Below are 121,896 nucleotides of genomic sequence, written 5' to 3'. Positions count from 1 at the left end.
ATTTTTTGAAAAACTGCAATAGAGTGAGGAAGTAATATTCGAACCGTGATGTAGCGAGCGACGACTGTAGTTGACGGGGGAGTCACTACCTACAATCACGTTGCCAGCAATAAATGACAGAACAAAATGTAACAGGTGCGTAAACACACATAAGGCAACGACTACTGCTTTGATGAATAATAAACAACAACTTTTTTGATTCCAAGCACATAACTTTATAAACGACTATACAAGTGCCGCAAAGCATGCCGGGAGGCACGATGAAGCATGATGCCGGGCTTCAGTCTTACCGCTTTGAATGTGAGTCCTTCTTTTGGAGTAACTAGTAAGTAAAATGAGTCAGACTACCAAAGACAACACAAAACAGTTCTATTTTTCCCAAAGTGTTTACATTCCGCCATGTAGGGCATATGTGGCTGTTGGTGTGACTTAGGTCAAACGTCTGTTGTGTTTGTCGTGCTGCGGGCTGTCAGCAAACAACAAGCAGGTGAAGGTGCACTGAGATGAGTCACATGCTTGACCTTTGGCCCCAATGCAGCACAGCAATGCAGCCTGAAGATCCAGTACTCCCACTGGACAGTGAGCCAAACAAAAGCGGTATGGAGTGCACTGCAGCCGTCTTGTTGCTGGGGCTCCTCTGGGCCCTCCTGTGGTTGCTTTACGACAAAAAGAGCAACAGGAGGACGTGTCGTCTCCCTCCAGGGCCGCTATCGCTTCCTCTGCTAGGAAACCTGCCTCAACTGGACAAACATGCACCCTTTAAAAGCCTCCTCAAGGTGAGCTCCTGAAAGGTTCATGTGACGATTGTATCATGATGATGTGTTGTATTTTAAGCTGAGCGAAACATACGGTCCGGTGATGACCGTGCACCTGGGCTGGCAGCGAGCGGTGGTCCTGGTGGGCTACGAGGTCGTCAAAGAGGCGCTGGTGGACCAGGCAGACGACTTCACGGGAAGAATGCAGCTGCCATTCCTCCACAAGGCCACCAGGGGCTATGGTGAGACAACCTCTTCCGTCCTCTTCTTTCTGGTAAAAACTAAACCTTTTCTTGTTCGTGTCAGGTTTGGGCATCAGTAACGGCGAGCGCTGGCGCCAGCTGCGCCGTTTCACCTTGACCACCCTCCGAGATTTTGGGATGGGACGCAAGGGGATGGAGGAGTGGATCCAGGAGGAGAGCATACACATGAGGGCCCGCATGGTGAAAAGTAAAGACAATACAAGACATTGACCAACAACTGTACCTTTACAAAGATCATAATAATAATGCTCAGTCTTGATGGGGTTTTATTCATCGTGCTTGTCTAGTTTGGGGGTCAAAATGGAGCATGTGCTAAATAGAGCATGTGCCAGTGCACACGCTTCTGTTTAGTCTTATCTCATCCTGGTGGTGTTTACAAGTCCACAAACAAGTCGTTGCTGACTCATTCACACTGGCACAATTGACACTTAGAGTATGTGATTGTATTTATATGTGTACGTCAAAGTTATTGTGTTGCCAAGATTTTAGCCGAGAAAAGCCAGTAAACCGAAGAGAACAGTTGAAGTCATGCAGAAATCATCACACTGTTTTGGTTTTCTACACACAAACACATGCTAACGGGCTAGTCAGGTGACCAAGTTTGCATGGAAAAAGAGATCAAATCTGTGTTGTTGTGCATCCTGAAAATGCAAACGTTTAAAAATAGGTATAAAAGTGGACTTTTTTTTAATCATCTCTCTGTAATGCTAAAAATGGTCATGTGTAGACCAAAACAACAATGGACGACTATGCTGTCACTCAACTCTCAACCTTCTGGCCGTGGATTATTAGGTTTGTGGTTCGAGTCGTGCTTGAATGTAGACTTGCCCTCCCTGCGCTGACGATACAGTCAGTGTGTCATTGACATCATTTCATGTTGGTTTACCTCCACCCAGACACGCCTTTTGACCCTACATTCCTGCTAAGCTGCTCTGTCTCCAATGTGGTGTGCTGCCTTGTGTTTGGACAACGCTTCAACCATGACGACGATGACTTCCTGCAGCTGCTGGCCATTATCAGGGAAATGATCAAGTTTGCGTCCAGCCCTCTGGGGCAGGCAAGTGACAGATGAGAGAATTGCCAAACATTTCCAACCTAACTCTAACCCCTGCCACGCCCCCTTAACAAAACCCTAACCCCACTCCTAACATTTCTACAATGTGCTGTGGGCCAATAAAAAAACGAGCTGCATTCCGCAAATGGCCCCCAAACCGCACTTTGGACACCCAAAGGTTAAAGTAGCTGTGATTATTACTGTGCATCATGGTGTGGCCACCACTGCCCGAACCTACCCTGAACCAAAAAATAAGAGTCCTAACCAACACACCAGCCTTGACCAAACAAAAACTGTAAAGCCAGTCCTTACCAACATTACCCCAGCCATAAGCCCAGCCTTAACCGAAACCCCAGCCCTAACCCTAACCAGAACCCTGATCCAACAATTCATTTTCAACCATCCAACTTGACTAATCATTATGTACAACGTGTACATTGAAGGACAGGACTCAGCATGTCTTCCACAGATGTACAACATCTTTCCTTGGCTGACTGAGCGCCTGCCGGGCCACCAGCATAAAGTCTTTGCCCACATGGAGACGGTGAGATCTTTCATCAAGCTCAAGATCCAGCAGCATAAAGACACACTTGATTCCAGCTCTCCAAGAGACTACATTGACTGCTTCCTCAATCGCATGCAACAGGTTGGAAAGACCTGCAACTGTCTCACCAGACATAAAGCTTGATGCTTTGAGCGGTGAAAAGCTCTGAAAGCGAGGTCCACTGCAGGACAACAACTAAATGGACTGGTTGTCGCCTTAGGAGAAGCATAATGTCTCCAGTGAGTTCTTCTACGACAACCTGGTGTCCACCGTCATGAATCTCTTCCTGGCAGGAACAGAAACCAGCAGCTCCACTATCCGATACGCCCTTAGCGTGTTCATCAAACTCCCTGACATACAAGGTTGGTCCCACACGCAGTTTACATCGGACACTTTGCAGCTAACATGCATGACTTTTGTTTTTTTGTGCAGAGAAAATGCAGCAGGAGATCGACGCCGTGATTGGACGACAGCGTTGTCCCACCATGGAGGACAGGAAGTCCATGCCCTTTACGGATGCGGTCATACATGAGGTGCAGCGCTTTCTGGACATCGTCCCCTTCAGCGTGCCGCACTACACACTACATGATGTCTCGTTTAGAGGCTACGCCATTCCCAAGGTATTCCTGACTGGACATTCCTGTCTCTCTCCTCTGTCTCCTAGCTGTTTGTGGACTTTGTCCAACACTGACATATTCTAATACAGTGGTTCTCAACTGGTTTGGCTGCAGGACCCACCATCGCCCCTCAATGGCAAGCGGTGACCCAAATTACGGAAATGTTTCAACTCAAACTTCTCAAATATCTTGTATTTAAAGGGAGTGTTTGCAAACCACAACATGAGCTGCAGCCGTGAGTCTCTGTCTTTATGGCGTGCTCTTCTCCAGCAGATATCTGTAGCTGTGTGTCGGACAGACGGCACATTAGGTCCCCACTCAATGTCCTTCCCCTAAGCATGGCACACACCTCATGGCGGTGTGCCAAGCGAATATCGTGAGGTGCATTCATGGACATTGGGTCATTACATTATTATTATTATTTTTTGCCCAGGCAAAGACCCGTGACCCACTGGAAATGGTTCTGCAACCCACTTTTGGGTTGCGACCCAGCAGTTGAGAATCATTGTCCTAATATTTTCGGTGGGTATCAACGTCATGTGACTTCATGTTGTCCCAACAGGACACCATCATCATTCCCATGTTGCACTCTGTGCTGAAAGACAAGAAGCAGTGGGCGGAGCCTCGGTCCTTTCACCCTCAGCACTTCCTGGACCAGAATGGCAACTTCAAGAAGAACCCGGCATTCATGCCTTTTGCAGCAGGTATGTGTTGGGCTCGTTTATGGACTTGACTTTGTGTTTGCGGGAATTTTCTGTCCAGTTGCGATGCCTTCAGGGACCCTGCTTTGCACACGTTTCGTCTCTCCTGTCACAGGAAAAAGAGCTTGTGTCGGGGAGTCTCTGGCCCGCATGGAACTGTTCATCTTCCTCGTGTCGCTGTTGCAACATTTCACCTTTTCCTGCGTCGGAGGTCCAGACAGCGTCGACCTCACGCCAGAGCACAGCAGCTTCGTCAACATGCCGCGGCAACACCAGCTCATCGCCACACCTCGCTGACACCCGGGCGCCTCCCACTGTTGCGAATTCTAAATTCTCTGCGTATATTTGGACATCTTTCAGACAAGTTCAAGCACAATGTATTCAATTTAGCAGAAAGATGGTGATGTAAACAGCTGAATAAGCATAACAGTCAAAAAAATTAAACTTCATATCGGGCTACTGTCAGCTCCAATTCTCCTGTCACCTCTCGGAGTCCTCCAGCCAAGAGGCCCTGAACATTGTCCAGTCATTGCTCTTATTCTGTTTGGCTCCTCCTTGCATCTCGTCACCTGATCCTCCAATGTTTTCCCGCTCCCAGGTTGTTTGTCTGTTTATCGACGTGAGAGAGTTAGCATCGTGGCGGTCTCCATCCGCGCTTGTAAACACTGTGGAACACACACACAACGATGGCCAAGCGGCAGCGCGCAGTGATACGAACGGAGAGAAAATGAAGCCAAGCAATTGAGAGGACTGACTTTTCTTTTGGGAAGCGGTTTTGTGATGCAAAGGTTTTACTCTATGAACGTGCATCTGGCCTGCTTCGCACTGCCGGCGCCGGGGCTCGAACACACGACCTTCGCAATGGGAGGTTAGAGCCCTGACCACGCGGCCAAAAGCCTGAACTGTCGACTGCGCGTTCAGCGCAGCTCTCAAGGCAGAGGGAGTGAGGCTTACCAACGTACACGGGCTGGCATCCGTTACAAACGCATCTTGTTTTGAGAAGCAAAACGCTTAACTTAAGACACCCCAGCAACTAGCCGGAACTACTTTCCTCCACATTGAAAACCAACCAGAACTTGGCTCACGGGACGAAGCGGGGGAAAAGTCACTGTTGGTGCACTACACTGCTGATGGGGATGTCATAGATCCCTTTAACATGTAAATAGACCATTTTTTGCTACACTTTTTACAGTTCTTGCCCCCTGCTGAGCAGTTTCAGCGTTGCGCATAAGCAGGATTTTTTTCATTGATCACTTAATTGTCATAAATCCATTGAAAAAATCACCATATATACTGATGTCAAGATTACTTGAGTGCAGAACTCTGCTTGGTAGTTGTTGCATAACAAAGTAAGGGGTGTCACCGTCGACTTCCCTTCACGTCTTTTGTGTGTAAACCACTCTGACCAGTCTATGTAAAGTGCTTATCTGGTACATTTACATATGAAGACAAACTCCACCCATGCGGGCTAAAGGTGCATGCCATTTCATCATCAAGCCCATCTGAGACCTGCTATAGCCGATTTGGTAGTCTGAGGCGTCGTGATGGTAAACTCGATTCCATTTACTGACTCGAGTTTTTATGAGTCATTGTGAAAAAATGAGTCACACAAGTGAAATGCCGTTAGAGTTACAGTTGCACAATTATTGCCACTTCGCCTGTTTACCTTTGGAATTTAGCTTGCGGCAGCAGGGCTAAGTGAACAAGTTAAGAGATGAATACCCGGTTCAGTAAAAAAAAAAAAAAACCTAAAAAAAAAAAGGGAGTTTTGAACGACTCGATCAATACTCGACCATCTGTATTTGCTAGTCTGTGTCTTTGTGCAGCACGATGGAGCTTTTGGTGACTTTTGGTTTAATCCTTGCTTTGCTGTGCTTGTTTGGCCTCAAAAGTCGCAGGTCTAGTTTGCGTTTACCTCCTGGACCTCTTGGCATTCCTCTCTTAGGAAGCCTGTACCAACTGGACAAGAAGGCTCCTTTTAAGACATTTCTAAAGGTGAGACAGAGCGTCTATACCTCAAGACAACAACAGACTGTTTTAGTGTACACTTGTAGTCCACTTATACTACAACGTCACTTACCAACTAAATATCCTGAGTTTGTATATCTAATTCAGATCGTTTTTCTATATGCTGCCGTCAGTAGAAAAAAAACGTTTGGACACCCTGATCAAGTTTGATGTTTTACTTTGAAAGTCTCCCCGACTTCCAGGAATATTTTCATCTAATTTCTTGCAGGTTTGAATATGAACTAAAGGTTTGTGTTCACCTCCAGCTCAGTGAGCACTATGGACCTGTCATGACTGTGAATATGGGATGGCAGAGAACTGTGGTCCTGGTCGGATTCGACGCTGTGAAGGAAGCTCTGGTGGACCAGGGAGAGGACTTCACTGGAAGAGGGCCACTTCCTTTCCTGGTCCGAGCGACCAGAGGCTATGGTGACATTACCTCTCATAATCAATCAAAATCCTATCACATCAGATACACACTTTTTGTGTGCATTGTGAATACAAAAAGCTTGTTACTGATTATTGATGAATTGATGAATGATGAATGATGAATGAATATATGATGAATTACCTTGTGTGTCGAGTGGCCCAATCTACCTTTGAGAGTGTCGAATAATGAGTATGCAATTTCATGTATTTGCGAGCTTTGAATGATTCACTCAATCACGGTATTTCAAAAATATTTAAATTAATAAATCATTGATGTTTCGGCCTGTTAGTAAATAAAATACGATATTTAAGCAAAATGTATGTATTTTGGGGGCTAAATTAAGCATTAAATGAACTAAAATGGTAATATTAGGCATTCAGAAGATGCTTTCAAAAACGTGATGATGTGCAGTATTTTACACTGGTCACTAGGTTACATACATTGATGTACATTGATGAGACAACATAGCTACAGCAGGAAGTACTGCGCAGAACAGGAAGTAAAACAAGAACAATAAGAAGGAATTCTCCCAATGCTAACACGTGTGAGTCTATATTATGCTTTATTTGCTTTTATTATGTCTCCTATATTGAGTAATACGCGTGTAAAAGTGACTACAGGGCTGTTATTTCATGTCTAGAGGGCTCTAATGTTAAAATCTGAACTTAGAGGGTCGTAAACAAACATTCAATGTATAAATGAGGAATCCTACTTAATGGAAATTCACTTATTACGGTCGGGTCTGGAACCAATTAACCGCGATGAACGAGTGGATTTTGTATGTTGTTATTTGTGTTCACATTGATTGATATGCATTTAAATGGTATGGAATCATAGTAATATAATAAGAAGAATTCTTCACAATAGTTAGCATGCGTGCAGTCATTCTGAGCTGCTCCTCTAACTGTCCAGGTTTGGCAATCAGTAACGGGGAGCGCTGGCGCCAACTGAGGCGTTTCACCCTGACCACCCTCCGTGATTTCGGGATGGGACGCAAAGGGATGGAGGAGTGGATCCAGGAGGAGAGTAAGCACTTGGTGGCCCGCTTGAACGCTACTAAAGGTTTGTAGGACACTTTGATGGGCACTGTCAGAGAAGTTAACGTTTATTGTGATTGTGATTGTGAGACTGTACTGGGCTGTTTTTAATATTTGGAGCTATATGAGGTAACCAAAATGTCTTTTTTAACCAACTCTGAACATCTTTTGTTTTTCCTTTGCCCCACCCAGCCTTACCTTTCGACCCCACCTACTTCCTGAGCTGCAGCGTGTCCAACGTAATTTGCTGCTTGGTGTTCGGGCAGCGCTTCGCCTACGATGACGAGCACTTCCTGAACCTACTGCAGATCATCGCAAAGACCATCAGATTCGGCAGTAGCCCCTTTGGCCTGGTGAGAAGGTCACGCTGGACCATTGAGTGATGGAGCCTCCATAAGTTGTTGCTGAATTCTTGTTTGTTGTTGTTCACAGCTGTACAATGCCTTCCCTGGCATTATGGAGAAGCTGCCTGGTCCGCACCACAAAGCCTTTGGCAGGATAGACGAGCTGAGAGCTTTCATGATGGAAAAGATTCAGGAGCACCAGGACACCCTGAGCCCGCAATGTCCCAGAGATTACATTGACTGCTTCCTGAACAGACTCAACCAGGTGTGAAGTCCAAATAATGATGACTGTTGAGTTTGACTCACCGCTTCTTGCTTTGTGTTTTCAGGAGAAACACATTCCCACCAGCGAGTTCCACTATGAAAACTTGGTGTCCACCGTGATGAATCTCTACCTGGCGGGAACCGAAACCACCAGCTCCACCATCCGATTTGGCCTCAGCGTGCTCATCAAATATCCCAAAGTCCAAGGTCAGAGACAGGAAGTCGTCACTGGCTTTGTCCCAAATAAGAGCTCTTCCGTGACAACCTGGAACTTGATCAGTGTTCTTTGTGGTGCAGAGAGCATGCAGCAGGAGATCGACACTGTGATTGGACCACGTTATCCCAACATGGAGGACAGGAAGTCCCTCCCCTTCACAGACGCTGTCATCCATGAAATCCAGCGTTTGATGGACATTGTTCCCATGAGCCTCCCTCACTACGCCCTGAAGGACATCTCCTTCAGGGGTTACCTCATTCCAAAGGTCCAATTCAGTCTCCGTGCAGACGAAGAAGAAAGTGCTGCACATTTGTCACTCCCATGTTTTGTCTCCACAGGACACAATAATCATCCCCTTGTTGCACTCTGTGCTCAAAGAGGAGAAGCAGTGGGCAACTCCATGGAGCTTCAACCCGCAACACTTCCTGGACCACAATGGCAACTTCAAGAAAAATCCAGCATTCCTTCCATTTTCAGCAGGTAAAATATCACACAGGGCGAGAGCGGCTTGGGTAAGATCGAACAATTTCAGGTTCAACAGTCTCTGTGGTCCCCTCTCCCAGGTAAGAGAGCTTGCGTGGGCGAGTCCCTTGCTCGCATGGAGTTGTTCCTCTTCATGGTGTCGCTTCTGCAGAACTTCACCTTCTCTCATGCTGGAGGACCAGACAATGTGGATCTGAGTCCCGAGTACAGCAGCTTCGCCAACGTGCCACGCGCATACAACATAATCGCCACGCCGCGGCCCTGATTCAGCAAAATGCCGCTGACTACACTTGATTTTATGAAACAAGGAGGAATTAAAATACTTGAGGAACGTATGCTATGTGCAACACAATGTTCCACTGTTTGATTTGAATGATTTATTCACTTACTTTTAGTTGAGGAATTTGATGAGGATTAAGGATTGAACATGTTTTGAAACTGTTGTCATTAAAAATAGTGTTGTGGTGATATTTTAGGGGTAAAGAAGTACGTGTTACTAATCAGTCAGTCTGTTAATTTCATTGTCTACTCCAGTGATTCTCAACTGGTGGGTCGTGACCCAAAAGCGGGTGACGTTGTGCTTGTAACGTCTTGGAAGTAATGCAGAGTCTAACCTTATTTTTAAACTGTGCTGCCGTCCTTAACATGCCACACCGGCAGCACTTCCCCATTATCCACCAATCACGCTCACGGCGAGGTGCATTCACCATCGACTTTACTACTCAAGCTTTGGACACGTCTGATTTTATAGCTCTTCGTCAGGGTTGAGCGCAGGAGCTGAGCTGAGCAACCCCAAACTTCTTCCGCCACATGTAAACAATGGTAATTAAAGAGAGAAGAGCAGTGTTATTGCAGCTGGAACTAATCAGTGCATTACTAGCGTCATTTTAAGTGTTTATCCGAAATCGGAGAAGGCGTTTGAAGAGGTGAACGAGTCACACACACAGAAAATAATGTTGTACGAGGCGAGCACGCCAAGCTAAGCAAGGGGGTTAGCAGTGGAAGGAGCGAACCAGAGTAGACTGCGTACCAAGAGAGTAGCTAAGCGTGCAAGCGTATTCAAGGGTCAGAATGTACGCAGAGTCCGAAAAATGCATACAGTACGTGTTGGCAGGTCTGCACTAAGCATTCACGTCATGTCTCATCAACAGCAATGCATCAATATGTCATCATGGCAGCTTTTATTACAACTATACAAGCTTGAGTACTGACAGTAGTCATGCAGTCATGTCATTTGTAATTACATTGCATTCATTCTTTCACCTTCCTGCTTTGTATTACACATACACAAGCTTAATGGTTGAATGAATATTGTACGCATTCTACGCTCGTTTTAAAATGAACATCTCATTGTTTGTTATAATTGTGGACACTCGATGTACTAACGCTAGGTTCAAGTCCTTGAATGCACCACACGGAAATCTACGTATGTGGAGCGCTGTAGATGACGTGCTACTGGGGGTGCCAGCATCACCACTACAGCGTTGGGTGCCGTGCGTTAGTGATACCGGATAGATGACGTAGAAGTGTCCTCATGTTCCATCCAGTCTGGTTGAGCCACGAGGTCAATTGAGGCCGGCTGGCTCGTCATTGGCTAAATGTTGGGCAGGTGATATTTGTGCTTCACCGGCTTCTTGACGTCTGGCGCTGGTGACATGTTGCTGTTTGTTAACTGTGGCAGGTACTGGGCCTGCAGGACACGGGTTATGTTGGATGATGAACGCTGATGTTTTATAGGAAATAATGCAAACAGGAATAATAACGGGTCTAGACCGGACCCAAGTGCACGGTGTTCACACTCACCCCCGTCTGTCTGCGGCGGGGTCCTTTATCGTGGCGCCTCACGGGACGTTCCCCCTCGCGGGCCCAGCCAGAACCGCCGTCGTCGTTGATGTAGGGCAGCGCCAGCAGCTCCTCGCAGGACAACCTGAGGGAGGGGTCCATCACCAGGCAGGACTGTGCAGACGTACGTTTGTAAACGCTTCATACTGGTCGCAGCATTAGGTACACTTGCCTGGAACGCACTGCTTCTCAAATAGTGGGGCAGGTCCGTATTGTGGAGGGGGCGGGGGGATTGTTAGGGATGTATTAGGGATGCTCCGATCAGGGTTTTATGTTGCCGATTTCGATACTGATCATCCATGAGTGAAATCTGCCGATACTGATTACTTGGATTAATTATAAATGTTTCAATTTATTTATGATAAGTGATAAGACAAAAAGTCAGGACAATTCCAAGGTCCCCTAACTCCCAGGGGGCCCAAAAATAGGTAATTACTAATAAAAATGAGTAATAACAAAGGGGGAACACAATGTTTTTTTTTTTCATGGCTGCACCCGTGCTACTGGCTGGTATGGAAAAAAGGAACCATAAAATCACCTGAATTTCAACCAAAACATCTTGGAGATATTGCATATTACAGTATTTGTCTTATTTGAGAACTGCATCCAGTGGCATCGCAGGAAAAGAAGCACCATCTGTTCATTCATACGTGTGATGTGACCTATTGGTCGATATCGGTATCGGTAATGAAGTGCTAGAAAATATCGATACATTGGATCTCGTTAGTTGCAATGAAGTTTAAGATGGCCCAAAACTGAATGCTGACTGGATCCATTTGAGAGGATTAAAGTGTGAAATGATGCTGCTCATAACTTCAGCAGACCTTCATTACTTGGAGAGCCTGTGGTGACACGCCAGAGAATCGCTTTTCCAACGTCTCCTACAAGTAAAAACATGAGCGAGGTAACATCCCAACACTGATGTGTTATGGAGGCACAAAGCCTCAGTGAGGATGGGAACGTTACCGTGGTGTCCGGTTCAGGAATATTGACTCCGCTAAAGAACACATTAGACCGGAACACCTGCTGGTGATGAGGAATGAGGTCCCCTGGAAGGAGGGACAAATGCATGAAGCAGCAGGTGAATTTGTGGAGATATGTTGGGACTGGGTGGGGTGTACCAAGAGTTTTGCGTATGAGGTACAGCTGGTCCACGTCAGACTTCCCGGGCCAGAGCGGACTTCCGTTAAGCAGCTCGGCAAAGACGCATCCCAGTGCCCACACGTCCACTGGAGGCCCGTACTGAGTGTCCCCAACCAGGAGCTCTGGAGCCCGGTACCAGCGGGTCGCCACGTAGTCCGTGTAGTCGTCCTCTGGTCCAGCTGAGCACATGAGACAGACACCTGTGCTCTGCTTACAAAATAACACCATTGTGGAGGGATAACAACTGCCTGCTGAGAGACTACATGCATGGCAACACAACACCGAAACCCAACACAGGACGGGTCAACAGTGCATGGAGAGACGCACTAATTGGCCTGATGTGAAGTACTGAAAGTGAGGAGGCTGTGCTGAATAAGTCATTAGTGGCGGTTAATGCACATCACACACACACACACATACTTAGTATGCGAGCGAAGCCAAAGTCGCACAACTTGATGACGCCGCTTTTGGTCAGGAGGATGTTTTCAGGCTTGACGTCACGGTGGATGCACTGCAACACACACAGAACACGTCTCGTCTCTTAACACTGACACTCGACACCACGCAACTAACACACAACCCGTCGTCCGCTATTTATACACTCTCTCTGCTCACAGCTTTGCAATCCCATGTGATCCAATACGACAGCTCTGTATCAAACGTTGAGCTGAGGCTTGCATGTTGGCAGATGACCACAGTGTATCCCACCAGACACCTTCTGTTTTTAAAGGAAAACTGCAGTTTTTGGGGAATTTTGCCCATCATCCACAATACTTATGTGAGACATGAACACATATGTCTTTCTCTTTTAAAGGTATAAAAACAGATAAAAAGAGCAAGGTAATTATTGCACGTATAGGACATACTTATTCCTCCTATAAAGTCGTCTGAAAAAGTCCCGACAATGCTCCATTTACATATAATGTGACGTGCACATTAACCAAGCTACAGCGACATTGTTATTATTATTATGAACATTGTTACACCGACCGAACTACATTACTGTCGTATTGACACACCAGCTAGCTACTCGCCGGCCAGCGACTAGCTTCACCACAGTGCCACACTCACAACGCCTCAGACATTCTATGACGTTGCTATGTGAAACCGATGCGGCGAGCAAAGAAGTTCCTGTAATGCTTAGAACGACCAAAATAATATATATATATATATATATATATATATATATATATAGTATTACACGTTATCATGAATGTTCCTGTTACTACATGGTCACAGCATGGATAGAAAAGCATAAAGCTTTGTTGGGGGCTGTTTTAATAGCGGTCTTCGTAGGCAGCATTGGTGTATCCCCTAACGTGCACAACTGAGTTGTGGCTTTTTATCTGTTTTTATATCTTTATAAAGCACAGAAAAGAGAAAGACGTGTGTTCATGTCTCATATAAGGATTGTGGCTGATGAGCACATTTTTTTTTTAAAGTGAAGTTTTCCAAACTTTAAAAGAATCAAGAGAATCCTATTTGTGGTCCATGCTGTGTAATAAAGACAAACTATCAACATGTTCCAAATAAAACTATACAGTCGTCCCTCGCTACGTCACGTTTTTTCAAAAATTGCTTAATTAATAAAAGATGGCTGTTTTGTGGTTGACTATGGCCTATTATTTGTAAAACAAATATTGAAAGACAAGTCATGTAGTATTCTGGTCACCAGGTGTCAGTAATTCCAGACAACTCTTATTAGATGGCACACAAGTATACAGAGTTCATGAAACCAGCTAGTACTGTGCATCAAGGCTGGGCCGTGTGTAGATGTAATTGATACACTCAGTGTAGCATGTGTAGTAAAAAAGGAACATAAAGATAAAGGAATAAAGTGTATTAGCAAACAAAGTTCCACTGACGTTGTGTTTGTGGCAGAAGTTGACGGCCTGCAGTGTCTGCCATACAATGCTCTTAAGATGATCCTCAGGAACCCTGCGGAGAACAAGGAACATCACTGACGACGTCGGGAGGAACACACTTTGCGCTGGCATTTGGGAACAAAAACAGGAAGCGCTGCTCCACGTGGACCCCGTGTCGCCTCGGTAACTCTCGGCCTCGTCTCTACGGTAACAGCGCCTTTGTTTCCAGGGGCGGCTACAGTTTCTGCTGCACGGCCTTGTGGGAGAAAAGGTCACGTGGCCTCAAACAGCTGATCTGACTCTTTTGTGATGTTAGTTTGCACAAACGGGGCTCCAAGAACACAGCAGGTGCGACGCGCAAGTGCACGCTGCAAATATGATCCACTTCCTGAGCTACGGTACTTAGTTTCACAGTCCTTTAGTCAGGAGTACTTGAATACTGTCAACTTTTAGTCCTATTATGAAGTATTATGCTGCATTCAAGACTGTTGGAAAGCTGGAAATGTCTCTTTTGGAGCTGACAAGGTCACGTGTTCACGTCGATGCAAACAAAAAACACGGTGAACCACGGTGATGGATTAATATTTGCTGTTTGTCAATAGACCAGGGGTCTCCAAAGTCCTGCCATTTGCAGCCCCCAAAAATCAATATCATTGAAAAAAAAACAACCACCGATGTTGCAAAAAAGAGCAAAAAGGTGTAATTTAACGAGAAAAAGTACATTTCTACCCATATTGAAGGAGCGGAAAAGGAGGAGGGGAGGGGTCGCCACCTTCATAATTGCTGGTGATTTCTTTCTTGAATTCAGTCGTTAACCTTTTTCATCAAATTACCGGCACTCAACAGTCTTTGGCCTCATGGCGGGTTATTTTGCAGTCGCACTCAATACAAAAATGGTGCTTTGTTTGAGCGCTCGATTCCGCGGATGACACAGTACAGGGCGAACAATTGGTTGCACGCAATGTTGTACCAAAACGTCGTTTTGAGAAATGGTTTTTAAGAAATTGGAAAACCAAGCTTTGAATCGACAGAACTAACGATACGACTTTTTTTGGCAATCGTGATCATTCCGTACGATACATTGTACCCAATTCGTACAGACAATTTTGTCTTCGGGGTGTTTATCCTGACCAGAGGTCAGAAATGTATTTTCCCTTTGTGAGATTTGAAGGTTCAGTCACGCAAAGACAAGCGTTCCTCTGACATCTGGCAACAGCACCACAGAGCTGCCTATGGATTTCCCAAAGCTGCACTGTCTTCAGTTGTGCTCCCCGTACTTAAACCAAGCTGGACTTTTACCCCAAAAGAACTTTCCTAATTGGCCTGGGCAGCGGTGGGACCAGCCCGGGCGGAAGCACAGATGTACTGCGTCTATCACAGTGGAGAGATCTCTCCAGAGAACATCTCAGCAGGTCAGAAGGCAGCACGTTACATCTCACTCACCCTCGTGGGTGTTTTTCCAGTTCGTTGAGGACCGTCTGCTCACAGAACTCAAACACCAGGTGGAGGCGGCGTTTCCTGCGGAAAACCTCTAGCAGGTTGACCAGATTGACGTGTTTCAGCTGCTGCAGGAAGAGCAGAGGGTAAGAGGGACACTGTGTAAAGATGTTTGGACACAGTGGAGACTTCAAAGTCCATTAATTTAACACAAATGGAATTTGAAAAAATGTATCAAAAGTGTGATCCAAAGCAACAGGTGGCGCTGTACTTTAGTGCCGTTACAGTGATTTGCTCAAGGTGAGCTTGTGAAGAACTCACCTTCAGCATGCGTACTTCCCTCAGCGCAATCTTCTTAATGACTGGATCGTCTTCAGATTCCACAAACTTCTTGATGGCAACTATCTGGTCCGTGTCCCTGTTTCTGCATTTGAACACCACGCCGTAAGAACCTTCTCCAATTTTGGCCAGTTTCTCATATTTCTCCATCGGTCAGTGGCTTGCTGGCACCTTAGAAGAAGCAAAGGATGATATCATTAAATGTAATAAAGAATACGTCATGTATGCCACGTGTCCACAATGGTTAGTCAAGGTGCATTTGAGAGAGTGACATTTGTGAGTTGTTGGCTTTCTGACGAGAATATCTCCGTGTGCAAAATTATTCTTGCCACACTTTTGACTATTTGCAAGAAAAGGTTGCACGCTTCTGTGATCACGTAAGAGCGCTGCATCCCTCTGAAAGACGTGTACCGGTCTTTGACTTTTCACACTCTGATTTTTGGCCCATTTTGGCTGATGAAAAGGAGCTGTCTAATAATCCATGTGTTGGCCTCTTTGTGCCACGCCCTCCCTCATTACACAAATCCACTAAGCCCGGGGTGTCCAAAGTGCACCCTGGGGGACATTTGCGGCCTGCAGCTGTTTTTTTTATTGGCCCGTGGTACATTCTAAAAATATAATTTAACGAGAAAACTAAAAAAAAAAAACAGCAAAAATAGAAAAATCATGAATTTTCCAAGAATGAAGTCAAAATACGATATTAAGAGAAAAAAGTTGTGATCTAATGAGCAAAAGTCATAATTTTACGAGAATAACGTTGTGATATTACGAGAAAAAATAACAGTCATTTGAGTAGCATAAAGTCGAACTATTCAAGGACAAAGACACTATTTTTTAAAAGTCGTAATATCATGAGAAACGAACAAAACAACAAATAACATTGTCATGTTTGGAAAATTAGGTTGCGAAAAAAGTTATGCTATGAGAATAAAATCAAAATTTTATGGGAATAAAATCAGAATAATGAGCTTAAACTTAAACTTAAAAAAAATTAAAACATTTAGAAGAAAGTTGAAATAATTGGAATTTATTTTTTGGCAACACTTTACAATAAGGGACACAAAATACAGTAGTTACTGAGGAACTAATGAAGGACTAATGAGTAGAGTAGTTACTGAGGAACTAATGAAGGACTAATGAGTAGAGTAGTTACTGAGGAACTAATGAAGGACTAATGAGTAGAGTAGTTACTGAGGAACTAATGAAGGACTAATGAGTAGAGTAGTTACTGAGGAACTAATGAAGGACTAATGAGTAGAGTAGTTACTGAGGAACTAATGAAGGACTAATGAGGAACTAATGAGTAGTGTTTAGGGTTAGGTACGTTCGTCATTTTGCGTCCCTTATTGTAAAGTGTTTTTTTAAAGAGTCATATTCTAGCAAGAAAAAAGTTGTAATTTTACTACAATAAATGTAATATTATGAGGAAAAATAAGTTGCATAATGTCGCATAATGTTGAAATATTAAAGAATTATCTGATTTTTTTTAAAGGTCATCATATTTTAAGAAACAAAAAAGCTAAATTACGTTGTAATTTTTGGAAAATTAGGTTGGGGAAAAACTTAGAATATTATAGGAATAAAGTCATAATAGTTATTTTAAAAAACACATTTAAAAATGGGGGGGCATACTAATAACTATATCACAAAGCTGAGATGCAGGTTTTTCCTTCTCTAGATATCACTTCTCTGCATGTCTACATGTGTTGCTTTCCACGGTATCAAAGTGGCCTTTGCATCCTTTCATTTCCAGCATGTGGCCCTCGGTGGAAGCGGTTCGGACACCCCCGCACGAAGCATTCAACTTTATACATTTACGGACGGGAAATGAAGAAAAATCAACTTGACCAGTCATTAGCACGCTGTGCACTACTTCTAAGCCAAAGCAATACAAAGTTGTTTTGTTGTGCACTTTGACGGACGACCTAAACGACAAAGAAGCAGAATGACAGGTGCACTCACCCGTCCACAACCTGACAGGTACTTCATTGACTGACAAATGAGGAGCCAAATGTCTTCGAAAGTTCCCCTGAGTCGGTTGAGGCGTCCCCGGGGTTCTGTCTCTGCTTCTCGGTCAGAATGGCACAAAAGAGGGAGGAAACACTCCTCTTTTCTTTCCTCTCTTCCTTGCAGAACGTCTGTGACAAAGTGACAAACAAATGGCCCGTCACGAAGAGGACGGTTATGCTGCATCCTGGTTACAACGCAAACGGAGCTCCGACGGCGCAAGCCTGCAATTCACAACGCTGTTTACGCACTTTGTGAAATGTTCGCTGGAACCAAGACCTCGTTTAATGCAACGAAATGAAAGCAACATCCAGCTTATTTAGCAATTCAAATACGTTTAAATACAGTATCTGTATTTAATCTACTGTGCCTTTGCCACACCTACACGTGCGCACTAGTCTGACGTTTGTCCACCAGGGGGCAGTACTAACCCAGTTCATTTTGAACGGAACACCGGTTTGCCTTCACTTTTTCTTCAAAACCAATTGCCGTCATTATGGAAACGAGAGCGCGTAATGCATGCACATAAATATTACTCCGCAAAAAGATCGTCCTAAATATTTTATTGGCACACAGCAGCACCACGGTCGTCAACAGAAGCACAATGTGGGTCTCATTGGGGATGGTTTAACTATTGTTGAAATATTGTGCTATTTCCAGAAGGATACCAAAGGCAGAGATTAGGGACCATGATTTGAGATCATGGTATTGCCCAAAGATCATAGCACTTACTTGTCATCCAATGAGATTCCGCTATCATCTGGGCTCTCACGGCCAGATTTGGGTGGTATCTGCAGGGGGTGGCTATGATATTCTGGCATATATTCAAAGGAAATTAATTCATCTCATGTTCTCAATAGGAAGTGCAACTACCAGTTTACTACAACGCACTTGTTGACTCAGTGGAAATGGAAGTGTGTCATCTTTGTCTTTGTGTTTGTATTACTGTGGATGTTCTAGGGGATTTTGCCTCACACTTGCCTCTTCTAGAAAAGCACCCGTTCAGTGTCACCATGTAATGAATGGCTTATTCTTTATAGCCCTGCAGATGACAAGTGATACACATGGGAAACAGAGAGGCAAAAAAAACCCAAACTGCCACATCAAACAGTGGCAGATTGTAATTTAGTCGCTGGATTTCCTTCAAACTGTGACTGAAGTTGACAGACTTGCTTTGTGCTGTGACTCACTTTAGGAGCCTTTCACAACTGAAAGCAGATAACAAAAGTGTTGCATTCAAAGTCTGTTTGCAAGACAATGCTGTGTTTAAAACACAACGGTGTTTATATTTTTACACGTATGTCACATTTTAAACTCAAAACACATGAGTGGAGGACAAGCTATTGATGTTGCCCACTACTGGTCTGGCATGCATATTACATTTAGGCTTCACAAGCATGAGTCAAAGAAGACAACGGTTTCCTCTGTAAAACACAGAGAAAGCACGTCCCTGCTCTGTCTTTGAAACTGCACAACTGAAGCCAGAGCAGGTAGAGACCACGACCAGGACCAGCCCCGTTGTCTCCATCCTTTCAAACGCAGACGCTGGACTTTCACAGCCACCAGGCAAATGTGGTGGTCAGCCAACGAGACGCCAGCGCCGTGCACGGCTTGTTGACATGTCAGTCCTCACCGCCTCTGAGGCGGACAGGCAGACAGGCCAAGGGGGTCGGGGGCAGCGGAGGACAGAGGAGCGCCGCCGGTGCCAACCTAAGCATGTCCGTCCTCTGGCCTCCACGACGCGCACGAGAAGGCAGGCAGCAGCAGAGCTGTGCTGAAGAGCAGATGTTTAACACTGCTGCTATTAGCCTCATTTCCTGGGCGGAGAACTCTCTGCTCTATTAGTAACAGGAACCAGAAAAGGCTCGAGAGGAGGAGGGATGAGAGTGGAGGGTGGGTGGGTGCAAGAGAAAAGTTAGCTGAGCTCACAAGATCCCACAAATCACTTTGTCACCAGCAAGCTGTGACAAGCAGCCGCGGGGAGGCAGAAAGCAGTTAAAAAAGGCACAGGCAGGGAGATGCAACAGGCAACAAACGTGACAGCCAATGGATGGATAGACGCAGGACATGGACGTCCATCTCTACTGCTGAGTCTGCAGGACAGAGAAGGTGTGTCAAAGTTTGAGGAACATTTCTAGTGAATGTTTGGTTTGAACGTGACGGAGGATTATTTTTCATAATGGCGGTCTTTGAAACAAACATCTCTCTTTATTTCTGACTGGCAGTGATTGAAAAAGAAGAACCCTCTTTTCCAAGCAAAAAAGACAGACAGGCCTGATTGGACATGACTTTGTGTTAAATCGTCCACAGTGGTTTGGTAAGATGTGTTTAGGAGCACAGGAAGTGTTTTTTGGTTTGTTTGTTTTTTGCTGGGCTGAGTCTGTAAAAACATGTGAGGAGAAACTGCCTGGTGAGCTGAACAACGCTGAGCCGACACATGGAGGGGGGTTTGTCTGCTGGTAGACCATCCACGTAGAGTACACACAATCAGCAGAGGTTTAGCTAGCTTTAGCTCGCTTTTTTTGTATGTGCGAGCGTTCTGACAGCTCACACGCTCATAGCTCCGACGTCTGTCTGCCCGCCCTCCACCTGCTCCTGTGCAGAGAGAGAGACACCCAAATGTTAGGAGCTATTCACAGGCGGCACCAGCAGCCCTGAACCTTCTCCACTCTCCACACTGCTTTAATTGTTCTTCTGAGAGTAAACACCTTGCGTCAGTCGCACCTTTCCACGGGTGATTCACTTCGTCCGAGGTGGGACGCAGCCAGCAGGGAAGAAGTGAGGCCGGACTCAGCCAAGGCACATCTCCAGTGGCACCATGAAGGTGGCGCTCCTGACTGTCGTGGTGGTCTACATGGTGGCCAGAGGGAGCAGTATGTCCACATGTAAAACGTTGGACTTGGAGATGGTGAAGAAGAAGCGCATCGAGGCCATCAGGAGTCAGATCCTCAGCAAGCTGCGTCTGCCCAAAGAGCCTGAGGAGGATCAGGCCGGAGATGAGGAGGAGATCCCCTCCACCTTGCTGTCGCTTTACAACAGCACCAAGGAGATGCTGAAGGAGCAGCAAGCTCAGGCCCAGACAGACATCTCCATGGAACAAGAGGAGGAGGAGTACTTCGCCAAGGTGCTGCACAAGTTCAACATGACCAGTGAGTACATAATGCATGATGTTACTGCATGGCTAAGAAGATCAAATGCCATTTCAACCAAACGACCTTGTATTAAAAGCTCCATACTTCGTCTTTTAGTCGAACTTGTTTGGTGGAAAATCATGATGTGTTGTTACACTCCAGTGCAGTAAAGAGTGCCAACTGCCACACACAGAAAATCCCCCCCTCCATAATCCTCTAAGGAAAAAACGTACAGCTCAATGATAAATCTGTCATATCCGGACTGATAAACGTTACCGTTACCGTTATCCGCGTCCAATTTGCATCAGTTTCTCCCGTAGTTTCAGAGTGACACTGTATTGCTTTCAGCCTGGTAGAGTTGTGCTGATGGATGTTCACAAGCTGTGTACAAACGTGAAAACACGCCAGCTACATTTCATCATAGAACAGCTGCTTGAATATTCACATTTCAATGCACCACGGTGCTGCAAGTCGATCATAATGTGGCCAACAAATGATCTTCTGATCTCCACCCAACATCTTCAGGCTGCATTGTGGGTTCACGGATGACACGAGCATCTGGTCTGAAGCTTACGCAACTGCTCGCAATCCATAACCATAAACACATCCTAATTTGTTTGTATGCTTCACTGTACTCTGCTCCACAAAACGCTGCATCCGAGCTGTCAGGCGTCCATGCTCTCCTGCTTCTCCAGTACTCCAAAAAGGAAGGCTCCATCCAAAAGGAGAACAAAGGACGCTTTTAAAACGAAGAAAGACTGTTAACTCGGCTTGGATGGAAAACCAGAAACATGGCATGCACTCATTCACCCAGCTTCACTCTCTCGTTCATTTTCTCTCTCGGCTCCTTCGGGACTGGGGGGGTTTCCTGTAACTCGAGCATTGGGTTCTCCCTTGAATGTCCTATCACTTGTTCTCCATCATGGTACTCTCAGGCCACTTTCCACATAACCCCCACCCCGCCCTCACCCCGCTCCTCGCTGTGTTTCCTGAGCGGGCTATCAGCATGTTTGCATGTGGGTGAGTGTGATGGGCCAGCTCGGCAGGAAGGAAGGCAGGCCGATGGCCGCAGAGATCTCCAGTGACTCAGGTCCGGTGCAAGCGGTGGTGCCCGTGGGGAGAGCATGTTTCCTACCTCTGTGGAATGCCAGAGCACGGCTTCCCTTCGAACAAACCTTCCTAACACGAAACCGCTTTGGGCCCCAGCCCAGCGCATGAGTGTACGTGTGGAGGGATATTTTGCGATTGTTCGAAAAACACAGAGGAGGGCGTGGGACACGGGCGAACCTTTCTCTGTTCTCTTCATTAACGCTCCTGTTTTTCAATTTGCAGCGGTTTTTTTTACTGGATGACTAACGCTTTCCACGAAGATCACATCAGCCATCAGGGAAGCGTCTGTCAGGACTTAATAGTTTTGTTCTGCATTGTGGCCGTGCAAAATTGAACCAATTGGCAGTTACGGCCATCTCTGTGTCCAAAATCACAACTGTAACCTTGTCCACGTGTAACTGAGCTCCTTGGAAGGAGAAAGGCACTCTTTGGAGGTCGGTGTCACACTGTACACCTCCGGTAGGACGATGTGGGCTACGAGAGCACGTTGGAGCTGAAAACATCTTACTTGAATTAAAGTAAGACGTTTAAGCAAGTACATGGTTCCAGGTCTGGACCTTTTATATTCTAAAGTTCCTACAGCTATTATCTTTACTAGGAATGCGGTCTACAAAGTTGAAAGGGAAAGTCCAAGAGGCTCGTTAACTGAAAATATTCATTTCAGTCGTTTTCTTGCATGACAACAGTGTTTGGTGCCTAGCAAGGCAAACATTTGACAGCAGAGTAGTTGTGTTTCATGGAGACACGCACAAGGTGCTTCACAACCAAAACACAATGACGGATCACAAAACAGTGTTTGGGTTTAGAACACTTCTCTAAAACGTACCGGTGTTACACCAAGTCACGTGACTGGTTTGGATCAAACGAGGCAACCCGCCAACTCCATAAGGGACACATTGTTGGCAGGGCCATTCCGTCCAATTGATTCTTTTTTCTTTTTTGTGAAATGAATATAATCAAATCTGAATTCAATTACATGCACGTTCTGAAGCAATGCAAGTACAAGGCAAACTAACAGTTCAATAATCATTTTTTTATATATAACAAAATGAACAGAATAAAATAACCCTTTCTGACGCAACCGTGGCGGCGATCGAACCACACAAGGCAGAAGCATATACCGTGACAATATACCGTAAACTTGTCTCTCTCATCGAGTGCAGCCGAGTGTGAACACGCTCAAGTTTGACTGACAAGAAGTAAAATTTATATTAAAACCAAAATTAAAATAACTCGAAAATGCCCATGAGAATGGGAAATGCAGAAATAATTTCCTCACAATAGAAAACTCCAGATTGATCATTTTCTCGTACGCTTGATCTAAATCACGCGTGTCGCTGGAGGGCCGAGACACTGCAGGGTTTCTCTCCAACCAGCTTCCCGAGCAGGTGATTTGATTGATGCGCTCCTTCCCTCAAATTGAAGGAGGTGTTGATCATTAAAATCACCCGCGTTAGTGACCAGCTGGAAAGAAAACCTGCTGTGTTTCACACCCTGATCTAAATGCTCCAACTGTGCCCATAAGTGCCCAATTACTCAATAAGCACGATAAATACTAGTATCCTTTGGGTGTTTCACTGCCGAACCAATGCCGATATTGCAGCCTTGAATATTGGCTGATACCAATGGAATCATACATACAATTCAGGGGTTAAACTCAACATTATTCACCACAGACGGGGGCCGGTCAGCTTTTCTGTTATAGCTAATGACTTGTCTAATGACTTGTAATGACTAAAGTCCGCGGTTCTGTGCCACTACAGGAAACATGTGCATGACAAGTGTTGCAATGTCTTCCTCCGACTTTAACAAAGAATACACACGGCCGACATCACTCCTACTCCAAGTGTGGCAGTGCGCTGGCAGATATAATGCAGGCCGGTATAATCCAGTACTCATTGTTTTGCTCATATCAGCCAGGTATCAGATTCCAAAATCGGATCGGGACACCCTAATAAATATACTGCCAAGATTACAAAGCCTGCCCTGTTGCAAGAAAATAAGATGGAAAAGTAACATATAAAAAGGGGGGGGGGGGGGAGGAGTCTGCACCAGCCGTATTGGAACTGTGACGCAAAGTAAGAAAGTAAGTTACACCCGCAATGCTCTCGGCAGTAACACCAGACTACCAGACTACCAGACCACCAGTTTAAAACAAATAAACTGGTGTTCTGGCAAAGCAATACAACCTCGTAGCAAATATGGACTGCCCATGTCAACTGCTAGCTACTGGGAAGCAACTCAATAGTGTCACAGTTGTGTTGTTTACAACAAATAATTTCTTACTAATGTTCATACATGGAAAAACAGTGCAGTGAAACAACAAAGGACACCTACAAGAATGTATTCATGCAGAGTGACATGGAGTAAGAATGCAGATAAACATGTCAGAGGCGCTATTTTCATCTGTTACGGTCATTATGCAGCCTCCCTGCCTGTCCCTGCGGCCATCGGCCTGCCTTCCTTCCTGCCGAGCTGGCCCATCGCACTCACCCACATGCAAACATGTCTGATGCGGAAGATACGCTGACACAGGTGTTTGATTTGGTTTGATTTATTTTCAACCGTTTCATGCCTTTTGCAACCCACCATGCACACTCACACAACTGGGCCAAATAATTCAAAGGGCATGCACCATTATTCGCAATAATGTGCCAACCACTGTACAAAAATACTGAGTTTGTAAGTGGCCATATTGAAAATGTGACGCTGACTGCCCCCATAGGTCACATGCTTGCAACCCAGCCATCTGTTTAAACAACCAACTCATGTCAATAAGGGCATTTATGGTGATGGTGGACATGGTGGTGTGTTAAATTCATGTGTGAGATGACGTCATTGATGGGGGGGGGGGTTATCTGCTGGAATCTGCTTCCTCCCACTAGTAATTACAGAGCTGCCTCCCTACCTGTCACAACAGCTGTCCACCATCTTACCTGCGGATCAGTGCTCAAATCATCCCACACCTAAGCACCTGTGTGCGTGCATGTGTGTTAGCTGCAGGAGCGTGCATGAGCATGGAAGCTGTGATCACTAGAGAAGTGCAATCAAAGGTTAATTAAAAAGTAGAAGTGAGGACTGGCGGATAATATGCCTCAGAGGGGAAGTGATCTCATTTCCTGTTTCACTTCACTTCTCTAACCCTTCACACATTTGTCTCACTTTATTCAAGCGCGCCCGACGTGCTCCATCGTTGGTTGCGTTCACGTCTATTCACTAGCGTCCTCTGGCATGGGCGGGACCCCTCAGATGTCATCTGCTTTCCCCTCACAAACCCACAACAGCTCTTTCAGGTTTCTGGTCAGTATTTCATGTCAGAGCGCCAGCACTTATTCTGGTAACTGTTACACAAGTAGACCCGGGATCTTGGATCCAAGTCCGAGAAGTATGTGAAGCTTGCCGTCAAAAAGTCGCCCCTGGACTGGAGAGTGGAGAATCATAGCTTTGGCATTCCCAAGCAAAATAGAAGATTTGGGCCGGGGCCAGACTCAGGCAGCATTGATAAACATTCCACCACCAGCCCCCCCTTCCCACACGCCTTTACTACTCTGTTAGACTCCTCCATACATTCTTTACTTTGCTTCCTCTTCAGCCTCTCTACTTTCACTCAATTTGATCTTTTCAAATGTGTAGATTTATGGCCTGGTGCTGGCTCCTGTCTTCTATCACAGGAGGGGGGGGGGCATGTTCCTGCTGTCAAAAAAAGGAGGAAGAAAACAAAACCCTCTTTCTTTATGGTCAACTTTGCCACAGGTGGAATCGATTCATATTTGGCCACAGCCGCACTCTGTGTGCGCTTATTCAATTTTGCTAATGTGTGTGCGCAGCTGGGAAAGACATTTGGGATTATGAAAACAGTTATGTCATGCACATACATGCATGTGAGGTGGCAGTGCTCCACAGTGAAGAATGCTCCAATGTTACCAATCTGCTAATGCAATAAATTGTTATTATTTGTTACTATGGCGATGCATAGCAATGACACATCTCTTAAGAAACAGCAACATAGTACAAAAATAAACATATACTGTCCATACACCCGGGACTGATTGCATCATATTGTGAGCTGTGCTGAGCATTAAAAAGTGCAAACATCGTGGAGTAATGCGGTGGTTAACTGCCTTTTAAATGTGAAAAAGTAACCTACTAAAACGCAACGTAATGTTCCCAACAATATTCCCTTATTTCATGACTGAAACAAGCTTGTTTGTTTTTTTCTCCAGAAAAAAATGACTTGGACACCACCAAGAAGTCCAAAAGTGTCTCCCTGTCCTTCAACATCTCTGAGATTCGGGCAAGTGTGGGCGATTATCGCCTGCTGACCTCTGCTGAGCTGCGGATGCTCATCAAGCAGCCGGCAATACCTGATGAGCAGCGGGTGGAGCTGTACCACGGTGTGGGGGCGGCTGCGCGATACCTGGCGTCCCGTTTCGTCACCAACCAATGGAAGGACAAGTGGCTGTCCTTTGATGTCACAGAGACCGTACAGGACTGGATGAAAGGCAACAGTGAGTTGGAGATATTAACCCTTGTCAACCTTCAAGCCACAAATGTTGTTACCATCTGTTTTGGCAGAAGACGAGCAGGGGTTTGAACTTCGGCTCTTCTGCGAGTGCAGCCAGAGGACCACCGATGCCACATTTAGCTTTTCCATCTCGGGGATCGACAGTGATCGGAGCGACATTGGAATGTTGAAGCAGATGACACAGCAGCCGCCTTACATCCTGACCATGTCCATCCCACAAAACGCCAGCAGCCACCTCACATCACGCAAGAGACGTGCCACGGACACCAGGGACACCTGCACGGCGTAAGTCAATGTTGCAAACTGCACGGAGAAAGCCCCATTTCCAGCACAATTCAGTTGGTTTGCCACAGTACAATTTAAAAGCAGTGATGCGACATCCTAGCGGCCGCTGTGCCCTTCGAGGTACCATGATGCACTTTGACTTAGACTTTATTGATCCACAAGGGAAATTGCTGGTTACAGTCGCTCAATTGCAGAAGAACAAGACAAACACTCTTTAAAAAAATGCAAAGCAATATGAATACCTCTTCCTGAGAGCATGGCAAATCCTGAAGACACATGTTTCCCATGCAGCCAGACTGAGACCTGCTGTGTGAGGAGCCTGTACATCGACTTCAGGAAAGATTTGGGCTGGAAGTGGATCCACCGGCCGACTGGCTACCATGCCAACTACTGCATGGGCTCCTGCACCTACATCTGGAATGCTGAAAACAAATACTCTCAGGTAGGGAACAACATCGTGGTGTGGGTTGGAGTCTCCTTCCAGTGGATTAAGTCTTGCTTTTGCTCCTCTGTGAATGAAAGCCACCACACTTGCTGCAGCCATGTTGGCACTGAAGAAATATGCCCTCTCAACTGACACCTTTGAAGGCTTACTGTACCTGCACTACATGACTGGAACAGCTCTGAGCTAAGCATCACTTGTTCAGTATATTCTTTGATGTTCTTCAGATTCTGGCCTTGTACAAGCACCACAACCCTGGAGCTTCAGCCCAGCCGTGCTGCGTCCCTCAGGCACTGGAACCACTTCCGATTCTTTACTACGTCGGCAGGCAACACAAAGTACACGCACACTGGTTTTCACTTTGAACGTGGCAGCACCTGTGTACCGAATTTAATATCTTTCCTTGGCTTTCAGGTGGAGCAGCTGTCCAACATGATCGTCAAGTCCTGTAAGTGCAGCTAAAGCTAAAAGCTACATGGACAAGACATGGACAAGACATGGAAGACTCCTGCTTTGGAAACACTGGTGGTGAAAGTTTAAGAGTTGACATGGAGAACTTACTATTCCTCCTGGAAGTCACCTCGCCATGCTGGACTGACACCATGAACTTCTATTGATGTCAGTGATCATACTGTGTATATATTTGTTTACATTACAGTAGTGATTAATTTATTTGTTGGACGGACAGACGTGTACACGTGTCACATCAGGACCAAAGTGACATCCATGGACAGACGAAATAACAATGTTGGACAGTGTTGTGCTCCTGGAGGTCATTTCGCTGAACGGCATGGAAAACAGCTGTTGTTGGGGTTTTTCCCAGAGGACATTGCCGCAGGTGTGTTTGCAGACGTGCACCATAAAGGACGTCAGGTGAGCGCGGGGACTGTCACACAGTGGAAACACCCTCTGACAGGGGCAGGTTTTACTTTTTTCAACCCATGTAAAGTCTTTTTATTGTTTATCATGATTGAATGTCATCTTATCCAAATGAAGCTTTCCACCCTGTTTTTTTTTTCCACCCCCCCACCACCCCCACCCCCCCACCCCACCCCACCCCCCATTTAGACCACCATAGTCAGTTTTATTGCCTCATGTTTCAGGTTTGTACTTTTATCTGACACATGAGACCTTTTTGCACATTTCACTCTTTGCAGAGTCATGTGTTTTTAAGGAAAACAGAGTGAGATTGTTTAACACGTCTTACATGTTTGAACGTTGTAAATAAAATTAAAAAACGTAAATAAACGCCGATGCTACATGATCACATCAGTGGTGTGTCGTGCTTCTGTCAGGAGTGAAGCGTACCTGGGGGAAAAATGGAATGCAGTCTATTTCCACACAATGCCTTTTCACGCTCTTTCACTCGCGATGGCAGCCTCTTCAGGCCGCTAACATTCCTGGATGCACAACACCGTTCTTGGCATGGCCAACTCAAAAGATTTTGGGTGCGAGCCATGGCAACATTTTTACTACCTGCGTGCACCATGTTCATCCCCACCCCCACCCAGGGGCCCCACCTCTATGCCTCAGAACTCCAGGGATTACTGGAAGCCCGTGAGGCTGGATTGGGAATAACGTGTGCAGGTCCAGACCCGTTGGTAAGGCCCAGACTTAAGGGGCCGTGACTACATGGAAAATTCAACACACATACAGCATACATGATGATGAAAACAGTGAACCCGCTGACACGTGGCCCCCAAGCACCTTACTTACGTAAACTGCATGCTTTTGGATTCTCATGCTGCTGGCTTAATTTCACTGACACACAGTTTTCGTCATAGTTTTCATCAACAACCTTGGCTAAAAAGGCATGTGGACAAGAGCTATGACAGGAATGCTGTATATCCAATCACAGCTATTTTAGCTGTGGAGAGAGTGAATGATTGTTTGTCTATATGTGCTGGCGACCAGTCCAGGATGTACCCCGCTTCTCGCCTGAATTCAGCTGGGATGGGCTCCAGCATACCCGCAACCCTGGTGAGGATCAGCGGCAAAGAAGATGGATGGATGTTTTTTAGTTTCAGGTACAATAAATAACACTAAGATTGTGAAATGAATGATTTATTGAGCAGGTCTACTTGAATTTGATCATTCAGATGCTTGCTGGTAGCCTAAATAAAGGTGGTTTCAAGGAAACTTATCTTTTAAACATTATATTTTAGTTGATTAAATTTACTGTAATTTTACTTGACTAAAATGTTGTGAATTTTGGAGTAAAAGTTAAAAAATCAATTTGGATGACTAAAAACTAAATTACAAACCTAACACTGCTGCTAACAGGGTGACGATGATCTGTGCTGTCTTGTTCAAAGCTGGTCATGTTACCCAGAATTCCTGAGGAGCGTGCCTCCAGCGAGCAGACTCTTTGAGGGCAACAAACAACCTCAAACTAAACAAGACGAGATCTGTTGCCAGGTTTGACGTTTTCCCAGTGTTGAGGTACATGATGTTCTTGTGGTGCCTTGGCAGGGCAGATGTAATTGGAATGTTACAAGGAGAAAAAGGGATCATTAACAACCACAACAAGCTAAACACAAGTTTTTTTAGAGGGGGGGGGCATGAAGCAATGAAGCTGGCCTTGAAGAGGGCAGCAACCTCAAGCTCTCTCTGAGATGACTAAGCAAGCCAATGTCATGAGGCTCATAAATCTGTCACGGCTCCCAGAGGGGAGTTAAACTCAAGTGGGCTCATCCTTTAAGGCAACGCGCCTTTCTCAGGAGCTGCTTCCTGATGGGCCCTCTGTCTTTTGATGGGGGCCACAAAAAACTGCTGACACGACCCAGAGCGTGTGGAGAAAAGGGGGGACACTTGAAACTGTGTACCAGTGTTTCACATGATCACAGTTAAGCAGGTGTTCTGTCACCACTAACGTGAGGTTACACGATCGATGAGTGCGTTTATCTGCGCTTCAGCACGGAGAAAAAACACAGTGGAATCTCTAAAGTAGAACACAATCGGTTCCGGGACACTGATCAACCTCCAGTTTGTTTGTCTTCAAACTGCACACAGAAAATGTACAATCTGCTCTGGCGTCAAACTGTCACCACGATAAAACTCCACAGGCAATGTTTTTGTTTCTTAATTTTAACAAAGTGTAAAGAGAAGCGACGCTACGACGGCGTATTAGGGCCACATTGAAAGAAAAAAAAAAATCGGACATTTCGAGAATAAAGTCGTAAATTTACTAGACGAAAAGACGCAATATTACAAGAACAAAGTCGTAAATTTATGAGAATAAAGTCGTAATATTACATGTCATGGTGTCATGCGTGTTGGCGGGAAACCAGAGCAAAGCTCTTCAGGAAGGAAGGGAACGTTCCTCTTGCTTCAGGCCAGCTTTTATTTATTTACTCCTAAAACATAAAACTCATAAATGTAGGACTCTATTCTCGTAATACTACGTGTGGTTTCTCGTGCATGTACGACTTTATTCTCGTAAATTTACCACTTTATTGTCGAAATCTGTGTTTATTTTAATACTCCATCGTAACAGGCATTGCCTGAGACGGCTACAAAAAGCGGGGACTTATGTGACTTTTGGCCTTGGGCAAAGGTAATATTGCGACTTTTTTTCTCATACATTTACGACTTTTTTCTCGTAAGTTTATTTTAGTCTCGAAATCTCAGATTTTCTTTCCAATGTGGCCCTAATACTCTGTCGTATGAAGCAGTATTAATAGGAGCGACGTTAACCTGACCTTTAAAACATCTGTGTTCTACACTTCCTCCTCTCTCAACTGCTGGAACTGAAATGGAACTCGGCCCAGCACATTTTTACCTACTGGCCATGAAAGCTAATCACACAAACCCGTGAGCTGATTTGATACAGCCCAGGTCTCAGAAAGTTATTTTTGGCTTTGTGACTCATCACTAGGTTGGACAGCAACAGGTCATCGGAGCGCTGTAATTCCTGAGTGGCACACTTTGATGTCCTGCTGCAGCTGCCAGCTGGCCTGGCGTCATTATTTCTACGTTTTGTGGAAAAAACCCAGCAGCAAACATGGTTGCCATAGACTTGTCCGAGAATGACCTTTGACCAGCTCACATAGGCGTCTTCAAGAGGATACTTGATATAAATCACGACTTTTCTTGTGTCATCAGGCGTGTCCCTTGTCCACCTGTCGTCCCTCCCCCCTTCGCCTACACCACACCTGCAGTTTACTGCGAGATGGTAGTTGCACTCTTTGACAGCCGCGTTGCATTTCTATTCTTCACTTATTCTCTCAAATCTCTGTGCCAAAGTCTGGCAGCTCTTTGAAGACACGCACGGACCATTGTGAGTCATCACCAGAACAAAACATGACGGGCGATGGAGGTAGAAAACACAACTGAAGGCGAGATGTGAAAGACCACACAGATGTGCTTTTTAGACACACGGGTTTCACGTTCTTGTCCAAACACCTTGTTGATGTTAGCTGCGTGCACCTTCATGTCATCATCATGATCAGGGTGTCATCATGGAGCCACACGGGATGAAACAAAAGAGAATCACTTCAAAGCGAAAAGTACAAAGGGAAAGTATACCCGAGTGCTTAGAAAACAAACCATTCTGACTCACTCTCTGACAAAGAAATGTTTGCTAAAAAAGGGAAGACACCAATTACATCTGGGGACTGGCTCCTCTCAGTCCCGCCCCCGGTTCCTTCTGCGGCCTCCCCCTGCTTTCAGATGAACGAAGGTGGGGTCCGACTGAGGGAAAGAGCAACTGTACTGGAATGAGGCTCGCATTAGTGGATGATGTATGAACACAACAAGTCTCACACTAACACTTGACCTTGGTAGTGTCCTGCAGGTAACCATGGAAATGGACTAAACAACAAACATGGAGGAGCAGCTTCAAACTTTTATCGACCGCATACTGTATCTGGAAGAAACTTCCAGAAATCTGCAGGTCTACTAAAACAAGAAATAAAAGCCTATTTTTATGAAATGATGTTTCAACAACATTCTACTCAAATAACATCTTCAGTATGATGTTCAGCATTTGTGATGCAAAGGTTAACGCAGTGTATGTCTTCAAATGGCCTCTTTACCAGCATGTGTGGATGCTGAGGGTCAATCATCCATGCTGATGTTATTCCACACACAAAAAAGAAAGCCCAACATTTTACCAGTCACACTCAACTGCTGACGGCATAGCAATTAGTTTTACAGGGAGCTCGTTGTGCAGCGCCAAGACGGCACAGAAGCTCCAAAAATGCAGCAAGAGGCCAAAGGGCTTCATTTGAACCACAACGTGGCCCTCAACGGTGTTAAGTAGTTTTGCTATTATTCCTCATTTTGCTCACACACAAACACAAGGTAGGGGAGGATGGGCACGAAGTCGTCCCGGCAGTATTCTACCTTCTGAGGTCGTGTCAGAGCTGTAATAGAGGTTGGGCGCCTGTGTGTGAGGGATGCCATCATGCTGGGCAATGATGTGAAGTTTACATTCACCAGTCACTTCACAAGTTCTACTGTTGATCAACGAGTGCTTTTCAGGATCTCTGTGAGGCTCTAAAGTCACATGGGATGTCCTCCCACTTGACCAATCACAGTTACGAGAGTTAGGATGTGATGAATGGTCATAGTTGCACAACAGTCATGACAATAGGGACAAATGCAGTGTCTCAAAAGGAATACTTTTGTCAGTACCTATACTGTACACCGCGTACTTGGTTCCTGAGTGCGCACATTCTGACAGTGCGGTGCTGTCCCAAATTGATTACTCTACTATTGTTGCGCACTTACCAGAAATGACAATCGCAATATTTATACGCTTCTTCTTCTACTCTACTTTTTTAACGTTATTTTCCAGTAAGTGTGCAACATCAGCAATCAGTTTGGCACAGCACTACATTGTCAAAGGTTGCACACTCAGGAACGTAGTCCATGGTGCACACAGTGTACGTATCAAAGTGTTCTGACGGAGTTTTTCGATGTGATACACGTCCAATATCTGCCCACTTTTTTTCTCCCAACTTCTCGTTTGTACAATCACGAAAAGCGAATGTGTTCTTTCCATTTCTCGCTTGTGTGTACCCACAGCCTCAAATGAGGCCTTTCAAGTTTATTTAAACTTTGGAAAGGCCCCTCCCCTTCCGCTATACAGTCATGTGACGCCTGTTGAGGGCGGTCCATCACTGCGCACTCACCATTTTGACTGCTTTGACATTTTGAGCGCCTCATCCGGGTACGAACAGTGCTCTGCATTTTGCCATACTTGTCAGTGTGAATGCGCTTGTACGCTCAAAGACTGTGTGTGAAAGTGCACAAACTGAGACAAAGCTCAGGTTTTGCCCGGGTAAACTCTGGCGCTCTAACTGATACGCCCCCCCACCCACCACCACCTCTTCTTCCTGTCCCTGCTGGATTTCCCAGTGAACACATTCCTCCATCCCAGTCCCACTGTTTATGACACACACTGTCCTCTGAAGCAACGTGTGTGTGTGTGTGTGTGTGTGTGTGTGTGTGTGTGTGTGTGGATGTCTATGCAATACAAAAAAAGTGAGTGAAAAATCTAAAGTGCAGTCGGGACACACCTTAGCAGACGATGCTGCGTTCTTGTACAAACAGCTGTTTTCGAGTCGACTACACTTTGTGAGCTGAAGTGCATGAGAATGAAGGGCAGAGGGAAGCGCCATGAGTCATCGCCGCCATAATCCCGGGATGCTCTCCTCTCAAAAGGGCGCACACGGAGGCTCAGACGGGGCAAAAAACAAACAAGTTGCTTGTCTAATTAGAGAGGGCGGGGGTGTCTGGGAGTTGTTGGGGGGCGTTGGAGGTCAAAGTCAGCTGAGTCATCCCTTTACACCCACTTCCTGTGATGGCAGCGCTGCGCAGGAAGTTAAGTGTTTGGTTTATTCCATACTGTCTCTATCGCAACACTAATAGAGCACACACTCCCTTGACATTTCAGGTACACAATCTCATGTGGTTAAAAATGATCAGTTTTGATTGACACTGTCATTGAAAGGAAAGGAAAATGCATCCATTGTATCTGTCAATGCACTGCGATTGGCTGGCGACCAGCCCAGGGTGTACCCAGCATACCCCTGTGACCCTAATGAGGATAAGCGTCATGGAAAATGGATGGATGGATGTATTTGTCAAATGTAATAGATTGCTACATTGTTAAAATGCCATTTTATTTGGTGAATAGTAAACAGTGCTTATTACTTGTGGACTCAAACAATTCAAGCCTGTGACTTCGGACTTGACTCGACCTGTCTTGTCTTGGCCTTTCACTTCAGCCTCGACACTTGGGATTACAGACTTGAAACTTACTTGAGACTTGAAAAACACCTGCTTTCTCCCACCTCTGCTAATCTCTCCAACGGCTCGGGCAAGTCTATTGGAGCTGATGTTTAGTCCGTAAGTACCGCCATTTGGCAACCGTCTTGGTAACGCCGCCAGGCAGTTATTTGGCGCTGCAGTCTAAATAAACGGGAAGTGGCCACAGTTCAGTTTACACAGTCAGCAGTGATATCTGATGAGAATAGTGCACATAGTCTTAGCTTCCCTCCTTGCATGCACTTCACTGAAATACTTCAATAGTTGTCTGACAAGACTTTAAATGCCTTGGAGAGTTTAAGCTGCCACCGTTGAGGCTTTTTAAATGTGTTGTGGTTAGATTTAACAACACACCCTGCTGCTGCTTGTTCCTGTTGCCATGACGGCGGAAACTCTGAACATCACAGTGACTTAAGCAGACGATGAAGGGAGCGAGGGGGGCTGGGGAGGTGGAGGCCAATGTCGCCTTAATTAGATCCTATCTACTAGAATGACACATACAAACGAAAGTAACAAGAGTGAGCAGGAAATAAGAAACTTCAAACCGAGCATCACTTTGATCACTGCCTAGGTTCATCTCAATGAAGTGGGCCACACACACACACGCACGCACACACACACACACACACACACACACACACAAACAGCTCATCTTCCTCACTAGCATCAACAAACATGATGAGAAGAATTTGATGACGATCAAGTGTCTGATGACAAAGAGGATGTTCATGTTGCGTGACTCGGACAGCGTGGAACATCAGAGCTTGTTCACCACCACGAACACGTGTCCTCCTCATGTACCTGCAGCCTAAATGCGTTCTCATCTCCGTGCTGGCCACCCTGGTAGTGTACAGGATGTGATGTCATACTTCACTGGGAGGAATCAAACTCCCTGGAGATTAAAAAAAAAAAAAAAGTATCTTCGGTAGTCTGGAAGGCACCCAAAGTTCTATTAGTAGTTAATACTAACTGACAGGAAAGTCCAACAGCAACAGGAAGAGGAAACACCCCCCACAACAGCCCTCCCCAACCAACATCCTGGATGGTGTGTCAGTGAGACTGATAGTTTCAACGTTTTTGTGCCTCACAGCTGGCATGGAGATAGCAAGTCGTCTCTCCAAGGAGTCTTTGTTACAGCTGTTTAAAAAATGTATTTTTTTACTGCATTTTGGTCTTGGACTTTCTGGAGAGCTTGTGCCAAGGTGCACACTTCCCCGGTTTCAGCATTTGCAGATAATATATTCTGGAATCTCTCGTCAATGTATTTGAAGGTTATCTCCTGTTATTTTATACAAAGCTGATTTTGAGCTGAACAGAATGTTTGTGATACATACCCACATGTCCACACAAACACGGTTATTTTCAAATATGCACATTTCCCCCACTCCAGTGTTAAAAAAATCAATAAATAAAAATAAACCCACACCGCGGTAGTTTTGAAAAAACCTCCACATTAACCCAACACTAGCTGTCATGTGCATTTTAGCCAATCAAAAAGCCTGAAAAAGCAGCTGACACATCGCAACGCCTCTGCTCATCAATATAGTGATATACTCGATTAAATGTACAATGTCATATGGGGTACATTGTCTTGAAAATCAGCACTCACTTGCATTTTATACAGGTAGTTGCACGTGTGCGTCTACCACTGCACAAAATCAAATTAGCAAAGGAAAGTCAATAACTTCATTAGTCATATTGCTGTTAAATAAGGTTCAAAAACATGAGATCATGTGGCATATTTCTTATGACACAAGCCTGAAAGCTCAGTTTGACCCATCCATACACAAACGCTTGTTCTTGAATGTTTTTGAAAACCTTCACCCTGGCCGGAGTTTTCCAAAAGCTCAGTTTTTAGGGACAAAAACCCAGGCTCGCGTGTGGACGCGCGTGTGGACGAAAGGCTGAAACATATAGAAAAATATACGCTTTTAAAATGTCCATGTGGCCATGGCCTTAATCATATTGACTCAGAGCCGCCCTGGCCAAACTGGGCCCTGAACAAAATGACTATACTGCGAACACGGGCTCCGCCAGGAATTCTGGGCCCCGTGAACAAAATCGCATTGGGTCCCTTCTGGGCAGCTGCAGTTACAACATCTTTAGGACCAAACCCATAAAAAGCCATTTTATACTACTTGATGTGAACCTGAATTTAGTTAGATGCATGATTTCTAATAATCCAAATACACTGGAAACAGTAAAAAAAAAAATGGTGCAAAATAACACATCACCAGAATTTTTTTCAAAAACTGTCCGGGGCTGAGAGCGAGCCTGCGCCTTCTGCCGTGAAATGCAGCAGCTGTACCATTACACCACCATGGACTGACAGGAATCCTGTCATTTTATTCCCTTATTTTGTTGGGTATTGTCAATCATTGTAGCAACCAGCGTCGGGTCGGATTACTCATCTCTTTTTTTTCCCTCTACTGCCCCGGCCTGATGGGCGCCACACACGGGAGGCGACATTCTACTCTATTCATTTTCAATGGAACCTGCGCGATAGGGCATTTATCGCGGGTCACCGTCGAGCCAGTTTGTGTTCATGCATGTCATCCTGCACAGGCTGGCTGGTGACACGATCCCATAAAGTTGAAAGTTCATTTTACACAGACATTTATGTAAGTTTACCTTCACTACTAGTAAGATCCGATACTGGCAAGAGTACTCTATCAACACCGGCCGCTTTTCCTCCTCTGAACTACTTCGATATCCCCAAATTCCCTCCACATCTGACAGCCAATCAAAACCGTGGGAGACTCATGCAATTCGCTCACGCGTGTTGTTGGTCACAGACGCTCGTTTCCCCCCGTGTGCATAGTTTGCTACACCTTTGCGATGAGTTTCGCCAGTTGCAGTCGTTTGGCACGTCCCGTGTGTGGCGCCCACGACTTGGTGCTTTATGCCTCATGGCAGCGATGCGCTTCCTTGCCGCGTTTACACTTGCGCAAAATGGCGCGTGCCTTGTGGGGACCTACGCACAGTGCGTGTCCTGCGTGTGGGGATGGGCGGCCCTGTGTTGACTGCACAACCGTTTGCTGCTGCTTTCTAAGCCTGTGATTGGCTAAAATAGCACTTGTCAAGCTGAAAATGCATTTTATGTGGATTCTTTTCAAATATCCAAAACAACACTGTTTTGAATTTATTTCAGTTCTTTTACTTGTTTGATGTTTCTGTCTCACCACATGGTCTCATGTTTCAGGTGGTTTCCTCACCAGCCTGCTTCTTTCTCTCTATTCAACGCCGTGTTTTTAGAGGCCCATTGATGTGCAACCGACATGAGGCAGTGTGCACCCACACATCCTGACTCACTCAGGATTTTGGGGTGTGAGGAAGGGGGGGTCCTCACTGTGGGAAAGCCTAACCATGTGTAGTGCTCATGCCCAGAGGGACCAAAATATACAAACCACAACAACACGTTGTCGCCTCCAATGCGAATATGGCGACCGCACGGGCGGATGAAAGCGTGGCGGCAGCTCTGTCGGTGCACCACTGTGGCTTTGATCGATAATCCCAGGACTGTGACTTGTTTTATGAGCTCTGCTGTCTGACACGTTAGTCGGCTGTGTGGTGTGGCGGCAAGCAAATACACACTTCCATGTCTGACTGTCACAAGTGAGTTGTTTGAACATCCACTCCCAAAAACATGACTTTATGATGACAGCTATCACCAGGGAGGCTTTTAAACTTTTTGTTAACTTTGTTTATGGGTTCTTTAAAGCATCATGATTGAAGCTTCAAATAACTACCCTGGCTTAGCATCGCATTTCTGTCGGCTGTCCTTGCGTGGCACCCTGGATCACCTACACAATTTTGGCAAAAGTATTGGGACACGTGTTCATTCCACCCACAAAAAGCAGGGAAAATGTTGTGACACAAAGACACAGATTCCCTCATTGCGCAGTCAGAAAGGACGCAATGCATCGTGGGGAACTTGAGCAACAAAGCTTGTGATGCACACACATAAATCCTCGCTAACATCCATATGTCTGCTCATGTCAGCTGCATAGTGTGCCTCAACTGTGAAGTCAACTTTTGGCCGGAACAATCGTACACCTCCTTTCCTTTCCTCCTCCTCACTCCCATTCACCTCCAGCTTCTTCTCACATCCTTGGCCTCCTGCCTTCCATCCAGCTGCACTCTTGCCCGGCGAGTAGACTTGAGTCTGTTTGCTTCACTTTTTCATTTCCTGTTTGGGGTGTGTATCAGATGATGCGTCCTCATGCACACATGAAACCGTCGCAATGAGAGCGAGACGGCGCAGAGGACTGGCACGGGGTCCGTGAGAATGTGACCAGGAAGGAACAACGGCGTGGAGGGAAAAAATCCTAAGAGATGACGTAGACACACTAAAAACCAAATGTAAAATAAAAACTGTTGGAAATATAAAGTGGTTGATTATGCTAATAACCACAGAGTGGCCTAATAAGGTCAGACTCATGCCTTTAGCTGAGCTCATTGAGCGGCATCGTTTTCCATCTTAATTTAATTTACGAGGAATCTGGGCTGCTTTCACTTCGCTGAGCAATTCGTTTTTATTTGTTTTAATTATCTGTCATTTTGTACCTTTCAGTTCACAACACTACAAGCCCAGTCCATGTGGAGGGGGTTGCTGGGTGTGACTCATACTGTGCTTCACTATCGTTGACCATGTATAATAGTCTGCTCCATCTTCAATGACTTCAATGAGCTAAATGGACCGGTCCTTTCTTTACACGCCTAAAACACAGCTTTTAATGTGGAAAGGTATATATAAAAAACAGTAGGCTCCTTAAGCAGGTAGTGAGCCACATTTCTTTTTCCACTTACATGAAATTTCCGAGCTCTCACTCCCCCATGGCTCAGCGTGCAATGTGTCACCTCAGGATGTTGATTTACTGATCAACAGGAGGTTGGCTGCACAGCGGCGATGCTGAGGGGAGCAGGGGGGGTGGGGGGGGGCATTTATGACTCAAAAAGGACCTAAAAATGCAGACTTTGGAACCAAACATCTGAACCCAGCAAGATAGATGGGAAATAGGAAATGTGGAGGGGGGTGTGAGAGAGGATAAATGTTCTTCCTTATTTATGTTAAATTTAGATTTTAAAGGCTTGTCCATTGGGGGAAAAACAGATGGTTCAAATAAGTGCGACCCCCCGCATATGGCTAAAAGCTAGCTTTCAGTGGTGACTTATTTGCGATGAGGAAAAAGGACACAACACTACAGTATATTTGACATGATTCAATTGAAAGGTCGGGATTAAATAAAGCCTAATTATGTGGTAGTGTGGTCAGATGTGATTTGGGGAAAGAATTTTATGTATGATTTGTATGTTCCCGACTCCAAACCACTACATTGGAAATGTTGGTTGGTTAGTTGGTTTAATTTATTTCGAACACGCATATGTCCGAAAATGTGGAATGTGGATGACACATTCTAAATGATGAAAATGTAAATCATGAACGGCCTTAAAGGAAAAGTGCACTTTTTTTGCAATTTTTCCCATCATCCACACTATAAAACGCGTATGTCTTTCTCTTCTCTGTGCATTTTAAAGATATAAAAACATATAAAAAGCGACAGCCCAGTAGTGCACGTAATGGGATACACCTATGCCGCCTGCAAAGACCGCTATTAAAACACCTCCAAAAACCCCCAACAGGGTTTGATGGTTTTCTATCCATGCTGTGACCATGTAGCAACAAGTACAGTCATGGTAACAGGTAATCCTGTGCATTACCGGAGCTTCCTTGCTTGGCGCATTGATTTCACACAGCAACGTCGTAGAAACGCCTACACCTAGCGTTAACTTTTACAAACTCAGAAATAAAAACACAGCAGCAGTTGCGGCATCTCCAATACGTAGCCTTACCTTTTGGTGGTGGCCTGAGGCGTCGTGAGCGTGACGCTGACGCGCTACGGGCAAGTCTGTGGTGAAGCTAGCCGGTGTCAATATGCCAGTAATGCAATTCGATCGGCGTAACAATGCTAATAATAATAATAACAATGTCACTATGGCTTGTTTAATATGCAGTTTTCCTTTAACCTTTGTTCTATATACATTTCATTATAGGGTATTTTTATTGTACTCTGTTTGAAACTAACTTTGTGAGATACTTCCAATGTTGCTGGAAAAAGTTTGCAGGTCACCAAAAAAAAAAGAAATGTTGATAACCCTTGATGTATTAAGTATTTAAGATTGCATAAGCCAAGATAAGATAAAGGATTCCTAAAGTATGTAAACTTTGAAAAAAAATCTGCACACATCTTCTTATCTTATCTTTCAGCTTAGGAGAGGAAGTTTTTGGAAAAACAGCCCCTGGAGATGTAAGAAAAAACACCATTCAGTGGTGGTTTTGCATGCTACAGAATAATAAATAGGGGAAAGGTCTAGATCAGGCCTATGTAACGTATACCCCCCTCACTCGAAAGGCCTCATCCTTCATCGGCCTGCTGACCTGGAATGTCACTCACATTCCCGGGGAACTTCATCTGTCTCTCTCTGTGCTTGCCCCGGCCCCATGTATGTTTGATTTAACTTTCTCAGGACCCCCCCAACAAGCCTCCCTGCTCGAGGATCACGCACCCAAGAGGACAGCAATTTCCCTCCTCCGTGCTCCCAGCTTGCCAGATTCCCTCCCACACTGTCTCTCCCACTCACTGTCTGCGTTTACTCTCGCGTGGGGCGGTCACGTCACCTCAATCTCAGTCAATGTCGTCCCACCTTCTCTCTTTTCCACCCAGCACTACTAGTAAAACTGTTGGAGGGTGAGACGTGTGAGACGTGTCATATAGCTCACAGGGAGACACGAGTCATTCGAGTCATCGGTAATCTGGCTAAGGGAAAGTGAACTCACAGCGGGGTTAGTAAGCGTTCATTGGGGGTCACGGTGACTCACCTGGCTGGTCGGACTCTTACTCTTTACTGTGGGATGTGCTTTGTGAGTCAGAGCAGGAGACCGGACTGGGCTGTATCCTCTACTATGTCACAGTAATTTATTAAAGGCCACATTAACTAAGACACCCACAAACTTTTAAATCAAAAGTTTAATTTTCCTTGCTCAGGCGCCACTCTCATTAGTCTGACCAGTAGAGTTCTGGCAATGGAAAAGTGAGCCTCTGCTTCAGGTTGCGTGATGTTTTTGCAAAGCACTTCATTAAAGCGACAGCGCGTCAGACGCCGTTTGTGTGTGTGTGTGTGTGTGTGTGTGTGTGTGTGTGTGTGTGTGTGTGTGAGTAAAGCTGTGTGGATGAGCACCTGCGCTTTGTTTGTCCCTTCACTCCGACATCTGTGGAGGCCAGAGGCCACCTGCTGTGTTCAGATGGCAGGAAACTTCCTGAGCAACATCCTCATCCCTGGAGGCAACTGGAAAAAGACCAAAAGAAAGCATGACTGAAGCTGTGCTTTTTGTTTTGTTCTGAGGCTTGTTTTTGTTTTTTAATTTTCCATTGCACAGGACATCAATCACAAAAAACACCAATGTCCCCCAAGTCAATCATGCCCCTAACGTGATGTGGTTCTAAGTTATAATTCACCGTTGTGGTTGACCTGGTAATTGGACTCAAGCATAATTCAAAAACCCTATCCAGTGTATCCATCCATCCATCCATTTTCTATACCCCTTGCACTTGCACTGTTAATGTATTGTCATCTAAGTATTATAGTGACTTTAATGCCCCCTGCTGGTTAAGAATGCGAAATACATAATTGTTATAGAATACATTCAATTTGTTTTTTGTTTTAGTTCCAGTTTCATGTATTGTATTGAATAAAATATACAGACTAACTGTAAAAAACAGATACCAATTTAATCATTTTTGGTGTTGTAGATAAAGTTCAAGAACCGCACTTCACATACGATCTACTTAATAAATAATAATAGCGGAATAATGATAATTTTACCGAATGTTGACTAAACGCATTTCATAAAGGCCAAGACGCTTTTTTTACAAATCGTCCGTAAAATACCCACAAGAAAAACACCACTTTGCGTCATTTGCGACAATCCGTCAATGGCGCACGAATCGGAATACGGCAGTGACAAGAAGATGGCGGAGGGAGTAAACGATGCTGAGCGACTCAAGGAGAAGGCCAATAAATACTTTAAAGGTAAGATGGCAGCACTGGCAAGTCGGTGGCTTTAATCGGTGATTAAAAGCAAACGAAGGCATAGCCGGTGTTCGCGATCGGGAGTGAACTACTGCTTTTAAACACTACAAGCCAGCCACACGCCAATGTGAAGCTAGGCTAACGGTTCGCAGAGAGCATGCTAAAGCATGAAACCCATTCATTGGACTACTGAGACCGGTTAGCCGGCGCGGCTATCTCCAGCTATGAGGTCCACAGCCTGAAAGTTGTTACATGCAATTTCACTTCAGAGTCACTTTGCCATATTTTGGTAGTTCGGACAGTTTTTTGTGATTTGGAACACAATATGTAACATAAATGTATTAAAAACGTCGGTCGAAGCAGTTGCTAGAATTTTCTGCTGGTCAACGGAAGCATGTGAGACTGTTCAGCTATGACGAGCTGGCCACACTTAAATATATTGTTTACAGTGTTTCCTACTGGGAATCTCACATATAAACAATTTTCGTGCCATTTTGTCTTTGTGGATATTATCTAAGTTTATGAGCACATATGACTCATAGCACAAGAACAAATAGCATTTGCTAACTTTTTGTTTGTTTACTGTTGTAGAAAGACTGCATCATCCTGATTGCAGGCTATCTCAAGTGTAGTGTAATAGTATTCTGTCCAATGAAAATGTGTATTGTGTGTTCCAGATAAAGACTATGAAAATGCAATCAAGTACTACACAGAAGCCTTGGAGCTCAATCCATCCAACGCCATCTACTACAGCAATCGCAGTCTGGCATACCTGCGCACAGAGTGCTACGGCTATGCCTTGGCGGATGCAACCAAGGCCCTGGATATCGACAAAAGTTACATCAAGGGGTATTACCGCCGGGCCACCTCCAACATGGCACTGGGGAAGTTCAAAGCTGCACTAAAGGACTATGAGACGGTAAGACACAACGTTTATGACCGAAGAACCTGAAATGGAGGAGGAAGAACCGTATAGGCCTCTTCAGGTTAACCATGTGTTTGGATGTTAATCTCTACAGTTTGAAACAGGGATTAGCCTTTAATCCAGTCATGATGCCAAAGTGGTCAAGCGTGCAAATGCTGGAACCAGCACCACTCCTTGTCTGGTTTTGTTTATTCTATTGGAGAATTAGATATCAGTTGACGAAAATAAAGCAATTACAATTTAATAAATAAACAATTTAATAAATAAACAAGAACTGCTTTTAAATGTGTGCTGTAATGACAGGTAGTGCGGGTTCGACCGAACGACAAGGACGCAAGAATGAAGTATCAGGAATGTAACAAGATTGTCAAACAGAAGGCCTTTGAGAGAGCCATTGCCAGCGACGAGATCAAGAAGTCAGTCGTTGACTCTCTGGACATTGAAAGCATGAGTAAGTGTTGGGGGGAAAAAGGACATACAGTGGTGTGCAAAAAGTGTTTGCCACCTTTCTGATTTCTTTTTTTTTTTTTTTGCATGTTTGTCACACTTAAATGCTTGAGACCATCAAACAAATGTAAATATGAGTCAATGACTGAACACCATTCCATTCCATTTTCCTCCGCTTATCCGGGTCCGGGTCGCGGGGGCAGCAGTCTCAGTAGGGAAGCCCAGACTTCCCGGTCCCCGACCACCTCCTCTAGCTCCACCGGGAGGACACCAAGGCGTTCCCAGGCCAGCTGTGAGACATAATCCCTCCAGCGTGTCCTAGGTCTTCCCCGGGGCCTTCTCCTGGCTGGGCATGCCCGAAACACCTCACCAGGGAGACATCCGGGAGGCATCCGGACTAGATGCCCGAGCCACCTCAGCTGGCTCCTTTCGATGTGAAGGAGCAGCGGCTCTACTCTGAGCTCCTCCCGGATAACCGAGCTCCTCACCCTGTCTCTTAGGGTTAGTCCCGCTACCCTACGAAGAAAACTCATTTCAGCCGCTTGTATCCGCGATCTAGTTCTTTCGGTCATGACTCAAAGCTCATGACCATAGGTGAGGGTGGGAACATAGATCGAACGGTAAATTGAGAGCTTTGCCTTCCGGCTCAGCTCTCTCTTCACCACGACGGTCCGGTACAGCGACCGCATTACTGCAGACGCTGCGCCGATCCGCCTATCGACCTCACACTCCAACCTTCCCTCACTCGTGAACAAGACCCCGGGATACTTGAACTCCTCCACCTGGGGCAGGACGCCATTCCAAACCCGGAGGGAGCAATCCACCCTTTTCCGACTGAGAACCATGGCCTTGGATTTGGAGGTGCTGAGTCTCATCCCAGAAGCTTCACACTCAGATGCAAACCGTCCCAGTAAACGCTGCAGGTCACAGCCCGATGAGGCCATTAGGACCACATCATCTGCAAATAGCAGAGATGAGATCCTAGTGCCCCCGAACTGGACTCCCTCAACACCTTGGCTGCGCCTAGAAATTCTGTCCATGAAAATTATAAACAGAATCGGTGACAAAGGGCAGCCTTGGCGGAGGCCAACGTTCACCGGAAACAGGCTTGACTTACTACTGGCAATGCGAACCAGGCTCCTGCTCCGGTTGTACAAGGACTGAATGGCACTTAGTAGCACGCCACCAATCCCATACTCCCGGAGCACCCCCCACAGGACACCGCGAGGGACACGGTCGAATGCTTTTTCCAGGTCCACAAAGCACATGTAGACCGGTTGGGCAAACTCCCAAGTACCCTCCAGGACCCTTGCAAGGGTGTAGAGCTGGTCCAGTGTTCCGCGACCAGGACGAAAACCACATTGCACCTCCTGTAGCCGAGGTTCGATTAACGGTCGTACCCTTCTCTCCAGCACCCTGGAATAGACTTTCCCCGGGAGGCTGAGGAGTGTGATCCCCCTATAGTTGGAACACACCCTCCGGTCACCCTTCTTGAAAAGGGGGATCACCACCCTAGTCTGCCAATCCAGAGGTACTGTTCCCGACTTCCACGCAGTGTTGAAGAGAGCTGTCAGCCAAGACAGTCCCGCAACATCCAGAGCCTTGAGGAATTCAGGGCGAAACTCATCCACCCCCGGAGCTTTGCCACTGGGGAGCATTTTGACTACCCCAGATACCTCAGCCACGGTGATGGAACTGTCCGCGTTCGTATCCCCAGTCTCTGCTTCATCTATGGAAGGTATGTCAGTGGGATTGAGAAGGGCCTCAAAGTATTCCTTCCACCGCCCAACTATATCCTCAGTCGAGGTCAGCAGGCCCCCGTCCCCACTGTAAACAGTGTGGACCGGGCACTGCTTCCCCTTTCTGAGGCGCCAGACGGTTTGCCAGAACCTCTTCGAGGCCGACCGAAAGTCGTGTTACATGGCCTCACCGAACTCCTCCCACACCCGAGTTTTTGCTTCGACCACCGCCGAAGCCGCGTGCCGCTTGGCCTGCCGGTACCCGTCAGCTGCTTCAGGAGTCCCACAAGCCATCCATGCTCAATAGGACTCCTTCTTGAGCTTGACGGCAGCCCTGACCTCTGGTGTCCACCATCGGGTTTGGGGCTTGCCGCCACGACTGGCACCGACCACCTTGCGGCCGCAGCTCCGATCGGCTGCCTCAGCAATGGAGGCAGAATAGAGCCTATTCGGACTCGATATCCTCGTTCTACCCCGGGATGCTGGAGAAGCTCTGCCAGAGGTGGGAGCTGAAGACTCGACGAACAGGAGACTCTGCCAAACGTTCCCAGCACACCCTCACTACACGTTTGGGTCTCCCGGGTCTGTCCGGCATCCTCCCCCGCCATCTAATCCAACTCATCACCAGGTGGTGATCAGTTGACAGCTCAGCCCCTCTCTTTACCCGTTTGTCCAAAACATGCGGACGCAGGTCTGATGATACGACTACAAAGTCGATCATAGACCTGCGGCCTAGGGTGTCCTGGTGCCATGTGCACTTATGGACATCCTTATGTTGGAACATGGTGTTTGTGATGGACAAACTGTGGTTCGCACAGAAGTCCAACAACATCACACCGCACGGGTTCAGATCGGGGAGTCCGTTCCTCCCAATCACGCCCCTCCAGGTCACACTGTCATTGCCCACATAGGCATTGAAGTCTCCCAGTAAAACGACAGAGTCACCAGTTGGGGTGCTCTCCGGCACCCCTCTGATGGACTCCAGGAAGGCTGGGTACTCTGAACTGCCGTTTGGCGCGTACGCACAAATGACAGTCAGGACCCTTTCCCCAACCCGAAGGTGTAGGGAAATGATCCTCTCATTCACTGGGGATGACTCCAACACAGAGGCATATAGCCCCAGACAACATAGCTCTTAGGATCACTCGGGCACACAAACCCCTCCACCACGGTAAGGTGGTGATTCACGGAGGGGATGACTGAACACAAAATGCAGTTTTTAAATGAAACTTTTTATTAGGGGGGAAAAAAAAATCCAAAGCTACATGTCCCTGTGTGAAAAAGTGATTGCCCCCTAAAGCTAATAACTGGTTGGATGATCCTTAGCAGCAACAACTGCAATCAAGCGTTTGTGATAACTTGCAATGAGTCTCTTCCAGTGCTGTGGAGGAATTTTGGCCCATTCATCTTTGCAGAATTGTTGTCATTCAACCACATTTGAGGCTTTTCCAGCATGAAGCACCTTTTTAAGGTCATGCCACAGCATCTCAATAGGATTCAGGTCAGGACTTGGACTAGGCCACTCCAAAGTCTTCATTTTGGTTTTCTTTAGCCATTCCGAAGGTGGACTTGCTGGTGTGTTTTGGATCATTGTCCTGCTGCAGAACCCAACTTGGTTTCAGCTTGAGGTCACCGACAGATGGCCAGACATTCTCCTTCAGGATTTTTTAGTAGACAGTAGAATTTATGGTTCCCCTTTATCACAGCAGGTCTTCCATGTCCCGAAGCAGCAAAACGGCAGCAGACCATCACACTACCACCACAATTTACTGTTGGTATGATGTTGTTTTTTCTGAAATGCGGCGTTACTTTTCCGGCAGATGTAATGGGACACACACCTTCCAAAAAGTTCAATTATTGTCTCGTCAGACCACAAAGTATATTCCCAAAGGACTTGGGGATCATCAAGATGTTTTCTGGCAAGATTGAGAAGAGCCTTAATGTTGTTTTTGTTCAGCGGTGGTTGTGGTCTTGGAACTCTGCCATGCAGCCTGTTTTTGCCCAGCGTCTTTCTGATGGTGGATTCATGAACACTGACCTTAACTGAGGAAAGTTCGGCCTTCTGTTCTTTGGATGTTGCTGTGGGGTCTTTTGTGACCTCTCGAATGAGTCGTCGTTGCGCTCTTGGGGTCATTTTGGTTGACCGGCCACTCCTAGGAAGGTTCACCACTGTTCCATGTTTTCGTCATTTGTGGATAATGGCTCTCACTGTGGTTCACTGGAGTCCCAAAGCTGTAGAAATGGCTTTATAACCTTTTCCACATTGGTAGATCTCAATTGATCTCAGTTATGTTTTAACAGGGGTGGGGCAATCACTTTTTCCACACAGGGCCATGTAGGTTTGATTTTTCTTTCTAACTCATTCAATACCAAAAATTGTATTTAGGCAAAAAGAGGTGATGACCAAGTGCAAAATAAGAGGTCACGTTTCATGTAGTTTTAAACTATAAAAACGGCCACAAGGTGGTAGAAGTTTCTTTTTCTTTTTTCCACACCACTCTACATGCTACATGTTTGCTCTGAAATGGCAATGCTGTCTTATGGCAGTGATCGAGGATGACTACGCAGGGCCCAAACTGGAGGATGGGAAGGTCACGATGAACTTCATGAAGGAAATGATGGAGTGGTTCAAAGAGCAGAAGAAGCTGCACAGAAAGTGCGCGTATCAGGTAAAGTCTCGTGCATTAAAAATTTGATGGAGGCTACTTTTGGATGTGCAATAAACTGTTGGTTCAATTTTACAGATTTTGGTGCAAGTTAAAGATGTTTTATCCAAACTACCAAGTCTTGTTGAAGTTACATTAAAAGAGGTGAGAACGTCTTTGAAACTTCCAGAGATAGCCAAAGGCTGTAAAACAATTCAAGTTTGATGTATGCTGGCATGTTTGCGTCACAGGAGGAGGTAAAACTAAGCTAATTGTGTTCAATTTGTTCTTTTATTTTCTTCATAATATGGTTGAATGTGTTCTGTCATCCAACAGGCAGAAAAAATAACCATTTGTGGCGACACACATGGGCAATACTATGATCTCCTCAACATCTTCCAGTTGAACGGCCTCCCGACCGAGAGCAATCCCTACGTATCCTTTCGTGTCAGAACGTCGCGGTTTCCGATTTGGGCTTCCAACTAAAGTTCTTAATTCAAGTGAACTCAGCTGTTCAACGGTGACTTTGTGGATCGCGGCTCTTTTTCTGTGGAGGTCATCCTCACCCTCTTTGGCTTCAAGCTGCTCTTCCCTGACAACTTTCACCTCCTTCGAGGTGAGGAGTCACACGTTTGCTTATTTCTTTGATCCATTTTGATAGGAGTTGTTAGCGAAGGTGGCTGACTTGCAGGTAACCACGAGACAGACAACATGAACCAGATGTATGGCTTTGAGGGCGAGGTCAAGGCCAAATACACTGCTCAGATGTTCCAGCTGTTCAGCGAGGTCTTCCAGTGGCTGCCGCTCGCACAGTGCATCAACAACAAAATACTGGTAGGCATGTGTGGAACGTTACCTTTAATGTGCTTTAACGTCAAACTGTCAAAACTGTAAGATACACCCAGCAATAATCATAAGTCAGGAGTTATAAGTAGGAATAAAGTCATAAGTAGGAGAGTTTAGAAGGAGACCACAAATGTCTTCTGGTAATTGTCCTAGTAGTAGCGAACAGCCATGACGTGTTAGTTGTGCCTCAGGTGATGCACGGGGGATTGTTCAGTGAAGATGGTGTCACGTTGGAAGACCTCAGGAAGATTGATAGGAACAGACAACCTCCAGACTCGGGTATGATCCCCAAGCAGTTATGATGATGATAATAATGAAGAACATCTCAGCATCTTCCTAGCCTCTCTCTCTCTCTCTCTCTCTCACAGGTCCCATGTGTGACCTTCTCTGGTCGGACCCCCAGCCTCAGGTCAGTGCCTCCCTAAACCTCATCTTCCTCTTTGTGTTTCATTTAATTCAGCAATAATTAATTGGTGAGCGTGTACTTAATGTAGAACGGTCGATCGATCAGCAAGCGAGGGGTGAGCTGCCAGTTTGGGCCGGACGTGACAGAGCGCTTCCTGGATCAGAACAAGCTGGACTACATCATCCGAAGTCACGAGGTCAAGGCTGAGGGTTATGAGGTCACTCACTCAGGGAAGTGCATTACAGTCTTCTCAGCACCCAACTACTGGTGCGTACCCATTTGCCGCTTTTTAAGGCGTAGACTCAGCAGCTTGTAACGGGTGTCGTTTTCTGCTTTCCCCAGTGACCAGATGGGAAACAAAGGAGCTTTTATCCACCTCAGGGGATCTGATCTCAAGCCAGAGTTCCATCAGTTCACTGCTGTGGTCAGTCGCCCCTGCATGACAACTGCTATTATTGCTTCCCGTGAGGTCAGCCTTTAACCTGAAACTAAAATCATCACTCTGCTTTGCAGCCTCATCCGAATGTCAAACCCATGGCGTACGCCAACACGCTGATGCAGTTGGGGATGATGTAAAAGCCGCGCCAGTCTGTCAAGATGACCTCCCGTCTGACCTGAGCATCACACTTCAATCCCTCAGTGCCCTTGATTCCAGTTTTGGCCTAAGGGATCCTGCTCCCTCTACACAGTGCGGCGTAGTTCAGAAGGGACGAGATCACTTAGACCTGCCCAGTCCACAAGGTTATCAGATCAAACTGGAAAAACCCCTTTTCCACAGTCTGCTCGCCTCGTACACAAATCCAGTACCCCTGACGTGTCTCCTTAGAGCTGCTTGGTTTTTAACTATTTGATGTACTCAGCAGATGGAGTCAAATATCTGGTCCGTACCAAAGATCTGTAGTCAAATGATGAAGTTTTCGTGAGGAGTAATTCCAAGAGTGTCATACTGTTAGTGTGCACGCACATTTGAAACGGTTAAAGAGCAGCATGTGCATCAGTGTCTCCCACCGTCTACAGTATGTCTTTTATTACTTTACAGGGATATGAAAACAAACTACACACAATCCCAGCTCACACAGAGAGACTGAATCTGGGTTCACACCGAGGTGCTGTTTGCCATTTGTGACGTATTAGCTAGAACAGACGTGGTTACGCTTAATTTGCACTGTTTCCCACTGAGGATGATACTGCTGCTCCCTGTCTTTTCACCCCGGCAGCTCGCGCACTGTTCACTGTCCCAACCAGTTCTGGTGCTGGCCCAACACAAGACACCGCTCGAGTCTCCTTAATGTGTTTGATGACCTGTGACGTGTCACACTGATTTGTGGAGTCCTCTATTATACAAAACGTCCAAACTTAAATTCTGTCATCGTTGAAATGCACAGCTGCATTGTCTAATACCCCTCCACTTTTTAGGTAAAGAAATACACTGATGTGTATGTATATATACTGTATCATTTATTGAGATTCCATGTAATGTTTGGAAAAAAATGAATAATAAAAAAATCAATCCAGTTATTTTAGAAATATGTGTGCGTCCTTATTTGTGGGGATAGAGCAGTTTTATAGTCGATATATTCACATACAACATAAGCATTTGTGGTTTGTACTGTCCTGTCTGAGGGACTTCCACTGACGTTTGGGAACATTGACTCTTGCTCACTAATATTTAAGTTTTCAGAAGTTATGTTTTTCCCTACTTTGTGTATTTACAACTAACATTTCTCGCCAATATCGGTTATTGAGGTAAGACATGAACTACTACACCCTCCGTTTTGGTCTTTAAATAAGAACGCAGTTTTTGCAACATCACATTATCTTACTGGTTCATTGTAAACACGTTGTGAGCCAGCGCAAGCTAACCCCATGCTAAGACAAACACTAATGTCCAACTCTATATTGTCCGTAAAAATAAATTACATTGTCACACGCCTTTGAACACAGAACAAGAACATTAACGAATACATTTTACCTTACGATTGTTTTTCCCGTCACCAAGATGTATACTGAAACAGCTTTGACACACCTACATTCATCACTTCCCGACCCGGATGTCTCGCTCTTTCTTGGCGTTGAAATGTAACTCGGCATGTGTCGTCTTTCAAGCAGGTAACATTTAAAATGTGGTGAGACATGAAACTGATGTAAAAGTTTGATCGATTGACACGTTTTGCGCACACATCTAAACTATTATAAATGACTAACATCGCTCAGTTGGAAGTCCGCTATCTACCCTCGTGAAGTGACTTTGGCGCCAACAAGTTGTCCGGTGACAGTCGCCTTTACGTGACGTCACCGGTGAGCAGCTGATCTCGTTGCGTCAACAATGCGCCGAGTCTTGTCAATACCGCACGAATTTCACCTTGTTGTGAACCCGCCTGGACGGGCAGATTCATTAACGCAACAACTACGCTAAGAACGTCATGCCGAAGTATTGTTCGGTGCCCAACTGTAAAAATGACTCAGCGAGCAGCAGTGACCGGAAAAGCTTCTACAAGTAAGTTAGCAAGCTAGCGTGGTTTGAAGTGCGAGTCCTTTGACTTTCAGGTCGTCGTGGCGCGACAGCGCGTATTCTTCAAACTACTGTCAACATACCTATAGAAATGTTTGTTTTTCGCATTTACTGTCCAAATCAAAACATGGACGTTAGTATTTTTGCACTTCTGGAGGAATTTGGTTAGTTGTAGTGATGGTGAGACGAGGTATCGTACGACTTGAGCCCATCGGTTCGAGAAAGGGTTAATTTCTCGAAGATTCACGTGCACATGAAACCACCTACTGGCCAGGTGTATAACTACAGCCGGCTGGTTGTGAAATCATGCTTTTCTGTCACTGTAGGAAAACGAGCGCTAACTGAAGAATAATAAATGATGACATAGCTTAATGTTTACACCAACTCAAATTACTGACGCAACCCTGGCGGCATCGAACCTGCGACTTAACCATTACACCACTGGGGATCAACAGAATAAATGGGGAATTCTGCTGTTTTATTCTCTCGTTGTTAACAAAGCAGCAAAGGGCTGGGAAATGCAGTAAGCGCCCTGTCAATCATTCATTCCATTACGTTTTGATTCTCTTGGCCGCAGCAGTGTATGTCTTGATTGACGCTCAGAAAGGTGCTCTTAATGAAGTGACTAGTATACAGTATGTAATATCACACTAGTAAGATGACATTACAGATTTACTGACACAAGCCAAGATGTGATTGTAACTCCGCAGTGCTAATTGACGGACACTTTCCATGTTTGTTTGTTTTTTACTTCATCCCAGGTTTCCCCTGCAGGACCCGGAGCGGCTGCAGCTGTGGCTGAGAAGCGTGGGACGGGAGAATTGGACTCCCTCGCGACACCAGTACATCTGCCACGAACACTTTGCGGCGTCGTGCTTCAAGGTGCGCTGGGGGATTCGTTACCTGGAGAGTGACGCTGTGCCCACCATCTTCCAGAAGGCCGAGGTAAGACAAAACAAAAATTGATTGTACTACCCTATTACTCTACTAGTTCCATACACACCGTCCAGTCACATTTCCCAAAAATGTAGTGGTTCCATATATAGCCTGTGCAAAAACAATTTTTTTTGCATCTTTGTAGAAACGCAAAGTGATGGATGGCAGTGAGAAGAACGCCAAACTGCTTTGTGCTAACGCTAATCAAAGCCTTGCGCTGTTAGATGACAGAGCAGTAGCGCAGGTTGATTTGTCACAGCAGCAGCAAACCAGTTTGGGGGAGTCTGGTGAGGGTGCAGAACCCAACACGTTGGATGTGGTGGGGGATTCAAACGCAGCTGCAAACCTTCCTTTCACCGTAATGCAGCCAGTCAATGATCACAGTAACGGCGAGGTGGTGGTGCTGTCTGGTGATGGCCAACAGGAGCTGGTGGGCGGGATCACTGCAGCTATTCCCAACCCAGCCTATAGACTTGTTTTAAGCGACCCGCCACCTGAAGAAATCCCCACAGCAGAATCATGCCATGTCCAACAAGGCCACCAAACGCAGGTCATCGCCTACTTTGAGACCATACCAAACGTACTCCCCAGCGACGTGTGCACGCAGCTGCTCATCTCCTCTGACATGGTGCTGTCTTCCGCTCTGAGCCCCGAGCCCATTGCGTCCACTCTTCCTATCGTGTCCAAGCACGCGCCTCCGCCGCCGTCGCTTTCCCTCAGCTTGGAGGCAGACAGAGGTAACGACCAACCGCAGGATGCCGCCGTGGGTAGACAAGACCACCAGCTGGAGGAGCACTGGTGAGATGTGTTTGTGTGTGTGTCAGTCTTTGTGTTAATATATTACTATCTGATAGTTAGACCTGATGCTAGCAACATGCTGATACTGTAAGATTCAAATATCCCTATTTTAACATATATATGTTAATTCATTCAGATCTATTTCATAGAAGTACATATGTATATGTCACAATATCCTCATGAGAAAATTAAAGTTTATTGAAAATGTATATATTTTGCATGCAGCTTTGTCTTCATGTTTTGTTGTATAGCCCATCTAACCTTGTTTTCCCCGCCTTCCGCAGCTACCACAAGCACCGTCTGAGCAAGGAGCAACTGGAGGCTATTGTGGCCGAGCTGCAGAAGAAGGTGAAAGTTCTGCAGCAGCGGCACCGGTGTCACCTGGAGAAACTTCTAGGCCTGGAGACGACAGTGAGCCACCTGAGGCAAAGCAACCTGCTGACTGAGGAGCGACTGCAGCTTCTGGAGAGGGTGAGAGCGCCGGACATTCGTCCCACTCTTCGTGCAACTCCTGTTACGATAAATGTATTCTAAATTGATTCCATGTGTGGCGCTGCCTCCCTCAGGCGTACTTCCAGACCAGTGCTGCCATGTGTGACACTGGCGAGACCGTGGCCATCATCTGTGAGGAAGACGACGCAGCCTATTTCTACAGTCGTCTGATTGACGGCGAGGAGAAGCTGTGAAGGTCACGCGTCTGCACGACAAGATAACATTTAATGACATGGCCAAAGAAAGACAAACGCACACTACTGGGAGTTTTTGGGATCATTGATTGAAACGTGGCTATCGGTTAAAGCTGTGAGACTTGCACAATTATGGATAATAACTGGGGACAATGTTTTTTTTTTTTCAATGTTTTTTTCACTCCCCTTTCATTGCAACAACTTTTTGTTTCAAATCGAATTAAAAATAACGCTCATTCAGCGCCTCGTGTGTCAACCTTGTTTTCCTCGGCTGTTAAGAATCAAAACATCAGAGACTGATTTAATCAACGTGGGAATGGGACAAGCGGGCAGCTCACTGTGCACAGTAAATACATCAACACATTTCCAAGTAAAACAGAAGGTGATAGAAAAAGACAATAATCGCACAACACTAATACATTTGTAACAAACAGCAGCCTACAGTTCAAATGCAATTTTATACACCGTGTTTTGTGATATTAGTTATATTCAATTCTGTTCTTGTCTACCTAAATCTAGGGTGTCCAAAGTCTTGCCTGAACCTATTTTTTGTGTCAGCCCCTGGCACATTCTAACAACGCAATTATTAAAAAAAACAAAAGACCAAAAAGGTGTAATGTAACAAGAAAAAGTTGAAATGTTGGCGGTAATAACACAAAGCTGACGTGCAGGATGTGTTTTTCTTTACATAAATGTAACTTCTTTTAGCATGCTGGATTGGTTTTAACCTTTTTTTTTTTACAAAGTGAATGTAAATGACGTCAGTTTGCTAACGCTTCCATTTCACTGCCAATATTTGTACGACCACTAGGGGGCAATGAAGTTCTTTGCTGTGTTTTGTATGACGTCGAAGCTCCCGAGGGCGTCAGCGTTGCGGACAAATTTTTTTTAAACGTGTCGAAATAGTATCCATTTTTATTTTATACAAAATCAAAACACAAAGTTTTATTTTATAAAGTTTGGCCATGTGGAAAGGGACGTTTTGTTGTGAAATTAGGGATTTGTAACGAGCAATCGGTTGTTTTTTGAGCCTATGCCCCCATCATGAAGAACCTTGTCTCCTGGCTGTCCAGCTTCCGGCCTGACTTGTGTAACACAGCGCTGCTATCTGCATTCAGTCTCTCACGCTGCTGGAATTTAAGGGAGGGTATTTTTTAGGTCTTTTCATGTGTCTCAAAGTTTTTATCAGTAGGCATTAACTCACATCTGCCTCAGCGGTGAGCTAATGGGCTGAATGTTCCACCAGAACACACCCAGACACCACACACACACACACACACACACACACACACACAAACGTAGATGTTATTGGCGCACTCTGACCTGACAGCACTCAAAGTCAACACTCCGTGTTCCCAAACACATTGTGTGTGTTTACATGAACAATAAGCACACATCAGCCAAATGCATTCAATTCACTAATAAATGCTCCCGGCCCCCGCTGGAGTCGAGAAGTGTACCAAGACCACTGACAGTAGTGGTGTCCAAAATGCAGTCTTGAGGCCATTTTCGGCCCGCAGCTTGTCTTTTTATCAACCTAAGCATGTAGTAAAAATAAAATGAATTCATGACTAATGAGACACAGGTTGTCCGAGGCTTACTTTAACACTAAACGGCTGATGTGTTCACGGTGCTCGTCTCATCGCATTGCAGCCGCCAGTCAACATGTAGCAGGCAGCTAATCAATGCTGGTACGGCACTCGCAGATAGTTGGTGTAATCATGTGGATGATACTGTGCGTGCTTTGAATTCCCTTGTGGTTGACATGCAGCAGGCTGTGTAAGGCTTTCCCGCCGTTATACCAACATTTGAGAAGATGATACGGTGGAACCCGCTCATGTCGGGGTGCGGGGACAATTACAAATTTTAAATTTGAGACTCAAGGGCGTCATTTTGATGAAAAATTATTCCGTTTACGCCGACATGTGTTGTCGTATTGTCAGCTTCCTCATTATTGATGACATAATTACTGTCTAGTAACACAGCATTAATACATACACACAGTGACTTCCTGTTCAGTGCAAAATAAGCATCAAAATAACAGCACGACAGCATTAACCCGAAATGTATGTATCTTTTTAGCTTGTTAGCCTTCGGAAGAAAGATTTACACATGTACAAAAACTTTATTGTCATCGGAGTCGAGATATACAACGAAATCAGCGCAGCAGCTCTGTCAGATAAGCGTATAAAACATTGTAATGTCAGCAGAATGACAATGAGGCAGGATGACTGTGCACAAATCAGCCTTTTATTGGCATCTACAAAGCAGCGCTGTATACCTTACAGCAAGCCGCACTCGCCGGCTCGGCAGCTCTCTCCTCCCTTGGGCTGGCTCTCACTCACAGACAAACACCACTGCCCCCTAGAGGACAACCCCCGAATCACAGCTCAAATAGGAAAACACAAAATAAAAACGCACGACTGGTTAAAAAATCATTTATTATTGCCCATTCCTTATGTCTCTGGCCAAGGTCACAAGTAAACACGCAAGCAGTGGTTAGTTTCCGTTTCAGTTTTGCGAATGTGGGCATCAGCCAGCCAAGATAAGCGGGTTCCACTGTATGCCTCAATAGCTTTCCTTCTGCTTCCAATGCAGTGTCTTGCTTTTGCAGGCTGCAGCATTTAGTACGTTTTTATGAGAAGGCTCAGTGAGCTTGTGTGTTTTCCCTGGGTGGGTGGGGGCTTCTTTCTCATTCCAGCTTCAGGTGCCAGGCAACCTCCCGGCCCTTCACATTCCCCGGTTTCGGTCATGTGACCTGCGGCGCTTCGGCCATAGCCAGAGACACAAACTTGACCCCCAGGCCCCTCCCCCCGTTTTCCATCCAGGGGCCCCCCCTTGCTCATCATTGTCAGCTTTCCGGTGTTGCTTGCATATAAATCCATATGATATCAAATACTGTATATTGCTTGTGTGTTCACATGATCAGAGCGCTACAAACTTTTGAAAGGGATGTGTTTTTGGACGGGTGCAGTGAGAGTCAATGATTAGCTTAACGCTGGGCAAACATGCCTGGAGGTCTGACACAAGCCAATGGAGCACACACACACACACACACACACACACACACACACTCTAACACACAAATAGAAGGCAAATGAGAGGATGTCATGTTTGTTGTGTGACTTTGGTCTGCTGTGTCGGTATGTGCCACTGTAGAAGACCACATGTTGATTCATGGGACACAAAAAGAATGGCAGGAATTAAACAAATAAGTTCCACTGAGAGAAATCTTCCAAATTCTGAAGAATTATATTCTTGAAATATTTCGCTGCATGTATCGTGACTCTATAAAATATAAGAGATTCCCTTTTGGAACGGAGCTACTGAAATTAACTTCTCGAAGATGTTGAAATCGATGCGACTGAAGAAAAGCTACAGGCTGGATGACACTAGATGTCTCAGGTGGGCCTACTGGCACTGCAGGTGCTGACCGTGCTGTTTCCATTGGACGACTCGTTTGCTTGCGTTTCTTGTTCACTGTGATGAGAGGAAACGTGTGAAATGTGAGTTGCGGTTCATCTCGCTTTACGTGCAAGTAACGCTATTTGCCAGGCACATCTGGATGGGAATTCGCATGGGGGGGATTGTAAAACCAATAAAAAGACCTTTGAAAGAATGATACTGAAACTGATTGAGCTACACCCGCTGTAAATGATATGTACTCTAACCAATCAAAATATTAGGCACACGTGCACATGTCACATGGGATGTGTCGGCGCTGTCACAGGTTGTCATGGCGATCATATGTCAATTTATTGCATTTGTTGTGAAAGACCATATAATCACGCATGTTAGTGTTGCTGACACTTATGCAGGAGAATTTCCATTCATTTAACATGTTGCTCTGAGAAATACACTATATGACTTTCACATATATTGTTATTAGTAGTAGTAGTAATAGTAGTATTAGTATTATATTCTCTTTGGTACTGCTTTTGGAGTGAAAAAAATAAGTAACAATAATCAAATCTATTCAAATAATATACACATTAATATCTAAGGATGTCGGTTATCGGCTTGTTTGCCAATAACCGATATGCCGGTATTGTCCGATTCTCAATTTCTGATTCCGATATCAACCGATGCTGATATGTGTAACAGGACCGGACTTATTACCTTCTTATGTATTATTATTATTTATTATGTGTTATTGCACTACAAATGTGACGCGATCTGTTCCGTATTTATCTATTTATTTATTCGTCTTGTATTTTCTTATTTTTCTAGCGTCCCGGACGTTAAAGTGGGGGGCGAGCCTGTGGAAAGTGCAAAGGAGGGGGGCTGGCACTGTAGGTGAGCAAACTGTGCTGTCATTCTGGCCATGTGAATGTTAAAAGCATTTTTTTAAATCGGTTTTCATATCTACCGATATCACATTTGTATCCCAATATCGGTCTGATAATATGAGTGGGCATAACATCCCTATTAATGTCTTTATTATAGTGGATTTACTAAGAGATCTTTCTAGCATGTTTATTAATCCATACCACTGACAGTGTTGCCAAAAACAGCATTGTTATCTTTCTAGGGGCTTGTTTTTAAGAACTCATCATTAAAAAAAGAAATGTATTTTATATTCTTTTTATATTTTTTATATTCTTCAGTTCCATCAAAATGAGTTTTGTTAGATCAGTTATGATCTTATTTGTAACTGATAGCAACATACGGTACTCTTCTTGTGTTTAACATAAACTATTTTCTAAATGTTACTGGATATTCTCAGATGGTTTGTTTGTCAGCCAAGTGGCAACATACCACATGGCTGACTTTACAAACCTTTCAGTTGTAGCTGTTTGGATTGCTAATATTATTTACGCTGTAGCCTGGGGGGGTGGCGTGTGTTGTCGGCTTTAATTACTGTGACCGTCACTGCGTGTGTCTTTGTTAGCGCCGATATCGATGCACCAGCGTAAGGTGAGACAATGCAGTGTCGACTACATCAGGCGTCCATCAATATTTTAGTTTCCCACCTGCTGGGTGTGACACACTGACTGAACATGCTCGGACACATGCACGCACGGGCCGCTTCATTAGGTACGCCGGGGCAATCAAAGGTTATTTTTTGGTTTTGTTCAGTTTAAAGGAGCTTGAACACAAAAGGTGCTGTCATGATTTAACACTGCATGAAACAAGTACGGCGTCACGAGCCGAGTCGGGGAGGCCACACTTTTTCCAACAAGGAAAAAAGGAGGCTGGTGGGGGGAGCGGTTGAGCATGCAGGTGCATTAAAGACACTAAATTCAGTGTAGGTCGATACGTGCTAAGCGTTTGTGTTATCGGTGACAAAGCAAATATACGTTAGTGTCATATCAAATGGTATCTCTTTCATCATGACTTTAAAAAGGACACGCTTGCTTTATGTTCTCACCTTTTACGGTCATTGTTGACTCTCAACCGTCGTTGCAAAGTTAAAACAAAAGAAGATGAGATATGACCTGGACAGATGATATTTATTGAAAAAGATACATACACACACATGTTGTATAGGACACAAAATGTGGATGAGACTGTGCATTGATATCGTGCACAATGCAGCGTTATGATTCTTCTTCTTATCATTAGCGTCATTCATAATTGTTGTTGTAACTGGATTAGCTCGGACACGTGAAGATTTTTTCCAGATTTTTTGCACCTTTTCTTGAGATGACGTCATGCTGTTTGGGTCAAAACTGGAAACATGAAGAGTTTTTTCTGCGAGGAGGAGCAGGATGATAATATTTAGTCAATCATGTCTTTATCTTTTGTGTCTAGAAGTGATTAAAGGAAATGTCCACATTCTATTTCCTCTCATGAAAGACACAATTCAAAGCTTCCTTCTCGTGTTTGTCTCCTCCTGGAGTTCACGTTCACACATAGTCTTTCCTCTCCATCCCTGGTCCGCCGGCGGATCGAGAGGCAGAGTACGCCATTCTGGAATTGTTGTACCTAGCTTCACGCGGCGGGCACGAGCAGCAGAGGAGGCCGCCGCCGAGCATCAGAAGGGCGGCGGCAGCCCAGCCGATGTAGAGCGCAGCGCCCAGTTCCCGCTTCTGGGCGTCCGTCATTAAGGGGTTGTAGAATTCCCTGATGATGGTGTTGGCCGACCAGGACACTGGAATGAGCTGCATGAACCCCGACACGATGAAGAAGACGCCGGAGATGATCATCACTTTAGCCTTGGAGGCCTCATCTTCGATGCAGTTGGTGCACTTGGCGCCAGTGATGGCGACGAGCACTGCCAGGATGGCCAACAGGATGGAGATGACGGTGAGGGCTCGGGCCGCCTGCAGGTCATGGGAGAGGGCCAGCATGGAGTCGTACACCTTGCACTGCATCTGGCCAGTGCTCTGGACGACGCAGGTCATCCACAGACCCTCCCAGATGATCTGGGCCGTCACGATGTTGCTGCCGATGAAGGCCGTCACCCTCCACATGGGGAGGGCGCACGCCACGATGGCAATAATCCATCCCAGGATGCACAGGGAGATGCCAATCAACTCCAGGCCGGCAGACATCCTGCAGGGTCTTCTTTCTCCTTCAGCCGATATTCCGCGAGTGTCACGGCTGAGACAAGACGGGCACTTTGGAAGGTTTCAGCCTGTGCATGTGTGACGGTGCTGCGTGTGCAGCCTGGACATGAGCACTATGCTTTATAAAGCTGGATCAGGTGGATGGGAGGAGTCCTTGGAGGAGCTGACATCACCAAAAAAGGGGGGGAGGAAGGACGTGGAGAGACTCTCAGCTTTCATGGCCAGCTTCACAGTGGGCCTGACCAGCCACAATGAGGCCTTTTATTAGGGATGGGAAAGGCAAGTGTGGAAGAGCCATTTAAGGTCAACATACTGGACAGTTTGTGAGCTGTAAATCCCAATTATGATCCCATTATCTGTACTGTGTATGGATTTATGCGACCAAGGACGTTGTAGGTAGAATCAGCAGCATCTTGCAGCGTGGGGTTAAAAGCTGTGGTTTATTATCAAGTCACACGTAAAGGTTGACCGCTTTCTTGAGCTTTACTGGAGAACTTTGGAGCTTTCACCTGCCGTCGGTGTTTGATGGCCTTTAATCACCGCCAGTCTGCGGGATGCCCTTGGAATTCTTTGGAGGAACGACCATCTCCCTAGATATACGCCCCCCACCCCATTCCTTCCCTCCACCAGTGTCTAAGTACTGTGGTTTGGTGCCCCTCCTCCCTTCCCTCAACCATGAAACAGGTCCTTTGTTAGAAAGCTGACAAAGCCGACAGACGTTCTTGTTATCTTGGAGCAAACAGTCAGCTAGACGGCTGCTGTGATGCTGACGGCGGTTCATGCACGTGTAGAGAAGCCTCCATTCTTTTTGCATGTGTTGCACCATTTTAACATTCACCTGAAGGTCCGAAGGTTTTGTCAACCTCGAGCTTAAAAGACCATGTTACGTTCCACAAATTTCAATAGAAAACAGCTGATGTCAGGTTCTTCCACACCAAACCCATCCAAGTAGGCCTTCATGGACCCTTGTCACTGGCGACAGGAAGTGGCCTTCACCAAAGGCATGCAGTTGTCCAAAATGTATTGCTAAAGTGGAGAATTATTATATAGATAGTATAGAATATAGATTCACGCATCCCAAAATCCCTCAAAAAATCTTTAATGAAAGATAAAATCATTTGATCCGATACTGAACTGATTCAAGTGTTATTCCAATTAACTTTTTTTGGTATCAAAACAGTGAGTTAACATGAAACCATGCGGACTTGTTTTAAAAACAGGGATTCATCTAAATTCGGGACACAGTTACACACCACAGTTGAAAACAGTTTGTCCGTTATAGTCCATCCAGGGGGGCGCCACTTCAGACATAGTTTTTCTGCTCGTAGCCGCTGGGGGCCATGGATCTGGTTGGGGAGTACATGATCTTTGACGGAGGTCCGTACCTTTTTTCGGGCTGAGGGGGACAGCTGGAGCACAGGATCAGCCCGCCGATGAGCAGAAAGGCGGCCGCAGCCCACCCCAAGTACAGAGCCGCTCCAATCTCCCTCTTCTGGGCCTCAGGGATGACCGGATTGTAGAACTCCAGGATGATGGTGTGCGCAGACCACGACACCGGGATGAGCTGTGTCAGAGACGCCAAGAGGAACGCCGCCCCGGCCGCAATCATCACCCGAGCTTTTGCACGCTCTTCCTCTACGCAGTTGGTGCACTTGGCCCCCATCATGGCCACCAGGATGCCTACCAGGCCCACCACAATGGAGATGACGGTGAGAGCGCGGGCGGCCTGGAGGTCACCGCTGAGGGCCAGCATGGAGTCATGGATTTTGCACTGCATCTGACCTGTGCTCTGGACAACACAGTTCATCCAGATGCCCTCCCAGGTGGTCTGGGCTGTCACAATGTTGACTCCGATGAAGGCGGACACCCTCCACATGGGCAGAGCGCAGGATGCCATGGCCAGAAACCATCCCAGGACGGCCAGTGTCACTCCAAGTATCTCCAGTCCAACCGAAGGCATGTCTCAGTTGCTGAGGTCTTCTCTCCGTGTTGTCAGCGTGCCGCTCGCTCATATAGGCAGCACCTTTTCTCTCGGTGGAAGGTGGGGTCTGCTGACTATTGGCCAGGGAAAAATTCAAACTGTCCCTCTGTGGCAGAGCGTCCAAAAACGCAGGCTTGGCACAGGAAACGACCTCAGCTTAATCATTCAACTCCTCAGTAGCGCTCCCACCTATTTGGGTAAGGGGAGCGTACACACAAAGCTGCTATCACTGGTCTGCATGGTTAAAGTGTAACAGAGGTGGCCAAGAAGCAGCCCATGAATGATTGAAAGTGAATATCAGCATTCACGGGGTCTGGTACTGGTCATTGGAACCTCAGAGAACCCAATCCACTTAGAACACTTGCCAACCTCCGATTTCTTTGGATTTTAAAAACAATTACAGTTTTACCTTGGGTTTTGTTTTTAATTTGTTCCAAAAGGTCAGACGAAAACCCAAACGTATGAAAACTGAAGCAGTTTTTCCCAATAATTTAAAATCCAATACATCCGTTCCAGACACCTAAAAACACATTTAAGAGAGAATAATCATAGTTGGCTGCACGGTGGCCTAGTGGCTAGCTTGTTGGCCACACAGTCAGGTGGTCGAGAAGACCTGGGTTCGAATCTCCGTTGGGCATCTCTGTGTGGAGTTTGCATGTTCTCCCCGTGCGTGTGTTCTTGGGTTTTCTGCTTACTCCGGCTTCCTCCCACATTCCAAAAACACGCATGTTAGGTTCATTGGCAACTCTAAAATTGTCCATAAGTGTGAATGGTTGTTTGTCTGTATGTGCCCTGCGATTGGCTGGCGTCCAGTCCAGGGTGTGCCCCGCCTCTCACCAGAAGTCAGCTGGGATAGGCTCCAGCATACCCGCGACCCTAGTGGGGACAAGCGCCATAGAAGATGGATGGACAATTAGAGTTTTACATGCAGAAAACAATGCAAAATAATTATAAATGAGGATTGAAATGGATGATTGAACAATTAACATCGCTTTTACTGATACAGCAAGCAGCAGAGAGGGACGAGTGGAGTTTTTCATCTTTGTCAAACTGCTGGCCATGGTGGACTATTTAGCATAGTAAAAAACACACAGACACTGAGTCTACAACTTGTAGGGCATTTTTTTATGCACTTGATTCCCTGGAATGATACAAAACAGGACAAACAAATTATTATTGTTCGACAACCGAGACAATATACGAAAACCGAGACATTTTCACAAAAACTGAATCATACAAAAACTGGGGCATTCGCAAACCAAAGTTTGTTAGGAGATATGTAAAACTATAACTATTCTCTATACCAGGGGTCACCAACGTGGTGCTCGCGGGCACCAGGTAGCCCCCCCACGACCACATGAGGTGCCCGCAAGCCTGCTTTTCATTCAGGTTTTCAGTTATTAATGAAAGAACAGTAGAAAGAAATGCATTGTGAAATACAACATGTGAGTTGTGGACACCAGCATTTTGTTCATGTTCTGGTAAAACAAGCATATTCGCTTTGTTTGGCTTTAAAATAAGCTCTGAAAATAAATGTTACAAAAATGAGTAGCTCTTGGCAATTTTTCATTTTGTAAAAGTAGCTCTCACAAGGAAAAACCTTGGTGACCCCTGGTCTATATAATGTGTTTTTTTCTTAATATTTTGGGATGGATCGATTGGATGTACATTATTTCCTGTGGGAAAATTTGCTTCAGTTTTTGTTTGACCTTTTGGAACAAATTAATCACAAAAAGGTTGTACTGTACATGAAAAAGCGTCCTGCGTTATTATTAGTAGAGAGTCAACATTTCAAGTTATTTTTATGCTAGCATGCAACAGCTCCTCCTTCAAGAAGAATAAAATGTTCAGAAGATCTGCTGGACCAGAACCGAACATCATCACTTTTATGAAGGGGGGCTTTGCACTGATGATGTGTTACTGATAAACACCAGTAGACAACATTAGGCCCTCAATCTAATGAGATCCAAAAAATATAAAAAAGTCCAAAGATGTGCAGTGTTCAGGTATCCATGTAACAATATGTTTGTTATTCTGCTTGTACCGTTCTGGTTGACCTTCACATGTAGCTAAATAGGGGATTTCATATTCCAGGGACAGCAAAGACCCAAAGTAACAATTATCTGTGTGCATAATGGTGCCAGATGGTGGAGGAGACGGGGGTGGGGGTCTTATCTGTGTCTTTACTTTGAAGGTCATTGTGTTTTAAATGGTTTATTTGACCTCAGGTTAATTTATGCACCATGTGACCTTGTATACAAACTCGGTTACTGATTTTACGACGTCCACTGCTTTACACCTTCTTAGCGGATATGCTGTATATTCACAAAAAGTTGATTCTGAGCTGTATGAGTGATGGATATAAAGTAACAAACACGGGGGGAAGGAGGCCGGCTGTGTGTTTGATGCACAAAGGCCTCAGCATGCAAATTGTGTGGTCAGTCAAGGGATGTTTGCCACATACAGTGGTGTGCAAAGGTGTTTGCCCCCTTTGTGATTTTTTTTTTTTTATGTTTGTCACACTTCAATGTGCCAGATCATTTAAAAAACTAAAATATTAGTCAATGACAACACAACTGAACACAAAATGCAGTTTGTGTTATTATTAAGGGAGGAAAAACATCAAAAGCTACAGTACATGTCCCTGTGTGAGAAAGTGATTGCCCCCTAAAGCTAATAACTGTTTGGATGATCCTTAGCAGCAACAACTGCAATCAAGCGTTTGTGATAACTTGCAATGAGTCTCTTCCAGCGCTGGGGAGGAATTTTGGCCCACTCATCTTTGCAGAATTGTTGTAATTAAGTCACATTGGAGGCTTTACAGCATGAAGCGCCTTTTTAAGGTCATGGTCACAGCACCTCAATAGGATTCAGGTCAGGACTTGGACTAGGCCACTCCAAAGTCTTCAGCCATTCAGAGGTGGACCTGCTGGTGTGTTTTGGATCATTGTCCTGCTGCAGAACCCAAGTTGCTTTCAGCTTGAGGTCACCAACAGATGGCCGGACATTCTCCTTCAGCACAATTCATGCTTCCATTTATCACAGCAAGTCTTCCAGGTCCTGAAGCAGCAAAACAGCCCCAGACCATCACACTACCACCACCACATTTTACTGTTGGTATGATGTTCTTTTTCTGAAATGCAGCATTACTTTTACGCCAGATGTAATGGGACACACACCTTCCAAAAAGTTCAACTTTTGTTTCGTCAGACCACAGAGTATTTTCCCAAAGGTCTTGGGGATCATCAAGATGTTTTCTGGCAAAATTGAGACGAGCCTTAATGTTGTTTTTGTTCATCAGTGGTTTTGGTGTTGGAACTCTGCCATGCAGGCTGTTTTTGCCCAGCGTCTTTCTTCTGGTGGAGTCATGAACACTGACCTTAACTGAGGCAAGTGAGGCCTTCAGTTGTTTGGGTGTTGTCGTGGGGTCTTTTGTGACCTCTTGGATGAGTGATTTTGTTTGGCCGGCCACTCCGGGAAGGTTCACTGCTGTTAATGGCTCCCACTGTGGTTCGAGTCCCAAAGCTTTAGAAAAGGCTTTGTAACCTTTTCCACACTGATAGATCGCAATAAATCTCAGTTGAGTTATGTTTAAATTGGGGGGGGGGGCAAGTAGGTTTGGATTTTTTTTCACACCAGTGTATATCGAGGCAAATAATGAACCTCGCACTGAAGCTGCAGCATTAAAATGTGAAACAACATTTTCACTTTGTGCTCTTTCATCACGACTCTGCACTTTGGGTGGAAAGCAGCTGAAAAACAACCAAGTAGGTCGCTTGAGTTTGTTTTGTGTATTTAGAGCGAGATGAGTGCTGTAGGTCGATCAATAGCACATTTGGACTAAATCATGTTTACATTGACTTTTACTTCACTCCGTCCTGTGAGGGGCGGTGCATCAGGTGATCAATAAAGTCTTTGTGGCTCTGAGGGTCTCTGCTGTGCATTCTCGTGCACGTTTGGGTGATTATCCCAGGCTGGATTTCACTCTCCCAAATGCAGGACAGGTTACAAAGGAAGAGGAAGAGGCAACAAGCGCCCCATTGTGTCCTACCTAAATTTGCCCTGAAACTCAGTATCTCATTTCGGGGGTGCAGCTGGTATGTGCGTAGCAACTGACAGCCACTGATGGTTATCAAGTGGAACTGACTTGAATCTAAAATAATGCACATAAATGTTTGATGACTAAATGGACACCTTTATTGCAAGATGAATTACATGACTTGATCATGCGGTGAAATAAGAAAGCATGACTTCTACGAAACAGCAAAAAAGAGAGCCAGCACCACAGAAGCATGCCATACATATGAAAACATGTCCGACGTGTTTCATTGTCCTCCCCTGCTGGTCATATGTTCACACGTAGTCTCGTCTCTCATAGCCACGTGTTGACAAGCGCTGAACAGCTGTGTAGCCCACCTGGGCGGGCACCCTGTGCACCGTGGCCTTCCTGGGTCGGCAGGAGCAACACAGCAACGCCCCCCCCAGAATGAGCAGGCAGGAGGCAGCCCAGCCGAAGTAGAGCGCGTTGCCAAAGTCCCGTTTGCCCGTCTCCTCCAGAAGCGGGTCGTAGAAGCCCATCACAATGGCGTGTGCCGTCCAGGACACCCCCACCAGCAGCAGAAGTCCTGCCAACGTCAACGCAAAGCCGCCAGCCACCACGAAACGCCATTTAGTGCTCACTTCCCGGCTGCAGTCGGTGCACTGCGCCCCCGCCACAGACAGTCCAATACCCATGACGCACAGCACCATGGAGACCACCACGAGGGCGCGTGCCGCCTGCAGGTCCACAGGAAGCCCCAGCATGGAGTCGTGGACCTTGCAGTGCATCTGGCCTGTGCTCTGCACCGAGCAGTTCATCCACAAGCCCTCCCAGACCACCTGCGAGACCACGATGTTCTGACCAATGTAGGCGGCCACACGCCACATGGGCAGACCGCACGCCACCATCACCCCCAGCCAGCCCGCCACAGCCAGCGTCATTCCCAGGATCTCCAAGCCAGACGATGTCATAGTGAGAACGGAGGACGGGCACGGGATAGAAGGCCTTCTGTGTGCGCCGCCTTCCCCAGAAGAAGGTGATATCGGATCTCCTTGGCTCGAAGTCCTGAGTCCAACTTGAGGGAGAAACTGATTCTACCTTCTTTATACGGCTTGAAGGTGGAGTCAGCGCCCGGTGGCCTCAACATGCTGGCATTTGAAGGATGCATCAAAATATTATTGTCATCCATCTCAAGCTTAATAAGAAGTCAAAATGCATCTAAAAGTGTTCATTTGAAACTCATGAAGGCTCAAATATAAAACTCATATACTTCCTTCCGCTTGTTCATTTAGCTGCACCTGCACCATCTGCAGACATCCAGAGCAGTCTGTTCACTTTTGAGTGACACATTCTCATGTTCAGGTTATTTAGCTGCAAAAAAAATCTAATAATGAATTTATAATCATCTTTAGAAAGGCAGAATGCACCTCGTGAAGTGTTGGAAGCACATTTGAATTGTCAGTTGGTTTGGATTTCACATAAAGGTTGCACCGAAGAAGAAATATGCAGAACCACCCTTGGAATGAGATCTGTGTGCATGGCAAAAAGCAACAATGGTCTTCCTTGTGTGCTTGACCAACTTCCCTAATCCCTCTTCCGTGCAGGCTTCCTGCCCTGCTGGAAGAGTACAATGTAGCGAAAGGAAGCAGCAGATATGATTTGTTGCATTTAATATTCAGGCCCTAAATACTTGCTGAGGTGGTTTGCGGGAGTAAATGCCGTCTTTGTGCAAGGCCAGGTGAGCTCTGTGTCATCACAAGCTTTCCTCTCATTTACGAAGGTCACCTGGGGTCATTGGTCACCGTGATCACCCCCCCTCCCAGTCCTTCTCCTCCACACGTCACACTCCAGTGGATTCACTGAAAACGAATGATGAATGCACGCCTTTCTACTGCGCTTTCAACCTTTGCTTCATGGTATAGCATCCTAGGAGGGAGTCATGCTCCATCTAAAATCCTTTGAAATCCCAACTGGCTTCCAGAATGGTCATGGTTTTATGAGTTTACAACAAGTTGCGTTTAAGAACATCACATGATTACAGTCGCACAATTCAGCATGTCTGAAAAGGAGTCAGAAGAAATGGAGCTTAATTAATCCTCCCCCTTCTCCACTTCTCTGCAATTACTGATTGTTCACGTCCTGTGTTTAAATATTAAAATGTAATAAAGAATAGAGAAGAACTACAGGAAGGAGGGAGCAGCGAGCGGATAGAACGAGGAAAATTTCAACCTAAGACAGATATGGAAAAAAATAAGCAGAAAAGAAGAATAAAACCGGAAGGGACAAGAGATTCAGAAGGGACAATGAAAGAAATAGGGCAGAAGAAAGGACGGGACATCAATTTATAAGATCGATAATCTTTTCTTTTTAAAAACAAACATGAACTACTTGAAACGGTGAAAATGATATTTCAGTTAATTGTGTTAAGAGGGGCAGAGATCACAAGTCATAGATGACAAAAAAATGAATACAGTGTTCCCTCATTGATCACGGGTATGGGTTCCCAAAATAGCCCGCAATAAGTGAAGCCCGTGAAGTAGCCAACTGTATTTTTTTACAATGATTGTACATGTTTTCAATAACATTTTCTCACATTCCTCTCTTGTTTAAACTCTCTCAAAAAAGTTCAAACCTTCGTTTGAATTTTACAGTAATGGTCAACCTTAATGATCAACACAAGACATTATTAAGTCACTCACGCATATTTTATCTCCTGTGACCGTGCCTTTTCGTCCTAGCGCCGCTCCGCTGTACCGTAGCGTTTTTGTATCCTTGTTAAAACATATTGCTGCAGACGAACCGAAGATTCATTTACCAGCTAGCGAGCAAGCAAGCTAGCTATGACACAGGAGACATGGCGGAACGGCACGAAGGAGCTTGATTGACAATGGTCTACACCCAATCAGGACGCAGAAAACAATGGGAGGTGCAGACAGACGAGAGAGGGAAGAGATGGACACTCAACTTCCCACAATGCAATTCTTCTTAAAGGGCCAGGCTCGGCCTGTAACGGCGTTCATACGCTGTAATACAAACAAAAAGCACTAAAAAAAAATCCGCAAAACAGCAAAGAAGAGCGAGGCAACACTGTATATCAAATATAATGACACTGAAACTTCTAATTATTTTATTATAAGTATATTATAAGTGTCATCACGTGGTGATGAATGAATGGTGTAGATGAATAATCAATAATGGACATGGAGAAGGGGGTAGGATTAAATCAGCTCTGCTTTCAGACATGTGGAATTGTGTAATAGTAATCCTGTGATGCTCCTTAATGTAACTTGTTAAACATGTCTGAAACAGATAAAGCACACCATACCATTTATAATCAATATGACCTGGGACCGGTTCTATTTCTTTTTTTTGTGTATTTTATGTTAATATGAGTACTGAGTACAGTGGTGGAGCCAGAACTTTTGCTGGGACCATAGCTCCCATGGGGGGGCAATAATACCTGAAATGTCTAGATGGCGGGTGGGGCAGCCGGAGAGACTATTGGAAAAAAACACTAAAACCACTAACCGCTAAATAATGATCCAATAAATGAAAGACATGACGTTGAAATAAGGTTGTACAGTAGAGTCCTCTCTCTAGAGACATTATTTTTCTGGCCAATGGCGCCCTCTCTCTCTCTCCTATGGTGGCTGGTAGCAACGCTCCAAACACAGAAATGATCCCAAACCAAAAACAAACACCATAAAACGAATGCAAGAGGAAAGCGCTGCAGAATAAGTATGTTTATTAATTATCAATTAATCAAAGGCCCCTAAAAACAGCCCTAAAACAACTGCATGCATGAAATGCTGCATTTCTCTCATGCTTGTGTTTTTGGGGTTTGTGTGTTTTTGGCAATTGCAGCATTTTTCTTTTTTTTAATCTTTTTAACCCTTGTCATTTGTGTGATTGCAGAATTTTTAACTTATAGCATGTGTTTTATGGTGTTTGCTTGTTTCATGGTTTCGGATCATTTCTGCGTTTGGAGCGTTTGGACGTTTCCGCGTGTTCGCCACTGCCGTCCACCTCCCGGTCATTAAAGGTTATTCTCTCACTTTTTCTGCAAATTACCAGCGTATTCTCCCCACTTCTCCTCCCGCCTCGTGACACGCAACATGTTTTACGTTGAGCTGTGAGCAGCGCAGGGGGCCACTCAGATCTTCACTTAGCATTGAACATATGACGCCTTCTCACCATCAGAATGTCAGGAAGGGATGCTGACCAGACCCAGCACCGCCATCTCTGACCTGGGGTGTAAAAAGTGGGCCTGGATCAAGTAGATTTAACCTCCTCAGGGTCGGCTTTTAAATAAAATACTTCACATTCATCTCCACCCCTTTTTTGTATTCATTATAATTTATTCTAAACTCTGACATATCACATTTTTACCGCCTGACTGCATAGCAAGATACTAAATATTTCTTTGAGTAGGATAGGTTTTCCGTGGAATCTTGTATTTATCAGACAGCACAACTCTGTGGATCATCAGAATCATGACAGTTATGGGCTAATGCTTCCTGTAATCCTCTGGTATTTGATGGAGAAGCGGGTTCTGTGCTCTTGAAGCATTTTTATGAAGCCTTAAACAGACCTTGCAGCCCTGAGTGCAAAACCTGTGCTGATCCTGTACATGTATGTATATGTATATATATGCGTATTGATCATTGCACATGTGTGCTGTGCACGCACATTACCAGGGGTGTGGACTCCAGTCATGTGACTTGGACTCAGGTCAGACTCACATCACAATTTTGATGACTGTGGACCCGAATTGACAATATCATCAAAGACTTGCAACTCGACTTGGACTTGGACATCAATGTACAGTATTTATGCTGATTTGGACTGATGACTCGACTTGGACTTGGACATCAATGTACAGTATTTATGCTGATTTGGACTTGAAAATACTTGAGATTTTGAGTGCATGTTTTGAGTAAAATGTGTCCCCATTCCAAGTATCCAGCTAACGTGACCATAGTTACAGTATCTCGTTTCCAGCATCTTTCTCCCACACAATCTGCTTTATTGAATGCAACAATTAACATCCAAACAGGTTTAAGAACAAACAAGGGTGTGGCTTACATTTCTGTGAGCGCCAGACTGCTGCAGAGTGGTAGATAGTTATTCATGTGCACATGTGTTCACACACACACACACGCACACACACCCCCACACACACACACACACACACACATTAAGTTATTCATTCATTCATTCATTCATTCATTCATTCATTTTCTATACCACGTGTCCCCACTAGGGTTGTGGGAGTACGCTGGAGCCGATCCCAGCTGACTTTGGGCGACAGGCGGGGTACACCCTGGACTGGTGGCCAGCCAATGGCAGGGCACGTGTAGACCAACAACCATTCACGCTCACATTCACACGTATGGACAATTTAGAGTCTCCAATGAACCAAACACAGAAAGTTAATTAGATAAAATGAATGTATCATGAACGTCTTCATAAGTTGGTTTGTCAGCACCCCTTTTCTGCTGAGCAGGTGCAGTGACTCGTTTAAAAACACTGCCGGAAATAAACATGTAGCCACCTGCAAACATTCACCTGTCGTGGGAGCGGGAGCTGGTCGGACCGGTTCCCCTCACAAACTGGTTACCTTCTGGTAATAGAGTGATTTACAACACGGGTTTAACCCTTTGTTCACTCGGATCCTACATGTTATGCTGTTTTCGAAGACAAATACATCAATTTGTCTACAAGTCAGTCAACAACTTAAATACTTTTGAGCCTGAAACAACATTTTAAATCTGGCTTCAGCAAAAGCCAGAAAAATGAATGAATGACAAACGAGGGCCTTGGACAACAGACAGCACTGTGCGGCGCTTTTCATCGATTTGTCCAAGGCCTTTGATACGGCAGATCTTGCAGTACTCAAACAAAAACTCCTCTCTAATGGTCTCACATCACAGGCGGTTAGCTGGGTCAACAACTATCTCCGAAACTGTCAGTGTGCGCAGGTGCATAATGTGTCGTCCTCCTCTCTTGTCATATAACACAAGGCGTACCTCAGGGATCGGGCCGAGGACCCTTATTATTCATTATGTACATTGGCAAGCTGTGCCACAACATCCACAATGTCTCACATCATTCCTGTGTGTTATATCGTCCTGCTTCTTCACGCCGCCACACTCTCACAGAGCTTCAGTTGGCCTTCTCAACTTTAAAGCACCAATTTTTGGAAGTTAGAAGCCACTAAAACAAAACGATTAACATTTACAAATAGAAAAAAGCTTCAAAATCAGAAAATCTGCCATCTATAGTCACTCATAGAGCAAGTATGACAGTACAAATATCCGGGTATTACCGTAGACAACTCCTCGTGTTAAGTGTCTGGTTAAGAAACTTAAACTCAGACTTTATTTTAGAATCAAGTCGTCCGTGTTTTTCAAGGCCAAGTATGCCCCAGCACACTCACTACACTCACTTGACCCAGCTTGTCATGGAGCTTTAAGATTCACCTCAAATCTCAAATCTGAACTGGGAAAAAAAGGCCGTTGAGTTCTCTGGTGCCTCGGATTGGAATCAGCTCCAAAGTAAGTTGTCTGTTAGAGAGCTGCTCTCTCGAAGCCAAACTATTTAGACTGAGGGCTCATACTGAAAAATCTAAAGATGCGGGGACGGTTTTACTTTTTTTTTAAACCATCCCAAACAAAACATTTAATATAATGTATTTACGCATATAAAATATGTATTCATTTTATCAGTGCCAAAGCATACTGTTATTAATATTATCAACTGTTTCTCCTCACACTACTTTTTTTTCTTTTTTTTTTACAAACATTTCAACTTTCTTCTTTTACATTTTTTTCTTATACTAGTATGGCTTATTCTCTTAATATTTAGACTGTTACGCGTGGTAGGCGTGGGACCCCAGATGCAGAGGCAGGAGACAGGTGTGCAGGTAAGAATGTCTTTAATAATGTCTTTTAACTAAACAGAGGGCGATGGTGCGTGGCAAAAAAGGCTGAACATAAATGCACCATGAAAACCTGACTTGGAGGAGACCTGGGGTTTCCAGCTGGAGAGCCGGGAGCACGGGGCGCACACCCTGGGAGACGCCGGGAACGGATGGGTCCTCAGGAGGGAAAGGAGAGTTCCCCTTGCTGCAACACGGGTGTAATGGAAGAGAAGTCAGAGCAGACTAGTCCGTAGATGTGACACAAACCATAGAGAATAATCCAGCGTCTCCCAGGTGTAATCCCTCATCTTAAATGAGGCTGGAGATCATCAGGGGCAGGTGCGCCCAGTAGTCCCGCCTCCAGCTGGTGACCGGGCTCCTGCAACAGAGGACACACCCAGGAGAAGACAGGGAAGTGCAAAGGGCACAGACAGAGTGCAAACTGTGACAGTACCCCCCCCCCTTAATGGACGCCCCCTGGCGGCCTACCTGGCTTCTCAGGGAAGCGATCATAAAAGTCGGACAGGAGTGTGGGGTCGAGTATGAGCGACCGCGAGACCCAGGAGCGGTCCTCAGGGCCGTACCCCTCCCAATCCACCAGGAACTGGTAACCCCTGCCCCTTCTTCTCACGTCTAAGATGGCCTTGACTGTAAATGCCGGATGACCATCCACTAGCCTGGGAGGAGGAGGAGGCACCTCTGGAGGGCTCAGGGCGCAGGAGGTGACCGGCTTGAGGAGGGAGACATGAAATGTGGGGTGTATACGAAGAGAGTCTGGAAGCCGTAATCGAACGGATGAGGGATTAATGACTCGCTCGATGGGATATGGTCCAATGAACCGGGGTTGAAGCTTCTTAGAGGTGGTGTGTAGCGGGAGGTCACGGGACGACAGCCACACCCTTTGTCCGGGTTCATAGTGGGGGGCGACCGAGCGGTGGCGGTTGGCCAGCCGTTGGTTCCGCTCGGCCGTATTGGAAAGCGCAGCCCGGGTATTTCGCCAGGCCCGGCGGGCACGGCGCAAATGTGCTGACACGGAGGGCACGGCCAACTCCGACTCCAGAGATGGGAAGGCTGGGGGTTGGTACCCGTATGCGGCATGGAAAGGGGACATACCCGTAGCAGAGCAGGTGAGGGTATTGTGGGCGTATTCGATCCAAGGTAAGTTCATTGACCATGAGGCGGGCTGTTGGTGACATACGCAGCGGATGGCGGCCTCCAGGTCCTGGTTGGCCCGCTCCGTCTGGCCATTCGTCTGTGGGTGGTAGCCCGATGACAGGCTGGGGGATGCTCCCAGGGCCTTGCAAAATGCTTTCCAGACAGCCGAAGTGAATTGAGGCCCCCTGTCCGAGACCACGTCCAAAGGGATGCCGTGTAACCGGAAGACTTGGGACACCAGTAGGTCCGCCGTCTCGAGCGCAGAGGGCAGTTTAGGAAGGGAGATGAAGTGAGCCATCTTCGAAAACCGGTCTACCAAGGTGAGGATGACTGTGTTGCCATTGGAAGGAGGGAGTCCCGTGACGAAGTCCAATGAGACGTGTGACCACGGCCGGGAAGGAATGGGAAGCGGTCGCAGCAATCCAGCGGGCGCCTGATGGGACGACTTGTTTCGGGCACAGACGGAGCAAGCCGTTACGAACTCCCTGGCATCCGCTCGTAGCGATGGCCACCAGAATCGCTGAGTTAGCAGAAAGACTGTGCGTGAGATCCCCGGGTGACAGGCCATCTTGGAACCATGTGCCCAACAGAGGACGTCCGAGCGAAGACTCGGGGCGACAAACAAGCGGCCAGCCGGACAGTCCTTGGGCGGGGGGCTGTCTTTGAGAGCGTCTGCCACCCGCTTCTCAATGTCCCACTGGAGGGCGCCCAAGATCCGGTTTTGGGGGATGATAGTCTCTCGGTGGGTGTCCTCCGTCGGCGGGGAATTCAGCCGGGAAAGGGCGTCCGGCTTGCCATTTTGGGACCCTGGGCGAAAAGTCAGAGAAAAATTGAACCTTGTGAAGAAGAGTGCCCACCGTGCTTGTCTCGGGTTGAGCCTCTGGGCTGTTCTGAGGTACGCCAGGTTCCGGTGATCGGTGAGAACCACGAAGGGGAGTTCGGAGCCCTCCAGCCAGTGCCTCCATTCCTGCAACGCCAGCACCACGGCCAATAGTTCCCTGTTGCCAATATCATAATTGCGTTCTGCTGGAGTCAGGCGGCGTGAGAAGAAGGCACAGGGGTGCAGCTTCCGGTCAGTGGAGCGCTGAGAAAGCACCGCTCCTACACCTGTGTCAGACGCATCCACCTCGACAAAGAATTGAGATGCAGGGTCAGGGTGAATCAGTACTGGAGCGCTGGTAAATAATGATTTTAATTTGGAAAAAGAGGAGTCGGCATCATGCGTCCACGTAAACGGCACCTTGGTAGATGTGAGCTTGGTTAGAGGTTCCGCTACTCTACTAAAATCCCGGATAAAGCGGCGGTAGAAGTTAGCAAACCCCAGGAACCTCTGAAGGAGCTTTCTTGATGTAGGAACGGGCCACTCGACCACAGCCTGAATCTTGGCAGGGTCGGCCTTCAGTTGCCCTTTTTCCACTATAAACCCAAGAAAAGGAGTAGAGGTGGTATGAAAGGAGCATTTCTCCGCTTTAACAAATAACCTATTCTCTTGGAGCCTTTGAAGAACCAGCCGGACTTGCTGGACGTGCTCCTCTAGCGTGCGGGAGAAAATGAGTATGTCATCGAGGTACACGAACACAAAGCGCCCCAGCATGTCGCGAAGGATGTCGTTAAGGAAACTCTGAAAGACTGCGGGGGCGTTAGTGAGCCCGAAAGGCATGACCAAGTACTCGAAATGCCCGAGGGGGGTGTTAAAAGCAGTCTTCCATTCCGCCGTGGCCCACGTCCCCGCCTTGCCGGTCAGGTGAGAGATGGCGAAAGCCACCCGGGCTCGTTCCGTGCGGAAGGCCGCGGATTGAAGTTCGAAGTGTAGTTCGCACTTCGTGAGGAACGCCCGCACATCACCCGACTCTCCGGAGAAGCTTTCTGGTCGAGACAGCTGTGGGCAGGCTGCCGCGGTGTTGTCCTCTCGGGGGAGAGGTGCCGTTTGGTCTGGCGCAGAGACCCCCGGGGACGGGGGCTCAGCGGATGGGGATCGAAGTTGTAGCGCTGTAAGGAGGGTTTGGAGCTGAGATTCTAGGACCTCAAAGCGTGCGTCCTGGCGCTCCGCCATGCCCTTGAGGCCGTGGCCCAGGGCTTCGAACTGATCCTCCTGCGCCTTCAGGCGCTGTGCCAAATTGCGGAGAGCAAGCCTGCTCGGGTCCACCTCCGCGGGGTCCATTACTGGCTGGATTATTCTGTTACGCGTGGTAGGCGTGGGACCCCAGATGCAGAGGCAGGAGACAGGTGTGCAGGTAAGAATGTCTTTAATAATGTCTTTTAACTAAACAGAGGGCGATGGTGCGTGGCAAAAAAGGCTGAACATAAATGCACCATGAAAACCTGACTTGGAGGAGACCTGGGGTTTCCAGCTGGAGAGCCGGGAGCACGGGGCGCACACCCTGGGAGACGCCGGGAACGGATGGGTCCTCAGGAGGGAAAGGAGAGTTCCCCTTGCTGCAACACGGGTGTAATGGAAGAGAAGTCAGAGCAGACTAGTCCGTAGATGTGACACAAACCATAGAGAATAATCCAGCGTCTCCCAGGTGTAATCCCTCATCTTAAATGAGGCTGGAGATCATCAGGGGCAGGTGCGCCCAGTAGTCCCGCCTCCAGCCGGTGACCGGGCTCCTGCAACAGAGGACACACCCAGGAGAAGACAGGGAAGTGCAAAGGGCACAGACAGAGTGCAAACTGTGACATAGACTTTATTATCATAACATTATCGCATTCACCCAACCTAATGTTCCTAAAATTTCAACTTAATTCTTTGTTTGGTTTGTTTCTTATATTACAACTTTTTCCTATAATATTTCAACTTTATGCAATTTTTTCTGTTAAAATAATGACTTTACTCCCTTAATATTTTGTCATTATTCTTGTAAAACTACTGTTTTTTTTCCATTTACTGCTTAATCCGATTAATCATATTTTTAGAATGTACCGAGGGCCAGTAAAAAAGCAGTCACGGGGCGTAAGTGGCCCCCGGGCCGCACTTTGGACACCCCTGCTCAAACACTTGGATCTTGGTTCAAAGTTTTGGACAAAAGCCGTGGTGGGTGTAAATGTTTTAGTGAACTGTACGATGCACGATGGGGGGCCACTTTGATACATTTACAAATAGTTTGTACGCCCCTTCCCTAGAAGCTCGTAAAGACTCTAAAATCCTCTCTTGTCACGTGTGACTCAACAATGAAATCCGCCACCACACTGAAACTGTGATTGCGTCTGAAAGCCAGTCTCACTGTGACGACGTCACACAGACGGCCGATACACACATGCAGTCGCCTCTGCGGTGCGCAACATGACTCATAGCTTTTCATGTCTCCCCACCCCAGCGTGAAGACTCTGGTCAACGCGTGTTAGTTCCTTATGATTTGTGGACCCTTCTTCCATCCTTCTCAGCATCCTTCACTTGGGAAGTGGAGGATGGCGTTTGTTTTCAGGTATCGAGCTTAATGTTGCCATGACAACCATGCCTCGACACACTCCTCCCCCTCACCAAGTCTTTTAGTGTTACTAAGTATTCCTTTGCCTAAAGCCACCAGATGATGCCCTTTCGGAGTGTGGCTTCCTGAGGAAACACTTTTTAGTTGGTTACATACTTTAGTTCAAGTTAAATACTGAAATGTGATTTGAAACCAAAGTCATTAAAAGGGGGAAGTCTGGGCTTGCCTCGCCACGGCTTGCCGACTCTCGTCACTCCCGACTGCCTCAGGCATTTTCTCACGGCCGCAAAAAGGTTCTCCTGGGATTTGAACTTTAATTAGTACACTGATAAAACATCAACTCTCCAAACTTCATTAAATTCAGAGTATTGCTCTAATTGGAAATACAGTGGAACCTCGGTTATTGTCTGCCTCAGTTAGCGTGTTGAAAACTACTAAGTCCAACTGCAAAACATCCTTCGTGTTAGCATCCTTTTAACTAGCTAACAAAATGTCAACCGGAGCCAGAAGTCAGCTACGTTACGTCGCCCGTCTATGATGTCATCAGTGGTTGACACTCAAAATTGTTAACGTAAAGCATATTTGTATAGTTTTACAATTCTAGTTTTACATGCATAAAACAATTCTGAATGCATATAAATGACAAATGCAAGGAATAAATGAACATTTAAGGCTACTTTTACCTTCACTGAAGGCATGACTGCTCTCAAAGACACGATGTGGCAGCAAGATAAACGCGGAAACTACCTTTGTTTTCTGTCATGAGTTATTTCTTGAATTCAGTGGTTTTTCTCACCTTCTTTGTCAAAATACTGTCAGTTGCAAAGCTCTTTGGCTCTGTTTTGGGTTATTGAGGTGAGAAACACTATTGAATTCACGAAATAACTCATGGCAAAACAGGAAAGTGGTGGTGGGTGGTGTTGCTGCCTCATCGTGTCTTTGGGAACTGGAACGAATCAATGACGCTAACCAAGGTTCTACTGTACCATTGTAGCGTTTTAAAACAATTCTAAATGAATAACGTCATAATAATACAGCCAAAATACACCTGTTAGCTGGCCCCTTGGGCAAACACTCATAAGGTAACATAAATATTCACTACTCACTCTGCTGGGCATTACACACTATTGAGGGTCAAGTTTTATAATTCTCCATATGCTTTTTGACCATAAAGGCCGCCATACGCAGGCGCATAGGGTCCTCAAAGACCATCCATGTAAGCCAGGGGTCACCAACGTGGTACCCGAGGGCACCAGGTAGCCCCCACGACCACATGAGGTGCCCGCAAGCCTGCTTTTCATTCAGGTGTTCAGTTATTAATGAAAGAACAGTAGAAAGAAATGCATTGTGAAATACAACATGTGAGTTGTGGACACCAGTTTGTTCATGTTCTGGTAAAACAAGCATATTCGCTTTGTTTGGGTTTAAAATAAGCTCTGAAAAGAAATGTTACAAAAATAAGTAGCTCTTGGCCATTTTTATTTTGTAAAAGTAGCTCTCACGAGGAAAAACATTGGTGACCCCTGGTGTAAGCTAATACCCGCTAGCAAACGAGCAACACAATTTGGAGAATAAATATACATGGTGGCATGTTTCAAACTGGTCAAATTAACCAGACTGATTCGTCTTACAGAAATACCACTTCAACTTGATTCAGACGAGCTCCATGGGCGCTAAGGAGCTACTTGACAACACAACAGGTATTGCAGTGCATTATGGGACTTGTAGGACCAGAGGCGTGATCGCGTGAGTTTTAAGGTTACTGAGTGGCCACTTCAACCATAAAACAACACTTGAAGTCCAAATTTAAACGCAACACATTTTGTGCTTGAGCACTCCTCTGAAAGGCTAGCTATCTAGCTAGCTTTATTCTCAGATTTTGTATGACGTCTAGATACTGTACAGTAGATAGATAGCTTGTTAGATACATAGCAGAGCTGGGCGATACTGCAGATTTTAAAATTGGTCCACTATCAACTAAATACTAGAACAAAGACAGCGTCAAGATCATTGGATGATTTTGTGATTTTTGCCTTTGATATCATTCATATGATATGATAAATACGGTTGTATGCAAATAAAACATATTTGTATCAACACATGTATTTGTGATCGATTTAACAATATTTAAATACAACTGTCATAATAGCAACATATTAATAAAAATATCCTCTATTCACTTTTATGACATGCAGTGGTTTGAGCAAAATAAAGTCAATAGTGTAAAACTAGCTAATGTAATCTATTCTAATAATATATTTGAACAACACAACAAAAAACAGCACACAAATATGTGAAAATAAACACGGAAGAGAATTAAAAAAGAATCAGTTTTATCACGCATTTTACTACCCTGATATTGATAATATCGATATTTGAATCCATCCGCCCACCTCTCATAGATAGATAGATGTGGTAAAAGCTTATTCATATGCTTGAGTGTAGCCTGCCTGAGCAAAGAGCTCTCTAATCTGACCCTGAAACCATCTCTCCTCAGAGTATTCATTGTGGACATTCCTGCCATCCTCCAGGTTTGTGGAACCCAATCTCCACAGTCGGGCCGAAGTGGCTTTTATGATCCCAGCTTGGATAAAAAAGAGGTATTATAGTCCACTTTTGGCTCTCAGACACTGCCTCTATTCATGTGCGGCTCTCCTTGCCCCTTCTGAGCATTGCCTCTCTTGTCAGATGGAATCACTTGTCTTTTGGCCTCCTGGCCTCCTCATACTGCTGTGGGGACCCATCGATGGACCAACAAACACCTTAGACTGAAGTGCACGTCCAGTCCAAACATATCTGCAGCTTCTTGAAGGCCGTCAAGTGTCACCGAGAGGTCAGATTGATGTTTTTTTTCCCCTCAACTTGTCTCTTCTTGCATGCTTATGCGATTCTGTGTGGTGCTGTGCAAAATTGTTGCCAGAAGTAACTGTTATCAGTGGTGCTAAAACAATAGTTTGCAGCACTCTGTGGCTTCAGGTCTTACATTTGATTATCGCCACGGTTTTAAGAGGTCAAAGACAAATGGGGATTATGCTGTGAGCCAATGTGAGTGAAATTAAATGGCATAACACTCTTCATCACCATAAATTAGCAGAGCAAAGCACGTCTCAGGTAATAAATAATGCTGGTGTTAAATTATACATACACGTTCTTTTCATTCACTTGAATCTGTTCTCAACACGCATGCTGTTCTGATGATTTCATGGTATCGCTGGTAAGTCATAGCACTTCCACCATTCATTTCTTGTGTCTGCATTTTGCTTTAAATGACCTGTTTTTCCACTTGCTTAAAATATTGCGTAATATTTACTCACAAGGTGGCATTGTTAGTCACGTCGTGTTAAGTGGAACATGTTATAACCGGCAAAAAAGAACACTAGAAGGAGGGGCTGATCTTTTTTTCATCTGCTAAATGAGTCACAGTGCGGCCGCTACACCTGCAGCAGTCACCTGACATGGTGACACATGCCTGTGAGGGGGGGTGTCACACGTCTAGGTGTGTTTAGTGTATAAAAGACCTGCTCAAGCCTTGCCCAAACATTGACTCAGACGGATCTCCCCAGCAACGCTTACTAGGACTTCAAGCGTACTTGTGGAACTCTCCAGTGTTCAGACATGGTGTCAGCAGGCTTGCAGATGCTGGGCGCCGCCTTCTGCATCATCGGTTGGATTGGGACTATTGTAGTGTGCGCTCTTCCCCAGTGGAAGGTGACAGCCTTCATTGGCAGCAACATCGTCACGGCTCAGACGTCCTGGGAGGGCATCTGGATGAGCTGCGTGATCCAGAGCACGGGCCAGATGCAGTGTAAGGTCTATGACTCCCTGCTGGCTCTGTCCCGCGACCTCCAGGCCGCTCGTGCACTCGTCATCATTTCCATCCTGCTGGGTGTCCTGGGAGTGCTGCTGTGCCTGGCAGGGGGCAAATGTACCAACTGCGTGAAAGACGAGGGCTCTAAAGCCAAAATCTGTGTGGCCTCTGGTGTGGTCTTCATCTTGGCTGGCGTGTTGTGCCTCATCCCTGTGTGCTGGACGGCAAACACCATCATCAGGGACTTCTACAACCCCCTGACCTCCGGATCCCAGAAGAGGGAGCTAGGGGCCGCCCTCTTCATCGGCTGGGGGGCCTCGGCCCTCCTCATCATAGGCGGTGCTCTCCTATGCGCCAACTGTCCCCCCAAGGACGAGTATGCCGCCAAGTACTCAGCGAGCCACGCGTCTGCACCCAAAGAGTATATCTGAGGAAGCCGACAAAAGACTTTCATGTTGATCATACATTTCAGGACGTCCTGCTTTGTCATTGCCAAGATAACGAACCACAGACGGCAACCAGGACCGGCTTGTTGACTGGAAAGTAGCTCTCATTTGACAAACATTTAATGTTACGTTTCTGTTTCTGCATGACTTTTTATACTCCATTGGAATTCTTACCTGTGTTTTATACTGTATCGTCAACACGTGTAAATAAAAACTATTTTATCAAGAACATCAAAATGATCTCTTCTTTTGATCATTTTGCTCATCAAACATCAATAAGAACATCAAAATGATCTCTTCTTTTGATGTTCTTTTTAAATGTTCTATTTTAACAATCTTTTAAAATCATTTGATGAAAGAAACTTAAGCTTTGATAACTCAAAAGGAGCAGCCTTTGCTACGGGCAAGAGAAAACAGCACAATCATTTCTGTTTGCATTTGTATTTTGTATACTGTAGAACCTTGGTTAGCATCATTAATCTGTTCCAGAAGGTGGATGCTAACCAAATAAAGTTTTCCCATAAGAAATGATGTAAATCCAATGATAGTTGTCCTTTGGTTAATTTGTTCCAGGCCCGACTGAGATCAGTGAATTTCTGCAAAATAGGATTCAATATTAATAAATGGAATATTTCTGTAGTTAGATCATAGAAAACCTGTTAATGACTTTTTAAATACATTTTTTAATCATTATTAGAGCCCTGTAGACATGAAATAACGCCCCCGTTGTTTACACCACATTGCTAATGGGCAGGCTATGGAATCACTGCAGGGACACAAGGGACGGCCACGGTTTTAAGAACTACAGGTAGTTACCCTCCAATTTATTTCTTCTAAACTTAAAGGCTTTCAAACGTAGTGAGGAAAAAGGACCGTGTAAGAAGCCAAAAACTTACCACTTCCACATGGAATGGGTGGAGAACCTTTTTTTTACTCCATCATGTCAAACATGCCATGGCTGAGTCCATGCAGTGTTCAGGTAATGTCATGTCATGTAATGTGATGTATTGACACGTCTCATCAAAGTTTTGTGTCATTACTGACGCCTAGTGACCAGAATACTACATATCACTTGTCTTTCCATATTTTTTTGACGAATACACAGTCAACCCCAAAGCAGCGATATTTAATTAAGGAAAACTGTGATAGAGTGAAGGAGTGATGTTCGAACTGCGATGCGGTGAGTGACAACTCTCCTGTAATCCGTTCCAGGAAGCCAAAAATGTTAACACAAAACACGTTTTTATAGTTTTACATGCAGAAAACTATTTGAAATGCACAGAAACGATGAATGCAAGGGATAAATGAATATTTAAGATTACTTTTACCTTCACTGAAGAGGTGATTCTTGACAAAAGTTCCCAAAGACACGATGTGGCAGTGAGATCAACCACCACCACCTTCCTGTTTTGCCATGAGTTATTTCTTGGATTCAATTGTGTTTCTCACCTCAGTAACCCACAGTGGCGCCAAAGAAAGTTGCCAGTACCAGCATTTGATAAAGAAGGTGAGAAACACTGTTGAATTCAAGAAATAACCCACGACAAAAAACAAAGGTAGCGTCCGTGTTGCTCTCGTGTCGTTAGGAACAGTCATATCTTCACTGAAGGTAAACGGAGACTTAAATGTTCATTTATCCATTTCATTCGTTTTTTATGTGCATTTTGAATTGTTTTATGCATGTAAGACTATAAAAACGTGTTTTGCGTTACCATTTTTGAGAGTGAACCTCTGATGACAGCACAGGCGGGCGACGGAGCTGACTTTCGCTTCCTGTATCCAAGCTAATAGGCTGCTAACAAGGACGTTCTGCAGTTAAGAAGACAGTTGGACTCACACAGTGTATTAATAACACAACAACAGGCGCCCCATGTTGTACGCAAATCAGAGCATGTACGCAAACTGGGGCAACATTTTGGCAGAAATTTTCAGCGTTAAGCGAAAAACACACTTAGGATGGATGTAGTAAGTTTCACTTACTTTCTGTATTTAATTTTTTGTATTGATTTATTTGTTATTATTTAAAAGGATTGATTCATTTATATTATGAATAGTATTGTTTCTTTTGTTGTACACTGCGCAGTGACATACATTTACAGACTTTTTATAGTCACCAAAAATAAAAAAGTAACGTATTTAGTTGTATGATCAGGGTGATGGTGTATTTGTTTTAGACATACTTAACAAGTTACACGAAGGAACATGTACAATTTACAGTTAAACTATTCAAAATGTCCGAAAAGGAGGAGGACGCAGACGCAGATCTCGTTTAACCCAACCGCCTGGCATTTTGTTCAAAAGTCTGTACGTTCTCGTTTCTAGTCTTCTAATTTGATAGTTTTGAGAATGTTTTCATGCGACAATCTGAGACTCCAGAGTAACAATACAACACATGATTGAGCATAGACATTTCTAACCTTAATAGGCCACCTCAAAGTTTTTAATGTGCACCAAATATCACAAATAAATTCAGAATTTGGGTGCTCTGCGTCGCAATGACATCATGTTACTGACACCTAGCAGCCTTTCCTCTTGGTTCTTCAGTAAAGGAAGTAGTCACACGGTCATGAACAAACCTTTCTCACTGCTGCTTTAAGACGCGTGGCCAAACAATGGTGTTGTTCTTGAATCTTGGGTTGGAGAACAGAACAGGAGCCTTGCGACCTTGAACATTTGTGGCAGGTCAGCACCACCGACGTCCTCCAGGCCAGTGTTTGTGTGTAAACTCCTTGCAGCCAATAGAAGACCAGGATTCAGGTGTCACACGCCTCCATGTTGTTGTTGCATACATGTCCCATAACAAACTATATAAATAGAGGCTGTCATCGTCCCACGCATGTTTCTGACTGGACTCGAGTGTACGCGCAGCATTGAGATGGTGTCTCAGGGCATTCAGATGATCGGCATCTCCCTGGCCATGATCGGCTGGCTCCTGGTCATCATCGTGTGCGCCCTCCCCATGTGGAAGGTGACGGCGTTCATCGGAGCCAACATCATCACGGCTCAGACCATCTGGCAGGGCCTGTGGATGAACTGCGTGGTGCAGAGCACGGGCCAGATGCAGTGCAAGGTCTATGATTCCATGCTGGCCCTGGCGCAGGACCTGCAGGCCGCCCGGGCAATGATCATCATCTCCATCCTCACTGGGATCTTTGGGGTCATCCTGTCCGTCGCGGGTGGGAAGTGCACCAACTGCATCGAGGAGGAACGAGCCAAGGCCAGGACAAGCATCCTTGCTGGCGCGTTGTTCATCATCTCCGGATTGCTGTGTCTCATTCCCGTCTCCTGGTCGGCACACACCATCATCACCAACTTTTACAATCCCTTGGTGATCGCCGCCCAGCGGTATGAGCTTGGGGCGGCGCTGTATATCGGCTGGGCGGCGACAGCGCTGCTGCTGATTGGAGGCGGGCTCGTGTGCTGGAACTGCCCCCCCGACCACGAACAACATGCCCACTACATCCCCAAATTCAGGCCCGTCAAGTCGGCCTCCACTTCGAGAGAATACGTCTGAAACGGTGCATCACTGGGAGCAAATACGAAAGGAAGGAAGCGGCAAGTGGTGGTGAGCTGTTGCTTTCTGTTCAGCTGCAACAGGAAGCTGCTCGGATTGACGGTCACACCTGAACGGCATGGAGCCATGCGGTGTTGTCTGTAAACAAACATGGAGGACTGTACCACTTAACATCAGCAACCTCCGGAAGGAAACCACAACATCTCTCCAACTCACTTTATTTAAAAAATTGTTACAGCATTTGCACTCAACAATATCGCTGAACGTAATGTTTATCTTTTGCCGTTTCACAGGATTGTCAAAATTAAATAGTCCCCTGTTACCTGCGTGTTTTAAAGTGATTTTGTGTTTCTGTGAATAAACCGTCAATTATTAGTCTTTCTTTCCCCCAAAGGAACAAATCCAGCATACACGCCAACCATATTCACGTGTGACACAGCAGGCGAATGTGGGGTAGATAGCTGGAGCTTCATGTCTTCTTCTTTCAACCACTAGGAGGCAGCAAATGACCTCCACTTTGGAGAGAAAAAGGATGCGATAGTGAAACTCCTCCAACACCTGTTGATTTGCATTCCAATGCTCACCACCACCGAGTCACAGATGTGGGTGATGACGTCAGCAACTTATTTCATTGACACGGCCATGTGTTTACTTTCTGAAGACAGACACCCCGTCTGTCTTTGTCATTTCCTGGCAAATTTCATGTCATGCTGACGGTTATTGCATGTCGTCATGGTAACACTTTAGGTTCAACACAGACTTAGCGTGCAAACAGATCATGTGTCAGGACTCTCAGGTTGTTTTTGTCAGAAAAATAGACGGATTCCGGATGTTTCTGCAGAAGTGAAAATGGACGTGAGACTGGAGGGGGCGGGGTCTTGTGGTGCTGTCTTAGTATCAATGGTAAATCCCCCATTCGTGTTAAATAATTGATTTCATTTCAATCCTACAAAATTATACAACGTTAGAATAGCAGAAAACAAGCAACTGCTCAACTATTTTGACATGTATGCAAGCTATGGAGCATTTCAAAAGGTAAAGAAAAGGTAAGAAAGCATGGGTCAATGACACCACTGTGGTAAAAAAAAGAAGGATTTAAGAACAATTTTGCCCAAATTGAAACCCAAAGTACTTTAGTAATTTTGTAATGAATTTCATTAATTGAAAAAAAATGTACATATTTTTTTTTTTTTACCACGTGACTTGAGTGGAATTACAGTGAGTTGGTTAAGGCTGCAGTTGACATTTTTGCCTGTTTATGTATGTTGTATATATTCGGAGTGTACCGAGACAAGACGATACACCAGATTGGATCTACGCACTCTGTGCGTATGCTAGCGACCCTGCCTCCACCCACTGAGACAAAGGGCTCTCTCCGTTCATGCCGTTGTTCTATGGTAAAAACGCGCAAAGGCGCTGAAACCAATGCACAGAGTCAACCCTTGTCCTGCCTGTTTGGAGGCGGGAGATGACACGCATGCATGTGGCAATACTGTATATTGAGGCCGGCAAAACTGTCCAGTTCATTTTCATTTATTCTGTCCTTCATTATTTTATTTATTATTGTCCCAACAACCCTGGTGCCCACGAGACAGTTTTTTTTAAACGAGAAATCTTGTCACATTGTGATCTCGTCAGATCTTGTGACACCCCTAATATATTGTATATATATATATATATATATATATATATATATATATATATATACACACATATATGTGTATGTGTGTATAGATAGATAGATAGATAGATAGATAGATAGATAGATAGATAGATAGATAGATAGATAGATAGAAAATATGGATACAGTAGTATATAAGCTATCTATACTGTATTATGTATACCATATATAAACTATATAACTCAACAAAGCTTCTGTTGTCAATTACAGTTTGAGCGAGTTTCACCAGCTATGAGGTCTCTAAGTTGTAAAACAAATACACTTTGCTTTGGGGCGCATAAGAAAGTGTGTTTTTGTTGAAAACCGGATGCCGCTCCTGCGATGGGAGGAGGAGGAATCTTGTTTGACAAGAAGATCTCACCTGACGAAAGCGAGGCCCTCCCCTGTGGTCAGCTGACGAGCAGTGAGAGAGGGAGCTGCGTGCTTCTCGACGACAGTCTCGCCAGTACGGAGTTTCTTCACCATGGGGAGGATTGGCAAGGAGACAGCAGGTCAGATCATCAGCTTCATCGGGCTGGTGGGTGTGGCGGTGACCTGCGGCATCCCCATGTGGAGGGTGACCTCCTTCATTGGCGCCAACATTGTGACGGGCCAGATCGTTTGGGACGGCCTGTGGATGAACTGCGTGATGCAGAGCACCGGGCAGATGCAGTGCAGGCTGAACGAGTCGGTGATGAGGCTGACACCGGATCTGCAGGCCGCCCGAGCCCTGGTCATCATCTCCCTCGTCTTTGGCTTCATCGGATTCATGATCACCTTCATTGGCGCTAAATGCACCAGCTGCCTGCAGAAGGACGCGTCCAAGGCCAAGGTTGTGATCATAGGCGGCTGCCTCCTCATCCTTGCCGCAGTCCTGGTTCTGATTCCCGTCACCTGGTCAGCTACAATCACCATCACTGACTTCCAGAACCCCTCGACCATCGACACACAAAGGAGGGAAATCGGAGCTGCCATCTACATTGGCTGGGGCTCTGCCGCAATTCTACTTGTCGGCGGGATCATCCTCACCACCTCCTGCCCTCCTCAGAGGCCCTTGTATGGATACCCCGGTTACCAACCAGCACCCGTATACCCTTACACAAACGGGTCTACATACGCCCCTGTTTACGCTCCAGCCTCCAGTCAGCCATACACGGCAAGCGGCTCATACGCTCCGACAAAGCCGTACGCGGCGCCGACCACATATCCGGCTCGACAGTACATTTAAAGCCACAGAGAGACTGCAGACTGGATGCTTCTAGTCCTGGATAGACTGACATGTAATTCTGTACAGAAGATGGTATGTATTCCACAGTCAGTTCTTTATTGTGGGCGGAGGCTTGCTTTGGACCTGATTGGTGTTCCAAAAGCTGATATTGTCTGCAAGTCGTCATGTCAACAAGCCTATTTGCACTGCAGTTGTGTAATTATTGTTGTGTAATTGTGTCCATATCCTTGTTATAAAATGTGACATTTTTTGTACTTATAATGTGTTGCCTTTGTGTAAATACAGAGAACATTTTAATAAAATATCTGAGTTAACATCAGACCTTTTTGCGACGTCTGTTTTTAAAAAGAATCTGTCTGCTGACGTATTTCATACTGACGTTTTACGAGCTTTATGCATCGTGGGATTACGATAACGTAATCTTACCCTTAACGCTAACCTTTGCGCCTTGAAACTTTAAAACGCGGTCATGGAAATATTGTCACTTTGTTTGCCATAAAAATATGTGGCGGTCCCGGCCAGTGGCCAGTGGGGTCTCAAGCACTGTGAGATTAAAACAATATGAGGCCAAAAATGGAAATGAAAGGCAACTTGGTGGAACCGAGACACTCAGCAGTGCCCACTTCTACATCAGTTTTGCTGACAATAAAGCTGACTAAAAACCCCAAATAAAGTCATCAAAATGGTGATGGTACCTTTGCTAACGCCCCCAATACTACTGCACCTTCAAGGTTGTCAGTTTGAAAGCCGGAAATGGGTGGCAACGATTGCCCAATCAAATGCAAGCGCACCATTTGAACCAAGCATGTGACATCCACCTGTGACTGATGTTCATCTCATCGAAACTCCTCTTGGTTCTTTTGAAGAATCTGGTCGGGCAGGTTTATCACCCACCACGTCAGTTTCAGTTCAAACTAGCATGCCGTGCCTCCGCCCACAAGGGGCGATGTCCTTATAACCGACACAAACCTTCCACAAGCTGTATTTGAGGTTGGACTCACGTTGCTGCCAAGTGTTCTCCTCCTGCTTTGAAACCAAACAAGGTGTCATCATGGTGTCTCTGGGACGACAGATGCTGGGCTTCATCTTGGCCATCATCGGCTTCCTGGGCACCATCATCGTGTGCGCGCTACCCATGTGGAAGGTGACGGCCTTCATCGGCGCCAACATCGTGACGGCGCAGGTCATATGGGAGGGCCTGTGGATGAACTGTGTGATGCAGAGCACAGGTCAGATGCAGTGCAAGATCTACGACTCTCTGCTGGCTCTGCCTCAGGACTTGCAGGCCGCCAGGGCCCTGGTGGTCATCGCCATCATTGTCGCCGCCTTCGGGATCATCCTGGGCATCGCCGGGGGCAAGTGCACTAACTTTGTGGAGGACAGGGTCGCCAAAGCTAAGGTGGCCGTCGCCGCCGGGGTCATCTTCATCTGCGCCGGTGTTCTGGTTCTCATCCCTGTGTGCTGGTCGGCCAACACCATTATCAGGGATTTCTACAACCCCATCCTGACCAACGCTCAAAGGAGGGAGCTGGGGGCTGCCCTCTACATCGGCTGGGGTACGTCCGCACTCCTCCTCCTGGGAGGGGCCCTCCTCTGCAGCTCGTGCCCACCCAAGGAGAGCCCGGAGTACCCTGTCAAGTATTCTGGCGCCAGATCCACAGCCACCAGTCGAGCCTACGTCTGATGACTCTCCTGAAAATGACTTTTTAACAATTCTCCCTTCACTCCAACAAACCTCCACATGTGTGAGCTTCTCAGAGTGCAAGTTGTGTGTTTGTTTTGGCAAGAATAGCTTTGAGAGAAACTCAGTTTTGGTGGAGGCGAGATCAGCTCGGTGTGACCACGAGTCATGTGACAGAAAGTGTGAAGGGAAGCTATTTGTACAGCCATGTATCCTATTGTGACTTTGTTTGTGTATAAAACATACAAACATCGCTTTTGTTTTGTTTTCAAGTAATTCCTGATATTTAATAAAAAATGTATTCACTGATGCAATTTTCTCAAGGTGGTTTCTTCACTACTGATTAAGACTTGATTCATCTCAGTCAGAAGTGTTCACACATGGCAAGGTTTATTTGTAGAAACTACTACAATGTATTTCAAATGGTGCGCCTGTGACTTTAATTTCAGTGTACAATGAAACAGTTCTGTGATTGGCTGGCGACCAGTCCAGGGTGTACAGCTGCCAGCTGGGATAGGCTCCAGCAAACCCGTGACACTAGTGAGGACAAGCGGTAATACAAAATGGATGGAATTAAATAGGTCAACAAGGTGTAAGTCTACCAGACAAGGAACTAGCGTTGTTGCTCAAGCAGACGTTCAACCAGTTCCACCGGCTCCACTGTGTCGAGATATTCATCAAATCTTTTCACAGAACGCACCAGCTTGTGTGTTCATTTCAACATGAATTGAGAGTCTCCCCCACCAACAGGTGGATAAGATAAGCGGCTACTATGTTACATGTATGCCGTGTCACAGGTCAGTAAACTGTAGGCCACTTTTAGCCATTGTTGGCGTGAGACGGCACCCACTATTCGCTGGAAAATTACATGAGAAATAAAATACACTAGTAATGGTGGCAAACAGAAAAGTTGGAATCCACAGACAAAAATGACAGTCTGGGGAAACGGCTCCCGTCGTTCCGGAATGCAGTGGACAGTCCAGCCTGTCAAAGCTTACATTGCAGTACATCACAATGTACCCCTTCTTCTACCCCTTCTCCATTTTTCAACAATCGCTGATAGTAGAGTGGAAATCCTAACCGAGAGGATGCTTACTAACTCAAAAACAAATAAAGCAATCCCTCGTTTATCGCAGTTAATTGGTCCCAGACCTGACTATGATAAGTGAATTTCTGCCGAAGTAAGATTCCTTACTTTGAAATGGAAACATTTTCCCAGTTAGAGCATAAAAAACCTGTTTACGACCTTTAAATATGTTTTTTAAGATTATTAGAGCCCTCTGGACATGAACTAACACCCCTATAGTCACCTTTCCACTCATATTATTATTTATTTATTTATTTGTATTATTTACTTGTATTAATGTCTCTTCTGTTGTTGTTGCTTAATTTATTGGTATATATGTTTATGTGTTTATGTTTCTTATGTTCTTATTCTTTCTTGTGTTTTCTTTCTTTTCTTGGGAGAATGAACAGAATAAGATTTTCATTGCATAGTATAACTGCTGTTTTACTATGCACATGACAATAAAACTCTCTTGAATCTCTTGAATCTTGAATCTCTTGAATATTACCCAATATAGTAGTTTAAAACATAAATAAGACTTGTGCTTGTGCTTGTTTTTAATGAATGTATTCCCTAGAGGAGCTGAGTGGCGGGTGGACAGGAAGTTACGTCGGGTGCTCAGAGTTGAGTCTTACCTTGGAAGTAGTTTTTATTAGGGATTGTCTCAATCTGGTGCTTACGTGTCTCACTGAACATTACGATAACGCTACTGACACCTAGTGGCCAGTGTGGAATACTGCATATTATTCACAGCGTCTCTGAATGCGTCTTTTGAATTCCTTATACAGTCAAACCTGTCTTAGCGGCCACCTTTATAGAACGGCCACCTGCCTATAGCAGCCACTGAAAAATCCCCCCCCAGCAAAATGTACATGTTATAGACCCTGTGTATAGCAGTCACCTGTCCAACGCGCCACCCATTTTGTCTCCCTTGGTCAATACCTGACTGCATATAGCGGCCAAATTACCGACTCAAGTAGAAGCTTCATGCACGAAAAAGTTTTGTTTTTCAATCAATGAAGCCATCGTGTGTAGACTTTAATTACTGAGTCCTAGCTCAGTCACAATCATTCACAAGATCCACACAAACTGTCAGTTGTTCCACATAAAAAAGCCGTCTTCTTTTGAGCTTGCTATTTCCTGGTCAAACATGTAACTTTAAGAGCATTTGCACCAAAACATTACCGCAAAGTATGCTGGGAACAGGACGTGCTCCCAGCGACGCTACAATAAAAAAAACATACGCTAGCATGCATGCGGCAGCGGGAGCAAAACTGAGTTGGGTTGTACTTAATTGAAGTATTTTAGAATGTACTCACGTTATTTTTCATCAATCCTCATCCACAAATCCATCAAAGTCCTCATCTTCTGTATTCGACACAAACAAAGCCGTCTTCTTTTCCGTTCGCTACTAGTCTGTTAACTTGTCAGTGTTATTCAGCTCCGAAGCAAAGAAGGAAACTTCTCCTGTTGCTTCTGCCAACTTTATTTATTGAACGCGGCCACCAGACAGCAGCTCAGAACACACACACATCTCTCAGCATCGTCTCTCCTTCCTGCTTGCCCACAAGGCAAAGGTTAAACAAGCCCCACTACATAGCTGTCCAGCCAATGCCTGTAAGAAATGACACCGTTTATTTCCTGGTGTGCACTGGTCAATACTGTAATGCCGCTTGTTGTGGGGAAGGAGAGACTCACGTCGCCGATGCACTTTAATGGCTTTATTAACAGTGGAGAACACTGCAGGACTTTACATCCACGCCAACATAAACACACTTCCCAACTCTCTCCAAACTCACAGCTAGCACTGAGCTTAGCTCTCCTGCTCGGGACGCCCACCGTCACTTCCCGTCACTTCCTGATGAACTAAAGCTGTAATGACACTCTGCCGTATAAAAAGTAAAATATTAAAAACAAGCGTAAGACATTACTAGCACAGCTTTGTTCTGTGGGTCGTGGATAATAACAAGCCTAGTAGATTCAAGATTGAAGAGTTTTATTGTCATATGCGTAGTAAAACGGACAGTTATACTAAGCAATGAAATTCTTATTCTGTTCATTCTCCCAAGAAAAGAAAGAAAACACAAGAAAAAGAATAAGAACATCAGTAGTGCTGTACAACTTTTATCCGCAGTCCGCAGTGCCCTCTACTGGTCAACATTATTATTATTATTATTTTCTTTTTTCCTTTTTTTTCTTTTTTTTCCCTCTACTGGTCAACATTCAAACTGGATGCCAACCTGTCTATAGAGGCCACCTGTCTATAGCGGCCGCTTTTGCAGTCTCCCTCTATTGGCCGCTATAGACAAGTTTGACTGTATTTGTTTATTTTGTTCATTGAGCTACTTTATGCTTGAAAATGCTTAATCCAGGCAAAAATGCACAAAACTTGCTTCAATATGCGTATTTTTTACGGTAGTCTGTATTCAACCATAGTTTATTCTTGAAAAATCGGAACAGCGTGAAGCCACTAAATTTGAACTGCGAAGTGGCGCTGGATGACTGCACAGTGTTGCACATGAACCAGGACGTGTACTGCTGACATAGATCATAGACACAGATGGGTAGATACTCGCTTCATCATCCTGAGGGAAATTTAACATTCAATTGGTTCCACCTTGAAAAAAACATTTTAGTCTACACTGTGAAACTACACTTGGTTCAAAGTAAACACAATGCTCATATTTTGGTTTCAATTAAGCATCTTCTTCCATATCAAAGTGATAACATCAGCCTACAAACGCTTTACTGTGAATCATAGTTTCAGCTGTTTTATGTCATTAAATGTCACGGAGGAAACAAGCTCTGCATTTCCACTAAAAACAAATTCACTCTGAGTGTAAAGGCAGCATGACAAGCAGTTTCATCATGTGAACACACCCCAAAGTCACCGTCACATTCTTCCTGCTGCCTGTCATTGAAACTCCTGCTGCGCTCGCATCCTCCGGGCTAATGTACCAATGTAATCATGATAACGGCCGCTGGAAAACAAATAGTATCACTTTAGGTCCACAGGTGTGATCTCGCTATGAAGTGCTTTGGGGAACCAAGGCAATTTCTCCCACAGGAAGTCACATAAATCCAATTCATTTGTTCCAGGGGGCCAAAAGTATTAACAAAAAAATACATTTTATAGAGAATAATTGTCATTTTACATGCAGACAACAATTGAAATTGACAAATGGGTGGAACTTATTGTTGATGCGGACTTCCGTACATCCTGGCGAGATGGAATGCAATAGTGTTTCTTGACTTCTTTATCAATTTGCTGGCACCCGCAACTTTCTTTAGCTCCGTGGTGGGTTATTTGGCAGTCGCACCCAATAAAAAACGCACAGCTGTTGAGTCAGCAACAAGCAGGGTGTACAAAAACACCCAGTTTGACTCTATAATCTGTAATATTCCTTCTGGATTATTATTTTGCATTCTGTCTCGCTCTGTTACATGAAATTCAGGACTGTTCATATTTGTGTTTTTGTAAGGGGGAAAACGTACAAAATTAGCAGGGGATCAAATACTTCAGCATTAAACACACTTATTTTTGTCCCACAGGTCACGATCCCGTAGGAACCAGGCCACAACGCATTGTCACACTTGATCAATATATTCTTTAATTTGATGTCCAGATGTATCGTTGTTAGCCATTTTAGTCGGTTGCATGAAAACGTGTGCTCTAGTTCACGCTGCGTGTTTACAAGAGCGGGACTTTCTCATTTACTGTGTTGCAAAATCTGCAAGCACGAAGAATTTATGTCTCGCTGGCGTGGGACCTTTTCCCTCCATCTTGTGTGTTTCTGTCTCTTTATTGACGGCGTAATACGAAGCGTATTTCCTTGCAGAGCAATAATAACACCCTTGACAACCTTTATTGTGAGCGTGCACACAAAGAATCTTGAACGGCAGGTCTTCTTTGTACGGGCCTCGGATGTGCGTTTGACTTTCACGCCTCCCATTCTGTGTCTGCGCTGCACTTCAGCGCGTGATCACCGGCTAATAGTCTCCTCACGGGCTCTCAGAAGACAACACCATGAGCTCCATGAGCATGCAGATGGCCGGCTGCGCCCTGGCCCTTTTCGGCTGGATCGGGGTGCTGATCGCGTGCGCCTCGCCCATGTGGAGGGTGACCGCATTTATTGGCAGCAGCATCGTCACGTCTCAGACCATGTGGGAGGGTCTGTGGATGAGCTGCGTGGTCCAGAGCACGGGCCAGATGCAGTGTAAGGTCTACGACTCCATGCTGGCCCTCACCACCGACCTTCAGGGCGCCCGGGCGCTGGTGGTGGTCTCCATCATCGTCGGGATCGCCGGAGTCCTGGTTGCCTTTGCCAGCGGGAAGTGCACCAGCTTCATTCCAGATAAACGTGCCAAGGCGAGGGCGTCTGTGGCCGGCGGCGTCCTGCTGATCATCAGCGGGTTCTTGTGCATCATCGCCGTGTCCTGGACCGCCAGCATCATCATCAGGAACTTCTACAACCCTTCCATAGTGGACGCCCAGAAGAAGGAGCTGGGTGCTTCTCTTTACATTGGCTGGGGGGCGGGAGGGCTGCTGTTGCTGGGAGGGGCCCTCTTGTGCGCCAGCTGCCCCCCCAAGAGGGACGATGCCATGTCTATAAATTACCCTCTAAACAGGTCCATAGCAGGATACACTAAACCGGACTCGATGGGCTCGTACACGCCGACAAAGACGTACATTTGAGGACTCTTCTACTTTCTGGCAGCAGAAACGTAAAAACAGACAATGAAGGAAACTTTATTTCATTGTTCATTGTGTTCATTTATCACATGAATATACAACATATATCTTTAACTTTGATTCCAGGCAGTTCAAACCACAGTTATTCCTCGTTTATGTGTTGATATCATGATTTGTTTCCATCATTGCGGTATCACCACAATAAAAGTGATCTCTTTCAGGTTCTCGCGTGTTGCTTGGAAACTTTGCCTCTGGTTACTTGAACTCCACACAGAGGAGAACCTGTTTGTCCGGTTCTCACTCGGGGGGTCACAGCCCGCTTTGGGGGCAAACTAAATGACTACTTAGGCCCTCACAATCCCTATGATGCTGAAAACATGAGCCTTTTTTTAAGTTGATGTAGCGACAGTGCTCAGTTTCAGTAACCGAAAGACACTTTGTTTGTCATTCATCAACACACTGACTTTGTGTTCATCTTTCACGAACATGAACATTGTATCACGTTTCCACCTTTCATTGCCTGCCGTGCAGCTGAAATGTTGGTTGGTGATATTCAAGCTTTAGGTCTGTAGCGCCCCCAAGCGGCAGTTAATACTAGTGTACTTCCAAGTGAAATGAACTGACAGCGGAGATCTTTTGCGTGAAACCCCTGGGAATGGACAGAAGGATATCCTGGAATGCTGTTTAGAACATCGGATTAGTTGAAGAAAGATGGATGGTCAGATCAATTCAATTGTCAACTTTTGCAGGAAATCGGTGCCTAATGCACTTACTTGCAATGAGGGGCCGTTAGCGACAAGCAAACAGGAAGAGATAAACATGTCCGACTGTCATTTTGTGTGTTTCAGGGCTGAGAGTGTGTGCGCGCTCATGGCTCTGCAGGAGCTCGGCGTCAGCCTGACCATGATCGGCGTGGCGGGGACCATCCTCATCTGCGCCCTGCCCATGTGGAAGGTGACGGCCTTCATTGGGACACGCCTGGTGGTCATGCAGGTGTTCTGGGAGGGTTTGTGGATGACGTGTGTCAGCGAGTACACGGGTCAGATGCAGTGCAAGCTCTACGACGCCCTCCTGGATCTGTCGCCCGACCTGCAGGCGGCGCGTGGCCTCGTCTGCATCAGCCTGGTGCTAGGATGTCTCGCCTTCCTGGTCTTCCTGCTGGGGGCTCGCTGCACCAAGTGCCTGAGCCACCCACGCGTTAAGACCCGGGTGGTGTTGGGGTCGGGGGTCATCTTCTGCTTGGCGGCCCTCGCCTCGCTGGTAGCGGTATCCTGGACGGCCAACACCATCATCAGAGACTTTCACAACCCCCGCGTCCCTGAGGTGCTCAAGAGGGAGCTCGGGGCGGCCATCTATATTGGCTTTGTCACATCTGGCCTGCTCTTCTGTGGGGGGGTCATTCTGTGTGCGAGCAGGTCGCCACCAAGGGCCACGTTCTATTCCAGTGGGTACAAGCCAACTAGGACCTCCGCACACAGCAGCTACGCCATCAAGAACTACGTCTAGAATCCACCTTCACGACTTTGTTTTTACAATTTTGGTGCTGAGCCTGGACGTGGCTTTAAGATGTTTCAAACATCACTTCCTCCTTTTCCACGGGGCTGACACGCAGTCCAGCAATTTAACGAGTCTTCAAGGAACCTAACCTGCTGCAAAGACAATTTAGGGCGCGGCGGCACATTCTAAAAATATACTTTAACAGGAAAACGAAAAAAGTACATAAACAACTGCAAAAGTGGAAAAATCAGCAGTAATTTTACAAGAATAAAGTCTAAATATTACGGGAAAAAAGTTGTTTCTTTTGACATCGTAATATTATGAGGGAAAAGAAAGTCATTTGAGTAGCATCGAGTTGAAATTGTAAAGAAAAAAGAAGTTTCTTTTCAAATTTCTGTTATGAAAAATAAAAATATAAACAAATTAACAAAAGTCGTCATTTTTGGAAAATTATGTTTCAGGAGAAAACTTTATAAAATCACAAAAATCAAATCAGAATATTATGGGAATAAAGTCATACAAATTTACAAGAATAAAGTCGAAATAGTTGAAAATTTAAAAAAAACAGCAGAAATGTGAAAAAAACATCTGTCATTTTGTGAGACTATTAAGAGAAAATATTATTAATGTCAAAATATTAAGAGAAAACTGAGGAAAAATCAAGTAATTTTAGTTGCGCAGAGCTGAAATATCAGACTTAAAGATGTAGGATATTTTTTAAAGTCGTAATATTATGAAACACAAAGAAAACAAAATAAAGCTGCCATTTTTGGAACATGAGTCATAATATTGCGAGAAGAAAACGCACGCTTATTTAAGAAAAAAGTTGAAATATTTGGAAAAGTTCATACTAATAACACATTTTTTCACTATGACAAAGCTGAGAGGCATTTTGTTCTTGAAATATACCTCTTAGCATAAACGCATGTACATGTTTTGATTTACAAAATATCAAAGTGGTTCTTGCTTCCTTTCATATTTCAGCATGCAGCCCTCGGTGGAAAAACTTTGGACACCCCTGATTTCGGGCCTTCAAGGAACCTAATGTATGCGTTTTCATAGTTTTCTAAGACAATTTAGTCATTTTCATAAACATCGAACCCAATTTGGACCCAAATCAAAGACAAATCAGTAAAGAATTTGACACCTGCTCTACCCAACGTGACGCCCGAGGCCAGATTTGATCTGTTTTACTGTTTTTCATTCGTAAGATAACATATCAACCAATTGACATGGTTAACAAATTAGAAATAAATGCAAGAAATCTGAAATACAATATAAATACCCTTACTACAAAATAAAAATCCTGTAAATAAATAATAATAATAGTAATACATTATAAATACAACAATCAACAACAACTTGTTTGAATATGTTGTCATCTTTCGTACAATTAATTGGGCATTTCTTCACAATTGAATCAATGAATCGATTTTCCATTTTGAGAGTTCATAGTTTTAAGTAGTTTTAATAATTGTATTCAAGGTGAATTTTTTCCTGATTTTTTTTGGTGCCCCCTGGAGGCCACGGCGCCCGTAGCAGGAGCCTATTTTGCCTAATGGGCAATTTTGGTAGTGGTTTTGTTCATTTGAAACAAAGACACATTGAAGCACATCACGCATTTGCACGGGCGCATGGTTCAACATGTCTGAAAAGGAGCAGGAAGAAGAAAAAGCTTATTTAATCCTGCCTCTTCTCCACGTGTTAGCAATTACTGATTTCACTGAGCTCACTTCCTGCGTTGAACATGTTGACAGGTTACCACTTTTCTAATAAGGAAAGAAAAGTAACACCTAGGGTTTGTAGACATAAAGGAATGAATCAAGGAGTAAGAATTGACAAAACATTGTAGAATAAATTAAAGGAGTAAAAATGGACAGAAGCATTGAGCAGCAATACATGAATGCAGGACATATGGTGAACAATACCTTCATTCAATAATACAAATAATAAATAGGAGTACAAGTGACATAAACATTGTGTAATGAATAGATATCTAGGGAGTATATTATCGCTAAAGCTAACAGATACATACTGCATATGATAGCTAATACCTCATTGAATAAGACACTAAATGATGAATTGAGGCACTGTGCTTCCTTCTTGTACCGTGTCCTCAAACAATTTGAAGTTTAGATGGCATGTTTATTTCGCGTGCATGTGACTAATACTTCAGCAAAGTAGCACCCGTGTGCTTGTGGAGTCTCTGTTGCTGTCTGGTGGCTAAAACAGTTTGGCTCTTTAAATCAGGTCGGGAAAAAAACCCCACAGTGGGCCTTTGTTTCCCTCATCGGGGCTCAAACTGGGAGAGTTGGATTGTTTTGAAGCTATGTCAGAACAAACAGCGAGTTTCTCTTGCAGTCAGCTACGCCTCGCTCTCTCTCCCAACACTGAAGAACTGGTTTGTGATAACAAACACGCTGCCTGACACATGCTCTCAGTCGCTAAGACGCCCCACCTCTCCGCACTCTGCTGCCAGCTGTTTGGGTTTAGGCCTGCAGTGAAGAAGGCCGCCGGAGTCATGCGTCGGCACCTGGAGCTGGCCGGCCTGGGTCTGTCCCTCACGGGGTGGTTCTGCGCCATCCTGACGCGCTGCCTGGCCTTGTGGAAGGTCAGCGGCACACTGGACAACACCACAGCCACTCTGCCGGCCTACTGGGACGGGGTGTGGCTGGAATGGGATCACTGGGACCTGGCCCACGATGGGCGTCTGCACTGCTCCTTCTACCAGTCGCTCATGTCCCTCTCAGGAAGCTTCCGCACGTGGAGAGCCCTCATCATGGCTGCAGTGGGCGCCGGGGCTTTTGCCTCTGTGATCGGCGCAGCGGGAGCCGTGTGGTTTCCCAGGCGGGGGCAGGTCAAGGTTTTTTCAGGGGCTGCCTTTGTTCTCTCTGGGATACTGCTGCTGGTTCCCACTGCCTGGACCTGCCACCACTCCAGCCAGCCGCTAGAGGGCGCTTTGCACGTGAGGAGAGACTGGGGACCAGCCTTGTATCTGGGATGGATCTCCTTTGCTCTGATGCTGGCAGGAGGGCTCATTCTCACCACACGGTGTCCCAATTTAGAGGAACGGGCTCAGACCAGTGCACCTGAGGAGGAGGAGGCTACTCACCCACTGGGCAGGATCAACAGGGCCACATTCACACACAGCCAGTATGAAAGTGGATCGGTGCCAATTTAAAAATTCACGTGTGAATATTTGAGAATGTGCATGGAGTTTGACACTAGAATGACTTGAGCGCCGTTCCTTGCCTGCTGTTACTTCAGCAAGATGGATGCGAACTTGTAGCTGTGGGAGCACAAACACTGAAATCATGAATCAATGATTTTATTGAGGAAGCAGGTGGCCTTTTGGATTTGAAGTGTATTGTGGAAGTTACAATTAGCACATGCAGACAGCATCTTTATAGCGTAGAAAGCAGTCCAGTGTGTTAGTTGTGTACATTTAGAATGAGATTCGGGTACTTTGTTGCTTTGGTTTCTGCCATTACTGAAGCCGACACGCTCTCTGCTGTACTTTCAACTTGCATCATTGTTCAGCTAAGGCCACAAACGTGTCGTTCCTATGCAGGTGCATCTCGAAAAATTACAATATCATGCAAAGGTTATTTGGATTTCAGGAGTTCACGTCAAGAGACCAGTTAAAAGCTCGGGTTTTTGCAGTTCCTTGGCTGATTAGCGCGTGAAACTGTTGTTTACAATACTGTGCTTTGTAAATTATTTTATTGTTGAAAATGTAATTTTTTGAATGAAACAACATTCTTTAAACATTTCACGCTGTGTGTAGTGAATTGTAAGTTTTACGTTTGGATTCAAAATACTCATAAATGAACTTTTCCAAGATATTCAAATTCACCGAGATGCGCCTGAACATGTTAAGAAAATACTAAAGTACATCAACACACAAGCCCTTTTCCAGGCAAACTATCCCATAGATAATGTAAATGGAATTTGACGTGCGTTGTGTGCGTTTCTTTAACTGAGCTGTGACATAACCATTCCGATGGCAATGTGGGAAACTACGTTTTCATTTTGTTCTTAATTCAAAAGATATAATTAGGGCTGTCAAAAATAGCATGTTAATTAATCACGTTAAATGTTTTAGCATAATTAACGGTATCGTGGCAAGCCACGCCTCTGTTGTGGCGACGGCGGTGCGGTGTAGCGCCCCCCAGTCAGTCTGCCTCTGTTATAACTTTATTCTGACCTGAACACATCAACAGCAGTGCAAGTCCAACATCACGTACGTTATCTCCCGCTCACAAACACGTCTCTGGTCCGTTTAGCCTGGGAACTACACTTCCTCGTTGCCACGAGACCACCGCAAGCTGCATTCAGGGACACTCCGGACATCACTACTTACTATACGTGCATTTGTGGTCTAAATAAACTGAAAGGCAAAGAAAAACAGTTATGTGGATATTCTTATCACTCACTTTGTAACTTAGTACAATTTGCTGCATTCAAGTATGCCCGGAAATTCCAGAAAATAAAGTCAAAACCTTCCAACTTAAATTACGTGGTGTTTTTGAAGGCAACCCCGTTTTGCTCATAAAACGGTTAGCGTGTTTGAAATGTTCTGCTCTAAGAAACTAGCGTAAGGTAAATAGTTTTTCAGACTTGTGTGCTATCTTTTAGTTTGATTTCAATTTTCAGTTCATTTGGAGCTGTTAATACATACAAAGATATTATAATCCTGTCCTGTCTTTATCTTTCTTTCAATAAAATACAGTAAAAATGCCATAGTTCAGACATCGTTGCAATGGTGATTAATAATGATTTGTAATGATTTCAAAACTGCTTATTCACTTGTCAGCTCTAATAATTTATAATAATAATAATAATAATAATTTGCACAGCACTCACTCTTAATGAAAAAATAGCAATGAGTTACTTATGAAGTTGTGGGAAAAATACGACGAGCCTGAAACAAACGTTTTCAACAGTTGCAGTGCCCACATAAAAAAATGAATAAATAAAAGTAGGCGGGGTAACTTGGCTAATGTATAAGCTCAGAGCAAACACTGCCAGAAAGTGTGAAGGGCCGATTAGTTGAAATTAGTCAAAGAGGAGGAGCTCCGTTAGTGATGAGCATCATTAAGTCTTTTATATATGCGCCTGAGTGAAGCACGTTTGATGGGGATAAAGTCCTGCTTCTGTTGCGCCCCTATAGCTTCTCGTCGCCCTCCTCCACATCCTTCAGACACAGCACCTCCAGACAGCCTCGGCCTTTCGTCTCACAGCGGATCAGTTCGTCGATCTCCCTGAAGCAGCCGGGATCCACCAGACACACCTGAGGAGGTAAAGCAGGATGGTTGAACTTTGCAGAGAAAGGAGGTGCGTTCGCACTTTTTGGTCCGGTCAAAACTGACGCTGGTCCGTTTGGTCCGTTATTGGTATGGCTCGTTTGGTCAAGGGTGAATGCAGTCCAGGACCAGCAAGACCATACCAAGCGGACGCCCGTCCTGAGTGAGGGGAGTGTGAAGACCGACCGTACAAACACACCCGATATGTCGTAATCAAATGCAGGGATGGGGGCCGATCTGATGCAGTAAAGGTCAGCGTAATTCACGTGTCGGATACCATCAGAGATTTCCAACCCATGAGCCATGTTTGTCAGCTTGTTGCACGTAGCTAGAAGAATATCAGCAATCATAGCCAAAAGAGCATAAAAAACGTAGCCGTCTCCACACATGCACTGTGAACACAAGCCAGACTGCACTAAAGTGACCACCAAGTATCTTTTGACATTTTTAGTCCAGACCTAGAGTACCAGACTACAACACATCCTAAAAGCGCATCTCTCTCTCGCGCGCGCTCTACAAACCATTTCCAGCTCCTCGTCAAAGTCTTCACTCTCAACCACCTGCAAGAGTGGTTTGAGCTTCTCCTTCAGCCTCTTGGCGTCTTTGCCTGGCATCCTCAGACGCAGCCTCATGTGGGCCCGCTGGATCGCCATGGTCTCTTTCAGCTGCTTGATGACCTCCAGTGCCTACAAACAAACCACAACAAGAGTCTCAAGTACTACTGTTACATGTGCATAAGATGACACAGGACGGCACTTTTCCAAAGAGCAAGGTCATAATAAGGCAAACACGTCAGAACATTGTGAGAAGAGAGACAAGCATTTGCACAACACGGGACTCCTCACCTGCTGCTTGGTGCTCTTGTTGGCCTTGACAGAGTAGTGGATGTCCTTCATGGCTCGCTCAATCAGGCTGACCGTGTACGGCCTCTTTGTCTCGGGGTTGACGCACTTCTCGGCCACAATGGTAGCAATGTCGCGGAACATTGTCTCCAGCTGACTCTGTCTTTCTTTGTCAGACACTTGCAGCTCCCCTTTGGCCAGGATCTGTCGCCAGAATGGAAGAAAACACTGATTCATTTTGTTGCAACAACCCTCAGTGGTAATGCATAGGCTACACAGGGCAAACACTACAAACACAGAAATTACCCAAAAACACACAAACAGCATAATGCATGCAACAGAAAAATGCAGTAAATTAAAATGGCAGCAATCACATAAATGCTGCAGGATCAAACAAAAAAGAATGCATGCGAGAAATGCTACGAGTTCACGGAACAAAATGGTAAATTTTTCTTGTCTTTCTTATTGGTTGCTTTATAGTACTATCAACTATTTTATAAAATACCTTCTCATTGCAGACTTGCACCTGCCCTCTAGTCTGGTGTCCCTGGCAGGCTGGCTAACTTCTGTTGTGTTCCCTGAACTTGCAGCGTTTCGCTCACTGTTTTTAGGGTTTGCGTGTGTTTTTGGCATTTGCAGCATTTTTCTTTTGCATTTCTTTTTGATCCTTCATCATTTACGTGATTCCAGCGTTTCCCCGTTGCACGTGTTTTATGCCGTTTGCGTGTTTTGGGTACGTTGGTGCACGTTTGCCCCTGCCGACCACCGTGCAGAAGATAAACTTTATCTCCACGTATTGTACCTGTTTACAAATGTCAGTCTGGTCATCTGTCCCGAAAGATTTGCACAAGTCATCCTTTTTGGCCACCTGCCCTTTGGAAACATTGACGAAAACGGAGTGTGTCTGCAAAACCTCATCCAGGTCTTTCTCTCTGCAAAATGGAGACAAAATAATCATAAAACACGTATAACGCTCTCGTGTTTGACATGTAGCTTGCTTGGCTCAAACTTTAGCGGGCAACCAGTCGTTAAGTGTGAATGCGTGCCGATATGACGATAATAAACAGAAATAAACAGTACTTACGCTCCCGATCGCCAGCTGACAACTTTATTCTTATAGCAAGCGATTTCAAACCGTTTGCCTCCCTTTTTCATCCGCACCACTGCCACATTTGTGAGCCGAATTTGGTTGGTAGGTGTAAAAATGGACATGTCTGCGTCAACAGAACTGAAGATATAAGTAAACTGTCGAACGTTGCCCGTGTCTTCTCGAATTAGAGTGCGCCGTGAAACATTGATAGTGAACAACTGTTCCGCGCTGTGCGGTTATTCTAAATTCAGTCTGTAAAGGAAAGTCAGAAATGATCTTAATAGTGAAAAAATGACGTTTTGAAAAGATAAATATTTCTTGTAGAGTAAAAAGGCAGACTAAAAAAGTCAACAACAAAGTAGGTGAAAGGTTAAACTTCGGCCACAGGAGGCGCTAGTGTTTCTGGGATACAAATCAAAACGAAAAAGAGTGAAACCGTGGAAGAACCAACTTCAGTATAGGTGAGGCGGCTCATTTACTGAGCTAAAAGCAGTTTATGTATCAGTCACACTTATAGGTCGAGAAAAAAAGCGTGACGTGTGTTATAATCGCATTTGTGACACACCTGTTGACGCTGTAGTTTTTGTTTTCTTTAAACCCTGCACCGTTCAAAGGGCGATGTTGTCACTCGTTTCCAGGTCAGCTCGCTCATCATGTAAGTCACAGTGCTTTGTTGTGTTGCCAAGTACCACGTTTGTAAGCCCCCTAAAAGTTTCAGTTGCTGACTTACTACCTGCTTTTGTTGGCTGTCCAGTTGTAAAGTATTAAATAACCTTTAGCTGTGTATTTGTGTGACAGTTCACGTACACCGTAGTGTTGTTGCCCTTAGCTGACCTCTTACCACACTGCATGGTCCAAACAAGTCACCACCTGGTTCGAAGGTAGCAATCAGTAGGGTGGGGGCGATACTGCACATTTTGGTCTTGATCTGATTCCAAGTAAATACAGTACATTTTTTTATCAACAGACTTATTCGTGAACATAACAATGTATAAATACAACAGCATCAACAACATGATAACATGTATATTGCTTGTACATATAAGTACGTATTAGTACATAATAACTAATGAGTTAGTACAAAAAAATAGTATTCGCTGTCCTTTAAATTCTTTGGCTTATTCCTCCTGCAGCTGTTTTGTGTCCAAGGACATTCACTGAGTTTAATATTGTTGTGGATGAATTTGTTTACTACCGTTCCCAGCCAGGGGGTTTGGGCTCTGCAGCCAGTCGGTCATCAGGGCCATGTCGTCGTCAGCCGGTCCAACCCCACCTTACACCACCCTGGCCATCAGCCGCCCAGCACAGGATGTCACGCATGTGGAGCTTCACCGTCCTAACAAGCGCAACGCCATGAACAAAGCTTTCTGGAGGCAGGAATGAGTACTTTTTTTTTTTTACAGAGCAAACACAAAAAGAGTGTATATTATGTTTCAATGTATCGCTTATGAACGAGTTTAGCACTGAAATAGAACCTTTTTATTGTTTGCGTTCTCCGTCAGTGAGATGGTGGACTGCTTTAATGAGATCTCCAACGACCCAGACTGCAGAGTGGTGGTGTTCTCTGCCGCAGGGAAGGTCTTCACAGCAGGTATCAAACCTGTTTCAATGTTTTGGAGATGCTACTTTCTAGGTGTAAATATGTTTCTTTATGATAATTATTCAGGTATTGACCTGATGGACATGGCCGGTGACATACTGCAGCCTCAGGGTGACGACACAGCCCGGATTTCTTGGAACATTAGGAAGACTATCGCCAAGTTCCAAGATACTTTCTCAGTCATAGAGAGGGTCCGTCACGCTTGACATTATTTGTTACTATGGAACGCTGTCAGTGAATTATCACAGGAGATGTTCTCTTCCCATAGTGTCCCAAGCCGGTGGTGGTGGCCGTCCATGGTGCTTGTGTGGGAGGAGGTAGGATGACTCGGTGAGTTCATTTGAATAAGACAAACCCACCAGATTAAAACATCTTCATTGTCAGGTGTCGACCTGATCACCGCCTGCGATATCCGCCTGTGTACCCAGGACGCCTGGTTCCAGGTTAAGGTACGTACTTGTCCGCTTTTAAGTGGGCAATTAAGTCGTGGAGACGACACTGATGCGTCTCTCAGAATAATTCAGGCACTTGACACATCACTTCAATGGCTTCCTGTGATGAAATGCATGCGAATTATGTAATAGAGGTCCAGATGTAGAATAGCATTCTGCTGTCATGTTATTCATGGTTAACATTTCTGTCTGGTTGGCGTGGCAGGAAGTTGACATCGGACTCGCAGCAGACGTGGGAACTCTGCAGAGGCTCCCGAAAGTCATTGGCAGTCGCAGGTAATCATCTTGTACTCACACAATAAAATTCATTAAATAGACTCAAGAGGAAGGTTTAAAAACGGTTCTTTTCATTGAAATGTCGCGGTTCTCTCCAGCCTGGTCAATGAGTTGGCTCTGACCGCAAGGAAGATGTACGCAGACGAGGCCAAGAGCAGCGGACTGGTCAGGTGAGCCTAATTTGGACTGTCGTTTGACCTTTGGATAGCTAATAGTATGTCGATGTGCAGTGAAAAACAGCTAGTTAAATGGTATTCTAAGCCAATACTGTCATCAGGTGGACAGCAGAAGCACATCATGGCTTTGTAATTTCTACACAGGCCTGACACTTCAGTGATGTTTTACTCAGCTTTGTTGAGGTGGCCAAACCTTTTTTTTGGGGAATGGGCCACATTGCAACTGCCTGGTTTTCAGAGTATTTCATTTCATTTAACTTTGTTTGCCTAATTTAATTTTTGAATTGTACATTTTATATTTGCATTCCAAGTCAAAGAGTTCAGTGTTCTTTCTCCAGCCGCGTGTTTGCGGACAAGGAGGCCATGCTGACTGGCGCGCTGGAGCTGGCCGGAGAGATTGCTGCTCGCAGCCCCGTTGCTGTGCAGGGAACCAAAGTGAACCTGGTCTACTCCAGAGACCACAGTGTGGCAGAGGGACTCGAGTACATGGTAACAAATATGTGTCATTTATGACACTTGCAGGACTCGTGTGTAACGGGGCGTATTTGTCAATGTTGCCCAGGCTGCGTGGAACATGAGCATGCTTCAGACTGAAGATGTGATGAAGTCTGCTCAGGCCTCCATGGAGAAGAACAACATCAAGAATGTCACTTTCTCCAAACTGTGAGCGTGCCAACAGCTCTTTAGAGGGCTGCCTTCTGTCCCAACGATCTGATGGTTTTGGGTGAGACTCTTTAAAAAAAAAAAAAGAGCGAGTGAAGCATCTCAATCATGTAACATGGTTGTCATTTTGTAACACACAGTAAGTAAAGCAGCAGGATGTCAAAGTTTCACATAGATGCAAAGTGCACTTCGGACAAAGATGAGCCAAATTCAGTAGCCTGACTTAATTAATCAAGTGTATTGATTTTCATCTTCATTGTTGTAAAATACATGTGAATGCTTATTAATCTATTAAAAGATTTTGAAAGTTACATTTCCTGACTATTGACTGCCAGCATGTATGTCAGCTGCATGGAAGGTAAGACAACTTTATCAGAATAATTTAAAAGCTTTATTGATAAAATTATAAATTAAAAACACCCATTGGGTCGATCAGCGCCGAGTCTGCTTGGCACGAAGCTTCTGTAGGGTTTTCTGTCAAGTTAAGACAATAAGTGAAGTGAAGATGTAAGCGTGCATACACACGTTAGGTGAAAAATGATTGTTCACCATGTGGAATGCCTTGGCCTTCTCTCGGTTGTTGGCGTAAGCCTCTTGTCTGCTCCTGATGTCCTGCTGCTGCTTGACCTCCTCCAGCTGCTCGTACAGTCTGCAGATGACACGGCCGTGCATCGTCAGTACTTGAAGTCTGCGTTTGCAGCGGACACAAGGCTGAAATATTGTGGTGGTACCTCTGAGTTCGCCTGTGCATCTCCGAGAGGTCTTGTTTGCCTTTTTTGACTTGAGCTGGGTTGTGGAGCATCGACATGCTCACTGCTGGAAACCAGATGCTCATGTTAAAACCCGACAGAGACATGACTCAAGTGATGTGGTCATGACCTTGAGGTTGGGGCTTTTGTTGCTTGCTCAAAGTTGACCTTGCTGTATTTGACTTGGTGTCATGCTGAACTTCTCGCCGAATCTTGGCTTTGCATAAAACTGGAGGCTGTTCCTCAGAGCGCACTCCAAGTTCCACCGCAGCTTTGCTGTGTTGCCCAGTCCTGACAAGAGCAGCTTTGGCTTTGAGCTCCTCCACCCGGCGGGTTGACCTTTCAAGCAGAGCGTTACGCTTCTGCTCCAAGACCCCCTGCAGGTCTCTGCTGGGACCCCAGTTGAACTCAAGGAGCGTACCTGCATATGGGGGGACGGGAAACTTATGTTCAGACCTGGAACAATTTCAAACATTGGTTCCATGCCATGTGAACCACATGTATATTCTAATGCACTGGCTGAGCTATGATCTTACCTGCGTGTGTTGGACTGTGGACGTCGAAGGGCTCAATAGAGGATTCCTCTATTGTGACTTCTGACTAAAAGACAAGTTTACATAGGATTTGACTTGTGGCGGTAGCTTACGAAGGTTGTGGACTACTTCTGTAGTACCTGTTGGCCTTTCTGTCTTTCCTTTGTCAAAGCCTCCTCCCACATTCCCTCTTCCTCAGACACGATGCTGTCCTGCAGCGTGGTGTCTGTCAAACTCAGCAGTGTTATTTGGGACTGCTCCAGGATGCCCTTCTCATTGGTGGCTTCCTGACGGGCAAACAGAGATCAGCCAATTACAACACTTACCAGCACAAAAGTAAAAAAAAAAAAAAAAAATCTACCAGTAGCTTAGTGGTGATGTCCATCAAGTTCAAACTCTGATCATGCTTTGGCTCTTCGGGGGGCAGGTCACAACATGGAACTGAAGCTTCAGGCTGCTCCACGTCTTGTAGCAGGATGCTGCATGCGGACAAAGTGTCGCTGGCGGATGAATGCGATAGCTGTGCAGTAGGTGACATGAGTGCAGACACCACAAGCAGTGAGGTTGCTTCGTGGCAGGAGGAGTCTTCTGCTCTCAAGCTCTCGGTAGACCGCTCGCTGTCCGATTCACCATCGTGAGATCGGAAGTCGGAATGTGTGGAAACGCTGAGCTCTCCGCTCGACAGCTGTCCCTCAGAGGAGTTTGCCGTGTCTGGATCGGGTACGTGAAATATCACAGGAGGAGGCCGTCAAATTTTTGAGATTGAGATGAAAATGCATTTTCACTTTGCCATTCCAGTCCAGCTGCAGTGGGCCAATATGGCACAGTGATCTACTCCATTTGTGGTTTCATGTCACGTCACCTTCATTGTGCTGTGAGCCTGCTTCTATTGCACTTGGCTGGTTCTGCAGTAAGGGATTCAGACCCGGCACAGAAGTACTGAGAGAGGGGGCTTCAGGAGGTAATGATGGGTAAGACGGCACAGTGGGCTCAGTCAAGGCACCAAGATCCGTGTAGGTTCTTTCACCTGCAAACAAGTTCAACATGGAATTGTTGGCTCAGTTTTAGCCTTCTGAGTCCTCATACCTGAGCTGCTGCTGTGCTGGCCAGAGGACACATCCAACTCCCCGACCAGCGGTCTCATAGTGCTCTCTGGACACACGTCTAACCATGAGATGGACTGTTGGGTCTGAGAAGTCAGCTGATTGGCCAACAAGCCCTGCTCGCTTCTCAGCCAGCGGTCGCTCGACTGTTGGGAGACTTGGCGACCCGCAGTGAAGCCCCATCCACTCTGACCAATGCCAGACGAAAGACCGAGCAACGGACCAATCATGGACGAGTGAGCCGTCGGTTGACCCACCAGCTGCTCCATGGCGGCGTCTTTGTGATCAGCAACGAGGCAGGATGATTGATCCAGCTGACCAATCAGAGGTCTGAACGAGTCCTGGCCCTCGATGACTGAGAGCTCCTCCAGGATTGGCTTGACGCTCTGGAAGACAAACAAGAGGAACTTTGTTCACCAAAGTCTTTCCTCAAGGAGAAACCAAACCTTGGAAATTCTGACTTCAATTCAAATGTAGAAACCGTCATGAAGCGTGACGCGTATGAGAACCCAAACTAAAAGCTGCCTTGTGAGCCACTGACCAGGTCACTTGTGTGGGCAGCTTGAGATGCTTCATCATCCTCGCCTCGCCTCTCAGTGACTTGATGCAAAGACTGCTGGGAAACCGAAGAGGGGTGCTCCACCAAACCAGAGCCTTCACTGTCTGAAGATCAAAAACAGCCCAAGATGCCATCAGTGACTGGGATTTACACTGATAAACCATATTGATGTGGACTAGACTGCACCATGCTTTTACCAGCAGTGCTGAAAGAGACGTCAAGTTCTTTGGTGTATCTGTCAATGATGCGCTGGACGTTGCTGTCCCTGAACAGAAAGGCCAGTTGAGACGTGTGGGACGGTCCAGCAGCGGGGCTGTCACTCATCGAGGAGTGCGGACTCAACAGGGAGGAGGTGCCGAGGAAATGCGATCCAAGTCTAGGCTCCATGGTGCTGAGGGCCGGTGATTTAGCTAAAGATGGCAAACTGTCTTAGACCTCTCGGTCCTTTTGTACAAAGACAACATGTGGTGGCAGACAGGTTCCTCACCTGCATTGGCCTCAGGTTCACTGGTGATGTAGCTCCCAGTGGACAGGGTAGTGGAGAAGGAGTCCGGATCAGGAGGTCCATGTGCAGACTAACAAGACAAACACTTTAATTTGTACAATTACAATTCAACTTGAAAAAGACACACACACACACACACTGAGCTCAGTTCAAGTGTAGAAACCCTCATAAAATGTATTTTACTTTCTAAAACACACTTCAGGGAAAGTAGATTTACATCATCGCTCAGTACACAAAAAGGCATTCAAACATGCACACACCACCATGCTCACTCACACACACACACACACACACACACACACACACACACACACACACGAGCTTCTCAAGCTTGAATCACAGGCCAAGGCAGATGTTACCAAGGCACTCAGATTTGGCTATTTTTCATCATTGATCCACAGCATGTGAACCTCAGAGGACAGTAGAAATGTGTACCAACTTTAAGAAGAGTGGAAGAGTGTGGGGCCCTACCAGCAGAGTTGCGTCCCCAGGTGGCGTGCCATCATCTGCTGGGGAGCCCTGGGTTGTGAGCTCTGGACCCAAGTAGTCGGCCCCCCACCCAGAGTCGGATGAGATGTGGTGGTGTGAACCTGGAGAAAAGGAGCTTATTTTTTAATGTTCTTTACCGGTGATTCTCATTTGGGGTCATTGGTCTTGCACTTTTATTCTGAAGGGGATTTTTATGCAGCAGGGTGTTGTCTATTACTTACTGACAACGCTCTATGGTGTAGTGGCTTGGAAGACCAGCGTTAGTAGTATCCTGCCTGGTTTAGCCTTCATGTGTTTTATTCTTATATATGGAATGTCTCCTAGTTATCCATTTGTCATATTTGGGGGTGTTCGAAATTGCCATGTCAAATCACTAATAAGATTGTCACTGTAAAAAGAACATTTTTAAAATGCATTTCATTGGAGGCTGAAGATCAGAGTACGTTCAGTTGGCTTGAAAGGAAAGGCTCTGAAATGAAACAACTGGGGTCATGAGAGAGCCTGTTAGTCTGCTTAGCTCGCAAACAGAGAGCAAAGGTTAGCAGGAACAAAAATAAAAAACCTTGACACTTTGTTCAAATAAATGGAGTTGTGGATACAGACTGAAACGTTAATCCACCTTTTAGGGCTGACTCCTGCTTCAGATTCAGACGCCACGATCTTCATTAAATGTAACAACTGAGATGAAAATTAGCTCTGAGCTAAATCTGGTGCAGACATCTTTTTAATGAAACTGCACACTGTCCTTAAACTAAACTAAAGCATTTCTGTAATTTGGGTCACCACTTGTCATTAAGGGATGATGGTGGGTCCCGCAGCCAAAGCAGTTGCACCGGACTAGACTTCAATTGCCATCTTTTAATACTTGCCATGCTCAGAGGAGTCTGGGGTTTCTCCCGTCCCCATCGGCAGTCTCTGCCGACTGAGGTGTAGGCGGGACCCTGTCGAACCCATCTCCACGCTGGCTGGTCTTTCAGCAGACTGCTGCCCGCTGCTAGATGTGGAGGGGGTCTGTAACGTGTGCTCGGTGGCCACAGAGGACTGCAGAGACCAGTCGATGGTGTGTTGTGGTACAGAGAAAACATCCTCCGGGTCTGATAGGAGAAAGTCAAGGGATCAAGTCTCGGAAGTTGGCGACAAGTCCAAGGGTTGCATGCAGGCATGCTGTGTGAGCTCACCTGCGACCTGGCTGGTGTTGATTGGAGTCTCCACTTCTTGAATCACACTGAGCTCATGCTGTTCCTTCATGGTCGTACCAAGCCGGACCCGAGTCACCGGGGGCTTGGCTGCTCGAGTAGGAGGGAGCATGGCTGGAGGAGAAACATTAAATTTTACTGAGGAAGGAGCAAAAAGGAAGTGGGACTTATGTTGCAAAGCTTGCAGTGCAACACATTCTGTTACCCGTCTCAATGGTGGATGGGGCTTGGTGTTGTGGGCCTTCTTCCTCCTTGGGGGGTGATGACTCTCTGTTAGACTTTTCTATGGCTTTGAGCAGGGACGCAAGTAGTTTGATGCGAGTTTGACCAGTATCCTCTGGTGGCAAGACCTCACTGGGGGGCTGTCGATTGAAAGCACAAGTACAAGGAGTCATGGGCGTCAACTTCACAACATAGCAGCATTGCTAGTTAAAGCACTTTATCCCAAATAAATGACAAGTCGTTCAAATGTAACCATTTGACAATACAGGAAAGGAAAATAGACTTGATACTAAAAACAAATCAACCAAAACTAACTTGTGCCTCCACTTTAATCAGAGCCTGCAAGGTCTCTTTTTGCTGCCTCAGGAGCTCCAGGTTGTCTTCCTGTCTTTGTCCCAGCTTGTCCAGACTCTCCTCTTCAACCTGTGGCCTCTCGTGAGGAGCCCTCTGGACCTCTCCACGTCTCGGCCGCTCTGAGATGTCATCTGCCGGGGATTCAGACCTTGGCAAGCTCGCAAGCGGAGGACCACTCTCTGTGACAGTTGGGATGGGACCAGTGGCTTTCTGGAACGGAATGCTGGCGGTGGTGACGGACTCTGTGGTGACCGCTTGAGGAGGAAGCAATTCTCTGGTGACTTGTTTGGGAGGACGTGGCTCTCTGGTGATCATTTGAGGAGGAAAAATCTCCCTAGTGACTGCTGGAGGAGGAATCAATTCTCTGGTGACCGATTGAGAAGGAACCACACTACTACTCAGCAGGGCATTGGCATCCAGCGTCTGGTTCCTGGAACTGTTTGAACTTGACGCCACTTCCCCGGGCAGGAAGCTGGAACTGGATGAGGGAAGACTGGGAGGCAAGGCTGGACCAGCGGACCGTCTTGAGGCAACTTTGACAGCAGTCTGAGGGCCATCATGGATGCGGGCTGGCACTGCAGAGGCAGCAGGAAGCAAGGGAGGAGTTGGAACACGTGCATGCTGAGTACTAGGCATTGATGGGTGAAGGGTGCCTTGGGGCACCACAGCGGGCGGCAGAGACACGGCGGCCATGTTGTGATGCATTTGAAGAGCGTGCTGGTATTCCTCCAGGCGCTGTCGAGCCACTTCCACCGACCTCTTGTGAGTTCTACCATTAAAAAGAAAAAAACAAAGATGGGACTACACTTCTCTGAATACAAAACCAGGTAATTGAATGGAAGGAATATGTAGAAACATGCCTGTTTTGCTCCAGGAGGCGCTTTTGATAGTCTCTGATTCTTCTGGCGTGCTTGTCTTCATCAGCAACAGGAAGCTGAAATTTAATCAGTGCTGAATTTCAAACCTTTACATTAGAAAGCAAAAGTGTGACATATGAAAGAATCCCTCAAGTCAGCAACAGCAGACAAAGAAAAATGATACATGAAAATATAAGCTGCTAACCTCCGGACCGTGGGTCTCCTGGACATGGAGCGGTACCTCCTGCTGTGCCTCAAGCAACAGCAGCTGCTCCAGTTGAGCCCTCTGGTCATCCAGCTCTTTGAGCAAGGCCAGCTGCTGCTGCTTCTCCATTTCCAGCTCCATCTGCTGGAGAAGAAGCAAACAAGCATGGCTGTGAGGGCGCACCAAGCCAACTGATTGGAAACAAACAGGAGCATCTCTTCCTCATCCTCCCGCACAGAGGAACTTCACACATAAGATGTTGAACCTGTCATATTTGAGCTGACAAGGCAGGCCTGGGGACTCTGATTGGCCTCTATTTTAAATTAATTAACTAATGTCAGACACCTGCTGCTTCACAACACAACACCTGACAGGTAGCCCATCACTCAATCAACCATCCCAGAGTGCACGTGTCAAAGTGCCCTGAAAAAGTAGCATTGATGGTACAAAAGGGCAGGTGGGACAAGGACTTTACTCTAGTCAGACATTTCTGCTCTTTTTAGAGAGCCGGTTCTTTTGGCTCGTCTCACTAGAAAGAGCCGACTCTTTCAGCTTCCAAGTGGCTCCGCTGTTTTTTTTGTCGTCTTATTACCAAATGATATGTATTGTGTAAAGTGAATTACTAATGTTAAAAATAAATGATATCACATTTTTATTATTTAAATGGATTTATTTAAACCTCATCGAACGGCTACAAAAATATTCTATATTATAAATAAAATACAAAAACAGAGACTCATCTCAATAGACAAATTAAGTCAAAGTACCGGTAGGTCAAATCTCTTCATGCTCTCTTCTCCGTGCGAATCGGCCCTAAGAGCACTACAGCGTGTTTAACACCGCCCCTCATCCTGCTCAGTGTGGACACAAGAGACGCCGCCACACATCTTGACCAACAACATTCGCCTTTAACTGAAATAAGGACAAGGAAAACAACGACGCGAGCCGGCTCTTTGGGCCGATTCGTTTGCGACCACTAGTTTACTCAAAGCTGACTACCAGTGGATCTGACTGAAATGAGTGAATGGTACCCTTAGCTGTCGCTCCTCTTCAAAGTCCATGATTTTGGTGGAACGCTCATCTGGGCGTTGACCGTCTGCTGGAATTGACTGGCCTGTTGGCTCCACTGACGACGAATCCAAAGGAAAAAGATGGAAAACATCAGTCTTTGCAACCTTCACGCTGAGAGAATGCTTTAATACTAGTGAGGACAACAAAGGATTCATGCTAATAATATTTCCTATTTCTCAGCAGTCTTGAATACATTACCTGATGATGCTGATGATGGGAGCTTAGTGGGTTTTTGGGGTTCAACCAGCAGAGGTTGGCTGCTCAGAGAACCTGTGTCGATGGTCGTGGTTCGCTCTGAGCCTACCTCTGACTCAGTGATTGTGTCCCTCCTTGGCACCTGCTGTAGGTTTGCAGTATCCCGCTCTGGGACCACTTGCGACCAGACAGTGGTGTCCCTCACTGGGACCTGAGTGACAACGGTGCTCGGTGAATGTGATGCAGGAACGCGACTGCCGTGGCGAGTGGGTCGGTTCCTCTGGTTCCTGATGCGATTGAGGAGCTTCTTCAGGGGCTGTTTGGGATCATGTCTCGGGGGCTCCACTGCAAGCGGAAAAAAAGGATTGTTCCAGATGCTGGAGCTTCGTTCAAAGCGTTTGTAAGAAATTGTCTCATTAGCTTATCAAGAATGGCGGCAGAAACCTTTGCTTCCATTTGTAATTGTACAACTTTAGGGATGTTGGACTTTGGAGGCCCCGCTGAAGAGGTTAATGAAAGGTGTGAGATTTGTGTTTGGTACCACAGGCAGGTTCCTCCGCTTGAGCACTTTGTACTGCGTCTTTTCGGTCCACTTGCTGGTCTCCTGGTTCTGATGTGGTGGGCTCTTCTAACATGACATCCAGCTCATGGTCCTGATCGCTTGTGGAGACCTCTGGAAGGGGTTCAGGTACCAGCTCGCCCACCAGGTCACCTTTGATTTCTGGGATCAGACACATTTGCGATGAGGCATTAAATCTGCGCTTATATATGAAACATTCTCTGAACCTGCAGAGATCTTTAAAGGATCCTCTATATCTATTTTGAAATTGTTAGTTGTAGGTGAACTGGAAATTCCACTGCTGTAACTGTTACACAAAACCTGACACGAATATTGTTTTATTGCGTGGCTCTGATATGAAATTTAACAATTCCTGTAAAATGATTTGCAGTGGAAGTCATTAATGATGTGCTGTTTGCAAAATGCACACACCAGTTCTGCTGCACAGACAATATTGATCTTACCTTGAGAAATCTTACCTTTTGTGTTCGCCGCCATCATTAGTGTTATTTAGCATGGGATGCGCCTTAAACCATGTGTTGTGCTTCTAACGCACACCAGCCGCAAAGCAAGAAGCTAGGCTAAAACTACTCCTCGTGAATAAAACTAAGTGAATCATGTATTACCATGTGGTGTCAATCATCACGGTTGTTATCGGTGACTTATTTTGATGAGTTCAAGGTTTTTATCTGCCACTATTTCTCATGAACTTAACATTGTGCAGTTATCTTTGTATGTGTTTTTTATGATGAGGTGGTGATTGACCGCTGCTAAAAAAAAAATAAGCATGCTTTATGTGCGCCTCAACCTTAAATTTTCACTCCCTTGTCGGGTTTGCAGTCGGCAGTTTCGGAGAACGTGTCGTATACCGTACAGTTTGTAGCAGAGGTGATGGCGAGGCAAGGGTAGCCCTTTGAGTTGGGTGTGAAACCAATACCACACCACTGAAAAGTCCTTACTCCTTTCCTTAGTGTACATGTCCTCGAAGGCAAACTCCATCTGCTTCTGGAAGTCATCCTTCATCTCCTGTATCTTGTAGGGAGGCTGGAAGATCTGATTTGGCATCTGGGACACCTGCTGCTGCTTCCTCTGATTGTTCACTTGGCTCAAGCGCTTCATGTCCAAAAGTAAGCGCTTATTATCCTGCAGGCACCATAACACAAGCGTCAGGGAATGGGGAGATAGTTCTAATTCTAGTTTTTTTGCATTATATTCTCTGTATGTAACCGTAATTTGTAGGGTTGTGAACGATAAACTGATGCAACTCAATATCCAATATCGGTAGCAGCCTCCTGGATCGATAAACACACATGAATCCGTAGATTAAATCGACTGTAGAGACATGCACCGGGGATCGCAAGACAAGCACCCAGTTGACAGTGAGTCTCTTAACACGAGAGCCTGGGCTGCCGGCGAAACGATTGTTGCGCACGCTCCATAACTTACCATGACTGAAGATGAGAATGGATGTGAATAGTAGCAGTTAAAAAAATAAAATTAAAAAAAAAGTGAATAGTAGCAGCGCGCTAGCTAGTAACCGGGGCACATCAGCACACATTATAGCGATCTAATTTATCTTATGTATTATGTGAAACTAAGACAGGAACATCATCGAATTAAGTTTGGGGTTTGTTTCAGAGAGGTTGTGCACCACAAATATGCACATTAGCACTAAGTAACGTCATCAAATCTTACCTTTATGCATCCCCACATAGTATCAGCATTTCAGGCCAAACAGGAGGTGAATGAAAAATGGGAAAAATGCAGTATAGTATATCTGCAGCGTGGGAGAAAGTTAGATGGTGCGTTCAAGGGCCGTGGAACAAAGTGGGAAAGATTGCCGCTCAAAACAAACATGCAAAAACTGTGAAATTTCAAACTGTTTTTTTTTTTAATAAAATAATGGCCCATATTTCCACCATTTACATAAAGTTTGATGTCATTTTCATCATTGCACCTGAAAGTTTCCCCACTGCCTTACAGCATGCTTGGGGATATAACGTGCTCTTTTGGACATTTGAAAATACTGAATTGGCTTCTTAAAGTTTATAATGTAAGATGAATGTCTACATCAACAAACGTAACCATAGAATCGTATTGAACCGAATCGTTCTGTTTTTGAAATTTATCGTTTTTGAATCGTATCTCAACCCGTGTATCTACATGCATGATTACATCCCCAGTCATTTGTGACAATGACGGCAGATGCAAAGCTTGTCTGCAAATGAAACGACATACCAGCAAACGATGCTCCTTCCTCAGAGCAGATTTCCCTCTGAGACGGGCCTTCTCCTGCTGCTCCGCTCTCTTCCTCTCATAGTCCCTTTGGGAGTCTTGCAGCTTCCTCATTGCCAGCTCAGCTTCCCGGCTGGCGTTTGTCTTGTTTGCACAAGCCCACCACTTTAGACAACTCTGGAAGTCGGTATTCGGTGCATGCAGTGACGGCAAGGCTTACCTGCTGTGCGTCCTCCTCCCTGTCAACTGTGGCTATGGGCCTGTGGTAGCGTGTGGAGGCAAAGGCACTTACGCCGGACTTATTTCCTACATGCGGTCTCTCTGGAACAATATCCTGCGTGGAAGGAGAAGACTGTGTCACTAATTGTTTGTGCATCGGTCCAACGACTGCACAATGACAATGATTTTGTACAATCACCAGAACTGTGCGTGGCTGAGGCGCAGGCAGGCTGGCCACTTTTGCTGATCTCTTCTTCTCCTCCTGCAGTGCCTTCTTTCTAGCATTGATTGTTCTGGAGAAAAATGGGTACAGACACACACATTCCTCACCATTCCAGTGATATTCCAACACAAACAAGTTTTAAAAAAAACTCTCACTGGTTTTGTATCTCTCTTTCTTTGAGCCTCTGTGATTTTAGCTCACTGAGGGCTCCTCTAAAGCGCTCTGCGGCTTTCGCGTGATCCTCCGCTTCCTTCTGCGCTATGGCCACTATGTCAGGTTCCTTGTGCAGATAAAGGGCTGTTAGTGTGTGTGTGTGTGTGTGTTGTAGCACCCACATTCAGAGTCAAAACTTGTTGCCTGTTTTTGCTCATCTTACATTTTCTTTGGCCATCCTCTGTCCTTGGCCGACGAGTTGGAGACTCTGCTCGTAAAGCGCCTGCAGCGCGAGTAGTTTGTCGCTCCGCTCTCGCTCCCATTCCTCCCTCAGCTCCTCTTCCAGCTGCTCCAACTCACTGAGTCGCCTCTGCTCCACATTCTGGCGCATCTGCAAGGCGATGAGTTTCTGCTGCTCACGGACCTGCGGGTCAGGCCAAGGCGGCAGGTTGGCGGGTGTCAGTCAGCACACAATTGCAAGACAAAAATGAGTCCAAAAGTGGCTTCAAGTTCATGCAATATGCCCCCTAGTGGCTGTTAGCAGCATAGCGATGACCAAGTTAGTACAGGTCCAATATTGCCCATAACTTTTTCTTTGACAGTCAAAGATTGTCTTTAATTTGTTCATCATGACTGAAATTACTTTTAGAAATTAAGCAAACTAAATACTTATTTGTGAACAATTTAACAGTATATAAAAATATAAGACAATGTAATAATATCAATAAAATAATGACATTATGTCATAATTACTTGAAATACATACAATTGTTTGAACAAAAATAAAGTTAACTGTGCAAAAAAACTAAACAAAAGCAAAAAGTGCGATTGGTTCTCATTCAAATCCTTTGACCCTAAAGCTCTCCTGTCTCTGAATGACTTATTCCCTGTAAACAATTTCCAAAAAAATTACAATATCAATTACAATATAAAATAAAAATATAAGACAATGTAATAATATCAATAAAATAATGACATTATGTCCTTATTCCCCAGTAATACATATAATTGTTTCAACAAATAGAGTTAACAGTGCAAAAAACGAAACAAAAGCAAAAAGTAGTATTGGTCCTCATTCAAATCCTTCGCCCTTTTGCTCATAAAGCTCTCCTGTCTCTAAATGACTTATTCTCTGTAACCAATTCACAAAAAACGACAATATCAACAAAGCAAAGACAACACACAGGTATTTGTAAAGACAGAAGATATCTGAACAATGTCAGTATTTATCAGATATTGATACTACCCTGGTTTCGACACTATTGATATAAGATCGATCCGCCCACTCCTAGTGGAGGCTTGGTAAGTACTATAATCTTCAGGTATGTTGAATGTTTTCTGCCCAGGATCTCACTTTTGATTTTACCGATAAAAGTTTCTTAACGGTTCAATATTTCAGAAGTGACGAATGTCTTTGTTTGTGAATCCGTCGAGAAACGGTGACGCTACCGTTTCGCCTTTTACACGATCGTACCAATGAAAGTAGTTTGACGCCTCGCAGTCCGAATGTAGTAAATGCTTGGCTCTGTACCTGTTGTAGTCGCAGTTTCCTCCTCCTTTCCTTTTCCTCGCGTATCAATTGAGCCTCCTCGTTGGGGCTCAGTCTTAATTTTGTCGCCCCTCTGTTCATGTTCTGGCGGTACGCTGGTAAACATGTCTGTGTAGCAACACGCAGCTAGCGGCTCTGCTAATTAGCCGAGCTGGCTAAAAAGTTCGTTGTGTCGACGGCATTTCGCTGTTCACGTGATATTTAAAAAGCCGAGAAAACGTTCAAAATCACCGCATGGTGCTTACGACTGAAGCGGATTGCAAAAATGTGTACAAAACAAACCCAAATTCATTTTCCTGCAGCACTAAAATCCGTGCAGGCTCAAAAGAGTTGACTTTGAATTGTCAACAACGTCACTTCCGTTGGTTTAAACTCCCGCCGTACGAATGCGCCAGAAGCCTTCTGGGATGTGTTCCAAATGACGCACTTCCACACTTACACTTTACATTTTGAGCGCATAAGTGCGTTCACAAACATTTTTGGGATTTTAATCCCATATATGTGTAACTTTCAGAGCCGTATTTAAAAAAAATAGATTCAGTAACACTTTACACCTTGAGTGGCGCTATTTTCACCACCCTCATATTATAGAGGACGAAGAAGAAGAACAAGCGGAAGATTTTGCTGAGTACCGGCACATGTAGGGGTGGAAGGGAATGAGGTAGCAGATAAAATGGCTAAAATGGGAATTAGAAGGAATGAAATTATAAATATACCTGCTGGTAAAGGTGAAGTCA

At 45.4% G+C, this 121,896-nt stretch overlaps 15 protein-coding genes across 27 annotated transcripts; 10 read left to right on the top strand and 5 right to left on the bottom strand.

Moving 5' to 3' along the window:
* The first annotated feature begins 550 nt into the window (after nucleotides 1-550).
* On the top strand, nucleotides 551-4,394 carry LOC129190757 (cytochrome P450 2F3-like). Its single transcript, XM_054793243.1, has 9 exons — nucleotides 551-776; nucleotides 835-997; nucleotides 1,062-1,205; nucleotides 1,915-2,075; nucleotides 2,542-2,718; nucleotides 2,837-2,978; nucleotides 3,049-3,236; nucleotides 3,796-3,937; nucleotides 4,050-4,394. The coding sequence occupies exons 1-9, from the start codon at nucleotides 600-602 to the stop codon at nucleotides 4,229-4,231; spliced, it is 1,476 nt and encodes a 491-aa protein (XP_054649218.1). The 5' UTR covers nucleotides 551-599; the 3' UTR covers nucleotides 4,232-4,394.
* A 150-nt stretch (nucleotides 4,395-4,544) lies between these two features.
* On the top strand, nucleotides 4,545-9,186 carry LOC129190758 (cytochrome P450 2G1-like). 3 transcript variants are annotated; one of them, XM_054793245.1, is made up of 9 exons: nucleotides 4,545-5,929; nucleotides 6,208-6,370; nucleotides 7,284-7,433; nucleotides 7,601-7,761; nucleotides 7,841-8,017; nucleotides 8,082-8,223; nucleotides 8,314-8,498; nucleotides 8,572-8,713; nucleotides 8,868-9,186. In XM_054793245.1, exons 1-9 carry the CDS (start codon nucleotides 5,765-5,767, stop codon nucleotides 9,008-9,010), a joined length of 1,428 nt encoding a protein of 475 aa, XP_054649220.1. In that variant the 5' UTR covers nucleotides 4,545-5,764; the 3' UTR covers nucleotides 9,011-9,186. The 3 variants fall into 3 exon arrangements, with proteins under 3 accessions (XP_054649220.1, XP_054649219.1, XP_054649221.1); XM_054793244.1 differs by having other exon boundaries at nucleotides 8,797-9,186; XM_054793246.1 differs by having other exon boundaries at nucleotides 5,794-5,929; nucleotides 6,171-6,370; nucleotides 8,797-9,186.
* A 700-nt stretch (nucleotides 9,187-9,886) lies between these two features.
* On the bottom strand, nucleotides 9,887-51,356 carry LOC129191246 (cyclin-dependent kinase-like 1). 5 transcript variants are annotated; one of them, XM_054794432.1, is made up of 12 exons: nucleotides 51,243-51,356; nucleotides 41,357-41,464; nucleotides 17,305-17,480; nucleotides 15,325-15,513; nucleotides 15,010-15,131; nucleotides 13,567-13,639; nucleotides 12,122-12,212; nucleotides 11,680-11,880; nucleotides 11,525-11,607; nucleotides 11,383-11,439; nucleotides 10,520-10,672; nucleotides 9,887-10,406 (listed from the first exon to the last, which is right to left on the bottom strand). In XM_054794432.1, the coding sequence occupies exons 4-12, from the start codon at nucleotides 15,490-15,492 to the stop codon at nucleotides 10,311-10,313; spliced, it is 1,044 nt and encodes a 347-aa protein (XP_054650407.1). In that variant the 5' UTR covers nucleotides 15,493-15,513; nucleotides 17,305-17,480; nucleotides 41,357-41,464; nucleotides 51,243-51,356; the 3' UTR covers nucleotides 9,887-10,310. The 5 variants fall into 5 exon arrangements, with proteins under 5 accessions (XP_054650407.1, XP_054650406.1, XP_054650405.1 ...); XM_054794431.1 differs by having other exon boundaries at nucleotides 51,189-51,266; XM_054794430.1 differs by lacking the exons at nucleotides 41,357-41,464; nucleotides 51,243-51,356 and having other exon boundaries at nucleotides 17,305-17,549.
* Nucleotides 19,264-28,119, top strand: tgfb1a (transforming growth factor, beta 1a). Its single transcript, XM_054794429.1, has 7 exons — nucleotides 19,264-19,458; nucleotides 19,575-20,498; nucleotides 25,814-26,098; nucleotides 26,166-26,400; nucleotides 26,692-26,842; nucleotides 27,070-27,180; nucleotides 27,257-28,119. The coding sequence occupies exons 2-7, from the start codon at nucleotides 20,168-20,170 to the stop codon at nucleotides 27,302-27,304; spliced, it is 1,161 nt and encodes a 386-aa protein (XP_054650404.1). The 5' UTR covers nucleotides 19,264-19,458; nucleotides 19,575-20,167; the 3' UTR covers nucleotides 27,305-28,119.
* Nucleotides 42,112-50,726, top strand: ppp5c (protein phosphatase 5, catalytic subunit). The gene is made up of 13 exons (XM_054794427.1): nucleotides 42,112-42,208; nucleotides 42,886-43,127; nucleotides 43,437-43,584; nucleotides 47,867-47,988; nucleotides 48,064-48,129; nucleotides 48,301-48,399; nucleotides 48,475-48,580; nucleotides 48,656-48,798; nucleotides 49,002-49,089; nucleotides 49,179-49,219; nucleotides 49,305-49,483; nucleotides 49,559-49,640; nucleotides 49,730-50,726. The coding sequence occupies exons 1-13, from the start codon at nucleotides 42,112-42,114 to the stop codon at nucleotides 49,790-49,792; spliced, it is 1,476 nt and encodes a 491-aa protein (XP_054650402.1). The 3' UTR covers nucleotides 49,793-50,726.
* Nucleotides 51,357-51,526: 170 nt separating the features above from the next.
* Nucleotides 51,527-54,388, top strand: LOC129191038 (THAP domain-containing protein 5-like). The gene is made up of 5 exons (XM_054793991.1): nucleotides 51,527-51,713; nucleotides 52,490-52,673; nucleotides 52,810-53,462; nucleotides 53,747-53,933; nucleotides 54,029-54,388. Exons 1-5 carry the CDS (start codon nucleotides 51,640-51,642, stop codon nucleotides 54,146-54,148), a joined length of 1,218 nt encoding a protein of 405 aa, XP_054649966.1. The 5' UTR covers nucleotides 51,527-51,639; the 3' UTR covers nucleotides 54,149-54,388.
* Nucleotides 54,389-59,582: 5,194 nt separating this feature from the next.
* LOC129191040 (claudin-3-like) lies at nucleotides 59,583-62,801 on the bottom strand. The gene is made up of 2 exons (XM_054793994.1): nucleotides 62,130-62,801; nucleotides 59,583-60,646 (listed from the first exon to the last, which is right to left on the bottom strand). The coding sequence occupies exons 1-2, from the start codon at nucleotides 62,618-62,620 to the stop codon at nucleotides 59,998-60,000; spliced, it is 1,140 nt and encodes a 379-aa protein (XP_054649969.1). The 5' UTR covers nucleotides 62,621-62,801; the 3' UTR covers nucleotides 59,583-59,997.
* Nucleotides 62,802-66,854: 4,053 nt separating this feature from the next.
* LOC129191039 (claudin-9) lies at nucleotides 66,855-67,753 on the bottom strand. Its single transcript, XM_054793993.1, has one exon. It carries the CDS (start codon nucleotides 67,649-67,651, stop codon nucleotides 66,995-66,997), a length of 657 nt encoding a protein of 218 aa, XP_054649968.1. The 5' UTR covers nucleotides 67,652-67,753; the 3' UTR covers nucleotides 66,855-66,994.
* An 11,640-nt stretch (nucleotides 67,754-79,393) lies between these two features.
* Nucleotides 79,394-98,103, top strand: LOC129190740 (claudin-4-like). 3 transcript variants are annotated; one of them, XM_054793191.1, is made up of 4 exons: nucleotides 79,394-79,885; nucleotides 80,683-80,785; nucleotides 80,874-81,018; nucleotides 97,130-98,103. In XM_054793191.1, the coding sequence occupies exon 4, from the start codon at nucleotides 97,152-97,154 to the stop codon at nucleotides 97,785-97,787; it is 636 nt and encodes a 211-aa protein (XP_054649166.1). In that variant the 5' UTR covers nucleotides 79,394-79,885; nucleotides 80,683-80,785; nucleotides 80,874-81,018; nucleotides 97,130-97,151; the 3' UTR covers nucleotides 97,788-98,103. The 3 variants fall into 3 exon arrangements, with proteins under 3 accessions (XP_054649166.1, XP_054649167.1, XP_054649165.1); XM_054793192.1 differs by having other exon boundaries at nucleotides 79,394-79,931; XM_054793190.1 differs by lacking the exons at nucleotides 79,394-79,885; nucleotides 80,683-80,785; nucleotides 80,874-81,018 and adding an exon at nucleotides 96,630-96,999.
* Nucleotides 81,763-83,022, top strand: LOC129190741 (claudin-4-like). The gene has a single exon (XM_054793193.1). The coding sequence runs from the start codon at nucleotides 81,801-81,803 to the stop codon at nucleotides 82,422-82,424; it is 624 nt and encodes a 207-aa protein (XP_054649168.1). The 5' UTR covers nucleotides 81,763-81,800; the 3' UTR covers nucleotides 82,425-83,022.
* Nucleotides 85,264-96,444, top strand: LOC129190742 (claudin-4-like). Of its 3 annotated transcripts, none has more exons than XM_054793195.1 (2): nucleotides 85,264-85,790; nucleotides 88,088-89,176. In XM_054793195.1, exons 1-2 carry the CDS (start codon nucleotides 85,276-85,278, stop codon nucleotides 88,839-88,841), a joined length of 1,269 nt encoding a protein of 422 aa, XP_054649170.1. In that variant the 5' UTR covers nucleotides 85,264-85,275; the 3' UTR covers nucleotides 88,842-89,176. The 3 variants fall into 3 exon arrangements, with proteins under 3 accessions (XP_054649170.1, XP_054649172.1, XP_054649171.1); XM_054793197.1 differs by lacking the exon at nucleotides 85,264-85,790 and adding an exon at nucleotides 90,127-90,836 and having other exon boundaries at nucleotides 88,064-88,736; XM_054793196.1 differs by lacking the exons at nucleotides 85,264-85,790; nucleotides 88,088-89,176 and adding exons at nucleotides 89,789-90,387; nucleotides 95,613-96,444.
* Nucleotides 98,104-100,104: 2,001 nt separating the features above from the next.
* LOC129191310 (claudin-3-like) lies at nucleotides 100,105-102,514 on the top strand. The gene has a single exon (XM_054794540.1). It carries the CDS (start codon nucleotides 100,210-100,212, stop codon nucleotides 100,957-100,959), a length of 750 nt encoding a protein of 249 aa, XP_054650515.1. The 5' UTR covers nucleotides 100,105-100,209; the 3' UTR covers nucleotides 100,960-102,514.
* Nucleotides 101,082-105,338, bottom strand: sbds (SBDS ribosome maturation factor). The gene is made up of 5 exons (XM_054794539.1): nucleotides 105,011-105,338; nucleotides 104,729-104,858; nucleotides 103,930-104,130; nucleotides 103,606-103,770; nucleotides 101,082-103,071 (listed from the first exon to the last, which is right to left on the bottom strand). The coding sequence occupies exons 1-5, from the start codon at nucleotides 105,136-105,138 to the stop codon at nucleotides 102,946-102,948; spliced, it is 750 nt and encodes a 249-aa protein (XP_054650514.1). The 5' UTR covers nucleotides 105,139-105,338; the 3' UTR covers nucleotides 101,082-102,945.
* Nucleotides 105,339-105,365: 27 nt separating this feature from the next.
* ech1 (enoyl CoA hydratase 1, peroxisomal) lies at nucleotides 105,366-108,492 on the top strand. Of its 2 annotated transcripts, XM_054794537.1 has the most exons (11): nucleotides 105,417-105,477; nucleotides 105,631-105,671; nucleotides 106,221-106,389; nucleotides 106,519-106,607; nucleotides 106,683-106,807; nucleotides 106,885-106,933; nucleotides 107,001-107,065; nucleotides 107,274-107,344; nucleotides 107,443-107,514; nucleotides 107,859-108,009; nucleotides 108,083-108,492. In XM_054794537.1, exons 2-11 carry the CDS (start codon nucleotides 105,635-105,637, stop codon nucleotides 108,185-108,187), a joined length of 933 nt encoding a protein of 310 aa, XP_054650512.1. In that variant the 5' UTR covers nucleotides 105,417-105,477; nucleotides 105,631-105,634; the 3' UTR covers nucleotides 108,188-108,492. The 2 variants fall into 2 exon arrangements, with proteins under 2 accessions (XP_054650513.1, XP_054650512.1); XM_054794538.1 differs by lacking the exon at nucleotides 105,631-105,671 and having other exon boundaries at nucleotides 105,366-105,477.
* cep295 (centrosomal protein 295) lies at nucleotides 108,314-121,508 on the bottom strand. 2 transcript variants are annotated; one of them, XM_054794535.1, is made up of 29 exons: nucleotides 121,142-121,508; nucleotides 119,834-120,034; nucleotides 119,613-119,737; nucleotides 119,434-119,527; nucleotides 119,236-119,349; nucleotides 119,019-119,159; nucleotides 117,740-117,923; nucleotides 116,763-116,942; nucleotides 116,225-116,566; nucleotides 115,987-116,081; nucleotides 114,956-115,099; nucleotides 114,754-114,827; nucleotides 113,855-114,662; nucleotides 113,523-113,679; nucleotides 113,300-113,431; nucleotides 112,991-113,215; nucleotides 112,104-112,222; nucleotides 111,615-111,702; nucleotides 111,325-111,537; nucleotides 111,110-111,231; nucleotides 110,552-110,954; nucleotides 110,328-110,492; nucleotides 109,827-110,176; nucleotides 109,606-109,752; nucleotides 109,469-109,532; nucleotides 109,063-109,353; nucleotides 108,915-108,999; nucleotides 108,733-108,832; nucleotides 108,314-108,657 (listed from the first exon to the last, which is right to left on the bottom strand). In XM_054794535.1, the coding sequence occupies exons 1-29, from the start codon at nucleotides 121,238-121,240 to the stop codon at nucleotides 108,616-108,618; spliced, it is 5,304 nt and encodes a 1,767-aa protein (XP_054650510.1). In that variant the 5' UTR covers nucleotides 121,241-121,508; the 3' UTR covers nucleotides 108,314-108,615. The 2 variants fall into 2 exon arrangements, 1 of the variants encoding a protein (XP_054650510.1); XR_008573187.1 differs by lacking the exons at nucleotides 108,314-108,657; nucleotides 108,733-108,832; nucleotides 108,915-108,999; nucleotides 109,063-109,353 and having other exon boundaries at nucleotides 109,606-109,748.
* Between the last annotated feature and the right edge of the window lie 388 nt (nucleotides 121,509-121,896).

This window comes from Dunckerocampus dactyliophorus, chromosome 12 (assembly GCF_027744805.1).
Source record: "Dunckerocampus dactyliophorus isolate RoL2022-P2 chromosome 12, RoL_Ddac_1.1, whole genome shotgun sequence".
NCBI lineage: Eukaryota > Metazoa > Chordata > Actinopteri > Syngnathiformes > Syngnathidae > Dunckerocampus > Dunckerocampus dactyliophorus.
Note: the sequence above shows the minus strand (reverse complement) of the source record. Positions and strands in the feature narration are given on the sequence as shown.

Excerpts from the sequence above, each read along its gene's own strand:
- LOC129190757 (XM_054793243.1), top strand. The coding sequence starts at position 600 with ATGGAGTGCACTGCAGCCGTCTTGTTGCTGGGGCTCCTCTGGGCCCTC. Across the intron at positions 2,719-2,836 it reads TCCTCAATCGCATGCAACAG|GAGAAGCATAATGTCTCCAG; the intron begins GTTGGAAAGACC and ends TTGTCGCCTTAG. Across the intron at positions 3,938-4,049 it reads ATTCATGCCTTTTGCAGCAG|GAAAAAGAGCTTGTGTCGGG; the intron begins GTATGTGTTGGG and ends CTCCTGTCACAG.
- LOC129190758 (XM_054793244.1), top strand. The coding sequence starts at position 5,765 with ATGGAGCTTTTGGTGACTTTTGGTTTAATCCTTGCTTTGCTGTGCTTG. Across the intron at positions 7,434-7,600 it reads CCGCTTGAACGCTACTAAAG|CCTTACCTTTCGACCCCACC; the intron begins GTTTGTAGGACA and ends TGCCCCACCCAG. Across the intron at positions 8,224-8,313 it reads CAAATATCCCAAAGTCCAAG|AGAGCATGCAGCAGGAGATC; the intron begins GTCAGAGACAGG and ends TTTGTGGTGCAG.
- LOC129191246 (XM_054794432.1), bottom strand. The coding sequence starts at position 15,492 with ATGGAGAAATATGAGAAACTGGCCAAAATTGGAGAAGGTTCTTACGGC. Across the intron at positions 13,640-15,009 it reads CTGGAAAAACACCCACGAGG|GGTTCCTGAGGATCATCTTA; the intron begins GTGAGTGAGATG and ends TGTTCTCCGCAG. Across the intron at positions 10,407-10,519 it reads CCCGCCGCAGACAGACGGGG|GCCCAGTACCTGCCACAGTT; the intron begins GTGAGTGTGAAC and ends CGTGTCCTGCAG.
- tgfb1a (XM_054794429.1), top strand. The coding sequence starts at position 20,168 with ATGAAGGTGGCGCTCCTGACTGTCGTGGTGGTCTACATGGTGGCCAGA. Across the intron at positions 26,401-26,691 it reads ACCAGGGACACCTGCACGGC|CCAGACTGAGACCTGCTGTG; the intron begins GTAAGTCAATGT and ends TTTCCCATGCAG. Across the intron at positions 27,181-27,256 it reads ACGTCGGCAGGCAACACAAA|GTGGAGCAGCTGTCCAACAT; the intron begins GTACACGCACAC and ends CTTGGCTTTCAG.
- ppp5c (XM_054794427.1), top strand. The coding sequence starts at position 42,112 with ATGGCGCACGAATCGGAATACGGCAGTGACAAGAAGATGGCGGAGGGA. Across the intron at positions 43,585-47,866 it reads TCTGGACATTGAAAGCATGA|TGATCGAGGATGACTACGCA; the intron begins GTAAGTGTTGGG and ends GTCTTATGGCAG. Across the intron at positions 47,989-48,063 it reads ACAGAAAGTGCGCGTATCAG|ATTTTGGTGCAAGTTAAAGA; the intron begins GTAAAGTCTCGT and ends TCAATTTTACAG.
- LOC129191038 (XM_054793991.1), top strand. The coding sequence starts at position 51,640 with ATGCCGAAGTATTGTTCGGTGCCCAACTGTAAAAATGACTCAGCGAGC. Across the intron at positions 53,463-53,746 it reads CACCAGCTGGAGGAGCACTG|CTACCACAAGCACCGTCTGA; the intron begins GTGAGATGTGTT and ends CGCCTTCCGCAG. Across the intron at positions 53,934-54,028 it reads GACTGCAGCTTCTGGAGAGG|GCGTACTTCCAGACCAGTGC; the intron begins GTGAGAGCGCCG and ends TGCCTCCCTCAG.
- LOC129191040 (XM_054793994.1), bottom strand. The coding sequence starts at position 62,620 with ATGCCTTCGGTTGGACTGGAGATACTTGGAGTGACACTGGCCGTCCTG. Across the intron at positions 60,647-62,129 it reads AGGGAGATTGGAGCGGCTCT|GATGTCTGCCGGCCTGGAGT; the intron begins GTACTTGGGGTG and ends AAGACCCTGCAG.
- LOC129191039 (XM_054793993.1), bottom strand. The coding sequence starts at position 67,651 with ATGACATCGTCTGGCTTGGAGATCCTGGGAATGACGCTGGCTGTGGCG.
- LOC129190741 (XM_054793193.1), top strand. The coding sequence starts at position 81,801 with ATGGTGTCAGCAGGCTTGCAGATGCTGGGCGCCGCCTTCTGCATCATC.
- LOC129190742 (XM_054793195.1), top strand. The coding sequence starts at position 85,276 with ATGTTTCTGACTGGACTCGAGTGTACGCGCAGCATTGAGATGGTGTCT. Across the intron at positions 85,791-88,087 it reads ATCGCCGCCCAGCGGTATGA|TTTCTTCACCATGGGGAGGA; the intron begins GCTTGGGGCGGC and ends GCCAGTACGGAG.
- LOC129190740 (XM_054793191.1), top strand. The coding sequence starts at position 97,152 with ATGGCTCTGCAGGAGCTCGGCGTCAGCCTGACCATGATCGGCGTGGCG.
- LOC129191310 (XM_054794540.1), top strand. The coding sequence starts at position 100,210 with ATGCTCTCAGTCGCTAAGACGCCCCACCTCTCCGCACTCTGCTGCCAG.
- sbds (XM_054794539.1), bottom strand. The coding sequence starts at position 105,138 with ATGTCCATTTTTACACCTACCAACCAAATTCGGCTCACAAATGTGGCA. Across the intron at positions 104,859-105,010 it reads GTCAGCTGGCGATCGGGAGC|AGAGAAAGACCTGGATGAGG; the intron begins GTAAGTACTGTT and ends TCCATTTTGCAG. Across the intron at positions 104,131-104,728 it reads AGACTGACATTTGTAAACAG|ATCCTGGCCAAAGGGGAGCT; the intron begins GTACAATACGTG and ends TTCTGGCGACAG.
- ech1 (XM_054794537.1), top strand. The coding sequence starts at position 105,635 with ATGTTGTCACTCGTTTCCAGGTCAGCTCGCTCATCAT. Across the intron at positions 105,672-106,220 it reads CAGGTCAGCTCGCTCATCAT|CCAGGGGGTTTGGGCTCTGC; the intron begins GTAAGTCACAGT and ends TACCGTTCCCAG. Across the intron at positions 107,066-107,273 it reads ACGCCTGGTTCCAGGTTAAG|GAAGTTGACATCGGACTCGC; the intron begins GTACGTACTTGT and ends TTGGCGTGGCAG.
- cep295 (XM_054794535.1), bottom strand. The coding sequence starts at position 121,240 with ATGAACAGAGGGGCGACAAAATTAAGACTGAGCCCCAACGAGGAGGCT. Across the intron at positions 113,680-113,854 it reads TGATTAAAGTGGAGGCACAA|CCCCCCAGTGAGGTCTTGCC; the intron begins GTTAGTTTTGGT and ends TTCAATCGACAG. Across the intron at positions 113,216-113,299 it reads CAACACCAGCCAGGTCGCAG|ACCCGGAGGATGTTTTCTCT; the intron begins GTGAGCTCACAC and ends TTCTCCTATCAG.